Raw genomic sequence first — 118990 nt, forward strand, 5'->3', positions numbered from 1 at the left:
AGGAACTTCCATACTGATTTCCCTAGTGGTTATACTAATTTATAATCCCTCCAGTAGTGTAAGTGTTCCTTTTTCTCCACATTCTCTCCAGCTTTTATTATATTTGTATTCTTGAGGGCCGACATTCTGACTGGAGTAAGATGAAATCTCAGTGTAGTTTTGATTTGCATTTTCCTAATTGTTAATGATGTGAAACAGTTTTTCATATATTTGTTGGCCATTTGTATTTCTTATTTTCAGAAGTGTTCATTAGGTTATTTGGAGGAGTTTTGGCGCTAAGTTTTTAGAGTTCTTTATATATTCTAGATATTAATCCCCTACAGAACAGTATCTAGAAAAGATTTTCTCCTATTCTGTAGGTACCCTCTTCACACTCTTAATTGTTTCCTTTGCTGTGCAGAAGCTTTTTAATAAGAGTGGTGGGCAATACAGAGGAGATATCACAAGGAAATGAGTGGGTTATTCTCTGATACAGTTTGTTGAATGCCTCTCAATGGCCCATGTGTTAAAGACTTGGTCTCCAGGATGGCACTATTGAGAGGTGGTAGAATCTTTAGCACATGAGGGCTAGTGGGAGTCCTTAGGTCACTGGGGATGTGCATTCAAAGGGGATTGTGGGATCCTAGACCCTGTCTCTTTCTCTTTTCTCCATGGCTCATGAAGTAAGTTGTTCTGCTCTGCCTTGCTCCTGCCATGATGTGCATCCTTGACACAGGCCAAAAAAACTGGGTCCAATCATTCATGGACTGGAACTTCCCAAACTGTGAGCCAAAATAAACCTTTTCTAGTATAAGTTAATCACCTCAGATATTTTGTTATAGCGACAGAAAGCTGACTAAGATATTACCCACTGGTCATTGGTGACTTCCTCTTAGGATTTCCAGTCTTACAACTGTCTGAGCACTTTCATATACTTTATCTCATTTAATTGGAACAACAACCCATTGAGGTAGGTGGCAGAATTCATTACCTCCTTCTAATAGACAAAGCATAAGTAGAGGGGCTGGGGATATGGCTCAGTTGGTTGAGTGCTTGCCTCACATGCACAAGGCCCTGGGTTATATCCCCAGCACCATAAAAAAAAAAAAAAGTTTAAGTAGAGCAGGGGTGCCTTCCAGTGGGACAATCTATGAATTGAAGGCTCAACTAGCCTGGGTGAAGAGTGGGAGCAAATGAACAGACTGAATGGTAGAAATGTCCTTAGGCTGAACAAGGAGTACAGAGCACTGTCCCTAGAAGGCAGCCTGGAGAGAAGAGACACTGGTTGATGGGTATTTCTCAAAATGGCCCTGGGACTTCCAGCTGAAGATCCCCTAGGACATACATTACTAAGATAGATCCACAGAGTGAGGGGAAGGCTAAAATGCTCTCATCAGATGGCCAACTATATTTGACACTATTGCCCCAGATCTCCTGCAGGATGGCATGGTGATCAGGTCACCTGACTGGTAGGTGGTAGAGATAGGACTGGACCCCAAGCCAGGTGCAGAGCTCTAGCTAGCTCAAGGTGGAACTGATCCAATTTGGGCATGCAGAAAAGATAGGGAATGAAACTTGAAGGCAGCAGAAAAGTAAAGGAAAAGAAAAGAAAAAGGGGTGGAGAGCTCACTTCCCATCCACCCTATCCTATGCAGCATCTCCGTCATCAGACAGCCTTGCTATGAAGTGAAAACTCACAGTAAAAGAGACAGTAAACACCAGAGTCCAAGGACGACTTAACTTGGATTATGTCTCCAGTTTCTTGGAGCTGAGGAGATGTCATCCATGTACAGGGACATGGACAGCATCCTCTCCCACTTCTGTCTTGGATCTTAGGACTCACCTGGAGTCTGAGCAGAGTCCTGAGACAGACTACCTTCCAAGGCGTCCTGGCACTAGACCAGCTGGGGGAAGAGGGGGCGGGGGGCTCATCTCCATCATGCCTTTGGGTTCCTGGGATTAAGATGGCCGTATGAAAAGCTCCAACAGGCTGAGCAAGTGAGGTGGGGGTGAGAGACAGGGGTGGGATGGGGTCCACTCCTCTTCCTACCCCAACTTGTAGGAAAGACACAGGAGCTGGATATTCATATGGGAGATTTACTTTTTTTTTCTCTCTCTCTCTCACCCTTTCCTACTCTTTGTGACTGAAACTGAGCCACTTCCGTTCTGCATCAGGAGAAAATGTGCTGTTTAAGTGCATTCATAATTAGACCCAGGTAATTCGATCTTTAATAATCAGCAAGCTGCTCCCTCTAGCCCACTAAACCTCCTCCTGTCTCCCTGCTTCTATTTTCATCCCCATCCCCGCCCAGGTGGGGATTCCTTAAAGGGGCCCTGCTGGCCTGTCATCTCTTCCCTCCATTTCTAAATGGTCCTGGTGGGGCCCCCAGGGAGGCCCTTTTCCTCTGTCATGATTCAGAATGCGGCTCTGAGCTAGGGCTCCATGGGGCCAGAGAAGCAGATTTTGAGAAAGGGCTCTATTTGGGGAGTGTAGATATGAAAAAGCCCAGCCAACTCACCCACTGGCTCAGCAGAGCCCAGCTCTGGACCCTCCCAAGCAAAATGATAAGTTTCTCTTCCACCCTGGTTGTCCTCTCAAGTGGGCACAGGGAGGGTGGGAAAGTATCCTCAGTGATGTGCCTGTCACTGTCATCACGAGTTGGGGCCCACAGGCTTCCTCCAGGAAGCCCCAGCCATGCAGGTAGAGGGGCTGGGAGGAGGCAGGCGGATGAGGCCCTTGAGGAATGAGGAAGAACCCAAGAGGGGGGGAAAGAAGAAAAAAACAAATTGCTTTTACTGTTTTGTTTTATACTGTTTTCTTAAAATATTATTCTCATTACAAAAGTAAACCATGGTCACTGGAGTAATTTTCTAAAAGCCTCAGCAACTAAAAAAAAAAAAAAAAGAAAAGAAAGAAAATCACCTCTTAATCCAACCATCCAGGGATAACGATTAGTGGAGATTTGCTTGAGGCTTCCTTTGCATATTTATATAAAAATCTGCAAACACAAGTGAGGGAGAAGTATAAGGTTTGGTTTGGTTTTAATCTCTGTGAAGAGCTCCCACCCCCCCCCACCCCCGCCATTCCTCCAAGACGGGGGAAATCTCAGCAGGGCTGGAGAGCCCACCCAGCATACCTGGCGCTGCGGTAACCTCCGTGGTTATGGTCACTGCCTCCCACCCACTGGCCTCTATGTCTACACTGGCATCATAATACCCCTCTTCCAATCTGCTTCCTATGGGTTGGGCCTGCAGGCTGCTGCTACGTGGATCAGTATGTGACCTCTCAGCATGGCTGTGCATGCTCAGCCAGAGAACCTCTTGGCCTCCTCTCAGAGATCCACCTAAAGCTAAGGTTTCCTTATCTCCCGACCGACCAATTCTCCTTACCTCCCACTCTACCCTGTCCCAAGATGCAGGAGATAGTTTCTAACTTCGGCAATGAAAACATTTGCCCCTACTCAGGGCTGCCACATAAGGTCGAGTAGTGTGTGCATCATGCAAAGACGTCCGACTGAAATGGATGCAACAGGAAGCCAATTATAATTCACCCACGGGTGCCATATGCACTAGCCACAGCCCTGCCCTTTCTCATCATGTGTTGTTCCAAGCCTCAGCCTGGACTTCTGAAATGCCAATAATTTGATTCATTTGTTAGCTGGATGTTGCAATGTCCACTGTCCTTGTGCCTTCCCTGAGGCAATTACTGTTGAACAGTCTGGCTGCTGCTGACTGACTGCAAGAAAGGATCACAGGTGTCAGCAAATGCAGGAGGAACGCCCTGGTTTATGATGGTCTCATACTCACCCACACACGTGGATATGTTCATACTGCAAATGCACAGTACATTCACAGCTCCAAATGCTGAGTTTGGATCTTAAGGTTCAGAACAAAAAAACCTGAGTTTCAAAAAGTATGACAGATAATCTGAAGGAGCTAGGGTACAGGAAGCCCCATGAGGAGAAACTAGGGATAGTCCCTGGAGAATGCTAGCCCCAGCCTTTCAGCACCCATTGGGGGATCTGCAGGACACTGCCTTTCTCACCTAGGTAGGCGAATTCAAGAACAGGAGACCGGGACTGGATGGCAGCCTGTCATATCTTGAAATGCCCTTAACACCCCCGAGTATCTTCTTTGACACTCTCACTGGTGCGGCCCAGTGCCATTCCTGGGGGAGTGTGATCTTAAAGGCTTTTTCCAAGAAGGGGCCAGATGACTCCAAGTCATCCAGCCCACTTCTCCCATCCCCCAGACATGGGCCCGCAGGGGTGGGAGAGGCCCCTTCCCCAACAAAGCTGGGGTGAGAGGCCCTTCCCCAACAAACTGGGGTGCAGAAGACCACATGTACCTCACCAGAGGAAGAGACAACCTAAGTCCCTTCTAGACCTGAGAGGAGGAGCACCATAGATTCCTACAGCCTCTGCATAAAATGGCAATGCTAATGGAGTTTCCAATATAGATTTTAAAATGCCACTTAAAGGACAGCTCTGGTTCTCTCACTTAAAACTTCTTCACATTTCCTCGTGAATCAGGCCACCGGGCCTCTGGGTACCTCCCTCCCTCTCTCCCTATGAAGGAGTAACAAAGCAAAAGGGATCATCTTTCTGGATTCTTGCTAACCATGAGCTACTTCTCTGTCAGGGTCTTTTCTGCCCCTCCCCACATCTACAGTCCCTTCTGCCCAAGCCTCAGGACTACCAGTTAGGGCCCTGCCACTCCCAGAGGGAGAAGTCAGCCCTGCACAAGAAAAACAAGGACAGAAAGGAGTGCTCCTTTAAATGGTGGCCAAAGGGAAGGTTTGCAGCAGGGGACTGGTAGTAGGGAGTCTTATCCAAACACAGGAGGATGAGGCCCATCTTTGGTCATCCTCCAGTATCTCCAAGTGATTGGTTCCAGGACCCCCTACCCCCCCCACCCTGCCCATAGCACAATCCGTGCATGCTCAAGTCTCTTTTATAAACAGGTGTATAACCTCTCCATGTGCCTCCTCTCATGTGCTTAAAATCATTTCTAGATGAATTAAAATACCTAATTTGTTATAAATGCTATGGAAATCATTGTTAGGAGTACATTGTTTATAAAATAACAAGGACAAAAATGCCTGGACGTGTTCAATACAGGCCCAGTTTTTTGGTTTGGGATGTTTTCCACCTGCAGTTGGTTGACTCTCCTCATGCAGAACCTGCAGCTTCAGAAGGCCGACTGGAGTTTTGTGGGAAAGAAACCCAGTTGTTGTTTTATTACTTTGGAGAGAGAAAAAATGGATATATAATTTCAAATCCTGGGAGAATGTGCTTCTGAGTTTTGTAAACTTGGATGTTCTTCCTCTTTCTAGTCAGGGGGCTGTTTTGGAACCTGAAGAAGGTTGAGTCCGATGCCCTTTCCCACCTCCCTTGGTGGCTGGAAGCCAATCCAGATAGGGTGGTTTTGTTTGCTTTTATATTTGGGATCTTTGTCATATTTTTTTATGTTTTCAATTTATTTTGATTCTGTTTCTTGTACTAAATAAGTATTCACTTTAAAACCTTATTCTGGAATCTCATTCTCAGTCTGTTCTCTGTAGTCATATTCTGGAGTCTTATGAGCTTGTATATCTTAGGGGTCTTTTGAGAATAAGCTCCAGACAACCTAGATATCCCTTTGAGGATGGACCACGGGGTGAGCAAAGGGCAGGAGACCACTGTCATTTCAGTGTCCCGTAACAGGGCTTTGGGCCTGGGCAATAGCTGCACCAGTGGAAATACTTACGGCAGGAAGAGAGAGAAGGCCAGCAAGGACCTGAAGCCTACAACATATCTGGGCTTCACACCACCTAAGAGAGCAGTGAGTCACTGGCTTCAAGGGGGAGCTGGCCAACCTCCTGGACTCTGACCTCAGCCCAGACTCAGAGGTCAACCCATGACTGAAGCCTAGGAAGGCAGAATCTGAGGCACATGGTCAGATCCAGCAGAGGACAGCTGGGACTGTCTCAAGGTGTCATCAGCCCAAGAGAGTGCAGGAAGGAAGGGTAAGCTGAGGCCAGGGCCTGGGAGAGGGGCCTTCTGAGGAGAGGTGAGTCTTGTTGAGTCTTCAACCCCTGGCACTTGCCTCTTCCTCCAGGACTGGACAGCCTTCTGCAAAGGGTCACCAGCCCCAGCCTCAGCAGAGGAAAGAGGATCCTGCCCTGGATTCCTGAGCGCAGTGCTGCCACCACTTCATACATCCTGCCTGACAGGGGATTCCTAAAAGCGTCTGTAGGCCAGGAGGAGACACTTTTAACTTAAGGCTCTTCCTACCAAGTTCTCCCCTCCCCTCCACTCCTAAGGCTCCCATCAGCACCGTGCTCTAAAGCCTCCCTGTTGCCTGGTGCTTCAGGTCCTTCCTCAATGAGTTCTTTGGCCCCAGCCTTGCTACCTGGTTCCAGACCAGTCCTTGAAGCCATTCTCCATCAGTGCCACTGAGAGGAGGAGCCTCTTCCCCCACTAAGCTCCATTCTCCCCTTCCCTGCTACCTGTCTGTGTGGGAAATACTTCCTCTGGCTCCCAGCCTCCTCCAAGCAGAATCTCCCAAGTCAGGCACATAGAAGTATATAAGCTAGACTACCAGGTGCCCCTGAGACAAGCTACTAATCCCAAACAACCCTCCTGTTACCAAGTCCCCTCATTTCTTTTGTCACATGCTAGCTCTATCCCAGCTCCAGCCAACTGCCTAATTTGTGGTCAGAGTGGTGGCCTGTCCTTTAGTATGTAGTGATCCCATTCATGATTCCACCCCAGCACCCCTGGCTGGGCCCAGGCCGCAAGAGGAAAAGTATAGTTTCACTGCCCTTCAAAACCCCCACCCATCCCTGAGAAGGGAGGTGATGGGGTTCTGGGGGTGATGATCAGTCAACTCTCAGTCTCAGTGACCTGGAAGCCTTGTATCACTGGGACCCATTTGGCTTGAAGCCACACATCTGAAGGGATCCAGAGAGGCAGGCAAGGTCACATGTCATTCAAACCAATAAGAACAATGTTGAGGAACTAACCAGTGGGTGGGAACATTTAGTTTAAAAAGTTACACACCCAGTAACAGCCATCACAAGAGTCAGAGCCCACACCTTTGGCCTGCAAGTCCAGCTTTGCACCCTCTTCTAATGTCCCTAGTCACTCATATCAAGACTGACTCTCCATCCCACTATCTGATCAGCCAGAGACCCACAGACTGATGGACTGGATGACAGAGCCAAAGATGCTGTTTCTGACATAGGAAACTACATCCTTTTGTTGTTTCTCTCCTCATAGTACCACCTCTCCCTCACACCCCATCCTTTCTCCAATTGCTCCACTTCACCATCCAAACTACAGCCACCTTGAACACCCAGCATGACCATTTCCCAAGTCCTTTATTGCCTACTCTCATCGGGAATAGTTTCATTTTGGAATCTAGCCTTGGGCTACTTGCTGTTTAGTTCTTAAATTGGCCATTTGAAAATATAACCTTAAATCACCAACCACGGCAGTTGCCAAAGTTACCTGTAAAAACAGAAAGAGGAGGAGGAGCAGGAGGAAGAGAAAAGCCATTGCCAGGGATGATGGTTCCAAAAAAAAAAAAAAATTTTCTGCAAACAAGAGCACTGGCAACATTCACAGAGAGGGAGGGATCATTCCATTTTAGAGCAGTCTAACCCCACCCTCTCTCCATACACAGGGATACCAAATGCAGCAGCATCCAACTCCAGCCTTGAGATAGCAACTCTTAAGCTTGACCTTCAGTCTCAGCCTCTGTGTGACAATCAGTGGTTTAACTCCCAGAGCATGGGGGAAGAAACTGAAATGGTTGTACTGAATACCACAGGCCCATGAAGCACAGTTTACAAAATCCTGGGGCTCCAATGCTCCCTGTCTGTCTCCAAAGTTTCCACTCAACAGCTGCCAAATGGCTCTCATGTGGCAGGAAAGCGCCCTTGCCTTGCTTCCCTGGGCTGCTCTCAGACAGGCAGACTAGGAAGGCACGTGTGTGTCACTCAACAACTACGTAATGGGAAAGAGGTGGCTCTAAGGTCCCAGGCCTGTGACCTCTGCCTGTCAAAGCTGACCTCTGAGCCCCCTTTTATAATCTTTCCAAAGACTTAAATGTATGAGTACACAATGCTCCCTTAATGGAAGGTCGCTTGGTTTGTATAAAAAGCTGTGTAAACTTCATCTCTGCATTTACTCAGTACTGGCCTTGTTTAATTTCCTGCCAGGGATGTGCAGGGAACGTGACTGCCCTCTCAGGGCTCTGAATATCTTTCAAAAAAGAAATCGTGCCCTCCCTACTTCAGGACCAAAAGACACCACCCCTCCAAATTCCTCCAACTTTGCCAAAAGAAAAGGCATTTTGACCACACATTCTTCCTCAGGAGAAAAAGCAGCTAAGACTGAGTGAATGAGCACAGGCTGCGAGTTTGTGGCTTGCTTGCTCCACCACCCAACTCCATGAGCTTGCCAAGTAACACCACTTCTTGGGGTTCGAGCTTCCTCCTGGGGAAAGTGGGAATGATAGCAGTGCCTTCACAGGCTGCTATAGGGGAAAAGATGAATTCTGAAGCCTGGTGCTCTGCTTATGGTAAAAGGGCCATGAATAGCATCTACCAGAACTGCTCCTTCATGGGAGGCTTCATCATAGTGGTCAAGTGCATGGACTCTAGAACTGGGGAAGCCCAGGTTCAAGCCTCAGCTCCTCCATTCCGGATGCAGCATGGGGATGAAAAGCAGCTGTGGGGAAGCAATGAGCAGTGTTAGGAACCCCCAGGCTCAGAGATTGTGGAACTGCAGGGATGCCCATCTACACCAAATCCTCTGCAGACTCCCTGTTCCACAATCATTTCCTGGATGATCACAGCTTGTTCCAGAGCAGAACCAGAAGTCAATTACCTTCACTCCTTGTTCAATAGTCCACAATTAGTTGAGGCCTGCACAGGTTCCATCTGGACCTTCCAACTGTGCCATCCAGTTCTTATCTGGGTATCATGGATGGAGTTGAAAAGAAGTAGGGAAAAGGGCCTTGTTACTCCCCATATAGACTCCAGGAGAAAAATCCAGGCCAACCCCCAAACCAAGCTACTCAAGCTCTGCATTCAAACTAGGACCCAGAAGTCACTGACAGTTTGTAATCCTTTTCCATATATGGCCCATATACTATTGCTCCCCATTGTTGAAAGAGCCAATGAGGCCTGCTCTGGTTTTACAAAATTTCCTGTAGGATCCTGCTGTTTGAGTGTCTAAATAGGTGGATCTTTAGAGAAAGGGACTCCTGCCCATAACTATTGCTGCTACCACATCAGTGTTACATGGTAACTGTCCTGTGCTAATAAGGATAAGGCCTGTCCCCTCTCAGAGCCAGTGTTCCCATTCCAAAAATGAGGTGTTGACCTAAGCAGTAGCCAAGAGTAGAGCCAGCAGCTTCCCAGGACCAAGGTAGGCTCTGTCTGGGTTGGTGACTGAGCAGATGGGGCCATGCTGAGTTCTGCTGGGTCCTGTCCTCCTTGCAAAGCCCCCCTGGCTGGGGAGGCCCTCAGGGACCTACCCATGGAATTAAATGGAAAACACTACAAAGAGCCTCTTGGAGCAATTTTTTTGCATCTTGTTCAGCAGCCAAACACTCTAAAGTCAGTATTTGGGACCACAGTTTTAAAGACAGATGAAGATCTCACAGAGGTATCTTCTGGGTATCACAGGGATTTGTGAGGATGAGCTGTGGCCTGGAACAACTTGGTGGTTCTTACTGTACTGGTGACCTGGCACAAAATGCAGAGGGGAGAGGGGCACAAAATGCAGAGGGGAGAGGGGAATAAGTAATTCATCTCTTCATCATTCAGTGAATGTCACCAAGCTCTCCCCAGGTACTTTCCCTAGAGGAAGAAGAAAGGGGCAGAGAGACACAGATGTGAACTTGGCTGATCCAGTGAGGGTTTCAGACGAGTGACCAGGCAACAGGGCTATGATTACAGTGAGGCATGGGACATCTAGGGTGTAAACCTGAAGGAGATACCTGCTCCTGACCCTGACCTTGCAGGAACCTGAGAGCAAGAGTCTCCTTTAGATTGATTCCTTAGGCTTCTTACCTGCTGCCTCTGGTTTTGATCTTGCTGGACAATGATCTCCAGGGCTTACAAAGAAGAAGCACAGGATCCATGGTGGACCAGGACAGGGTTCACCTTCTGGCTGGGGGTTTAGAAAGTTTCTAGCAGGAAGTGAGGAGTTTGGAGTCCTGGAAAAGGGGACTTCCCCACTCCCAGTCCAACTGACTGCTCACCTCTGTCCTGGACACCAGTCCTTTCCAGGGCTTCCCAAAGTGGGTGGGTCATGGCCAGCACCATGTCCTCCTCTTACCCCTCTATTTTTTAGCAGGACTGCAAATGCTGTTGAGCAAGTGAGCTCCTAGTGGAGAAGCACACTTACCCACAGGCTCCAGTTTGAACAAAGGTCTGTGCCTTTACTCGGGTGTGCCCTGCCTAAGCTATCCAGCAGCCAGTAGGGGCTTCACCCAAACCGGCTCTGCCTGGAAAGCAGACATCAAATGAACAAAGCTGGTGTCCATGCTCTGCTAAACCTTGTTTCTGAGTTTGCATCGCTCAACTGTCTGTTTTCCCTGTGGCTCAGTTCGTAGGTCTGTAGCTGTGTCTTTGACCCTCCATCTTTCTGTGACCCTATGGGCGCGCTTGCTAGAGGGCCCCCCTCTGCCCCCGCACCAACCCTCCCCCGCCCCAGCTCAGCTTTCTTGCTCTTTGGTATCCTCTGCTCTTGAGTGATGTGAGGCGGGCAGTGGGCAGTCACAACCATGTCCTTCCTCGCCCTCATTGGTTCGCAGCTTCTCCCAGGGGGCAGCCCCCACCAATCCCGCCCCCTCCCCCTGCCCGGGACCAAAGCGCGCCCAGAGCTGCCTCAGAGCTATCTCCAGCTCAAACAGGAGCCTAGCAGCCAGAGGGAGTGAGGACAAGCTTTCCACACACACCGGGACGTCTCCACAAGGACCCGGGACTGCAGGACTGCCTCGATAGCTGCCGCGGCGGTGGCACCAGCGCCAGAGGACTGACTCGGAGGACTCCGCGCCACCCGCCCTCGGTGCACTCTGCGTCCAGTGCGGAGCTGCGGCAGCACTCACTCAGCACCTCTCACAGTCGCTGCAGCCCAGACGCGCGCCTGGAACCCGGAGCTCCCCCAAGCTGAGGGTCGGAGCCGAGAGAGCGGCTGTGAAACCGTGAGACAGTCAGAGACTTGGGACCTCTCTCTTGCTGGCAACAGCGATAAACAGGGAAAGCTTGAAGGGCGCAGGAACGGAGCTGTGCAGCTCCGAGGGCAGAGGTCCACCGCGGCGTGGCAAAGGCAGACGAGCACCTAGGAGAGTGAGCGGAGGGTCCCGGGATCTGTGCTTTCCCCTCTGGTCGGAAGGCACCGACTCTCCTGGTCAGTTGCGCGCAGGGCGGGAGGAGGGCTCCATGGAAGCGCTGGCTAGCTCAGGTCAGCGCGAGGCCAAGTGAGGAGGTCCTACTGGGGTCGCCGGGACCCGCGGGCCATGTACGGAGACGTGTTCAACGCCACGGGCGGCCCGGAGGCGGCGGTCGGTGGTGCTCTGGCTCCAGGAGCCACCGTCAAGGCAGAGGGCGCTTTGCCTCTGGAGCTGGCCACCGCGCGCGGTATGAGGGATGGCACCGCCACAAAGCCTGACCTGCCCACCTACCTGCTGCTCTTCTTCCTGCTGCTGCTTTCCGTGGCGCTCGTCGTCCTCTTCATCGGCTGCCAGCTGCGCCACTCGGCCTTCGCCGCGCTGCCCCACGACCGTTCGCTGCGCGACGCCCGTGCTCCCTGGAAGACGCGGCCGGTTTAGCTTTGAACTAAGCCAAGGCCGCCGGGTGCCGCGTCCTGGCCTCCCCAAGACACTCCAGCATGAACCCGGCAGAGCGGGATTGACATCGGAGGTTGCTGGTCCCTGGAAACACTTTGCTCAGACCTTTTCCCACGTAGATAGGCAACCGGAAAGTAAAAAGGGATGGAGACGTTAGGAGGCTGCACAGGATCCCTAGCTCAGTACCTGAAAGGGTGTCTTTCTTCCCCTAAACAGAGGGTCCAGTCGGGGAATCATCCTGAAAGACAGTGTGCCACCTGGGCTCAGAAGCCTTGCCTGCCACGGGTTGAATTCCTTACTTTGCCACAGAAGGGGCAGGAACCGCCAGCGCACAACTAGCCAGGAGCTGCCCGTCCCGACTCCCTGGCCCTGTGGCTGTCTCCCCAAAGATGCTACCGCCTTTCTTGCTCCTTGGCACTGAGGATCCCACTAGGATCCTAGCGTGAACTCAGCCGGACCTTGGAATGATGTTCATAGAGAACCGCGTCCCCTTAGGGAAATGACACGACCCCCGAGTTTCAGTGGGTCCCGCCTAAGTCCAAATAGCCAATTCCTTCTGCGGGCAGAGATGGAGAGGGGTTCGGTGGAGAGGTGCAGTCTCACTTGCAGGGCGCGACTGTGGGGATCAGCATCTCACATCTCCATGAGCCACATTTCTACAATAAAAACTCACCGAATTAGATCCAAGCGCTGAGAACACTCTGGTTATTGGTTGCGCCGCTCTGGGAAAGGGAATAAGGGCTGGTCCATCCGAGCAGGAAGAGACCCAAGTTTGATCCGCCTTCCCTGCCGCTGTGGCCCAGGTCAGTTTAATGATAACCTCCTCCTCCTCTCTAGCTTTCCCCAGTTACTTGCTCTGGGAAGTTTTTTCAGAACGGTCTCTAGGGAAAATTGCTGCCTGACCAGCTGAATAAATTCTTTTTAACAGGACTCCCTGGAGACTCTCTGCGGGCAGTTCCTTCCACCCGCCATCCTCCCCTTTGCTCCCTGGACCTGAAGCCTCCCAAGAGCCATCCTGAGCCAGAAAGGCTTAAAGGTCAGGTAGAGAGGGCAGCGCTCTGGCACTTCCTCCCGTGTAGACAGGAACTTGCCCTGGAGAACCCCACAGGAAAGAAATGATGACTAAATCCCTCCAGGAGAAAGAATTTCAAAGAATCTAAAGGGAATAGAGAACTTTGTGATAACCTTGACCAGTTTCAAAGTTAGCCTTATTCTAAGGAGTCTTTCTTTTTATTAAATATTTTTGGGGAGTCATCTGGTTCAATGTGACACTAGAACTTAGAGAAGTTTTGACTGAAAAAAAATGACAGATTATCTAATTCAGTAATTCAAAAACATTTAGGGTCACTGGGCTTTGAGAATTGGAACAAGATAAGGACTCTTGTCCCTGGCCAGATGGATATAGCCATGCAATTCTGCAACATTTATAAGGGTTGTCAGATATTGAAACATTCTGAAGGCCAAGCTTGGGGTACAGAAAAGAATAGCCAGGGCTCCCATCACCACTTCTCAGCACAAAATTCTCCCCGGGTTCCTATTCTGGGAAGCAATGGAGAAGTGTAATAGAAACCAAGAACCCCAATTCTGCGGTCATCTTACAGAGCACCAAAGCTTAGTCTTTGGAACCATATCCAAATTTCTCCAGTCTAGAGTAAGGGTGACCCAGTTCATTTGCACCAACTTTGGTTGCAGAGAGGACTAGATGGGAAAAAATGTACAAAATACAATCCCCTGGCTGGTGTACCAAAAGCACATGCTGTTGATCTGGGGGATCCTTCAGCCTTGATCTGGGATTATGAGAGGTAGAAGACTAATGTATGAACAGGACGTTCTTCCACCATATGGCAGACTTGAAGGTAGTATGAAAGATGGTCAGAAGACAAGCTCTAGAGTCTAACCGTCTAGCTTTAGATTCCAGCTTCATCTCCGAATAGCTACGGGACCTTGAGCAAATTATTTAACCTGAGCTTGTTTCCTCAGCTGTGAAATGGATATTATACTATCTAGTTCTACAGGGTTGAATATTAAGCAGTATGACCAATGTGACATGCTAGCACAATGCTTGTACAAAGTGACCACCCAAGTGTAAGCTATCGTTATAATTGAGCTGCAGACTTGAGGCAGCACTACTGATGGGAAAAGCTGAACCCCAAACATGATGCAGTCTCACAAAAGCCCATTGCCTTTTATGACCACAAACAAATGCAACAGCTGGTTCTTTCATGGGAGAAAGGATTCAGTGGCTTAGAAATCCCTTGTAGTTCCTAGACCATTATCAGCCAGAATCAGAGTGATCCAGGAGACTCTTGGGATCCCTTAAAGTAAACCAAAAAGTGCTAAGATGTATACAATTTGGAAGGTATCTGATATCTCTGTTGCTTTGCAGTGACCCCAGCCACCTCAGCAAAGGCTTGGCCACTTCAAATGAAGAGACTCTTCTGAAATAAATTCCTGGGTAATTGGACTTGCATAGAACTTGAATCTAGAAAGCAAGCTGGGTTTGTAAGAGTGCTGTTTGCCAGCACTATGAACCTGAGTAACTTCATTTCCTTTTCTAGGATAGTGTTGGACTAGCTGAGTGGCAGTGGGTTTTTCCTCACATTGGATCCAGCCTTAGATTCTCCCCTAAACAAGTGACATGGCCAAGTTCATGTCTGCCCTCCATTAATATGCAAAGTTAATGAAATACAATGTAGTGATGACACATTCAGACCATGTTATGGACCAAAAGAATACAAATGTTCTTCCAAAATTCCTATGTTGAAACCCCAACTCCAAAAACAACTATATTAATTAAGATCACATATTGTCATAGGATGGGGCCATGCATGATCCTATAGGATTAGTGTCCTTATGAAACCTGGGACATAGTGAGACAGAACATAGTGAGATTTTGGCCATTTGTAAACCAGGAAAATTGGCCTCAGAAACTAAATCAGCCAGAATTGTGATCTTAGACTTGCTTTGAGAACTGTAAAAAATTAAATTTCTGTTGTTTAAGCCACCCAGTGTATGGTATTTTGCTCTGGTAACTCAAGTTAAGATAGATGGCTATTTGGGACATAGATCTGAACACACACTCTCCTGCCTTTCGCTACCCTAATAATTCCAGGATGCCTTGGAACCATCTTTAGGCAGTTGGGGATGGCAAGTTAAAAATAGGAATAGAGTTGCCATAGGTATCTGGGCTCCTCTGGTAAAACCAGCCACTACAAGCAGGCAAGGAGGTTAAAGAGAAGACATTTTTGATAAGTGATGGGTGGGTGAGAGGTTGGAAACTGAAACAGCAAAGTGATTGTAGATACTAGGAACTAGGGAGAGGCAAAAGGCTGATTCCTGGGACTAGGTGACCTGAGCTTGACCATCTACTCTAGGCCTCCATCATGTTTCTGAATTTCTGCTAACCTGTTTCTTCAGCTGTAAAATGGAGATAATAATACTAACTGCCTCATAGGATTTTCAACACTGAGTGAGACATTGTAGGTGAAGTGTTAACTCATGTTTGATATACAGGAAATGCTCTGAATGTGAGCAATCATCATTAACCAGGATGACCATTTTAGAAGCGCTTGCAGCAGTACAAACAGTAACTGCTTTCCATCAGTGACTTGCAGTCCTTTTTCAGGAATGTGCTATCACAAGACAGTACAGAGGTCTGCCACTGCACAGCCACTGTGCCCAGAGTTGGAGATCTCTTCTGGATCTCATCCATTCTCATGGCTTCAGTTGCTTTTCAGATGACTCTTGCTACACAAGCCCACTCAATATCTCTATTGGCTATCTCACAGGAAACCTCAGACTCAACAAGTCTAAAACTCTTCATCTTTCTTAATTAGATGCTCCTTCAGTCTTCTCAATTTCAATAAATTGCAACATATGACTGCCCAAAGGAGAGAGAAAAAAAAAAGCATGGTTGTCATTCTTAACGCCAACCTCTTCTGCATCCTCCCATATGCAATCATCACCTGCACTCCATTCTACCCCATCAAATCCACACCGTCTCCACCATCACCACCCTACCTCAAAGCCCTACATTCACTTTTACATATCCAATCAAAACACACATCTGATCATGGTATCTGCCTCCAGCAGCCTCCACTCTAATGGTTTTTCCTAGTACTTGTGATTAAAAACAAAACCCTAACCTTAGCCTATGAGGCCTAGAATCATCTGGCCCCATCCACATCTCCTCACATCCCTCTTGTACTCCAGGCTACAGTGACAGTGGCCTTCTTGGTCCTTAAGTTCCCTTGCCTAAGATGTTTTCTTTCACCTTCCTTTGGCTAATGCCTTTTCATCCTTTAGAACTATACTTAAATCTTTCTTCCTCAAAAAGGACTTTCCTAAAATCTCTAATAGCCCCAAATCATCTCTGTAATCATAGCTATTAAATGACAGTGCAATTATAAGCCTAATGTCTTTTCTTCCTACTAATATGTAAGTTATATGAAGTCAGGGACAACATCTTCTTTTCACTGTTTTTTGAGAAACTATGTTTTAACCACAAAACAGGTACTTGGTATTTGTTGAAAGCAACATGGTGGGAAAACAGTGCTAGAGCTTTATCTGTATATTCTTCATCTGAACATATCTCCTTTGATTTTCCACCTTAAACAAAAATTTTATCAGATGAACATTGACTTGAATTCTTCCTTACTTATTGGTCTTCCAAGTAGCCAGATTCCTGGGGTGGTAATCCACAAAGTTGTCAGCAAGTAACATTTCCTGTCTCCATCTATGCAACACCTCAAGTATTACTGTTATCTCCTGAAGAGACTAAAGAACATGCAATTTTTTAAAGTTTGTACCTTTAGCTATTTCTGTGTGAAATACTCTTTTTCCCCTAGCAAAGCACAGACCTTAGCAATATCATCCACATGCTTGTCAATTGCCTTGAATAAGAAATCTGTTTAATCTACTTCACATATCACCTTACCTTTTTCTGCACTTAAACATTAGCTTCTAATTAGACATTCCTGGGCGCTATGCCTAAAATTGCAATTACTCTCCTCTCTCACCCTGACATCTCCTTTTCCTCAGAATTCTCCAGTAAATTTACTATGCATTTTATTTACCTTGTTAGGTATATCCATCAACCAAAATGAAAAACTATCAAGAAAATTGCTTTTGTTTTATCCTATTTATCCTCAACTTGACATCTAACAGCTCTCAAATATTAATTGAATGAATAAACAACCTGATACTGTTCAGGGTTAAACAAAACAAAACCCCTAGATATTCCGAAACGCAGGAGCAGAGTCTGTGTTAGTCTCCTTCATTCTCTGCTCCTGTTTGGGCACCCTCCCAAACTGATCAGATTAACCCCTAACTAGCCAGGAATTAAATACTCTATGTTACAGCTTTGCTTTCAATGAGGCAGGAACTTCAACTCCAGCTCTACAATCTAGCATGAGGCTTGATTTGAACAAAGCACTTGACAGTTCGATGAGAGTAACTGAAAGAGTAAGTAGTATCACCTAGCTCATAGTCTAAGTAGTTGAAACAATATCACTGTGGTGCGGGGTTGTGGGGTCCTTTCTCACAGTAACCTCCCAGGGGCAGCAAAACGCTGAAATCTTCATCCCTTGGCTTCCATATCCACTTCTACTTCCCATCGTCATATCTGCTTTCCAGCCATTGTAAAGGAGAAAGAACATTCCTCTTCCAAGCAGAAGTGACACATATCATTTCTGCTTATATCCTATTGGCTAGAATTCAGTCACATGTGGCCAGAATTCAGGCATATGACTTAACCTAACTCGAAGCCCCAAGGACTGAAAAAATGTGTTTTCCAGATGAATGTAGGTGGTCTACAATTAAAGAAGGGGAGAATAGGGATCTGTAAAATTTCTAGCAGTTTATCACACAATAAAGGGCCTTTTCGTATGAACATCATTTCTGAACTATTTATATATTGTAAATCTCTGCTTGCATTCATCATCTTCATATCCACTGACACCACTAACTTGGCCTAAACAACTCTAGGTTAATGAAAACCACATTTCACAGTTTATGTAAAAAGAAAAGGCAATCAGGGAATGTTTACCATTAATTATGCTTTGAATTAATATTGACACAACTATAGATGGGGGCAAAATCTGTCAAAGCCCTCCAGACCCCAGTGCTTTTCTTCTTCCCAAATTTCTTCCCTTATATCACCCACACACACTCTTCGGCAAAATAATCTTTTATTCTCAAGTGCAAAATATGAGTCACATATTTGGTCTGTCATATGTTCTCTCTCTCAAAGGCATTCCCCAAAGTGGCTCACCTGAGTGCAAAAGGCCTGTCCGTCACATACAATAGTCAGGGAAGAACATTATGGGACCTAGGCCAGGACACCAAAATCAAACTACAAGTTTGTTTCTTAAAACCCTCACCTCTGTAAGCTCTGAAATACAGTGCACCATTTGGGTTATTTTCTGTTGTCATCTACATTGAAGAAACTGTCCTTTCTCCTTTTTCTGGAAAAATGTTAAATGTCAACAGGTTAAAGCTCCAACTCGACTGGCAATTTTAATACGTTATCTGAGCAAAAAATTCAGGAACTTGATTACTTGACCCAAAAGTTCACAGACAAAGAATTTAAGAGTGTTATAATTTCTTAGTTGAATTTCCAGCTTTCTCATGAGGTATGGTAATGAGACCTAATAAATTACTGAGCCAGAATCAATTCAACTAGCAGTTGTCATATTACATTTAAAAAAGTGAATTCTAATATTAAAAAGGAAAACCCACTCTGCTCAGTCAACAAGTCCTGGTGTGCTGACTTATTACGTGTCAGGAACTGCTCTAGTAGAGAGACAAAGCTCTGTCCTTAGATCTTATGTTCTCATGAGGTGACAAAAGGGTAAAGAGATATATTTTGTGTGAAATAGTGAGAAAATCTATGCAGAATGTTCTCTTGGTTATATAGGAGGAAAGACTTGGAAACCAAGCCAATTTCTCTGAGAATCCTTTCAAATTAAGGAGCAATAGCCCCACCCATGATCAGCTATATACTTGTCAAAGAACATTAAAACAGATGCAAAACAAACAAACAAACAAAAAAATGCAAATTGACTACCAGAACTGGTTTGAAAGGAATGTGCATAGTCAGGCATGATGGCACACACCATTGACCAGTCACTCAGTGACTCAGGAGGCTGAGGCAGGAAGACTGCAAGTTCAAGGTTAGCCTCAGCCACTTAGCAAGATTCTCAAATACTTAGTGAGAACCCACCTCAAAATAAAAAGGGCTAGGATGTAGTTCAGTGGTAAAATGCGCCCTAGTTCAATCCCCAGTATTGAAACAAACAAACAAAAGTAAATGCGTAAATGTCTAGTGGTTAGCTATTGGAAGAAAGGTTTTAGTTAGTGGTAAAATGCGCCCTAGTTCAATCCCCAGTATTGAAACAAACAAACAAAAGTAAATGCGTAAATGTCTAGTGGTTAGCTATTGGAAGAAAGGTTTTAGTTTATGCTTTTCTGGACTGGTAAATCCTTACCATTTATCTCAGATAAAAGTATTTTTTTAAATGAGCTAATGGGTGAGATTTATTGGATGAAGAAGGGATAAGAGATTAAGGAAGTTTAAGGAGCTTTTCAAAAATCCATGCCCAAACATGAATAAACTGCCTCACTAGGAATTATATTCACATAACTTGGTACAATATGGATCCTAAGAGTCTTAACCACCAGATTAAAATCGCCCCTTTCCCACCTCCCATCTAACATATTGTAAGATGGAGATGGTTAAGCAAGCTGGTCAAAAGCTCTTCTTTAAAATTTCCCAGTAGCCCCACTATCCTAAGCTTCAAAATATGGCAATAAAAATGATTGAGGCTGAAAATTTTTTTAAAAAAAAGTTTATTGAAGAATTATAAATCTGACAACAAAAATCACAGTAATATTTTATAATGTTAATTGTGGGAAGATTTTTTTAAAATACTTCCTCCTTCTAACCATATACAGACTATGATAAACTTCTAAATAATTACTTTCTTATAGGCATTGTCCAGTCTGACAGACTTCTTATAAATGTTCATAAAATAGAGAAGTGCAACAAAACTGCATTCTGGATTTTAATAGGGAATAGTACTAGTCATTGAGTCTCACCATCTGAACTCACCATCTGAATGTTTGGGCTTCAGCAATTTGAAAATTAATTATCTTAAATCTGAAATCTTTTGCCAGGAAAAGTGATTTTTGTTGTTGTTTTTTTAAGGAATGCCTCTAAAATAGCCAATGAAGTTGCTACCAAGTACCTCACTAAATGCCTTTCAAAGAAAATGACAGAATGAACTGATTTGCAGTAATTGATTCTTGTAATGAAGTCTTTTCTCTAAAGAAAAGAATAAGAGCTTTCATATTTATTCTTTTGATTCAAAATATTTAGTTTAGCTTTCTCTACTTTTCTAGTCAGGGTGCATGCCACTCCCTGCCCCCAGCCACTTGGAATGAGTTTGTACCTGTTGTGTATGTAATCCAGAGGGTGGTAAAAGTATGCATCACAGAGAGGGAGATAAAAAAGCTAGTCTATGATTTACATTTTTTTCAAAACAGGATAATCAGAAACTAAAAGCACAGCTAATTCACAAAGTAGAAAATCAAGTGTTGATCTACCAAGGACAAGCAGCCTCAGAAATAATTACTCTAAATCACAGAAATAACAGAAATATAAAAGATATTAATTTTTAAATGAGTTCTTTTATGCTAGGTTGTTCTAAGTACTTTTTTGTTATTACTTCATTTTTCTATAAAGTAAACTTTTATTTTACAGATGAGGAAAACTGAGGCAGAGTCCTTAAGCAACCTGCAAAAGGGCACAGAAGTATGCAGCGCAGGACTCAAATGCAGATTCTAGAGTCAGCTCTGTAAAAGCTGTCTTCCTATTCTGCCTCTCAATCACCCAGCCAAGCCCTCTCATTTACAATGACATCTAGAGAAGGAAAATTTAGTGATTAAACTAAAAAAAACCCAGAGTCTAGGTTCAAATCCTCTATCAAAACATAACAAAGAAAAACACATCAATTCCCTTACAAAGAGAAAGAAAAACAATCAATTATACTGAGCCACCCTCATGCTTAGTGAAAAGGCATGATATATCATATTTTCTATCACTAGCACACAGATAATTCAGCAGGTTTTAACAACTGATAATCCCATCCCTCTTCTATAACTCCATTCAATGAAACATAAATCAGAAAAAAATTACCAAAAAGAAAAAAAGACACATTAAGCAGATTTTGAGGTTTATTAAAATAAAGTATTAGCAAACAATATGCAAAAACAAATTTAAGAGTTATGGCTTTGAAAAGCACAGTATAGTAAAACCTAATACATTTTTATAAGTATCAAAAGGATAGCAGAATTGAAGCATCATGCTACAATTTCATTTTCTATAACACGAACAGAAGCAGAACAAGAACAAATAAGAAGCAGTCCTACAGTGCAGCCATTGGTTTGGTCTTTATCATTTACATATGAAAGATCTTTTTAAAGAGAGTGCAGGTAAGTACATACATTCAGTTTCAATGATCTTAACCGAATTTAAAATAAGTGAATTTTAAATTGCAACTTTAAACAACCAGGTTAAAAAGAATATCTCTAGCCCAACCATCATCCTCAAGAGTTCCTCTAGTAAAATCAAAGCAACATCATTTCCAATAGTATTATACAGGAAAATCTGACCCTATAAGATTTTCTTTTACAAAACACTTGGGATTCTTTGGCCTAACTGGAGTTCTCTTATAGCTAACACCAGTTAGTTTTAAGACAGGTACTATCTACTAATAGGGGGTGGGGATTTATTTATACAAAATTTTGAACTTTTAAAAATCACAGCAACTTCAAATAAATCCTTAAATGATAATGGCTCATGATTATTTTAGAAATTTTAAGAACTGAGTCATGTGGACAAGAACCATAAAACCCTTTTCACTCTGCCACGATCAAAGATCCTGCTCCTTTCAACAAAATAACTCATTACTTATTTTACAGCAAATGCTACCAACAATATTACAGCATGTACTCTTACAAAATAACAATAAACAAAACCAGAATATATGAAATCTTGTTTATTGGTTTGGGTATACTACCTAATTTTAGAGTGTCACTTCAACTATAATGCTGTTGTGTTTTGTTTTGGAGATGAGTTTCATCTTATTTTTCTTCCCACCCACCCATGGGTGGATCTAATCCAGGGTCTCCCACATGCTAGCAAATGTCTACCACTGACCATCATCCACAGCCAGGAAGGCAAACTTCTGTAAAAGTTTAACAAAGGCTTTATAATACTGTTACCTCCTGTAATCAGGACACACTAAACTGCAATCCACTGAATTCTAAAACAATTATCCAAATTTCTCTCCAGCAAGATTTGTTTATGCAGGGGAGAAAAAAAAAATGCCTTGCAAGTACATTCAAGAATCTCACCTCTATCAATGAAGAAAATAATGTTGTTCAAATAATGCTGCTGGGGAGAACAGGCAGCAAAAGGAAAATTACCCTCCAAAAAGCTGTCTTAGTTAATATCTGAGAAAACCACTTAGGAAAACTCACTCCCATAAAAACCATTAAACAATTCTAAAACCACTACACTGTCTCACCTTAAAAGATACTTGCTTATCTTGCTGATGAAAAAAATCAGAATGAACACTTATATTCAGACTCCAGACATCAAGAGTTCTTAAAATAGGTCCAAAAATGCAACTCATCAATGAAGGCTGAATTCAATAATTATCAAAGGATTCTTCCTTCTTCAGGAAGTAAAAAGGATAATATATTTTAAATGAGAAAGGTGACAGTAACTCAAAGTACCATTAAGCAAATAACTAGAAAAAGTATTAAAAAATGGACCTAGACTGGAGTATGAGATGTTCTCTATAACACAAGTGCAGCACTTTAATACATACTACCAAACTTTTTAGAGTTTCTCTGCTATCAGTAGGATTCTGTTTTTTTTGTAAACCTTTTCCTCCAAAAGGACACTATTACAAGGGAAGGAACGGTTTCTAACAGGTACCCTCAGGTAATAACAGGGAAGGTTTTATAAGGTGAACCCTAGTTCTTATCTTGACAATAGCCTTCAGATTTGAATACTTAGTAATTGTTTACATCCCCTAAAGGACGTCTTACTCTCAAAAGTTATGAAAAGCATAAATTTGTAATACTAGGTGTAACTTGTTGAACTGAATCTTATTCTGGGTTTCACCTCAGCAACACAGCCAGTTCAACTGCTGGGTTATACAGCAACCATGAAATGTTAAAAAAAAAATATATATATATATATATATATATATATTATATTATATTCTAATGAAGATATCTTTTTTTTTTTGGTGATGCTGCAGGGGTTGAACCCAGAGTCTCAAGTACACTAGGAAAGCTCTCTTCCATTGAGCTATGCTCCCAGCCCCTGTATTTGACATTTTTGATGTCTTCCTTAAATTTTCTCTAGAGAAAAGTGTCAAAATCAGTAGATCAGTAACATGCCTACTAGTTTATATTCCATATATTAGCCATGAAATCAATAAGATGTTAGTCAAATGCACTTCTTATAACCTGCTTTTTTGGCAATCAAGATCTTGTTACTTTTAATTCATTATGAGATTAATTTGATTCTGTTCTGCTTTTTGCATTTCCCAAACTGGCTGCAATTTCAGTATTCCCAGATTCTGTCTTTTAACTGGCATGTATTAATATAGTCTATCTGCTATAAAAAGTGATTATTGTAGTGGTGCTGATATTCTTGCAAATTTGACTATAAACCAGTCTAATATTAAATAAAATCTTAATATTGTACTTTTTTGAAATAGTTTCTTTTAGAGATACTTTCTTATTGTTAGCCAGAATTTTACTTTGCTTTTTCTGTCTTCATCTTATTAATAATTTTTATCTCATGTATGTATAATATATGTATATATTATACATACATATACATATATCCTTAGGGTTTATAAGAATAGCGGAACTGAATAAAATTTTCGTTTAAAGGCCACAGGTGGAAAATTTACAATCTTTAGGAAATATAACAGGTTTCTACTTCATGAAATTCTTAACAGTTAACAGCTTCAGTACTGTCATTCACAAGATAATACTTCTTAAACACACAGAAAAAGCCAATCACATAATACCTGCTAAATATCTAAAAGCTGGAACAGGGTGTCTACAAACAAAACAATTTTTAACTTGCAGCTAAAAACATCTATAAAATAATTTGATGACTAAAATAATCACTCAAGTTGATTATATGTATCTGTCATTCAACTTGAGTGAATTCTTTTTCATAAATTTGTGCCATGAGCCTGTTAATTAAAGAATGATAAAAATACCTAAGTTCTATCACTAAACAAATAATTCTCTTTCATGTGGCTCATACAACTTAGAATACATGTTACATAATACTTACGTTGAAGGCTCAGGTGACTTGTCTGAAATTATTCTTTTTACCCAACAAAGAATTCTGAGCTGAAACACAAATGACACTTCACCTGAAGGCACTAAAATCATCCAATGGCTGCACTTTGAAAAAGCAATAAATAATGACACAGAAAGCAAGAGGAATAGCAAAATGCTTTCCTAAAAAAATATTTTTTGTGTTTTTTTTTTCCTCATAAAAGCAGAAAGGGCAAAGCAGAAAGTCAAATCAAAAATAACATTTTTAACAGCTGAATGGCATGGCTCCAGATACTTACAAAGGCACTAGAAAACAAAGCTTCTTTTTCTGATTAGGTACATTAGGTCATTTTTCTTTTCAAAATAATTTCTGCTTTCTTGTGCCATTACTAAATGTCCATCTGACTATTCCCTAGAAAAGGTGGTTAATAGTACTCAAAGCCAAATCATGATTGATTAAATGGATATTTTAGAGTTGTCATCTTTCCTTTAGAAGACTGTGTTCTGGGAGATTAGCATCCATGTAGATACTAAAAAAATAGAAAAAATGCATTGATGATAAGGAGAGAACAGTCTTTGATACGTGAATGTTTTGAAATCAGCTATCCCAACACCTATTGCCGATTCATTTAATATCAGACCAGTAGCCTCACCCTTGAGGCCCAATCAGAGAGCCTCCTATGGCTACAGCGCATAGGTCCTTGCATGGGGAGACCAATACAAGTGAGAACAATGACATTAAGTACATGATTTTCCAACATTAATAAGACCCACAAGACTGTAGAAATTAAAAAGGCACCTTAGTTGGAGGTATAGAAGAACAATCTTATAACCTAGATTGAAAATAAAATACTAGAAAAAGGCATAACTTTCTAAAACTGTAAACTATAAATTGTAGTTTGTTAATACAAAAGGGGTAACAAGGAATTGAGGATAAGCATCTAAGTCCAAGTCACTTGAGTGTTTTACCAAAGGTTACACTAAAAACTGTCACCCATAAAAGTGCAAAATAAAAGATTAATGCATGTCAAAATTACAATCCTTGCAACAGGGCCAAAAGCAGCAAACATAGCTGAACAAGGCCGTGCATGCACTGTCACTAGCTAAAAAGTAGTATTTATGACAAGATTTTGAGTAAATGACATATACTAGAGATCAATTACTTGGCAATTTTTTTTTTAAAAAGGAAATGTTTTACAAAAGATATTGAGCATGAAGTCACATTACACTGACAAACATTTAGCTATATAAATGTAAATTTTATGTCATCTAGAAAACTCACTTCGCTTTTACTGAACACTACTTGTTAGAGCAGTGCATAGTGTTCCATCAAATAAAAAGATTATTTTAGAGTTTCTTTTAAGCCCCTACCATAGGCTTTTAAAAACTATGTGTTAAGCTTTTTTAAAGTTGGTGGGACAAAGAAATTGTTAGAAGTATAGTTTCTGGAAAATCAACAGAAGGAAGACTATTTTTCTCTATTTATAACCTCTTATACTATAATTTTTCATCATGTGATGCATATTTTTTAAAAATTAACAAATAAAAAACCTGTTGGGATGATAAACTAAAGCATGTTCCAGTTTAAAATCAACACCAAAATTCTGAACAGGGGCATAATACTTAGTCCACATCTTTTACAATACCTTTGAGAGTTAATCACAAGAACATGAATACAAACAAATGCAGATTCATCACAAAATACAAATGTGTTGGTCACAATTATGTAGAAAAAAAAAGCTATAAAATCTGTTTTTCCATGTCAGCTCACAGTATTTGTACTGGAAGTTTCTCTAAAATTAAAATAAGTCCACTAATAACAATTGAAAAGAATATTTCTGCACTATGAAACGGAAGATATGGGATTTAAAGGAGATCCCATCTGAGTAAGGACTTTATCCAGCCACTGAAGAGGCCCATGGAGATGAATCTCAATCCAACATGGGGTGCTGGTAACATCCTGTCGGTGATATTCTGCTCCCCAGCCCTATGAAAATGAACAGATATCATAGTCAATCTCTCTTGAAGTTGTTAACAAGTCTAAAGCAATTATAATAACAAACAGATAGTTTAACAGTAAAGATATACAGAATACTTAAATAACTATCACAAAACCAATCTTGATATTCACCATGGAATTATAAGATTTACAATGTTCAGAGATATATGAATTTTTAAACAACATATACTTCTCCTAATAGAAACGCATGGCACCAGGTGTTTCAGCATTTTTTTAAATTTTAGAAACATTATACAGTACAATATCTCATAATTAAAATATTATTTATTTCTGCTATGAGATATATTCTCACTTATTAGGATTAAATAAAACCCATAAATAGCCTCACGTAACTTTATGTCAGATTATATGACCAAAAAACTTTGTTTTCAGGTTTTGTTTTTGTTACTAGGGATTGAACCCAGAGTGCTCTATCACTAAGCTATATCCCCAGTACTCTTTATTTGTCAAGATAGGGCCTCGCTAAGTTGCGGAGGCTGTCCTGGAAATTTCAATCCTCCTCAGTCACTGGGATTTACAAGCTTGTGCCACTGTGTCTGACTTGTTTTGATATTTTTAAAATTTTGCTTTGTTTTTATTTTTTTCCTGTCACATAAGGCACTGTAGATACTGATAAACACATTTATAAATAATTTAATGTAGTGATTACATAGCCATTATCCGTAAAGCTGGGAAATTAATGAGATGAAATGAACTAAAACGCTAGCTTAAAACTACAAACAAAAACAAAAAGGAAATTTTTCACTTTTCTTCCATCTGGATTTATCAAACTCTCTGTGTTAGTGCTTATTCTAGTCCTGGTCCAGGAAAATTATGGGAGGAAAGAGGAAAAACAATGAGGAAAATGGGTAATGCAGATAAACTAAATATGCAAAAGTCTCATTTGTATAGAGGGAGGGGAAATAACTTTAGGGTGATTGATAATTCAATGTACACATCAGATCTACAGTAAAGCATCAAGAAAACACTGGATGGATGGATGGATGGATAGAAGAATGGAAGGAAGGAAGGAAAAAAACACTAGATAGGGAGAGAATGCCAAAAAGAAAAAATTCACACATGGCATGTGACAGTTGTTGTTCTTGGGCTAAAAATCTTTATGGACTATGTGAATATAGTATAGGTTTCTTAAATATATCACAAATTCTTTTCAAATTTTTTTCAAGAAGCATCTTCGGAATACTGAATAAAATCAGGCCAAGAGGGTAAATGATGAACTTGAACTTTGCAAATTCTTAATAACAAAGCTCAGTTCAAGGACAATAATTTTAGAACTCCAAATAATTGTCAAGTCAGTCTAATAGAATCTAATAATAATCAAAACTATTGATGCTGAGGGACTCAATAAGCAATTTTAATATTAAATGTTTTCCAATACTTTAATCATTTAACTGACATTCTTCGTAAGCTCAACCCCTGTTCAATATCAAAATCAATATCAATCATGCATTTTATGTCTGGATTATAAGTTACCTTAGACTTACCATATGTTTACAATCATAAATTCAAGGATTTCATCTAAGAACCTAGTAAATCCAGTTGAAAGTAATGCCCACCTTTAACAATTTTTCTATTACAACCTATAGACATACATATTTACAGTGACCCATACATATTTTCAATACAGATCACACACACTTACCTTAACAAAACTCATTCGAATGGTGCACATTTTTGTGAGCTCATAGACTGCCTCAAACCCATGATTGACAGACTGAGCCAGAAGCTGAGCAAATTCCTGATTATTAAAAATTTTGAGGCTGCAGCTGCTGGGAATCTTACAGACAGTGGTGGGATGAAAACCATGATGAAAGTTGCAGTTCCTACTCTGTACAAATATGCTGCTGTCACTGAGACACTCCGCATACACCTCCCCGCCAACATAGTACAGATGAACACCTTAAAAAGATGAGTAGCATGAGTCAGTTTAACAAAGCAAAAGAGATTATATGGTATAACCAAAATACGGAGATGTTCATAGCAAACTCTCTACTATCTTCAGATACAAGCAACCACTAGATGGCCTTCTGCTGCCAAAGATAATGAAGAGGTTAATGTCTGCCTAAGTCTAACATGGTCCTCAAATAACTAAGTTAAGCCTGAAGCTGACAGCTGATTAGGTTATCTACTTTTAAGTTGTTTTCCTTTTCCAAATCTTCTATTATAGAGAAAGAGATGGTTAAGAAAATAAAATTGCCTTTTCGTGAATCCTTTAAATAAACAGTCATTAGCATAGTTTTGTATTTTCTTTTTGTTAACAGAGGACAACAGTATTAAACAAAAATACAAACAAAACCCCCAAAGGTGCATATATACTTTCAGGTCACCGCAAGAGTTTTTAAATTGCAGACATTTTACTTTGGTAATTTCAAATTATTTTTAACATATTTAAAATATATGTGTAGTGTGTGTGTCTGTGTGTGTGTGTATGTATAAAAATAATGCATGAAAAGTTTCAATACAAAAATTTAGATTGTGTAACTAAAGCTGGTATTTTTCCAACATATCTATCACCTCAAATTTCTCTTCATTAAAGGTAGAAACTGATATCAAAATGGTGGATATCCTTTTGAACCTTTTTAAATGCATTTAATTTTATATAAATGTTCCTATGTAATTTTTATGTGTGTGTTTGTGTGGAAGGTTGGGTGTTCTGCTTTGTTTTTTAATGTGAATGTACCACATTCTATTAATCAAAAACTTGCTCTTTCACTTTAAGCAATCTTGAGGATTCTAGTACGCTTCAAAATATAAATTTGCTACTGTATATATCCTCTAAATGCCACTTATAATTCTAGGTGAATCTACTATCTACTGATGGACAACTTTTCACCACCACAGTGCTTTGTAGCATCATCCCTGAATATACATATCTCTCTGCACACAAGTAAGTCATAAAATTATATCAGACTATAATAATAAAAATTCAGCTTTGTTTCTGAGTAAATAAAAATGACCCATGAACAAAAGTATCCTAGAATAGTATGTTGAAAAAAAAGACAACTAATTTTAGAAATTCAAAATTTACCAAATAGATTTCACTTAAAATTATTTTTACTGGGATGGGGTGGGAAATCAATGCATACAAGGAAGACATTTTACCAAAAACAAACAAACAAACAAAAAACACCATCATGGCAAGTAGGCAATGAACTCTAAAAGAGAATGGCAACTTTGTATTCAACCTATTTTTGACCATAATATTTTAAAAAACCTCTTCTATAAAAAAATGCCATCATAATTATATTTATTTGCCTTTGTTTCCACTTGTAGTAAGACCCTCCTAAGTTAAAGCAAAAAGCAGCAAGAGGTGAAAACAAAACTTCTTGAGAAATATGCAATACACTCTACCTGGGATGTATTTCCTTCCTGACCACTTGATGCATGCATGAGACTCTGGCATCTCATTGCAGTGTGATATAGTTGTTGTGGCAGCTATATTTCAGGATGAATTATACAAAAAACCTTCCTGAATTTAAAAGATGAGGGGTGATAATAAAGCCACCAAAGAACTTCGACATTCACACTTGGATTCTCCACTTCTAACTCCACTCCCCCAACATCATGGTAATTCTTACACATTATATCTCAATTGAAGATGCTCCACAAATACCATAATTATGAAATCCTCATTCTTCACTAGCAGTCATGTGTTCCACAAATACATTTGTTGTATATTTCATGAGCCAAGCACTGTCCTAGCTACTGTTATAAACATGATAAATTTCTGTGCAGTTTATATTCCAGTCAGGGTAACTCAAAAAACAAAGAAATAATGATTTCAGATCTTTAGTACTTAAGCAGAAAAACTAAACAAGATAAGGAATTGGGGACTCATGATATCTTTATTTGATTAATACATTCTTTAGTATACGCAACATGAGACAGAGGCCTTTAGATTCTTTGTAAGTTTACAGCACCTTCCTTACACAAACTGTGGCACATGGCCAATACAAAAACGGGCTGAATTCAACTGAATGTATGATTACCTTTTCCAATATGACGTCTAGTATTTTCAATTGTTGAATTACGATTAACATTTGACAACAACCCCAAGCAGAATCTACTTTTGTTATTTGAAGGGTCTGTGAATCCATCTACTAACACACTAGTAGAAGATGCATGAAAAGCTTCCCCAACGCGGTTGTTTAATTCGTAGTAAACAATTGAACACCAATGTTTGGGTTCTTCATAGGCAACAGGCTGAACATCTGTGAACAAATCAGACAGAAAAGAAGTTTAATAAGTGATTATCCAAAACTCCAGATTCACTATGTGTTTAATCTTCAACCCAACCCAAAGAGCTACATGAGAAAGAAAACAAGACATTTCACTTAAGTATCACTGTCCTTCCTGGTTTGAACCTATATCTAAAAATACTAGAAATAGACTTAAATATGACAATTTAAGCAATTTTAGGAAAACAAAGATAGGCAACTATCTTACTTAACCTGCTCAGTCTCCCTTAACAAAATATCATATTCTAAGTGGATTAATTTTTCCCTTCACAGTTCTGGATACTGGGAAGTACATCAAGGTGTCAGCTGGTCTGATATCTAGAAAAGGCTCCCTTCCTGGCTTGTAAATAGCTGGGTGCTCATATGGCCTTTCCACAGTGTGTGCTCATAAAGATCCAAAGATTCACTTCTGTTTCTCTTCTTATAAGGGTAACTAATTCCATCCTGAGAACCATGCTCTCATGAACTCATCTAAATTATATCTCAAAGGCCCCATCTCCAAACACCATGACATTGGGGGTTAGGGCACAATTTGGTCTGTTGGCATGCAAAAATACACGCATTACATCTCAAAGGACTCAAACTCCTAACTTATTTCAGCAAAAACTATAAAGTCTAAAATCTAGTCTTATGAAAATCAGAAAAAGGTGAGACAGGAGACAAAATCCCACAGCAGAATTCCCCTTCAACTGTAACATGTGAAACTAAACCAAGTTCTGTGTTGTAGGGAGTTGCACCCTCCAGTCTCCAGGTACCCTCATGACGTCATTCAGCCTGCTGAAACCAGACCAGTCATCCTGATGATTTCTGAATCAGCTTCAGAGGAATTCTTCTTTTTTGAAGAATTATAAAAGTTTACAGTCAAATAGCTTATCTGGTCTGCCACAGAATTTAAGGAACCTGATAGCCTTACTAAACTCCAGTCCATCTCTGTTCTCTTCAGGTCAAACTGCTTCTGCTGAAGTGGCTGTTTAGGTCCATGGTTCATACCCACACTAATATCATTATCAAATGGCAGGTGAGCAAAACTAAGTTATTTTTTGAAATATGGATAGGATGAGAATTTTCCAAATCATTTAAGTTCTGATTCCTTGCTGCTTAACAATTCCTTCTCAAATTCATTTTTTTCTTGAGAAGCCAGTAGGAACTAGGATACTCCTTCAACACTTAGGAATTTCCTCAGCTAAATATCCAATTTCGTAACTCAAAAGTTCTACCTCCTATAATACACTAGAACATTAACACCATTCAGCCAAATTCTTTGTCACTTTACAATACGGATGGCCTTTTTTCTGTTTTCTAATAATACATTCCTCTTTTAGGTCTATACCCTCACAAGAATCAGCCTGGTAAAACATCTATATTTGTACTAACATTCTATACATGATTTATGTATTCCCTAAGAAAATAGAAGGTTTATTTAAAGCTCTCTTTTACTTCTCAGCCCTCACCAGAATCACCTTTAATAGTCACTTCACAGCAACATCAGATTGTTCTAGCATGTATCTCAAAACTTTTCCAGCCTCTACATTATCTAGTTCCAAAGCTACTTCCATATTTTTAGGTATTTGTTATAGCAGCACCCATTTCTAGGTACCAGTTCCTATTTAAGTTGGTTCAGGCTGCTATAACCAAATACCATAGATGGAGTGGCTTAAATAATAGAAATTTATTTCTCACAGTTCTGGAGGCTGGGAAGTCCAAGATCAAGGTGCCAGTAGATTCAGGGTTTGGTGAGGGGCCCGCTTCCTGGCTTGTAGACAGCCACCTTCTTGCTGTGTGCTCACATGGCCTTTCCTTGGTTTGTGTTCAAGGGTAGAGAAAGATATAGACAGAAAGGGATCTATCTCTTCCTCTTATAAATTTACTAATACCACAATGAGGACCCCACCCTCATGATCTCAGCTAAATCTAATTACCTCCCAAAGACTCATTTCCAAATACCACCACATTGGGGGTTAGGGTTTCAATGTAGGAATTTGGGGAGGACACAATTCAGAACATAGTAGCAATATCATATCTTAAATTATTTCTCTAGGGGAATCTACTTCAGACTTAAATTTGAGATAAATGTAATTTTTTTTAACAACTGGAAAGGATTAACTATATCACTATCTGTAATACTATTCTAAACAAAAAATTGAACTCAAACACTTAAAGTGATTCTCTCTGCAAACTGGAAATAAAAGCATGAGAAGAATCATCCTTGCCTTGTTACTAATGTTAGCAGGAAATCTTCCAGTTTCTCACCATTAAGTATGATGTTAGCTATGGGTTTTCTGTAGATAGGCTTTATTATCACAAATGTGTAAAACACAAAACACTTAAGAAATACGTTAAAAAGCAATATCTTATTTCGAAACTTGGGATACTATACAGAACTTGAAGTCTCAAAACAAATAGACTTTAAAACCACAATGACACCATAAAAATATACCATTTTCATTGTCAATTTAAAAAGGAGACAATTAAAAAACCCACAATGAGAATCACTTCATATCCATTGGATGGTAATTATTAAAAAAAAGAAAAACATAGATAACAGCATTAGCATGTACATGGAAAAAGTGGAACCTTTATGTACAGATGGTAGGAATGTCAAATGATGTAGCTATTGTACAAAACAGTTTGGTGGTTTTGAAAAGTTAAACATAATTAGCATATGACACAGCAATTCTATTTTCAAGAATACAATATTCAAGTGGATTATAAGCAGACACTCAAATATAACATCATGATTCACAACAATCAAAAAAGTAGAAAAACTCCAAACAACCATCAATAGATAAAAGAGAAACAAAAAGTGTACACACATACAATGGAGTATAATTTGGCCTTAAGAAGGAATACCTCCCTCCCTCCCTCTTTCTCTCTTCTTTCTTTTTCTTTTTTGGCACTGGGGATTAAAACCCAGGCACACTCAATCACTGAGCCATATCCCCCACCCTTTCTATATTTTATTTAGCGACCAGGTCTTGCTAAGTTGCTAGAGCCTGGTTAAGTTGCTGAGGCTGGCTTTGAACTAGCAATCCTCCTGCCTCAGCCTCCCAAGCCACTGTGATCATAGGCGTGCGCCACCACACTCAGCAGTAATGAATTTTTAATGCATGCTATGACATGGATAAATCTTGAAAATGTCATCCATACTAAGTGAAATAAGCTAGACATAAAGTTCCTAAATACATCATTCCACTTAAATACCTCAAGTAGGCATTACAGAGACAAAAAGTAAAAGAGTATTGATCAGAGGCCAGAGAAGAGAGAATAGAGAGCTTTATAATAGGTACAGAGTTCTGCTTGGCATGATGAGAAGGTTCTGGAAATGGACAGTGACAGTGGTAGCAACACTGTGGATGTACTTAACACCACTGAATTGTATGCTGAATTATACAAACCACAGAATCCCAAAACACATAAGGCTAATCTCAACAGAACTGAATGTAGAAATATATAATTCAACAATAGTTGGGAACTTCAATCCCCAATTCTCAATAAATGATTGAATAATTAGAAAGGAAATAAGGATATAGAAAACTTGAATAATACTATCAACCAACTTCACCTAATTGAAATGTACACAACCAATGATACCCCACAATAGCAGAATTGAAAGGAAGGTTTCAAAGAGTTATCTTTAATAGCCAAAACCTAGAAGCAACCCAAGTGTTCATCAGTGCATGACTGGATAAACAAAATGTGGTGTGCACATACAGTAAATATTACTCATCTTACCACAACAGATGAAGCTGAGGATATTATGCTAAGTAAAATAAATCAGTCATAAAAAGACAAATAGACAAAACATAGAATGGTGGGGCTGGGTGATAGAGCACTTGATTGAGGTTCTGGGTTCAAGGGAGGGAGAGAAAAAGAGAAGAAAGAAGGAAGAAAATAGAATGGTGATTGCCAGGAGCTAGGGAAGGAAGATATGTAGAATTATTGTTTAATTGGCACAGAATTTTGTTTGGTTTCATAAGGTGAAAACAGTAACAGAGATGTAAGATGGTAACCACTGCACATTATGAATGTAATTAATGGCAACAAACTATATGACTTTAAAATGGTTAAGATGATAAATTTTATGTGTATTTTACTGCAATAAAAAAAATTATGTGGAAAAATCCTCAATATCAAGCTTTAGTAATCAAGACAAAGAGGTACAAATATACAATCAATGAACAAAACTGAAAGGCCCTAAACAAACCCTTACATTTGTATATTTTTATTATAAAGTGATTTCTAATAAAAATGTCAGTGCAATGGAGAACAAAAAAATATAGATATTTACCATATGGCATACACAAACATAACTCAAATGAATCAGAGACCTAAATATAAGAGCTAAAACTATAGAACACATAGAATAAACACAAAAGAATATTTTTTGCAACCCTGGAGCAGATAAAAATTTCTTAGATCCAGAAAAAATTGATAAACTGGACTTCATCAAAATTTAAAGCTACTGTGCTTCAGAAAACATTATTAAGAAAATGAAATCTACTGAGATAAAATATTTGTAAATCACTTTCTGATAAAGGATTCAAATCCAGAATATATAAAGAACTTGTACAACTCAATAAAAAGATAAACAACCCAATGGGCAAAAAATTTAAAATAAACATTTCATCAAAGAAAAATTTTTTAAATGTTCAACATCATTACTCATTAGGAGTATAAAAATTAAAACCACAATGTGCACTTCATACTCACTAAAATGACTATAATCAAAAAGACAGATGTAATAGTAAGTGTTAACAGATTACGAAAAACTGATACCCTCATACACTGCTGATGTAAAATGATACAGCTACATTGGAGAAGGTTGGCAGTTTTCCTTCAATGGTTAAACTTACTATATGACACAGCGATTCTACTCCTGGGTATCTTCCCAAAAAACATAAAAACCATATCCACACAAAGACTTTTATACAAAAGTTTCTAAGAGTATTATTCATACTAAACAAAACAAAAACTAGAAACAGTTCAAATGCCTACTGACTGGTGAATAGATAAAATGTGGTATATCTATACAAAAAACCCCACTGTTCAGCCATAAAAAGGAACAAACTATTATTATGTTACAACATGAATGTATCTTGACAATACTATGTTACGTGAAAGAAGCCAGATGAAAGACTATATATTACATGACCATTTATATGAAATGCTTAGAAAAGATAAATCTATACATACAGAAAACAGATTGGAATGGTATGTAAAGCTGTTCATATGAGTGAGGATCTCTTCAAATGCTCTCAAACTATATTGTGGTACAAAATTTATATGTTTTCCAAAATCATTCAATCATATACTTAAGGGGAATTTATAGTATATAAAATATACATGTTCCTGTTTTTTTAAAGTGGCCAAGACTGGGGGTGTAGATCAGTGGGTGAGTGCTCCCCTAGCATGTGGTAGGCCCTGCACTGGGCCTCTGACACTGCAAATAAATAAAATAAAAACAGCTACAGGGGCTGGATTTGTAGCTCAGTGGTAGAGCACTTGCCTGGCATGTGTGAGGCCCTGGGTTCGATCCTCAGCACCAGGTATAAATAACAATAAATAAAAGATCCACTGACAACTAAAAAAAAATTTAAAAAAGAAAAAACACAGATACAATAAAATCAACATGGTTGAACATCACTTTCTGATAAAAGATAAAATATACTTCTCTTACCTCTGCTGGATATACTGGGCATAATCTGAGGAATCATATTATTGCTTGTATCCATAGGCTGGGAATTATCTTGGCCCATCTGTTCATCAGGTGGCATATAGGCAGGAGGAGGTGTATCAGCTAAGAGGAAGAAAATGAGACAAGTTAAAATCCCAAAGAACAGTTAAAATCTTCATCTTGCTCAAAGTTATTACTTTACAGCATTAAAAAAATTTCAAGATTACCAGTAGGGTTCATTACTGAACATTAGATGCACAAAAAATGCAGACATTAGACAGCACATCTACTAGTAATTGAAAACCTATTACAAGCCCACATGTATGTACAACAGAATCTGGTAATCCAAGATATTAAAATAGAATTAAAGGTCAAAAACTGCCTTTCTTTGCGCAGAATCATATACTCAGAGATATATATTAAGAAAGAGTTAAAACCAACACTGAATCAGCACTATTAACTGGTGAAGAGATAAAATGTAGTACATCTATGCAAAATAAAGTATGAAAGTTTGTTTTTGAGCAGATTCCTAACAGCAGGTTAAACAGTTGGTATTTAATTCCCCTACTACTTCCATATTTTAAACATGGTATTTGACAAAATAAAATCCAAACTATTGTGGAAATCAAACAATTATCTGAGGAACATACAGTCAGAAGTAACTAGCTCTTTTATAACATAGTTCACCAGCAGGATCAGCAGTAAGAACAAATGCTGATTCTCAGGGGTTAGTATTATTACTTTTCTTTTTTCCTCTCAATAAAGTCTTACCTGGGAGTTGAAATGGACTTCCTGGTCCAGAACTTGCTGGGGAGTTAGGATATGTACTGCTAGCAGGGGAAGGGGGATAGGGGCTATTTGGAGATAAGGGAAAAGGAGTGTTGTTGGGCTGATGGAAAGAATCTGGAAATGTGGCATTTTGTGGCATATGCGGTTCATTGTGGCTCAGGTTCCTAAACTGAACCAGAAGACTGTGTTGTGGATTGAATTCATTATGACGAGGCACTAACACTGGAGGTAAGACTGAAAGACAAAAATGAAGTTATTAATTAGAAATCACTAAAGCAAATGTCCCACCCACTTAAAGGATTAGCAGAAAGGATTCATGTAAAACTGCAAACCAATTAAAACAATTTACTTTTAGGAAAGGCTGTTTTGTAGAAACCTGAAACTATATTAACATAATAACTATTTAATAACTATTGCATTTAGCCTGTATAAGAGACTCTAGAAGACAGAAAATCCAGAAAGATACCACTGATATTCTTTGATACATAGACTTGTTTAAAAAAAAAAAACCAACCATAATACAGAATATTATTGCAAAAGAAGTTCAATAAATGAACACTCCCATCTAACAGGGAATCAGAATATTATAGAAAAGACAACACCTGATCAGATCTTAAAAATCAAGAGGATTTCACATGAGTGCGCTAGGGGAAGAGAACCATAGAGGAGGGAGATGGGAAAACACAAGTCACTTGGCCTAGGTACTGAACCCTATGGGAGGTAAGAATAGAGAGTAAAGATGAGGTCAGTTATGTAGATGCCCTAAAAACCTTCACGTTTCCAATCCGAATATTTTCCTCATTCTTAATTTGAAAGATCTCAAATTTTGTGTTCTTCAGTAAAGTTTTCTTTACTAAAAATAGTAATGTTCCCCTAGTAGAAGTCTTCTGTTCAAAGTCTGTCTTATAAATATGATAATAGTGAAATTTCACATATGGAAAATATATAACATTTAAATAGATGTTTTTTTAAAAGATAAACTTTAACCTTATTCAAATATTCATTTTCTCTAAAGACCCATGTGATCAAAACAACATTCAAACACCTGATTACTTACTTTTTCCTATAGGAAACTAAAACCTGATTCTTCATATTCTTAAATGACAATTCATCTCTTTTAATAACTTTCCTATATTTGTCAATGCAATTTTTCATTCAGAAAAATCTCACTGATTCTGATATCATTTTGTACAAACAAAACTGGTTTGTTTTTTAGCTTCATACTTCCCCCTCCAGGAAGTTGGGATACATACAACAAATCAAATGCTCACCATTTGTACTGGTTTTTCATTTTACTGAATTCGTGCTGTAAATATACAGTTAACATTGACTACAACATTTTTTTTTCTACTGTTGTTCTCCTTTCAGAATGATGGGGCAACCACCATTGGAAAGAAGGGCATTAAATGACAGCAAGAAATTTTCTTATCTAGTTAAAAAGACTTCGTGAACTAAAGAATTCAGTTCTACTAAAGGTTCCTTTGCTGTTTTTTTTTTAAACTAAAGGCATAAATAAAATCACTGGTTTCCCTTATTGTTATATTATGTGCATACATAAATTTTTAAAACTATTTTACTATTCCAAAATAATATGTGGAGTTTATAAAGACTACAGCATAAACATATAAAAATGATAAGATTATAACAAAACAGCAATTTCTAGCTGTCTCCCATACTGTTTCCATAAATAACAAATTTAAATATTAAACCATTTCTTCTGATATTTATTTTGTGCACTGTTATATAACATATTGCTATTACTGATTTGTCAAGACATTATTTGTAGACTTGCTCTTGTAGCAAATGAGGCAGCTTTCTTGTTTTATTCCATTCCCATTTCCTTTCCTCACAACTGTCATAAAAAATTGTGATAAATATCCAGTGTTTATATTTAGTATATATGTGTGCGTATATATATGCATATATATTAAACACTGTTGAGTCAAGTGTACTGTGATTTCAACTCAAACAGTGCTTTTATTAAAGTTAAGTATTGCCTTGCTCCTTTACTTGCTTAATTTTAAGTGTGTACACTAATTTCAGTATTCCATCAGGTCTGCCAAATGCCTATCAATATTATTTTTCATACAGCACAATCATCAAATAATTTATTAATTTCATGTTTTCCTTTGAGTCTTTCTTCCCTTTTGCTCCAACCTGGATTGGTTGCTACTCAAGATTTCCATAAACCTTCCCTCCTGTAGGATTGGATCCCATTTCCTGGGCCTCATCTTATTAGTTTCCTAAGAAAGGATAAGAAATTTTTATATATGAAAAATATCTGGAAAAAAAAAGTTTTCTGTTTGCAGACAGAATTCCAGATAACTTTTATCCCTCTGAATTTTGAGGGCACTGCTTCATTTTCTTTAGAATTCCAAATTGCACTGAGACATCCAATGTTCTGATTTCCAATCCTTTGTAGATGCCCTAAATTTTTCTCTCTGGAAGCTTCCAGAATCTTTTTTTTACCCATGCTTTCCTAAGATTTCATGTGTAATCTTTTTCAATCCCTTGTTCTGATTACATGGTCAATGAACCACTACAATTGCTTGAGCAGTAGTATTCCTTTGAATTTTTTTCTCTGCCATTTCCCCCATGTTCTATTTTCAGAATGTATTATTCTAGAATTACTATTTAATTTGAAATCCATTCTGAATCACATGATGTTTTAATTTAAATACCTGTTCATGCATTCAATCATCTAATCCTCATAACAATTCTGGGTGGTGCGTAGTACTATTCCTATTTTATAATAAACTAGATTAATTTCACAGAAAGTTTATGTAAATTGCTTGAATTTATATTGCTAGTATGGAGTAAAACCAGAATTCAAATCCAGAAAGTCTAGCTCCAGAACCCATAATCTTAACTAGTATGCAAAACACCTCCCAACTATCTTCCATAATTTTTACCTTTGTGCAATATACCGTATACCAGCTAGTGGGTGATCCTCTATGTTACTTTACTTTCAAGTTTAAGTTTCCTTATCTATAAATTTATACACTCATAGGGGTCTAAAATGTTAGTACTCTTTTCTAATTCTATGAAGGAATAACCTCATAGGGTTTGAAAACCACCTAGTCCATAAACACTAATACTACTTTAGTAAGACAGTTGTATGAAGTGATCATCTTGTGCTTGGAACTGGGCCAATCTGCCACCTCCTCTACCCCCTAAGATGTTCGGATGAACCTGGGTCCAAATAATGTTTTGTTGTTGTTGTTGTTTTTCTTTTTTATTGTTTTTGTTTGTTTGCTAGTGATACTGGGGATTAAACCCAGTTCTGCCTCTACACTATATCACCAATCTTTTTTTTTTTCCCCAGACAGGATCTCACAAATTCATCTGGGCTAGCCTCAAACTTGCAATCTTCCTGCCCAGCCTCCTGAGTAGCTAGGATTACAGGCATGTATTCCAAAACTTAGATTTCTTAACATTCCATCTAGCAAGATAGGTGATCTCTAGTGTTTTTAAAAGTATCTGAGGTATGCTTTTGCTCTTTCTATAGAATGATTGTAGCTGAGAAAAATGGATTCTTAAAGAAACAAAATCTTCTTCTGGTAGCAGTCACACCCTGGCTATGGAAGTAAACACTTACTAGACTTACTATTAGCAAATATGTAGACTTGAGAGTTTTGCAGACATCTCTATGAAATCTTCCTATTTTCCTTTCTTCATCAATTCCTTCAGGCTGCAGCTTTCCTGGGACTCCATGAGAAATTGAAGATCATCTCAAATATCAAATAGCAGCTCTAACGCTCTCAAGTTGGAATTTCCCTGACAGGACAATCACTTCTATTCTTTTTACTAGTTTCCACGTTCAATGTTACTTTCGGTCTTTCTACTACACTGGGTTTATGTTATCTGTAGTGTGGTGAACAGACTCTGAGATGGCCACCATGATTCCTGTCTTTGATTATTCATGTCCTTGGGTAAATCTTGAGTGTAAGGATGACTGTGATTTGCTTCTAACCAAAAGAATACGGCAAAGTGACAGGAGGTATGTGATTACATTCCATAAAAACATAATGCCATTCTTTCAGGAAGAAGCTGCCATAAATGTAAACTACTTATGCAGATGGATATGTGGTAGGCAACTGAAGGCAATCTCTTGTTGATGATCAGCAAGGGTCCAACAGCTTGCAAGGACTACCGAATTCTGTTAACAATTACAGTGACCATGGAAACAGAGCCTTCCCCATCTGAACTTTTGATAAGACCTCAGCCCTGGCCAACACTTTCATTAGAGGCTTGCAAAAAGCCAGCTAACCTATGACTAGATGCTCATCCACAAACTATGAGGTAATAAATGTGTCAAGCTAGTACATCTGTAGTAATTTGTTGTATAGCAATTGATAACTAATGCACTCAGCTACTATCTTAGCTACTGTGGTTTCAATATGTCCCCAAAATTCACATGTTGGAAACTTAATCCCCAATATAACAGTGTTGGGAGGTGAAGCCTGATAAGAGATAATTCAGGAGTGGGACATTTATCATGAGAATTGATTCTGTTTTAAGTACAGCCCCCTCTGTCTTCTCCCCTGCCTCACTTATGCTAGCTTGCTATTCTGCCATCATATGATGCTATCAGAAGACCCTCACCAGAGACAGCCCCTCACCATGGGACTTTCCAGTCTCCGGAACTATGAGCTTTACGTTTTTTTCAAACTTTTGTGTGTGTGTGTGTAACTTTATTATTTTTTTTTAATGCGGTGCTGAGGATCGAACCCAGTGCTTCACATGTGCCAGGCAAGTACTCTACCACTGAGCCACAACCCCAGCTCCCATAACTTTCTATTGTTTATAATTTACCCAGTCTGTGGTATTGCTATAGCAGCAATAAATGAACTAAAACATCAGTTTAGGTAATTCATTCCTTACCCCCCCCACACAAAAAAAAATACAGAGTAGCATCTACTAAGTGCTGGAAATGTTACTCTAGACACCAGGGATGCAGTAATGAAAGAGACTAAGGAAGGCACTACTTATGTCAGTCAGTAAACAAAATAAATACCTAACAGTCAACAAGTGATGGTGCTTTTAGAGCAAGTACTAAACAGAGTGAGAAAGCATGCCACAAAAATATGACAAGGGGAGAGTCCTTTAGAAGAAAAGGCAATATATAATGCCTGGAAACAGGAGTAGACAAGTCCAAGGAACAGAAGTCTGAGGACAGGTCATAAAGAGACCTGCTCTAAGTGTGACAGAAAGCCTTTAAAGAGTTTTTAGTAGGGAATGACATGATTTGACATATGCTGTTTTAAAGGTCACTCTGGCTGCCACATAGAAAATATAATGGGTTGAGGGGAAAGGAGAGAGAACAATTAGGAGAGTACTAAGTTGAGAGATGATGACAATCTATTTTAAAGTAGTGCTTACAGATGGTGAGAGGTGATAATACCAAGATATATTTTGAAGGTACAGTAAACAGCATTTGCTCATAGCTCAAATACAGGACTTAAGAATAAAAATGAACTTAGCCTTACACAACAGTAATTACATGAATATTGCCATGCACTTCAATAGAAAAACAGGAGAAAAAATGATTTAGTAGGGGGAAAAAAATCAAAAGTCAATGTTTATTAGACATTTAAGTGGAGATGTCAAGTAGATAACTGGATGTATAAGTCTAAAACTAAGGGAGAAGTTGACACTGGAGTTCAAAATGTAAGCATCAGCTTATAGATGATTTAACAAACATGAGGTACTTAATGCATGACAGCATTTATGATAGAATACAGACGGAGAAAAGATCCAAGTACTAAGTCCTAAGAAACAGTAGAATAAGGCATCAAAGAGACTGAACAAGGATAGTGAGATAGGAGAATCAGGAGAAAGTAGCGTCTTGAAAGTCAAAGAGAAAAAGTTTTGAGTAGGAGGGCAGAAGACCAACTATGTCAAACTATGAGAAGGAAGTAAGACAGAGAAACAACCTTAATTTGTAAAAAGGCAGTCACTAGTGATGGTGACACATTCAATAGTAGGGCAGAAAGACTAACTGGAAAAGTAACAAGAAAGAAGGAAAAATAAAATGTACAGATAATGAAAATGGAGAATTTTTATAAAGACCAGAAGAAAATGCAATAGATAAGGAATAGGAGTGTGTGAATGAGGTTAGAACAGGAATTCTTTTTTAACTCTTATTTTAGGATGGGTGGTAACATAACATGATTATATGTTATCAGAAATAGTCTGGTAGAGGACAATATGATGCTGGGAAGACGGATGATATCGTTGGAATAAAATTCTTGAATAGACAAAAAGGAACAAGATCTAGTACATATGAGAAAGGCAGATCATCTAAGTGTATATATAGGTGTTTATAGTGAACAAAGAATTAGAACAAGCCATTTGAGAGTTATATCACCTATATAAAAAAAAAGTAAATCCAGTATCCCTCCCACATTAAATCTTTAAAAAGGCAACACAAGGTCAATAAAACCTTTCAATTAATAAACTAATTATACGCTAATCAGCCAGAAACATGTTTTTTTGTTTTGTTTTTTCCTTTTTAGTTTTGTTTTTAATTATTCTCAGGACAATAAAACCTACCTGGACTCTCCACTCTCTTATAATGGTAAGGGTTGATACAAACTTCTTTTTGCTTAGATCCAAAAGGAAATTCACAAATATCCAATGGCTTTAGCTCATGATGACTCTGCAAATCAGGCCAGCGCCAAACACGACAATATATAACATGGGGTAAGCCCTTCCTGTGAGAAACCTGTAGGCGTCCATCTAAAGATCTGGGAATAGTGACACATTTGCTCGGCTGTCCTGGACTGCTCAAGGCTTTCTCCAGTTCCTCCATGGCACCCTTTTTCTTTTTCAGTTTTTTCACCAAAGCATCGACTGCCTTTTCTGCCCATTTTTCCTCCTCATCACCTTGTTTCCAGCCCAACAATCGCTTCACTGCTGGACTAGTAAAAGAAAACAAGCTGGCCATTGACGTCATTTGATACAAATCTTCAGAGACCTTCCTGTAATCAAAGTCAGTAGCTACTGAAAGAACAGATCACAGGTGAAAAGTCACATACAGGTCCTAAGCAGAAGGTCCAATTAAAGAAGGAGGAGTGACATTTATCTTCACAAGTGCCATATGCTTCTTTCATTGGTTCAAGTCCTAAAAGAGAAAGCAGGAAAGGATCCTAATTTAAACCAATTCAATTTACATATATTTAAGTCAATATAACTGAAAAATGTGTTATTTGTCACTAAGAACAGAAAAGCATTACAAAGTAAAACAAAAAACATAAATCTAGAAGAAGAAATTTTCTCTAAAGGTTCTGTGACTTCTTCCTTCTTCACAGCATGAACAAATAATTAATCGACTGACAATGACATATCATAACCAAGAGTAAAAACAGGCTACTTTACTTTCTATATATTATCAAAAACAAAAACAAAAACAGACTATTTCCTTTGGTCAAGCTACTAAGGCCTAAAAGAGTCCTCTAAGATTTGCTAATGAAGTTCTTTCCTTCACCAAAATTCATACATGTTACATGCTGTCAATTCTGAACATGACATGTCCTGAGGTGATCAAAATCCCCTGAAGTTTTTGTTTGTTTGTTTGTTTTTGGTGATACTAAGGATTGAACCCAGTGACACTCTACCAGAGAAGCTGAGATTATTCAAGTCACATTATCAGATGCAAATTATATTAAAAGTTGTCATAATATGTACCAAACTCTCAAATCAGTCATAGTACATATAACTGCCAGAAAGTGAAAAGTGTCTATTTTTAAAACTAAGAATGCTAAAGAGATTTAGAGAGATTAAATATATGATTCAACCCAAAGAAGTTTATATTTTATAATTTCTACTAGCTTATATGATATTTTATGCATATTAGTTAATGAAGATGCTCCATGCAAAATACCATTCTGACCCACTAAACGTTTTTGGTGATGACAAGAGCAAGTGATACACAGTGGCGTTCTACTGCTAAGAGTGGGTAAAAATCCCTGTACATCACTACACAACCAACTACAGACAAAATGCACTTAGTGAAACATATAAAAAAAGAATGTCAGTAACAAAAGATACTTCCTTTCTTGTGCCATTTTACCAACCAATGCTGTAGCCTTTGACAAATGCTAGCAAATTCTATAGTCAAGATTGTTCTAGGATGGACCATATCTTCCCAGAAAAGAATACATGCACTCAGTTAAAACCAGGTAAACACACACACACACACACACACACACACACACACACACATACACACACAAAAAAAACTGAGTTAAACATCAGGAATAATTGCTGGTTGCTTATTATATGCCATGTACTATGATCAGCCATTATGGAGCTTAAAAAAAAAGAAAAAGTCACACCAAATAGGTTTCTTCTTAAGAACCAACAGATTAATTCATTCAGCATATACTTGCTGAGAGCCTGTAAGTGCCAGGAATTGTTCTGCATACTGATGGTGGTGACTAATAGCAATGGCTGTCCATACTGCTAAGCTGTAACCATGAGAGAGGGGTGCAAGAAACTAAAGATATACTTCTAATGTCAGGATCCTGTGTAGGATGTTTTTGCCAGGCAAGCAAACCTGGCTACATTAAACTAGAGATATAACAAGAAAAAGCATATTTTTCAGTAACAGGCATATATAAAGGAGCTATAAGAAGAGCTGATCTCAGTCATAGTTACATTGAGGATGTAGGACAAAATCCAACTGGGATCAGAAAGTAAAGGCAATGTTTGCCTCAGAGGAGAAAAGAAATTCCAAAGGCAAAGAGACACTAACAAAAAAAAAAAAAAAAAAAAATCAGGCAGACATAAACAGAGCATTTCCTGACCACAGAGAAGAAAAAAAAAGCCTGATGATTGATCTTATTGAGGAATACAAGATCACAGTGGGGTCTAGACAGAAGGGGTGTGTGTGTGTGTGTGTGTGTGTGTGTGTGTGTGTGTGCGCGCGCGCGCGCGCGCGCGCATGAAAGAGGGAGAGATATGAGAGGAACTTAAAAACCACAATTCAGAATACACAGCTCATTCTAAAACAATAATCTAAGTGATTATAGAAACAATACGATTAACTAAGTTTAAATGAGATATAGTATAAGAATGCTATACAACCATTAGAATAACATAGATACTATAACTTTTAGGGAAGGTATTTCTCCTTGCTTCCCCATCTAAATTACAACTATGCAGGGTGCATAGAAAGTACCTAATAAATGTTAACTATTCATCTATTATCATCATCATTCAAAATATGGGGAAAAAAAGTTAATTGTGTATATAAACAGAGAATAAGGACCAGAAGGCTATGTACTAAATTATTCATTGCACTTATCTCTGGGAAGAGGCAGAAGAAAGGGGTCCTGTATAACTTGTTCCATATACTTCTCTACTGTTTTAACCTTTTAACAACAAGAGCCTATTAAGGCATTATTTAAATAGTGCTAAAATAAAAACAGTATCTAAAATCAAATTATAGTAACAGAATGAAATTAAGAGTGCTCACTGGTATAAAAACCAAGTTTAAAAAAATGCCTACTAGTAGAGGTTAATATGATGGTGGTCCTACAAAGGGAGTAACAACTATTAGAGAATCTTAGGGATTTCTACTATCCTGATACAGTTTGTGCTTATAGTTCTAGATGGTTATATATAAGATTTCAGTTTGTGAAAATTCATCTAGTTGGGTACTAATTATAGGAACACTTTTCTGCAAGATTTTAATATATTCTGTTGACACAGAAAAAGTGAACTGTGATCTGATTTCTCCTTCCCATTCTCTCCATCATTAGTTCCCCATCTCACAGGTAATCCCTTTTATTTTCCTTTAATGTCTTTCCAAAGAAATATTACATAAATAAGCAAATGTGAATGTATATTTTTCTTTACATAAGTAGTTGCATTCTGAAAAAAAGTGCAAAAAAAGTGTTGAAATTTATCTTTAAGATCTTTCCATATTAGATGCAGATCTTTATCTAGAGTTTCCACATTCTTCTCTACAACACAAAATTTCAGTGTAAAATTAATTCAATTAGTAGGACAAAGCATAACATTTCCCTGCTCAAAAGAATCATCTAGTGGCTTCTCATGACACTCAAAATCTAAACTCCTTATATTATTTTATAGGACTACATGATCTGGCCCCTGGCTGCTTCTTCCAATCTCATTTCATAACCATTCTTCCAGTTAACTCTACACTTAACTACACTTGACTTCTTTCCATTTCTCAAGGACTCTAAGGTTATTTCTACTTCAAGGCCTCTGCACTTGATATTCCCTCCTGTGGAATTCTCTTCTCCCAGATCTTAAAATGGCTCATTTTCTCAATTAATTCATTTGCTCACATGACAACTCCTGAAAGAGAAATTCCCTGACCACTTTATCAAAAATAAATTTCACTCCACTTCACAAAACCCTATCCCAACCCTGTCTCTCCCTCATAACATTTACCCTAAAACACCTGATACCATAGTATCAATTTTATTTATTTACACTGTCTTCACCACTGAAATGTTAGTAGGGAGATAATCTTATCTTCACTACCCACCACCAGATCTCCTGGACCTAGAGTAGTGTCTATTTATAAAATATAAACCAGTGAGTAAAAAGAAGCAACTTGCAAAAATATGTGCACACCACCAGCCAGAGGCAGTGGCCCATCCCTATAATCCCAGCTACTCAGGAAGTTCAAGGATTTGAAGTTCAAGGCCAGCCTGGGCAACTTGGCAAGACAATGTCTCAAAATAAAATAAAAGGGGCTAGGGATACCAAAATCCTAGAATGTTTAAGTTTCTTATATAAAATGGTATAGCATCTGCATATAACCTATGCACATCCAAATATATACTTCCTCATCTCCAAATTGTCTATAATACTTAATACCTCATGTAAATGCTATTAAATAGTGGTTATACTGTATTGTTTAGGGAATAATGAAAAAGTCTGTACAAATTCAGTACAGGCATAATTTTTTTTTGTAATATTGTTTACATTGGTGGTATTTATCAGTACAAAACCTGTGGATATGAAGGAGCAACCATACATAATGTATATAAAATTTAAAATAAAATTGTCATTATAGATATGTACATATATAATGAGAGAATAAAAATATGGATAGAAATGACACACACTAACCTTATACTAAATACTAATTGTCTCCAGTGAGCAGGGACAGAAGGATGAAGATAGAAAAATCTTTAGTTGTTTTTTTTAAACTAGATTTGAATAGGCAAATCATCTATTGTGATAAATTTATAGAAAAGTAAGAAAAAAACCCTTTAAGTATTTCAAAATTCAAAAACCCACTAGTTTTGATTTTAAAAAATAGTATAATGAAAGCAGAGAGGAGATCAGATTCTACCCTTCACTAAGGGCAGGACTAGGTATCTAGAGAGTCATTTCAAAGTCACTAAAATGTTGAAACAATAAAGTATGATAAAATATATGATACATACTTTATAAACTGAAGAGTGCTATTTGAACATGAATAATGATCATTACTGTTCAGAGGGAAGAGCCAAGACATAAGAGATTGGATGAATTTATTCACAATCTAACTACTCATCACTGTATCACTATATGTATTCACCTTCTGATCAGCCCAAATTCCTATAACTTGTCTGCTTATCTGTATCTTCCAAGAGAAATCTTAGTTATCCTTAATGATAAGCTCAAATCCATCCCTTCCTATGAAGAGTTTCAGCACTACTCTACCCTAAAGAAGTTACTATGGCTATGGTTAAGAAGACATATTGATAAGAACTTATCTACTTCCTCAAATGGAATACAAAATCCTTCCAAGAGTCTGGAGTACCTGACATTATTCCATGCACTGAACTGCATACTTTAATGAACAGTCATTGATTTTTCTATCAGGTGCTGCCACAGTTTGGATATGGTTTGAGTGTGTCTCCACAGAAGCTTAGTCTTCAATGTGGTAGTGTACAAGGTAAAACAACAACAACAACAACAACACCAAAAAAAAAAAAAAACTTTAAAAGGTGGGACGTAGTAGAAAGTAATTGGGTCGCTGGGGGTACTGTCCTTGAGAGGGTCTAAGATAATTCCTGTGAGACCCTGAGTTAGTTCTCCCAAGAGCTAGTTGTTATAAAAGAGCAAAACTGGACCCTCCCCACATTATGGCTTCCTGTCATGCCACATAAACATTCCTTCTCACATACACTTCCACCAGGATGCCATCTGCTGTGATATAAAATAGCCAGGGAGAGCCTTGCGAAAGCTAGTATGATACTGTTAGGACTTTCAGCCTCCAAAACTGAAGCTAAATAAACTTTTTGTTTTATATGTTACCTAGCCTCAGGTATTTTGTTATAATAACTAAAAAAGGACTGCTATAGTTTGAATATTGAATATTCCCCAAAGGCCCACATGCTAAAGGTTCCCAGAATGTTGCTATTGGGATGTGAAACCTTTGGAAGATAAGGCCTTGTGGGAGGTATTTAGCCAATGGAAGTATGCCCCCAAAAAGGAAACTGAAGGGCTCCAACCCCTTTCTATCTTTCCTCTATTTCCTAGCCAGAGGACCAAAGCACTGGGCTACTCAAATTGAATTGCAATCTCCAGAACCATGAGCCAAAATAAACTTTTCTCTTTATAAGCTAATTGCCTCAGATATTTTGTTATAGTGATGGGAATCTGACTAATACAAGGGCCAAATTGAGTATACCTTAGAGATAACTTGAGCTTTTGCAAGCAAGTGACTAAGATAATTGAAAATTCCACTAACAGAAATAAGAACATTCCACAGGTATATTTGTCAGTAGAAATGAATGATAAACTCCACTGGGAAAAGATCATGACTATATTTGCAAGTTTAGCAAGGTAAAGATGAGATACATTTAAAATTTTTCACAGAGAACTAAAATAATAACAAAAAACTATTTTTCAACAGTGAAAAGATCAACAAGTAAACACTGATAAAGAATGTTAAAAAGACAGGCCTAGAACTAGATACAATGGTTATTTCAGAAAAGTAAACATATGGAAGAGTTCAAATAAAATGTGAACAAAGAAAAGTCCAGTGATTTTGGAAAAATGGGATGCCATCAGTCAAACTTCAAAGGATTGGCTTCGTAAAGAACAATGAGTATCAGATTTTAAAACCTAATATTGAAAACAAGTCTTTTCTTAAAATTACCACTGGGAGAGGGGTCAAATCCTGCACTCATCTTATGCATGTTTGAAGGAATTCTTCCTAAAAAGGTTTTATATACATTCCAAAACTATGTAAGTGATATGTGTGACTCATGCAAGTACTCATTATCTAAGTTTCAACTTAAAAAGTTATAGCAGGAATCAAAATTCATCCCAAAAATTTACTAGTGAACAGGCAAAAGATCTGAACAGATACTCCATAAAAGAAAATATCAAAATGGTCATTAAATGGAAAAATGGGCTAAATACCATTAATTATCATACAAATGCAAAAAGAACACACACACACACAACAAACACAGAGAGATATTACTCCATATTTACCAGAATGGCTATACTTTAAAAAGAAAGATTAAATGTTTGTGATAAAACACAGTAACTGAGATTCTCATATACTGTTGGCAAAAATAAAACTTAGCCATTTTCGAAAATTGTTTGACAATATCTACTTATGCTAACATAGATTTCTATAACTCATTAATTCCATTCGTAGGTATATATTTAACATAAATGAGTACTGTTGCCCAAAAGACAGGTACATGCTTACAGCATTTTTATTTATTATAATAGTTCCCAACTGGAACCCAAATATCCATCAACAGTATAGTGGGTAAATAAATCATGGCAATAAATTTGTAAAATATAAAATTTCATGGCAAGAAAAAAAACCCTAACAAACATAAACATGGATGAATTTCACAAATACAATGCCGAAGGAAAGATTGCAGATTATATCATTCCATCTATATAATATTCAAAAACAAACAAAACTAACCTATGTCATCAGATGCTATAATACTACTAAAAAGAATCCCAAGAGAGCCTTGTAAGGCACTAAAAATTTTCTATATCTTAATCTGGGTGATGATGATATAAGTGTTTATATACATAAAGCTTCATTAAGCTATATACATTTAAGATTTGTATACCTCATTATACAATATACTTTAATTTTTAAAAAAAAATTTAAAATTGACTAGTGAAGGAGTATCTCCTTCACCATAATGGCTTATAAACCATGAGAGAGTAAATTTTGCAAAAACTAATAGGTTTCATAAAATTTATAAAATGATGGTAAAGTAGTGTTTATGTTGATTTTACTTACTTATAAACAATCAAGCTAGTCTGTTACTGTTTCTTGGTACACACTAAGGACATGAGTCTCCAGGGTCAGGAACAAAGGACTTTATTACTCATGGCACAACCAGCAGCATAAATATCAGCATTATTTAACCCCTTTGCCCTCAACATGTAAGAGTGTGATGCCACATGGTCTTAATAAATGGTACTTCTACAGTGGGTTTGTATGTGCAAAGAATATGGATCATGTTGGATCTACTACTTTTATACTAACACTAGCAAGCTATTCTTTATGGAGGTCATAAGAGTAATTTGACTATCAAAGGATTAACAGAAGTCCTTGGAGAAAAACATCTATATATGTTTTAACAATACTTTTGTAAAAATATTTTAATGCTAATGTCACAGATGTAAACCAAAAGATGTCATGCTATCAAACTTCTTTATGAGAACAATTAAGTCTATCCATTAACACTTGATTCATTCATTCTTTGTTCAATGTAACAATGTTTATAATTATAACCAAATATTTTCCCCAAAATTTAGTTAAGAAAAACTTTCAATCAGACACCTTTTATTAATCATTTAGTGTGAAATGTTGGTCTACATTTTAAATGATTTTATTTTAAATGAGTTTCTTCCTGAACCAATTGCCATTAGTTCACAAAGACCTAAATGCAGCAGTTTTTCCTAATGACTCAGTTATAATTATGAACCTCTATTACCATGCTGTACTGGAAACGCAATGAAGAAGGCATGAAACATAGACTGCACTGCAACTGACTGAAGAGAAAAAAGGGCAATAAACCTTAAAAGATCACTTACAGAGGTAGACTTTTGGACATTTGACTTTTAAAAAATAATATAGTCATATCAAAGATTTCAATAGCTTCCTTTCTTTAAAAAATCAATTATTTAAGCAAAATAATCATAATATTCTTTTGATAATAATAAGAGTAATTATAAAACCACTGACATTTATTGAGCACTCACTATGCCAAACACCATTAAGGACCTTACAACATTCAGAAACTGAAAATCATTAAATTCAAAATAGCCATATGTGGTAAATTACATTATTCTCATTTTACAGATAAGAAAACAGGCAAAGGGAGACTAAATATAACTTGCTAACTTGTTTAGATAGGAAGAAATACAGTTAGGAATTGAACCCTGGGAGTCCAGCTCTAGAACCCATACTTACACCCACTGTATTACTAAAAGAAAGTCTCTTGCCAAGGAATATTCTTCCCTTAAAGAGCCTCTCTTAAAGATTCAGCTACTACACTATGGAATGTTATTCAACAATTAAAATGAAGAAAGTATTGATATATGCTACACCATGATTAAACCTTAAAAAATGTGAAAGACAATCACAAAAGCCTACATGTTGTATGATTCCATTGCTATGAGATGTGATGTTAAGAATAGACAAATCCACAGACACAGAAAATAGGTTAATGGTTGCCAGGGACTGGGGGAAGAAGAAAATGGGAAGTGACTACTAATAGGTATGGGGTTTCTTTGTTCAGAGAAGAAAATATTCTAAAATTGATTATGGTGATTATTCAACAACATAAAATTCTTACTTATATACTATAAGTGGGCAGACTGTATAATATGTGAATTATATACCAATTAAATTGTTTATACTTAAAAAATTAAATTGTTCATATTACAGCAAGGCTCACATCCTCATTCTCTTATGCATCAACTAATTTTATTTAAATAACTTTTTTTAAAAAAAGATCTTCCCTACTGTTCTATCTCTTGACTTCTCCAAAATATCCCAATCATTGTATATTGACTTAAATTTATAAAGTTTAAGAGACCAAGAATAATACAGTTCAATATGCTTATTTTCAAATTGATTTAATACATCAATGGACTTTTAACCCAATCTTCTCTCATTTGAGCTAAGTCAATTAGTAGAAATGACAGGTCTATCAATGCATGAGCGGAAAAACAAATTGTTTCTCCTATTATACCTTATAACATAGAACACTTCAGTAACCAAATGTAGGGAAGAGTTTTCCCCATACTCCAAGACACATATACTTCAGATCCCACAGGTTGAAGGCCTCATGCCAACAAGACTCCCTTACCTCTTTCTGATGACAACTGAAAACTCAAAAGAGATTTTTTTTTTAACTATGCTTCAGAAGGTCCACAAATTTTCTAGAGTGGCTCACAGAACTCAGAGAAACACTTACTTATACTTATTTATAAAGGATAGGTACCAGAGATTGAACTCAGAGGCACTTAACCACCGAGCCACATTCCCAGCCCATTTTTATATTCTATTTAGAGAAGGGTCTATCTAACTAGGCTGCTTTAGGGCCTTGCTAAGTTGCTAAGGCAGGCTTTGAACTTGCAATCTTCCTGCCTCAGCCTCCCAAGCAGCAGGGATTACAGGCATGTGCCACCAAGCCCAGCTGTAAAGGAGGACATAAATTATCAGCCAGATGAGAGTTTACAGGATGAGGTCTAGAAGAATCTTGCAAGCAGAGCTTCCATCCTCATGTAGTTGGGGTATACCACCCTCCCAGCATACAGATATGTTCTTGTCCACCTTGCTGGAAGCCCTCATGTGTTTAGCTATCTGTAAACTCATAGAACCATTATTTAGGCACAAATTATTACATCACTGGAATTTATTTAACCTTCAGTTCCCCCTCTTTCTCCCAGGAAGATTGGGAGATGGGGCTGTAAGTTCCAATTCTCTGAACACATGACTGGTTCCCCTATCAATAAGCCCCTTCATTCAATTGTTACCTAAGCTCAGTTATGTTTGAAAGAGCTTGTCATAAATAAGACCACAAATGTTGCAGAAACAAAAAGTCCAAATATTTTAACAAAAGATACTCTTATTGTCTAGTCATTTAGGAAGAGGCTACAGGAACTATGAGCCAGGAAACAAGGAGGACCACCAATATATAAATGGAATAGGAAGGAAGAACAACTATACCATTAGTACTGTAAAGTGAAAAAGAAAATATTATATACTTATAAGACTGCTTAAGAAGACATTAATTGGGCTGCAAGTGGCCAGGAACAGATAAAAACCAGAGGCTTAGCAGAAATCCTACCTCAGATAAACTCTATATCCTCTACTACCCCCTAACACAAATACACTGCAGAGAATTTAATAAGATCTTATAGATGAGGCATGGGTAACTACTAACCATAATAGCACAGATTTTTAGAGTGAATACCAAATAGAAATATGACAATATATAATTCATAGTCCACTTAGTGAGAAAGGACAAGAGCAAGAAAAATCAAGTTAAAATGAGACAATCAGCCAAAAGGATGTGAAGCCAAAGGGAAGGGCACCACCACATAACAAAGCCAAACAGGGAAAAACTGAATACAAAAGCCTCAAACTGACAGAAGTAATCCTATGGGCAGTGCAGTTCTTTATCATCAGGAAAATAAGTTAAAAGACAAAAATGGTAACAACGCATGACCAAGTAAAAGACTAACCAGGCGGGCAAAGAGGGCAAACCAAAAACATGGTAGTAAGCCAACCATAAGAACACACACACACCAGGGCAGTGATACACAGAACAGTAGAGACAGAAAAGGAAAAGATATGAAGTGATTACAAATAAACAATTGATAGTACCTTAGTGATCAAAGAGGGCAAAGAAGAAAGGAAAAGGTTTAAAAGCTGAAAGAATAACGATGTAACTTTCAAAAAAGGGAAGTTCTAGTTATGGCCAAAAAGAGACAAGAAAGTGATAGTAGAGGGGTACAAAAGAGCAAGCACTGACATACATTCATGAAGACATACAATTAAAGCTCAAGTGAGAAAGAATAAATATGTTGATTTGAAGGACCATATGAATAGATATGAGAACTGAATCTTTGACAGTAGATACTTGATTTTTTTCAAAACTTTTTGGGTTCTTACTACATATCAGGCATACTACATGCTAGGAACTTCACTTAAATGTACTACCCATAATCTCTAAATTCTTAGTAATGGGAAGAGAGAAAGAATAAACAACTTCATATGGCTTTTGGCACATCACTTAACTTTACCCAAGACTTATTTCCATATGATAGTCAATAGAGATACAGCATTAGAGAAAGAACAGGAAGCACAGTGGATCAGTAACTGAGCAGAGCAGACAGGAATATTTGCTACTCCTTATGTCAGAAATTGGGGGATGAAAGTTAGTAACTGTGAACCTATTATTTGCATTTATCTTGGCCTTTTATAAATTACCTCTGACTTATAAAGACCTGACCTGATAATACTTTTATTAACGTATTTTTTTCATTTCTTAGAGAAAAAAACCTAAGTGCTAGAAAGAAAACCTGGATAATAACATTTAGAAATATCTATGGATGTTAGCGTCTCTAAATTTCTTCTGATGTAATCCTATACTGAGCAATAACATCACATAGAAATCTCTAAGAAATGCAATACTACTTCAACTATAAATGAAAACCTTGTAAAATTTAGAGACACCATGTATTACAAAAGAATCTACCACAATACAAATCAATCCCCACTTCCTTCCCCTTCTCTCCCTCCCCCCCCCCACCACTTCTCTTAAGGAAGCATTCCCAGACCATCCTTTTTAGGGAAATCCCCCCATTATATGTATCTCCTACCTCTACCTTGTAGTTCTTGCTATACCTATATTTTTATATTTATCTACCTAATCTGCCCCACAAAATGTAAATTCTAAGAGCCATATCAGTTTTAACTCATCTCTGCATGCTAGTAATATATATGCTCCAAAATACCTGTTTAATAAGAGAAAGTTAAAGTACATAAGGAACCTGTAAAAGTAAACATTTCCTAGAGAGGGAAAAAAACAGATTTTAAAACTAGAGGAAGCTGTGCCTCAGCCATATTAAAACCCTCACTAGAGGGCTGGGATTGTGGCTCAGCAGTAGAGCGCTGGCCTAGCATGGGCGTGACCCAGGTTCGATCCTCAGCACCACATAGAAATAAAGGCATTGTGTTGTGTCCATTTACGCTTAAAAAAAATCCTCACTAGAAAAGAGAATTCACATTATCAAAAGTCATTCATAGCAGACATGGTGAAACCCTATACTCCCAGTGACCTGGGAGCTTAGGTGGAAGGATCAAAATTTTAAGGCCAGCCTCAGCAATTTAGTAAGACTCTGTCTCAAAATTTAAAAAAAAAAAACAGGGAATGGAGTTCAGTGGTAAAGTGCCCTGGTTTTAATTCCCAGTACCAAAAAAAAAAAAAAAAGAAGAAGTTATTCATATTTCAAAAAAAATCCCTTTAATATATTTAGTGGTATTAAAATTTGGAGATTGGAATTAATTTAAAGTGAAATAAACCAGAAACTGGTAGCAAATATTTCCATAACTAAAATACTCTAGGTAAATCAATAGAAAAACAGAAATGGTTATCATATGGCAAACCTATATCTGAAAGTACATTACCTGAAATAGCTGTGATAAATAGTTCTGGATCATTAAACATTTATTGAGCACCTACTATCTTCCAGGCATTGTAGTACATTGTGGATTTATCAGAACTATGATGTCAGGTGATGCAATCTGTTCACTGTGCAAGGATGAAGGAGGAAGTGAAGGTGCTTTTTTCTAAGTCCCATACATAAGTACTGTACAAGTGAGTAGTAGAGATAACAAAAACGCACATGGCACAGAATCTCCCTTCATAGAGTAATCTTGCACAACAGACATCAAACTATACCATGTATACTAAGTACAATGAAAATACACTCATAGTACTACACAAGAGGGACAGAGGAGGGGCATCTAATCCAAACTTTTCATTGTATCCTCTTACCACAAATGAGATGGTACTCCTCAAAACAATGAAAACTCTGGAAATAATATTCTGGCACCCAATAAATATCAGAAAGAATTCATTCCTCAAAAGCACTTCTCTTCCTGTACTGGAGTATCTTTTATACTTCTGATTTTACAAATGCCATTTTCTGCCCATTACACAATGCTCAAGCCCCAATTACCAATTTCTAGATCATCCTTCTGATTTCAGTGTTAGCTATCATCTCAAGCTCTTCCCATAACCCTATAGAAAGTAGGTTTTCCTCACTCTCTAATCCAATACTTAATTCATCTCCTTCACTTGATTAATCAATTTCTAATAATCTGTTAATTCACTAGCCTTGCCACTCCCACTAGAATGCCATATTTAAGATATAGTAGCACATGCACATTGAGATAACCTGTTCAATTTTCAATATTTACTAAATAGTTTATTAAAATTAATAATAGAATTGCTAAGAATAAATTCAACATTTAATTAAGGTAGCACTTCAGGAGCTGGTAATATAAAAGGGAACAAAATCTTTGTCCTCATGTAGCTCACATGCCAGTGGAGAAAGGCAGACAAAATATAGCGATAGGTTTGTTAAAAACTGTTACAGAAAAAAATTAAGGCACGAGAATAGATGTGCCATGAGAGAGGTGTCATTTCAAAAAAGATGACTAGGCTAGGCCTTCTGGAAAGTGGCAAATGAATCAAAATTTTATGTAAACAAAGACAGTGAACAGGCAATACAAAGATCCCAAGGCAGAAGCAGACCTCATACATTCAAGGAACTAGAAGACCAGTGTAATCTGAGAATAAACTGAGCTAGAAGGAGAAGGTAAGGAATTATGTCGACGCGGAAGAGAGCCAGACTGGCTAGAATGGCTGTGATAAGGGTTTTAGGTTTTACTATTTGAAGTAAATATGGTCCCAGAGAGCTCTGAATGAAGATGCAACATTTGCTGGTTTTTATTACTATGGAATTTCTCTAGCTGGTGTGCTAAGATAAAGGGGAATGAGGCATGGGGGTGTGTGGAAAGCAAGAGTAAAGCAAGGAGCTCAGATCAGAGTTGAAGTAATCTAACAGAGATGATGATGGTTTAGACCAGGGTGATAGCACTGGCCTGGTAAGAAGCAAATGTGAGAGACAATAGGCTTCCTGATGGAAGAGATATGGGGGTGTGAGAACAGAAGAGCCAATAATGATTCCTAGGTGTCAGCCCGAGCAACTGGAAGAACAGTGTTTGTCATCAACTGACTTGGGAAAGGCTGATAAGGAGGTTAAAGAAAGATGAAGAGTTAAATTGTATGCACATTTAATGTATGAATAAAATGTTGCTCAGCTTCACAAGGCTTCCATCTTAAATGAAAGCATAACAACCCAAAGGTCCTGATTTTCCCTCAAACCACTGAAGTAGGACATACCACAAACCCCATGAACACACACACACATGCACAAACACTCTAAACACCCTCCCCCAGAAACAGACACATACTGTGGGCTCATACTCAGACTTCTAAATTCACATACACAGCTCCTTTACTTTCTACTTCAGCATCTGATTGTTTCAGTCCAAAATAAAAGGCAAATGAACCAATGCTCCCAATTCCCTCATCACCATTAGCCAAAACAAAACATCCTGAGCACATCATCGTATATAGATGAATGTCCATATGGATTACAACCCACCATCATCTATGCCAAACCTGTAGGAAAGAATTACAGGTAAGACTGAGTACAGTGGCACACACCTGTAGTCCTTGTTGCCTGGGAGGCTAAGGCAGAAGGATCACTTGAGCGAAAGAGAGAATGAAAAAAAAGAATTACAAGTGAGCACTTAAAAAAAAAATCACTCAAACCATGTCTAAAAATTCATTCATTAAGCTTAGAAGTAAGTAGGGCCCTACCTCCCATATTTTTAGTAAGAATCACATGTTGAGATGGGAACATCGCTCAATTGGTAGAGTGCTTGCATCATGTGCACAATGCCCTGGGTTCAATCCCCAGCACCAGACACCCACAAAAAAAGAGTCGCATGTTATGCAATAGGTTTAGGAATAGAGAAGCTCAGGATCATGAGAAAAAGAAGAAAGCCTCATGCACATATACATCCAAGGGAGACTTTCTAGGGGATTTGTGGGGGTAAAGCTTTAAAAATTGTCTTACCCTTGTGGGTTTTTCTTTTGTTTTGTTTTGATACCAGGAACTGAACCCAGGGACACTTAACCACAGAGCCTCATCCGTAGCCCTCTCTTTTTTATATTTTATTTAGAGACACAGTCCCACTGAGTTGCTGAGGTGGGCTTTGAACTTGCAATCTTCCTGCCTCAACCTCCCAAGCTTATGGGATTACAGGTATGTACCACCACACCTGGCACCCTTGTGGTTCTAATGTCAACAGCAGTCACCAAGAATCTCCAAGAATAGAGACTTATGACAACTATCAAAGCAACCTAAATCCAATTACTACATTGGATTTATACGATAACTATAGAACTTATAAGTTACATTCATGATTGCAGGCAGAAAAGAGAAAAACCAAAAGTAAGTCTGCCCATAGTTCTTCTGATTTCACAAATTCTTTCCTTTTTGAGAACATCTATAAGGAAGACAGAATACTATCATATGGGTACCCAAAATTATTTTCCTAGAGAAACACTTAAATCACCATTTTTCCCAATTGTACCTTCCAATTTCCAAAGACATTAAAAGTTCTCAAAGCAGATTGAAAGCTCTTCAGGAGCTGAACTCATGATCCCTAACACTTTTCACAAAATAATTTTCTTGCCTATTCTTTGTGCCCACACAAGTCTTTACTTTTCTATCTCCCACACCAGACTTTTGTTTCCCAGTTTTTAATCACTCTTTAAGCTTCACCTGCTCCTTTTAAATCCTCTAATTAAGCAGAGTCTGATCTAGATGTATCACTCACCTCCACAGAGCCTGCAAGATTTCGTACATTGCTACCAGAAGTTTCTGAGTGTGCCTGTACAGGCTTGTAGGAACAGGACCAGAGAGAGCTGGTCAATCTTCATAGTGCTTTTCTTTAAATTATACAATCAACAAATGCAGATATCAAATTATTACTGTTAGATGTGTATCTGAAGAATAAAAAGCTAACCTGGGCCCACAACATATATTCCAATGCAAAAGATGTTCTCCAGTTATCTCATACATCCCAGAATTCAAGTCCCTCACTTAGTAGAAAAATGAATAAATAAGACTCAGGGTAACTTTTCAGTTCTAGTCATCATTCATTTCATTTATACTCAACTCCAATGAGTGGGAAATGATCAATAAATCAACTATATATTTAAGTGGGCCAAAAGATATGAATAAGGGAGAAAAAAACAGAATAATGACTTTGAATTATTTCTGTAGTACCTACCCCCTCTTTCTGGAAATACACAAACCAGAATAACTAGATTCCAAGTTATACAGCTTACCAGATAGGATGCTAGATGAGGCGAACACAGCATGAAAACAAAACTTGCCTTGAAAATACAAGCCATATTTTGAGATCACGGTTAAATTTGAAAAGTATAAACCTCCTCTCAACACACAGTTGCTATGCTCTGAGAAAGCTGGGAAGGGGACACTGTTTGTTTTTTCTTTTTTTTTTTTTTTCCTGTTACATTCGGTTAAAATCTCACTACAACAGATAAAACCATTTTCATATTTCTATAGAGTACCAATCTACAAATTACAGACATATTATAGACAGAAATGGGGCCCCCAAAGGATTCAAGAGCCAAACCTATTTACAAAATGTACCTCAGCCTTCCAAAATATTATCTCAACTAAGTTAAGATACAATAAAAGCAGGAGGGAAAGTCACTGAAAATACTAAACCAAAACCTTCCTACCTTCCCAGTTCACCACAGAATACACATATGCATATGAGATATGTGTGTGTGTATACACACACTTGTAATATGTGTGTGCATATATATACCTCACAAAGAACCCAGAACTGATTATTTATAAAAAAAAAAAAAATCTAAGAACTCTGTAATGACTCTATCTTTCTAAGCTCTAAAACAAAAACTATCAGAATATATAAGCTATGAGATGGAATTCAGCTGGTCCTAATAATACTCCAGCTTTTCATAATTCTTTCAAAAGAGTTATAAATCTTGACCTTATACTTAAAATTTAAAAAAAAAAATCTTTCAGGTTCAGAGTTTTGAGTAGAGGTAAAAGGCATATGACAGTGGCAATGACCTAAAACACCCAGCACTGACACTTACAATTACTATTATTCTAACTTCAGAAGTAAAAAATCAAGGTGTAAGACATGGATCAGCTTCCAGAGATCCTTCATCATCCTTTTGCGAAAAAGCACCTGTATCTGTGCACCCCAGCTATCTTGAGTCCTACCTACCCAGATTTTCTTTTCTCCAATATCTAGATTGGTAGAGATACAAATAATTCCTCTGTTCTACTTCTGTTATTTACAAAAGGGAATGTTCTCCAATGTCTAACAGACTGAGTAGACAGATGGCCCAACCATACAATACAAGGTGCCTATAGTATCTAAAGAAATACAAATGTTGGCTTCTTCTTTGTAAGCACAAAAAGGAGACAAGGAACATAGGCTCTCTAGAAATAAAGAAAATACGGAAGACTGATAAGCCAGGAAGAAAAAGGTACCTATATCCTTCAGTGTATTCATATCAGCTCTGAAATTCACCCAGATGTGGAGCTCACTGCCTAAACCAACAAATACATCTGGTAATAATAAACATTGATAAGTCATAAACAAAAAAGAGCTTTTTAAATTCAAAGACTCTACAAGCTACTGGTAATATTAAAATTTACATAAAATGTAATCAAAGAATATATTAAGAAAAGGAGTTTTTATATGGTTTTTAAAAATAAGTTCCTAAGAAATGAGAAACTGTTTGGTTTTTTACTGCCCAGTCTTCAAAACACTAAATTCTTTGATTTGACCAAGTTACAAATCTGTTTTCAGCAGAGAGTAAAAACACATTGCCTCTATTTAACGCAAAGGACAAAAAAGATCATCACTGCAAATCATAATGTTTGAGTTCATGATGAAAACAGGAAACAGACAGGCTGCCCAGGTATAATTATGGTTGCACTCTTAATGTGCCTTCAGGTTCAGCCAAGAATTAAAATCCAGTGAAGAGGGTAAGCAGAATGAACTTGCCTTTCTACCTTGCTACAGAATGCAACTTTTAATAATACTCCCAGCAACATGTTACATAACCAACAGTAAACAACAATCTGATTCAAACCTCATTAGTAACAACATTCTGCCACTGTCTCCCACTGAAATTAATAGCTCACTTTGCCAGAGGGAAAAGAAATGAGCATATCAATCTACCCATTTCTGTGGCGCCTACCACAGTGAACCAGACCAAAAGATAATACTACTAGATGTGTATAGAACCTACAAAAATTTCATTTTTCCCAGTTCTCTTCCTCTTTTTAACTAAACCATATCATATGGACACATTTAAAATTTAAGAGGAAAGTCAGTCCACCTTTACTTCCTATTTCAGCTATGATTTGAAAGTAATAGAAACACAAAATGATGAATGGGCATTTATGATAAACAACAGTTTATATGGTAACAGCAGTTAGATAACAAGGACTGACTGCAGGAGCAGCATATAGAGGGAAGGAAAAGAGGATGCATATTGATGATCACACAATGATAAACAAAAATAAAATTTTAAAAATCTAGACATAATATGTATAATCCAAAATTTTAAAACCTGAGCACATATATAACTACTCTGAAGGTTAGAATTTGTTAAATTGTCTCTGAGTTATTTTATATTTATAATTTGAGGTTTTACTTTAGACACCCCCTTCAAAAAAGTTAACCAAAGGGGTTAAATTTAAAATGTATATATAGAATATATACAAAGAATATGTAATAGATCCACAAATAACTTCTTACAGAATTTGGAACACATTAATTTCAAAATGATATCAGGTCAATGTGTGATATACTGAGTGTAGGTATTGCTTCTGCAAACAGACACTACCCACATTGGCATTTGGCAGAAATATTAAACTATTTGGAATGTTACTAATCTACTGGGACTAAGGCTTTCAACTTTTAAATTAAAATTAAAGCTAATTCACTTAGCATTCGAGTTCTCTAAGGAAATTTAAGGACTCTAGTTTTTAAAAGAATTAAAACAACACTTGTTGCTGGTACAGTGACACATGCCTGTAAAATTTCCAGCGAGGCAGGATGATCGCCAAGTTCAAGGCCAGCCTCAGCAATTTAGCAAAACCCTGTCTCTAAATAAAAAAGATAAAAAGGGCTAGGAATGTAGCTCAGTAGTAAAGTGTCCCTGGGTTCAATCCCCAGTGCCAAAAAAACACTTGGACCCTTTCCCTCAACTTCAGTGAAGCCAAGCCTCAATCTCCACCTATTCCAGTCTTTGTTACTAGATAAGAATACTTTTGGTAGTGCTAGGCAACAGGCATGATGTGACAAACTCAACCAGACTTCAAAACTTTTTCCAATAGAAAGACAAGGTAAACAAGATATACTTAGCACCACACCCATTTAAACGCAAAAGCAGCCAGGAATGCTCCCCGCTCCCACCCACCAGACCTCCAGCTGGTCAGGAAACATTGTCTTTACAGTTCAGATAAAAATCTGGCGTAGGGTGTTCAGGCATTCCTCACCTCTAGGCTGGCCTACGCTCCATTCTCCAATGTCATCAAGACCAGAACTGAAACATTTGGTCAGGAAACGGGCAAATCTCCAAATACCCCAACTATCCTCACCAGGGTTCTTTTTTGCAACCCCAATCTGTTTTTGCTATTGAGCATGCTCGTACTTAAGACAGGCGCCACAAGGGAGTTTTCAAAGCTTAGGCTCCAAACTCCACGTAATAACAGCAGTTGAAAAGGGAAGAAGGAAAAAGGGAAGGTGGCGGGGGGCTGGAAAATGAATTTAGTTCTAATATTTAAGGACCTGGCAGGGGTGAACACGGTGATGGGAAGGAAACATTGCTTGGGCATTCTCCTTTGCGGCTTACGGAAGTTTATATGAAGTACAAGAAATCTTTGCAATGCTGAAAGCTGACATGGCAAGTGGTGGAAACCAGATCTAAGTACCAGCTGAGTGCAGCAGCAGGTCACCAATGCCCAGAGTGTAATTCCCACCGATAAGCGTGAATCCTTATCTTTGAAACACAAAGAACCGGCGGCACAGATTCATCAGACCATTGAACACCTTTGCGGTGCAGCAAATCTAGCTGCTCCACTGAACAGGGCAATCCTATCAGGGGTGTGTATCGAGGGTGGTGCTGAGAAGCGGTAGGGTAGCAAACTGATCCCCTGAACGTAAGTGGTACCGGGGAGCCCTTCGGGATAGTCCAGAACGCTTGCCTCCACCTTCCGGGCGCGAACCGCGAAGGTGGGACAAGGGCCAGAACCGGTCCCGCCTCAGGACGTCCCGGACCGCAGGCGAGGCCTCCGCAGCCGGCTGGACAGTCTCATCCCTGCCCGCCCGGACCCCGACAGGCTGGACTAGGCCTACCTCCCGCCCCACAGGCCCTGGGCCCTTACTGCCCCGCCCGCGACCGAACGCCCCCGCCTCAGCCCGAGCCCGGCTAGGGCCGGAGGACAAGCTGCGTCCGGACAGAGCCAGCAGCCTCCGGTCCCGTTCGCCCGCCCCGGGGCCCCTCACTCACTCGCGGGCCGGCTGGGCGCGCTCTTCTGGCGCCGTCGCTGCGCTTCCCCGCGCTGCAACTTTATTAGCAGCTCGGCCGCAGGACACGCGCAAGGCGCCCGCTTGCCCAGGACCCGGATGAGGGAGGGAGGGAGGGAAGAAGCAAGCCTGGGAGGACGCCCGCTGGGGTCGGCGCATGCGCGCCAGGACCGAGTGACCGCTGCGGGGAGGAAGGGAGGGCCACCTTATCCCGGCAGCCCAAGGAAGCCTCGGCGCTTGGCTTTGAGCCTGCAAACCCCAACTTCCGATCAGTCCTAGGCTCTTCGCGTCAACGGCCAGGCCTGCGAGTGGGAGTTCGTTGTAGGCAGTAGCTCCCTCTACAAAACAAATGGACACACATTATCATAAATTGTCCTGGATATGGACAGTTGGAGATTCCTCTGCTATATATAAAGTGCAAGCAAAGGTATTTTCAAACATAAGTTGGCTACTTTTATTTATTTATAATAAATCTGAACGGAAAAGAGTCCTCTTACTGTGGAAAAGTTGCTTCAAAGCAAGTTTCTGAACAACTTACAGCTTCCTCCTGGATGCAGCCATAACTGAAGAAGGGCAATCTTGAAGCCCTGGAATTCTCACTCCTCCACCTCCTGGATATGCAGGCCTGGACAAGTGGGCCAAGGGTGCAGAGAGGACACTCACAGGCTGATAAATGTCACCCCTCTGTTCCCAGTGATTGAGATTCTCCCCTTTACCCTCCAAATTCCCCAAAGTGTTAGCATTTCCCAGAATATGATACTGAAACCACCTAGGGCACCTGATTTGGAAAGCACTAGTGAGGAAAATTTTTAAATACTTTTGTTTTAATTTTAAAAGGTCAATACTGGTTTTCCACTATTCCATTATAGGTTTTCTCTTTAAATCAATTAAAAATCAAACCTGGGGCCCGGGTGCTGCCGAGCACGCTTGTAATCCGAGCGGTTTGGGAGACAGAGACAGGAGTTCAAAGCCAGTCTCAGCAATTTAGCAAAGCCCTAAGCAACTCAGCAACTGGCTCCACATAAAATATAAAAGAAAGCTGGGGATGTGGATCAGTGGTTAAGGGCCCCTGGGTTCAACCCCTGATGGAAGGAAGGAAGGAAGGAAGGAAGGAAGGAAGGAAGGAAGGAAGGAAGGAAGGAAGGAAGGAAAAGGAAAGAAGAAAGAAAGAAAAGGAAAGGGGCTGGGGTTGTGGCTCAGCAGTAGCATGCTTGCCTAGCATGCATGAGGCACTGGGTTCAATTCTCAGCACCACATACAAATAAGTGAAAATAAAAGTCCATCAACAACTAAAAAAAATTTTAAAAAGAAAAATTGAAATCATTGTTTAATCAATTCCCAGACTAATACAATTCATCAGTTCTATTAAATCTGCCTTCAAATACTATACAACCTAAATCTGACAATTTCTCGTTGCCTTTATTGCCATCTCCATTACCAGAGCCAGTGTCATATCACCTGATACACAAATGAGGCAGCTATTTTGTTTGTTTGTTTGTCTTTGTTTTTGTTCCAGGCTCTAGTAAGTTGTTTCCATGGAGAAAAGACCAAAGAAAGGTTGCAAAAGTCTCAGCGTTGAAGTGGCCACCTCAAATGGTGACAGGCCTGGTGAGGGAGAAAGTGAGCCAGAGTCGGGAACCAGAGAGTATTTGCTCCCACCAAAGAGAACAGCTGCTGTTCTACTCTAGCCAACTGTTACCAGGGGGAAATGTAGGGATAAGGGCCCAGTGTTGGCAAATCTTATTTTTCAAAGGAAGCTGAAAACTTGTATTTTTTATGCAAAAACCAAATATCAGTTTATCTCTTTAGCAATCTCTCCCTGCACCACCCACCCTCTCTCTCCTCCCCCTTCTTCTCCCTCTCTTAGACATTCAGGAGGCCAACCCTGTACAAGCCAAACAAAACAAATCCATGGTCCAATTTAGCCTGCTGGCCATCAAATTGCAATCTCAGGTCTACATCAGGTCTGCATGTTAAACTTCTTTACTACATCATAAACTTTGTGAAAGTAAAGTCTGTGTGCTTTAACTCTTTGTCACACTCACTGCTTATTTGTTGTTAATTCAGAAATTTCCAACTCTTGGAAGGCACATATTTCTGGAGCCTGTATGGATTTACAGCTCCCAGAAGTGCCTTGACCCTGCCTTAGAGGATACCTTTTATTCAGAATTGGTGTTTACCGAGTGCTTTGTTGAACATTACAGGACATAACAATTTGGCTTAAATATTTCGTATGCTAGAGCCACTCCTCACTTCAAACAGCCAGTAAAATCCCTACCCAAACAAATTGTTTGCACATATGTAAGAACAATTTGTGATTACAGGATTCCTTTTCAATAGTTACATATGTAATCCTAAAGCCAACAGTTTTGCTTCCTGAACTGTGAGTTCATATATTGATAAAATCAACCAGAGACTCCAATCTCTCTGAGTTACTATGTCAGCTTAGGTCTTTAGTTGGAAGAGATAATTATATAGAAGGGAGAATGGAGACTCCAGCAGCCAGCATGAGCCTTCCAAAAGGATTGAGAAATTACCCAGACTTCAAAGGTATAGGAAGTCCAACGTTCGCTATCTATATAATGTCAAGAAGATTATCAAATGATCAGGCTTGCCAGAGCCTTAGGAATGGAATAAGGAAGACCCTGTTTTTGATCTAAGAACAAATATAGAACAGGATGCTCTGAACATGTAGATACAATCCAATAGACAACAAAATAGACAAACTGCTTTTTCAGTTTAGCCACCTACCTGATCAAGAAGATCAGCAGCTTCAACATTCAATTTTACCATACTAGTAGAGAAAGTTATTTCTGGATAATTTAGGCCAGTGCTTTTCAACCAAGGGTGACCGCACCCAGGAAACATTTGGCAGTTTGAACCCTTTCTTGGTTGCCACAAGGAGGAGGGCAGTGCTACTGGCACCTAGTGGGCAGAGGCCAGGGATGCTGCTAAACATCCTGTAATGCCAGAGCAGCCACCTTCTGTCAACAATTATCCAGCCCAAAATGTCAATAGTGCAGAGGTTAAGAAACCTTGATTTAAACCCCAGATAGTTTTTCTTTAATTGGGTGTTAAAAAAGGAAATGGACCTTTTTTTTCAAAAATTTCAAAAGGTTTATTCATTTCACATAGAGAATTAGCCTCAATGTTTAGTTCCCATCTTGAATTTTCTAGATCTAAGAAGGAAGCAATTTTTAGGAAATGGGAAAATGTATGGAACATGAAAAATTGGAATTAACCTACTTCATATTATTTTTAAGTTTTATTTTTATATGTCAAGTCATTTGAGCCAATTTGGTTTGGTTTTGAATATCCTTAAAAAATATCTCAATTCCACAAATTGCTGTAATAGCTCAGAAGATTCTGCCTAAATAACTCTCAGGACCCAGTAGAGCCAGAAGAATGCAATGGCATTTGGGGGGCATCGCACAGCATAGATGTATCAGCAATTGACATCACAAGGATCCTCAAAGGGCTCTGGGTAGATACGTCAAAGACACCTCACATCTACAGACAGCCATGAAAAGTGGACATCAGTTTGTATGGCTCCTCCAGACAGGATCCTTAGAAACAATAAAACTTCCATCCCCAACTCTGAGAAATCCTTGTATGTCCTTCTATTGGCAGAGCAACCCCTTCCCCCATCCTTAATATTGAAAACAGTGCTAGAGCCAGAGCTAAACAGAAAAGAGTTCCAAGAAGGGCGAGTTCCCAAGAAGTGATGCACAAAGACATACTCCACAGTTCAGAGAGAGAGAAAAAAAATCACTGTGTTAAAATTGGCCAAAAGAACTTTCATGTTCATCTTTAAAAGAATGAACCCAAATTCCATGTCACTTTAGTCAAATACACTAAAGTGATTTTATAGAATATTTGAAAGGCTTTTTTTTCCAGTGAATCTTTGGTGATCTGGCATGAAATGCTTCCATAAGAGTCCACAGACAAATCTCTTTATTTTCACAACTGAGAAGTTGAAATCGTAATGTACTGGGAAGAGAAAAGTAAAAGAATGGAAGCTGCCTCCATTGAAGCACAGGGATCAGAGAAAGTGTCAGAGAATCCACGAGCCCCTTGTGCACATTTTTCATTTATACCTATGTATGAATTTTCTGCAGAAAAAGCCCATAGCTTTCATCATATTCTCAAAGGCTCTCCTGATCTACACGTTTGCAAATGCTCAAAACAGTGGTTGCATTACATATGGTGTACGTTTAATGTGCCCATTTTAACTTATCTCTTTCTTTTTCAGAACAACATAATTAGGAGACTCCTCTCTGGGGAAGGCAGCTTGTTTTAGAGTGGAAGAACCTGGCTCGCCTGTCTCCAGCCATCTGCTACATTAAAGAAGGCCTCCTATGGCTGGAATCCAAAACACAAAATTAAAAGGGTTGCTTGCACCCAGAGTCATAAAACAAAGAGGCTTTCTAAAGCAGGGCTTGGAGCGAACACTTGTTTCTTCCAGACTGAAGCAGCATCTGTTTCTCCTGCTGGCCACCTCGCCACCCTACCCCCTGAGTTAACTCCACTAACCTCCATGGTTCAACATTCTCAGTTTTCATCCTCAGAGACGTGGGTCTCAGAGGAGCCAAACCACATGTGTACCCCACAACAAATCCAGAGCATCAGGTGAAAATCTGGGAGTGCTACGGAATTGGGGAAGAGGGGACAGACAAAATTTCACATTTTCTAGAAAGACATTTAACTGTGTGAAATTTTATTCCTAAGAACTCCAGAGCTGACTTCTTAGTTTGAAAACAGACTGTTGACATACTACCTGTGTACTTCAGACAAGTTTTGTACCCAATCTGTGCCTCAGTCTCCTCATCTGTAAAATGGAGATGACAGTAATATCAATTTTACAAAATGTTTGTGAGGATTGTAAGACACTTAGAACAGTGTTGGCATATAGTAAGTGCACCACAGGTGTTTGTTTTAAAAACACGCATTTCCTCATGATATACCAGAAATGTCTACAATATTGTAATCAAATTGATTTGTTACATAAAATATGCATTCATTTTACAGGACAATGGGCTCTCTTCCCTTCTCACTCCAATAGGTAATATCATCTTTCCAGGCCTCTTGGTACCATCTGTTATAGACCATACCTAAATTTGTCTTCCATTGGACTTGGCTAATGAATTTCAGATGCTTAAATTCAACTACTGTGTTAGTCTACTTTCTACCACTGTAACAAATACCTGAGAAAGGTTTATTTGGGTTCATGGTTTCAGAAGTTTCACTTCATGGTCAGGTGACCTGTTGCTTTTGGACATGTAGGAAAGCAGCGAATCATGGTGGGAGCACGTAGGGGAGGAGAACTTTTCACCTCATGGCAGCTGGGCAGCAAAAAGAGAAAGAAAGAGGAGGGGCCAAGGTCTCAATAGCCCTTCAAAGGCATGCTCCCAATGACCTAACTTCTTTCCACCCAGTCCTTTCTCCTAAAAGTTTCACCACCTCCTAAGGGTGCCATGGGCTGACAGCCAAACCATAGGCCTTTGGGAGACATTCCAGGTCCAAACTAAAGCAACTACCCTCTTAACTTCCCAAACTGATTATATTAATTAAATATTTTGCCTGCCCTCATATTTTATAATCCTCTCTCTCTTGCTTCTTTTTTGTTACCATTCCCCTCTTATAGTTACCACAACCTTGACACCCAATCCCAGAGATGACCCAGAAGGGTTATCATGATATCCCAGCTACACAGACCATCATAAATGGCTCATCAATGGACATGTGACCTCAGTGAAATAACATGCATCACTCCTTAGGTGATGTATGGACACTGAAAGAGAAAAGTTCTCCTTCTTTCTGTCATCACTAAACTAAGGGTGATTCTGAGGATGCCAGGGTCCATCCTGTTACCTTGGAATATCTTCTTTTTTTTTTTTTTTAGAGAGAGAGAGAATTTTAATATTTATTATTTTTTAGTTATCGCAGACACAACATCTTTTATTTGTATGTGGTGCTGAGGATTGAACCCGGTCTGCATGCATGCCAGGCAAGCGCGCTACCACTTGAGCCACATCCCCAGCCCCGTTACCTTGGAATATTGCAATGAAGCCAAAAGAGAGACAACAGAGAAACTGAAGCTAAACAAATTCCTTGTGAGATATTTTGAGACCCTGGATTCAGCTATACCTGAAGCTCTACAGATCCTCCTTAGACTTTTTAATTACATTATCCAGTACAATCTGCTATTGTTTAAGCTAGTTATACTTCTACTTCTTGCAACATATGCTTTTGACAGTCTCACTGGATTTCTCAGGTCCAAATTTGAACTCCTGGCAAATTTGTCATATGCCCTCCCCTATCTGGTCCTGCTCTGGTCTTCCCTATATCGATAAGTGGCAATTTCACCCCTTAGTTGCTGAAGCCAGATGTGGCAGTCATATTGATAGATTGGGTTATTGTTCCTAAATCTTCACTCCTTCCCTGCTGTGATATAACACACTCCTTTGCCATGTGGCTTTGCAGTATCCTCCACTGGAGAAGGTAGAATATGCTCTCTTGAAGTTGAATTTGGCCATGATGACTTTGGCCAGTAGATATGACATGAACATAACCTTTAAATATGCTTGATGGTATGACTTTGTCTTTTGTTCTGTTATCCATCTTTAAAAGATCAGACCCCAGTAACTAATGGTCTAATGATAATGAAAATTTACAGGGACAGAGTCACCCTACACCCTGGTAAGAAGCCAGCTCAACAGACCTGTAGCTTGAAGCACTGCTACCCAAGCTGTTTCACAGACTCATGAGTGAGAAAAAAAATCAATGTTTGTTGTTATATACTACAAAGATTCTGGGCTTGTTTGTTAAGTAGCAATAGCCAACTAAAAAAAAATCTATACATATCCCTGTCTCTCATCCTCATTTATTTCTTTACTTACTCCTTAGTTCAATAAGATGATAAATTTTTATTGAACACCTAGTATATATCAAGCATCATCAGATATATACTATGAAACAAAACAGACAAAAATCCAAGTAATAATAAATACATCATTTTTTTAAAAAATAGGAAAACAAGTAACATTTAGTATGTCCCATGGTAATAAGTACCTGCAGGAAAATAAAGCCATGAGTAGAGAGTTTGGGGGAGATACTGCTGGCATGAAGAGCAGCAACACTGCTGTCTTGATGCAGTAGTCAGGGTTAAATAAGGTTGCCCTTCCATTTTTGGTTAGTGTCAAGTCTTACCAGCTCTACCTCAACCCATATCTCAAATCTACCCACTTCTTTCCATGGCCTCTGTCCACAGATAGTCAGCACCACCTCACAATTACATCTCCCGGGACCATCATACAGCCTTTCTCTGTCCCTTTCTCGCCCAGAAGCTATCATATGTTGAAAAAGCAAATGAGTTGAGTTGGGGAAATAACTCAGTGGTAGAGTGTTTGCCTAGCATGCAGGAAGCTCTGGGTTTGATTCCCAATACCCGCCTCTGAAATGTAAATAAGATTATGGCCACCCTTGAATAAAAGTTTTACAATCCCATTGCATTTGAGATAAAACCTGGAACCCCACCCATGGCCCTCCTCTGAGTGATATGGTTCCTGCTGTCACCAATATTTTTGCATGTGTCTTGCTCACATGGGCCTTTTTTCTGTTCTTCACATTTCATAAGCTTTTCTCCAAATCAGGATTTGTGTCTGCTGTTCCCTCACTTATTCTCTCTCTCCACCTTGCAAAGAAGGTGTGGAAGGCTGTGCCTAGCACTCTTCCCTGTCTGCCTCCTTCTCATCAACTGTAAGTCTCAGCTTAAACACCACTTGCTTACAAAGGCCTTCCCTGTCCACATCCACTCTCCCTCCCTCCCCATCCCACCTAGATTGGGTCCCCCCCTTACATACTTACAAAGCATCCAGCTCTTGCTATGCTGGGACTCGCTTCTCACGCGTCTTAACTTGATCAAAGTCTATATTCCCCACTGTAATTAAGCTCCTCTTCACAACTGAATCTTTAACACTCAGATCAGGCCTGGCATGCTGTAAGCCCTCAATAAAGAGCCATTTGATTTTCTGCTTCAATTTTGGTCTTATGTTTGCTCCTGGTTAAAATCAAATTGTTTACATCTATTTTTTCTAAATTTCCTAATTCAATTTTAGTATGCAATGGGTGTGACTCCCCTTACCTCCCAAGCAGAACCCAGGCCTTGGATTCAGCTTTCATTCATTCATTTATTCAATCAATATAAAAACATGCATATGATATCCACAGTGTACCAGTCACTGTGACAAGCAGTGAGAATACAACGGTAATTCCCTGCCCTGGGGGACATTTGTTTGTCTTCTGTCTTTAAAACCCTTGAACACTTGATGTAAGATCTAGAAACTAAAAAAATTAAAATCTGTCATTTTAAAACTGTTAACTCAAGGGTTCACAGTGGAGGAGAACCTACTTCTCATTAAGGAGCTCCTTGGTTTGTAAAGACCTCTTAGGTATAACACACCATTTAATCATGAACATGCAAAACAAGGACCTTTCTCTAAGGTGGAGATTTTAGCACTAAGGGGTTAAACAATTCAGCATAGTCATTCAAAAGTGGTTACAAGTACAACTGTATCTTACTGGACTACATTTCCTACTTTTTATTGCTAAGTATGGATTTTTAAAAAATAAACCTTTATGGTTTTTATAAAAATGACACGACGTTTACTGGGAAAATTCAAATTATGGAGAAAAGGTCAAGAATGGTAAAAAAATAATTGAAATTCCATGAATTAGAAATGACCATGATTAATAAGCTGTTGTAACACTTTGCCAGACCTCTTTGCATACATATGTACTTACAATAATAGCCGATATTGATCAAGCACTTACTTTAGGCAAACTGTTGAGAAATGTGCTTATATATTTTATAAATAGCAACCGTAATATTACCATGAGGTTCCAATTACTAAAATATCATTCCCCCCCCCCCCCGCCACACACACACACACGAAGAAAAATAAGATACAAGCCATGAAAGGACTAACTATTGTGGATGCACATATTTCTATGGCAGATGTGGGTTTACAACACCCAAAAGTATTTCTGGCCCTGCCTTAGAGTATATCTTTTTAAAGAACTGGTGTTTGCTCATCTTTAGAGGATATAACAGAATTCTTTTGAAATGGTTTGTTCAGGAGGCTTATTCCTCACTTTGCATACTCTGTAAAAATTTGCATACTCTGCTTCCCACAACCTAGGCCCTTACCACCTCCCCATCCATTTCCCTTTATGCTCTCTTTCACCTGTCATCAAACTTGTCTCTGTGCTGCCTGCACTGCTTCCAACTCCCAACTGACCATCACATTTCCATCAACACACCTTTCTTTCACAGTAATCTCTCTGGGGGAAATGTCCCCTTTCACTGTCTTTCCTTCCCAGGCCACTTTATATTCCTCTTCTTCCTTCATGAGGCCTGTCTGGTGGTCCTCAAGGATCTTCTCTTGATGCTTGGCATTCTGAGAGGTGTATAAATAGGAACAGAGGAACAATGTTGAGATGGTGAGAGATAAGGGGGGCCCAGAGAGGTCAAGTCCATTCCTGAATTTGTGTAAATAGTAAGGGAGCTTAACTCCCAAACTCCTGCTCTAATCACTACACAAAGCTATCTGCTGTCTTGATGCACTCTTACCAAAACACAGACCTGTACTACAATACTGCATCCCCCCCAAAATGGTTCTTATGAATCCTATGATAAATGTCAATGAACCACAGTATTGTGCAAACTGGATTGGGAAAACAATGGGTTATTAAGTAAGATAATAAATAAATGTGTTGATGAATACAATTGCAATTTCTAACCTGAATCTGTGTCTTTCAGTGATGGCAAAATCACATAGAGCAAGTACACCGTAATACTTTATAAGTGTTCTAACAGCCAGGTGAAGGCCCTGAGCAAGTTCAAAGAGCCCAAAGTGAATGGAGTTAGTGTTCCAACAGGTTTATCTTGAAGTGTCTTGAAACCTATTCATTCTGTTTTTATAGTGACTAATACTCCTGTGGATGTGTCATTGACAATGTGGGGGCATCACTAATATGTCACATTAGAGGTAATTTGTAGTGATGAATCAAATCAGTTAAGCTTTTCGAAGTCCACTCTGACTTCCCAAGTCATGCAGTGTACTGTTTCCATCCCTGAGAGGAGCCATGCTAAGCAGTCCAGAGATGTTGATCTGTTATGTTGCTTCCACAAAACTTGCTTTTGTAAAGCACTGTTGCACTGTGTACTAAAAACCAAATTCAAGTGTATAAAAAGCCAGATAACAAGTCCACAAAGTCCTCTGTCCCAGATGCATATTGATGGAGTAGAAGGAGCCCCCTGCTGGGTCATTCTGACAGAAATGGGAACTCGCATGATATCGGAGCTCCAATGTGGTGGTGGTTTTAATGTCTCTGAGAGCAAAAACCATCAGGGGACTGCTTCTGGTTTTAGAAACGACAGGAAAAAATTTTATCTTTTATCTAAGATAAAAAATTTATTTTACTTACTTATGATTGCTGGATGAGATTCTATATATGCCAGGAACTATAATGGTAAGGAATTATTTCATACATTCCTCTGTTCATTCATGAAAAATAAGGACATTCAGAGATAAAGATAAGTGAAAAAGAACACCCATCTCTCTCCTTGAGAGAGAAGTGTCCCATCACATCCTTCAGTCATTTCTCAGTTCTGATCTCTGGTATCATGATTGCAACTTCCTTTCTGATTCATTTATGGCTGAACAAACATTTACTGAGTACCTGTTATGGGCCCTAGGCTCAACACCGAGGCTGATTAGAGAACAAACACACGCAGAGGCCTTGCTCTCATGGAATGCAATCAAGTCGGAGAGACTTGTCCCATCTCTAGGCTGCCTAGGATGATCCCCGGACACCTGCTTTATTCTTCTGATAATCATCAGCTGAGCTCAACTTTTTCAATGGAAAAATTATTTTCTTTGCTTTGTTCATCTTGTCTCCTTATCACCTGTCTGATATTCATTTTTGAGGTCTATATCCAACCTCATGGAAATAGATCCAGTGATGCCTTCCTTAATGATTGGGCAGCACTGACATACCCACAAATAAATTGGAGTAACTAGATGCACCTGGACACCAACATCCACCCTTGCATTGAATTCCATAGGACTTGGCACCTGGGTGTTTTGGTGAGTGCTGCCGACTCACAAACACATCCTGTCTTCATCTAGCTGTGATATTTCACCTTAAGGACCCCAACTGTGCTGGAACCACGAGGATGTCATGAATGATTTCATCAGCAGGTCAATGTCCCAGAGCTAAATGAACAGCCTTAAGGAAGAGCCAGTTTCATTCCTCATCCTCACACTTCACTAAGATTGTTCTTACTCCTTCCACGTGAGATGAGAGGATGAACACTAGCTCCCAGTGACCAGGGAGGCACGTGACAAGGACGTCGGGGAATGTGTGGTTGCAAGGAATGTGGTTTCCTTGTCTATAAATTTGCTTTGGTACCAGTGCTACAGAGAGTGGATTTTCCAGCAGGCTTCTAGAACAATAGCTTAGGGCAGGTTGGGGTTAGAGCCTGCCCTAGAGAAGACCCCCTGCTCTTTTATTTCCTTTTCTAGAATTCACAGTAGTTGACCTCTTTCGAGAAACTCCCAAGTTTGCCACTGCCCAGACGAAGTCCCTGTCGTTGGCAAATTTCATGCCAAGCCTCCTTGGAATGTATTGGCTTCTATCATACCTAGTTGTTTATAATTTGGCAGGGCACATGTCAGTCCTTACCTGGGCAGCTGTGATCAGAGCTATAGGGCTGCTTCCACTCCAACTGCACAGCACAAGACAAAGCCCCTGATACAGGAAGGAATTGGCTCAGGTCACTTTCCTGATGAAGCAGTCATGGCATGGCAGACACCATGGGCTTCCTGGACTCCACTGCTGCCAGGCCAGCACACAAAGTGAGATCCAGGGATCTGCTTGGTCTACGTAGATTTCCCCACATTGGGCACACATGGTTCATCACTCACCTGCACACTTGTCATAGTCTTACTGGTAGCCTACTACATGGCAGGCTCTGTAAAGACAGGTGCCAGACACCATGAGTGAAAAACAGACCCATCCCTGTCCACACAGAAAATGGGCAATAATCAAATAATCACACTGTATCAAAAGAGCACAGGCCAAGAGGGCACAGAGCCAGGGGCAGGACAGGCTGCTCTAACCAATGGGTGTTAGGGGAGACCTGAAAGATGAACAGGAGTGAATTAAATGATGGGGGACGTTTGGGTGGGGTTAAAGGTGAGCAGAGCATTCTAGGCAGACGGACTGGTGTGTATCAAGACCCCAGCAACATGGGGCAGCATGGTGGTGACAATGAGAAACTAAAGAAAGACCAATGTATTGGACAGAGGAAAAAACAAGGAGAGATGGGCCTGGAGAGGTGGGCAGGACAGTCCAGGGCTTGGGAGGCCATGGTTGTGTTTTAGAGCTATACTAACTGTGCATCACTAGATTGCCAGGTTCTTCTGGGCTCTGGGGAGTTATCTTCACGATGAGGAGGAAGGCTGGAGGTATTAGAGAAGAGACAGATAGAAACGGGAAGATGGGAGTTCTCTAAGGACAAGCCCTCCTACGATATTTCAGGAGCACCATCACTATCTTACCTGTGACTTCTTACTTAAGCCCAGCCCAGGACCATTCTGCCACCCCATGCCTACCCAGTTGGCACTCCCAAGGCTTTGCACATCTCCCCTGCTGTGGTGGAGTGTGAGCAAGGTCCCCCCACCTGCACACCTGATAATGGACAGAGCAGGAAAACAGGAACAAGGTACAATGAGGACACACAGGCCCCAGGGACTGAGCCCCCACATGCTATTTTCACCGTTAAAGGAGGTGTCAAATATCACTTCCTCCCACGACTCCTAGATGACATGACACCCTGGAGCATCTGTGGGAAGACGCATTGCACCTGAACTATTTCTGTAATGTAGGGTAGGCATACGGAGCATCTAGTTCTTTACCGTGGTGTCTGCCACATTGTGGTGCATAGTAGACCTACAGTAAATGTTTACCAATTGAATTATCATGCCAAACATGTAAAAATTTATTTTCTCTTTTTACCTTGAGGGGAAAATTTGGAGAAATACCCAAACTAACAGTGAAAACAATTTTCTTATGCTCAGGAAAGGGAAGGGTGAGTTCATCAAATGTGTTGTTTGGGTACAGGGGAATAAATCCAGGAGTGCTTTACCACTGAGTTATATCCCCAGTCCTTTTTATTTTTTAATTTGAGACGAGTCTAATTAAGTTGCAAGGCCAGCCTTGATTTTGTGATTCTCCTATCTCAGCCTTCTTAGTTGCTAGGATTACAGAAATGCACCACCACACCTGGCTCATTGTAAAAAATTTAAAAGGGCAGAAAAAAAATTCTTGGCCTAACTGGGGCTCCTGCAGACTTTGCTCTTATTGACTTAGAGGGCATTTTGTTGTTGTTGTTTATTTTCTTTTTAATTATGGAGACTTTGTTTATTTTGTCCAAGTTGATACCCCAGTAAAGGACAGACTCCAAACAAGTAGAGTCTGTAGAGACTGATCTGTTAGCTGTGTGTGTGTGTGTGTGTGTGTGTGTGTGTGTGTGTGTGCAAGCATGCATACCTCTGTGTCTCTGTAGGTTCCTCTCTTCTCTAGTGACCCAGAAGGCCCCAGTTCTGGCTCATCAGTGAGTTGACAGCATATTTAGTCCAGGACATGGGGTGCAGCATGTAGACTTTTCCCTTATGAAACATCATACTTAGCACTTTACTCACCTCTGGACTTGAAGAGAAATTCTTGCTCTGGAGCCCCAAATTAAATGACAGGAGAGAGGAAGGGCCCCTGATTTGGGGGATTGCCTCCTAATAATACTCATTCACTGGCTATTTCTCTGCAACCAGGACCTGGGGACTGGACCCAAGAGGAGACTAGGATTCTCTCTCCACCGAGCATGGAGATGGGGGAACTGTGTACTCACCTGCCTGCCTATTGGAGCCAGAGCCCCGGCCCACTGCCTGATAGAGTTCTGCTGATATATGCAGAGCTTTGTGCACTTTTCCACACATAAATTTTTCTGGTGAAAGGACCCTTAGCCCGTCCTAAGGTTTTATGATCTCTCAAAAGCTAAGAACCTCTTATCTTTATAAAGGAAATTCTTCACATTTTATCTCATATTTCAGAATATCCACTGAGCCTGGCCTTGTTCCTGCTTGATCATCTCAGTTTCTGAACAAAGTGAATAGGGCATAGTGTCCTCCAGGGCTCACCAAGAATAAAGGTGACCAACTAGGAAACTTCCTGTGGATTAGAAGGTGGCTTTGCCTAGAAGAACCAGTGCTCCCTTGAAAGGAGACTCAGTACTCAGAGCTTTCTCTCTGTGGACCAAGCCTCCATTTCTGTTCTGCTATACAGACCAACAAGCTCCAAAGACTGCAGTGCCAGGGTAGAACCTACCACTAATCACAGTCCCTTTCCCTGTTCTGGGCGGCACTATGGATCTTGCTTCTTTGGAGAGGGCTCAAGATTAAGGAAGAAGTGGGAGAAAGGAGAGGGTCTTGAGAGTCTGTCCCATTCCTCTCCCTGTGCTCACAGACTCCAGCCCAGGGAATCTAGCCAGAAGGGCCTTGAGGAGTTTGACCCACGACAAAGAAAATAAAGTGGCAGAGTGAAGCATCAAGTCAAGGGAGAGGTTTGGAATCCATGGAGAGTTTGAGGAGGACTCTGCCTGGCCAAGAAGAGGCTGCAGGTTGGCCGGGGTGGGCTCAGGGTGGGATCAGGTAGCAGGCATCAGAGTCAACGAGAGGGAAAGGAGTAGGAGTCTGTGAGGTGAGAGAAGCTGGCTTCCCTGGTGGAGAGAGAAGCTCCAGGGCTTGAATCACGAGCTCTTTGGGTTGAAGAGGGGAGAGGTCCAGGAGCTGGAGCCCCTGGCAGCAGCCTGGGCTTCCTGAGGAAGGAAGAAGGCCCAGGAGTCTGGATGAAAAGTGCACAGTATTGAACTCGACAGTCTGGAAGTATAGATTCCTGTCCAGTGAAAAGAACAAAGATTAAATACTGTAGACCATCCAGTGTATATTTTTATTATGTTTATTTCAGCTCCTCTTTATCTTTGTTGCTCACTGTTTCTAAATTAGCAGGAACTTGATCAAATCAACTCAGTTTCTGCCTCTGTGAAGGATCGACTTGTTAGTAAAGAAAAGGATCTCCAAGAAATCTTTTGGCCTTGATAAGTGGAATTTACAGTTCCAAGTAAGACGTGCAGAGGCAGTATGTGGGCTTGTGTGTGTGTGTGTGTGTGTGTGTGTGTGTGTGTGTGTGTGTGTTGGGGTAGTGGTGGTGGCGGTCATGTACCTCCAAAAGAATCCCTTGTCTTCCTCATCATCCTCCTTCTCATCTCTGCCCATACCTCTCCCTCTTCTCTGCTGTTCCCCCAACTCACAGCACCCATCCTCTGTCTAGGAGGTCAACAGGAATCTCCTCCATCCCTTCTTGACCACCCCATGTAGATGGAGTAATATTGTCAAATATAATATGACCTTGTCAAATACCCATCACCTTCCAGGTTTATACCCTTCAAAATGCTTTCCAGTGCTTTTAGAATGTGGTGCATCCAGGAACTGGGGATACGGCTCAGTGGTGAAACACATATCTGGCATGTGTGAGGTCCTAGGTTCAAGCCCAAGAATAGCAAAAAAGAAAAGAAAAAAAATAGAATAAGGGGCATCCTCACTGCTCCCAGCTCCCATGCTTCTCTCCTTTAATTCTGCGTTCCTTCACACCAGCTTTCACCTGGTTCCTTCCAAAGCACCTTCTCCCTCCCCCTCCTTGGACTGCATGCTCACTTCCCAAGTCTCCACTCCTGTCCATTTCTGGTCATCCTTCAGCTTTTAGAGTTGCTTCCTTAGGAAACTCTTCATGTCTTCTCAGTCCAGAGTGGCCCCCTCAGTCTAGATTGCCATAGAATTTATTTCTGTTTTCAGAGCATGTATTTCCCTTTGCTATTATATACTAAGGATGATAATTATTCGATCAAGAAGTGTTTTTTCACTCAGCTGTACGCACCACAAAGTCGGACATGCCTGTCTATGTATACCAGTGTATCCCTGGAAGCTAGATGGGGACTGATCCCAGGAGTTACTCAAGAAAATATATGTTAAATATATAAATGAATGGAGGTGGCTGGAAACTACTTATTTATTCATTCATTAGCCAACAGAAATATGAAAGAGGGACTACTATGTGCCAGGAACCGTGTTTTTCATAGCAAACCTAACATATGTCTGTCTTCCAGGAACTTAAAGCTTAAGAAAAAGATCTATCTTCTCTAATGATGTCACATTTGAGATGACATCAAAGCTACAGTGGAAGTTTGCCAGGCCAAGAAAGGAAAGAAAGGGATTCCAGGAAAAGGGTACAGCAGATAGGGAGGTTGGGGGAAGGGAAAAAATTAAGAGTTTGAAGAAATCAAAGAAGACCAAAGTGGCTGAAAAGTAAGGATGAGCAAAGGAGAGTGCAGAGAGAGACGAGGTTGGACAAGAAACAAGGGACAGATCCCTCCTGTCTTAGAGGTCCTGGGGGAAATCTTGTGTTTTCTCCTGTGCACAGGAGAAAATCATCCAAGGTACAGTGACATGGGGCAGGCTCTGCTCATGCGTCTGCTGGCAGAGAATGTACTGCAAAGGGAGAGAATGGAAGGTGGTGACTAGTCAGGAGGCTATTGCATTTGTCCAGTCAAGAGAATGACCACTTGCTTTGCATCAGCTTGTGACAGTAGAGATGGACAGGAAGGCAAAATAAAGAAAAGTGCTCATTGTAGAATTGAAAGAACTAGGTGACAGACTAGATGTGGGTTTGGGGTGGTGATGAAGAATAGTGAGCCATTAAAAATGACTCCTAGCAACTCAGCAAGTCCCTGTATCTAAATAAAATACATTAAAGAGAGGGCTGGAGTGTGCCTCAGTGGTTAACCACCCCCACCTGGGTTCAATCCCCAATACCAAAAAAAAAGAATAAAAGGATGACTCCTGAGGCCGGGTGCAGTGGCACATGCCCACAATCTCAGCAACTCGGGAGGCAGAGGCAGGAAGATTGCAAGTTTGATGCCAGACTCTGCAACTTAATAAGACCTGTCTCAAAATAAAAAATAAAAAGGGGTGGGGATGTGGCTCAGTGGTAAAATGCCCGTGGGTTTAATCCCTGGTACAAAAAAAGAAAAGATTCCTGTGTTTCTGGCTTGAGTAACTAAGTGGTTAAAGTATGTACAGATGAGAACAATCAGTGAAAGAGTGAGTTTAGAAATAAAGGTCTGTTTCAAATATGTTAACTGTGCATAGTTGTAAGATACCCAAGTGGTTTTAAATAGATAGTATACATTTGGCGTTCAAGGACTTGTTGGGTAATTTTTAGAAATTGTCAGTATAAAAATGATGCTTAAAGCTCTGTGTATCAAGCAGGGTATGGTAGTATACACCTGTAATCTCATATACTCAGGAGGTTGAATCAGGAGGATCACAAGTTTGAGGTCAACCTGTGCAACTTATTGAGACTCTGTCTCAAAATAAAAATTAAAAAGGCCTGGGGATGTAGACCAGTGGCAGTGTGCCACTGGGTTCAATCTATGACAAAAAAAAAAAAAAAAAAAAAAGCCATCCATGTATATCAGGGAGCCTCTGCTGTGTAATAAATTACCCTAAAATTTAGTGACACAAGACAACCATTTTGTTTTTTGTTTTGTTTTGTTTTGTTTTGTTTGTAGTACTGGGAATTAAACTCAGGGCCTTGCATATTCTAGGTAAGCACTCTACTATTAAGCTACATCTCCAGCTCTTTTTATTTTATTTTGAGACAGGTCCTGCTGAATTGCCAAGTTGGCCTTGAACTTGTACCTATTTCCTCAGCTACCCAGCTGGGATCACTGGTGTTTACCACCATATCAGGTACAACCATTGTTTACTAGCTTACAATTCTTTTGAGTTGGTAATTTGGTCTGGGATTAGCCTCCTGGTCTGTCCAGGGTGAGAAGGGTCTGAAATAACTTCACTTGCAAGTTTGTTAGGCTGTTGGCTAGAGCGTCTCATGTTCCTCCATGTGACCCCTTCTACAGGCTAGCTAAGGCTTCCTCACAAAGTGATTTTAGTATTTGACGTAAAGCAAGAACCAGAAAGTACCAATGTACAAATGGTTTGTAAGTCTTGGTTTATATCATTTTTATAAAATACTTATTAGCCAAAGCAAGCCCATATCCTAGAAGTAGAAAAATACATTGCAAGGAGATCTGTACAGGAGTAGCAGTTCTTTGCAAGCTACCAGGCGTGGAAGTAAGATGGGCTCACTCAGAGTGACAGTGTAAACATAGAAGGGCAGTGTTCTGGGGGGCACCACCATGTAATGGCAGACATAGAAAGTGGGACCTGCCAAGTAGGGGGAGGAGCAGCCAGACAAGAGAAATCCAGAACCACTGGCTTGTGCATCCTGCAGGAAGGGAGCATTTCAAGAAGGCGGGAGCGGTCTACAGTGTGGCAGGAGGTAAACTTGGGTGAGGACAGGAAACTAGATGTGACTAATGGGGTAGGATTCATCAGTGGGAGGCAAAGCAGGAACAATGGACTGAATTCAGTTGGACAAGCAATCCAAGCTGCTTCTTAGTCCCCCGCCCCAGCCCTACTTTACCCTAGTCCTGTATATTGCCAAAATAGTGGGTGAACAGAGATTATAGCCCCCTGGTACGCCTCCTCTCCTTCCTGACCCTTGTAGCCACTGTTTACCTTCCGTATATCCATGAAGCTCCTACTAGGGATCAATCATACCAGGTGCTGGGGGTATAGGCAGGGCCTGCTCAGGTTCTGGTAGGGGAGGAGGGGAGCTCAGAATCAAATCTATCTTTATTGTTCACCCCAATCCAGTGCAGACCTTCATTCTCTCACCTGGATGGCAGCTACTTCCCTCTGACATCCCTGACTCTCTGCTTTATCCTCTGAAGTCCACAATTCACAAAATTTCCAGGCAGATCCTCATAAACCGCTAGTCTCAGTATGTTGCTTCCTGGGTTAAAAGCACTCAACAGCTGTCCACTGGCTGAGGGTTGAATTCAGACGCACTAGCAAGGCTCCCACAATCAGGCACCAGACTGATCTTTGCAGCCCCACCTCCCACCCCTGTCTCCCCAGGACCCACACACTGGCTCACTCAGCTTCACCTCCACCATTGCTCTAACATGCCAGGCCCTCCTGTGCCTGGCCATGGGCCACCCACGCTACCTAATACTGAACGTACATACATTTGCTAACCTAGTGGACAAATGGGTGTCCGTTCCTTTTTGTTTCCCCAAAATATAGCATCAGGTCTCCTGACAGGTGAACAATCAATACGTGTTTCTATTATTCCATGAACACGGTCCCATTACCCTCAACCCCAGAGCTTTCCAGGGTGCTCTCCTGTAGGAACAGGAATGAGAAAGAACAGACAGTGCACAGAAGTCGGCTCACCTGGCTGCTGGCCTCAGCTCCTACTCACAGCTCAGGTGATCTTGAACACCCTTAAACCTTGCCTGGCCTCAGGGAGCTGAGATCATGGGGAGAAAGTCTGGCAGAAGGCAGCACAGTGCCTAGGGCTATGGTCCCCGAGCTATCTCCTTCCTAGAAGTTTCCATACCCCAAGAAGGCTCCCAACTCCTGTTAGACCGTACTCCTTACTAGGTGGCTTCCCTTACCTACTGGGTTCACAAAGATTGCCACTGCTCTCCTCCCTCTCACTTCCCCAGGGACACCCCTGGGCCCACAGTTGCACGATCCCCACCTCGCAGGGGAGAACATGTTCCTTTGGCTGTGTGGGCCATGTGAAGCTCTAAACAAGGCAGCCCTCACTCCCCACCATCTGACCCATGAAGGCGTTCAGAACACAGACAATCCTGTGCCCCACCTCCATCAACTTCCTAAATTGTTCCCTTGTGTGTGGCAGCTTTGTTCCCCAGTAGCCCATCAGCCTTCATGGCTTGACAACGGCCTGATGCACTCAAACTCTTCCCAAGCTTTCTCTAAGTCCCCAGTTTGAGCTGACACCGTGCTCTGAGCCCCGAAAGAGCAGCTTAGGGACAACCAGTCTAGACTGGAGAGCCCACTATCTGTGAGACCAGCCCATGAAATAGCAATTTAATAAGGATTTGAGTGTACTATGATTGTCCCCATTTTACAGGTGAGGAAACTGAGGTTGTGAGCAATGTGAGGAGGCCACTTGCTCAAGGTTACACTTTTTAAAAAGTTTAACTGACACTTTAACTTCACTCCCTAACATATTTGACACATTGTGTATGTGTATGTATGTATATATATATATATATATATATATATATATATATATATATATGAATTTACAATACCGAGTATGGAACTCAGGGGTGTTCTACTGCTGAGTTATCCCTGGCCCTTTTTACTTTTTATTTTGAGAAAGGGTCTTGCTAGTTGCCCAAACTAACATTGAACTTGTAATTCTCCTTCCTCAATCTCCCAAGTCTCCGGGACTACTCTTGGCTAAGGCCACACTTTTTTTTTGTATTGAGGATTGAATCCAGGGGTGGTTAACCACTGAGCCACCTCTCCAGTTCTCCTCCTCCTCCTCCTCCTCCTCCTTCTCCTCCTCCTCCTCCTCCTTCTTTTAATTTTGAAACAGGGTCTTGCTATGTTGCTTGTTGAGTTGCTGAGGCTGGCTTTGAACTTGCATTCCTCCTGCCTCAGCCTCCTAAGCCACTGGAATTATAGGCATGTGCCATCATTCCCATCTAAGGTCATCTTTTTAAATTACAGTCATCTGTCAAATTCCAAAGCCCAGAACTTTAATTCCTTATTATGCTGCTATATGTCCCCAAAACAGCCCAGATCTGATTTTTTATAAGTCATTTCTGGAATTCAGACAGATTTGAATGACTCTGAGGATCACAGAGGATTTAAATTTCTAGATGGTTGAAAAGTTAGCTTGACTTATGGAAAATAAAAATAATCCTGATGGTTCAAGTAGATACTCTGAGAGTTCTGTGGCTCTGAAACAGGATGTGTGCTTGGCAAAGCATACATTCAATTTCCTTCCTACTCTCATCCTTTTACTATCCTATTCAAAAAAAAATATGTAAGGGTCATCCCCTGCATAACACTGCCCAGGTACTTGTTGTATGGTCATGAACAAGCAGATGTAGTACTTAGCCTCATGAAGTCCACATTCTAATGTAATGCTGGGAGGGAGCAGCACTCTCTAGGTAGTCTCCACCAACCTCTAAAAAGTCTGGCAAATAACCATCAGCTCTCTGGTTACACACTTCCTCTAACAGGGAGCTCATTGCTGTAGGAAATGATTACTTTCTTGACTCAGTTTCTTAGGTAGGCAATTCCTTATTGCAACTTAAAAATGTCCTCCTTTCCCCTGTAACTCACACCCATTATTGACAGGGCTGCATATTCTCTGGCAATCCACAGGCTAGTTCTGATGCTTTTTTTTTCCCCATGAATTTTTAGTTAAAATATATTCAAGAATGTTTTGTTCAACATCTTCTAGGTCCTAGCCATGTTGGAAGGCCTCCAGTGAGTGTCGGGGACCTATTTTCAGAAACAACATTACTGTTGGAAGAAGCTCTCAGTTGAGAAAGGGTTAAGGGAACCAGACACTTCCCACCCAATACCACTTTTGTCATAGGCCCAAGTGCCCTTCCTAAATCAAGAGAGGCACGTTTGTTCCTCAAACTCAAGACACAGTGATGGTCCAAAGTTACGGATGTTGTTTCTGGGGAGCAGGACTCCACCCCACCACCCATCTCTAGGCAGAATGTTTGTGTCCCTACAAAATCCTGGTTTATTCCTACCTTCCCTGGTAATGTTATTCAGAGGTGGGGCCTCTGGGAGGTGCTTAGGTCTTTCAAGCTCCACCCTCATGAACAGGATTAATGGTTTTAACAAAGGGGCCCAAGAGAACTTGTTTATTCCTTTTGCTACATGAGGACATAGAGGAAGCACCTTGATGAGCAATAGACCCTCACCAGATGCTAAATCTTCTAGGGCCTAGAACATGGACTTCTCCAGGTCCCAGAATTGCTAGCAATGAATTTCTAAACCAGCCACTCTAAAGGTATTTTGTTACCGCAGCTGGGATGCCCTGAGACAGGGAAACACCAGGAGCTGTGAATAGTCTGCTCAGCCATCTGCTTCTCAGAATTGATGGCCCCTGGTGTGCAATTAAATTCTTCTTGTATAGTTCATCCTACATCAAATCTTCAAGAATTAGAGGGTCATAAGGGGAAACAGTTTTTCTAGGAACTCTGGGAGGAAGGGAAGAAGGGAGAACTTGCTGTGTGGTGTTCCCAGTCTGGGAGAGGGGTGGAGGCCACTGTAGAAACCTTTTCTCCCTTGCTGGCTCAGACCCTAATCAGTTCCCATCAGGAACTAGGCTTGGACCATAGTATCCCTGCATTCCATCCCAACAGGAAGGAGCTGTCCCTGCATCCAGAGGTATCACCTGACCAGCAAGCCCTCTGCTCTGCTCTGGAGCTTAGAGTTCCCTTACAGGTGAACAACAAAAAATGCCCAGTTGTAGCCCTCAGTGAGGACCAGATCCTTGTGCCTGTGCCCCAGATCCTGGCAAACCATGGCCACTGTCCACAAAAGATCTACAAAAGAGCATCAATTCAGTCTCCTCCAAAGACCCTTAAAACTTTGTTCTAACCCAGCTCTATGCCCCTAGGGCCACACATGTGCCAATGTAGTTCTAGCCCTCAGTTTATTTACTCTATTTTGATCATGTGTAGTTTCTTAATCACCCTATTTATATATATATATATATATATATATATATTTCAAAATTATTATATCCTCATCAAAAAAAGTTTAGCATTATAGAAATAAATAATGTAGAAAGAGAAAGAGTCCTGTAGTCTCCCTTCACTTCCTCACCAATATAACTATTAATAGTTCTTTGTCTATTCATCCAGAGCTAGTCTCTATGCTTATACTATCAAAAAGGATTTCACTACACTTGACATTTTGCAGTCTACTTTTTCCACTTAATATATATTTGGAGCCTTTCCATGCCAAAGAAGACTATGTACTAAATCACCTCAATGTTTAACCAGCTCCCATACATGAGTTTTGCATTGTCTCGCTCTCTGTTTTGCTATTACAAACCTGGCGTCTTCAGCATCCTCACATCTTTGTGCATTTGGATGAGCACTTGGGTTGCTTCCAGTTCTCTCCTATTACCGGCATGCTGCAATCAGCAGGCTTGTGTGAGGGCCTCCGTACATGCACATGCATGTTTCTGCAGGACAGAGTGCTTGAAGTAAAGGCTGGGTTAAAAGGTGGATGCATCTTGAGTTTTGAAAATTGCTGCCAAATGTACTCTCAAAGGCTCATACCAGTGTTCACTTCTAATGGCACTGTGTGAGTCACTCAGTTGTGCTTTCATGTTGTCCTTGGCTTTTATTGAAGGACTTGCTAAGACTCTGTCCCTGCACTTGCTGTGGGATTAGGCTCAGCCCAGGATAGTCGACATCACTCTGCATCTGCCAGAAAGTTCCACTTAGGCCTCACAAGAATAATGAGATGATCTAAAGGCACTTTTTGAGAAGGGCTTTTGGAGAAGCCCTAAGACATGACATGGGCAGAGGCAGGAAGGAGGTGGGTAGACAGATAGCCAGGAAGACCACTGTGCAAAGCATCCTTTGCCTTACAAAGGAGCATGTCATCTTTTTCTACTGGATGTTCCACGTCCCTTCTCCAACACACACACATACACACTCACTCACATTCTCCAGTTTCCTGTGCTAGGGACTCATCAGTAGTGCAGATGAAGTCCTGCTCAATGAAAATGTCATTACAGCCCTCCTTGGCCCTGCAGGGGATGAACAAGCAGGCCATGGGCCCCCAGTGTGGTGTGATTTTTAGGTCTATTGAAAATGGCATCTCAGCTGCATTGTCATTCATTTTGTCTTTAAAATCCTCCACTGCTCTGACAACTCAGCCTAATCCTTTTTGTATAATGCAAGACTGCTATGAGCAGAATGGGTGTTCTATTCAGGTGACCAGAAGTGACTAGCAAAAGAAGCAAAGCAGAAGCCTCTGGGGATAAGCTTAGATTAGACACTGCAAGACAAGGACGTCCATGGGTCTGAGAATGCAGGTCAGTGGTAGAGCATTTGCAAGGCCCTGGGTGTGATCCCCAGCACCTCAGAAAGAAGTGTGTGTTGGGGTAAAACCACTCTGAGAATAGCCCTGATAATAAATTAGTAATAGTTTACATTTACTCAGTGCTTAGCATATGTGCTTACCATCCAAATACTTAATTCTCTTATCAATCTTAGGAGGTATGAGTTACTTTCTGAGTCTAACCTGAGTTAAGCAGACAGTTTGGTTCCTCAGTGTACTCTGCTGAATGCTGCTATTTTCACATTCCAAAGAAATCATCTCATTTGATGCTCAAAGCCAATGCCAGGAACCATGGAGTATAGGTATTAATAATATACTCATTTGACAGGTAAGCAAACTGAGGCCTGGAAGTGTTCTTCCCCTCAAGCCCTACCCCCACTGGATTGGTGTGGCTGGAACATGAAGCAAGTCCCTTAGCTTGGGCTTTCACTTGACACCCGAGTTGAGCATCTTGGATATGTGTCCTAAGGTGGTATGCATGTCCTAAAAGCATGGGACTTTCTTGAGGCTCGAAGCACTGGGCACTGGGCCAGCACAGGTGGCTCCCAGCCAGATGACCAATCTGCAACAAGCTTCATCTCTGCCTATGGCTTGGTGTTCCTTGGGCAATTATTTTCAGAAGCCATTGACATCTTGGTTGGCTAGGGAGCCTGGCTCTCCCGCTGCCCAGGAATTGAACTGCTCCTTGGCCCGTGGGTTTATGAGCGTCAGCTGCTTTTTCTCATTACCACTTTCAATTAACTCATTGTTCTGAGCCCAAAGCTAACAGGCTCCCCTTAGGATTCATTTGCATTAAGGTTGAGACCCTGGTTCCTTTTTTCCTGTTCCCTTTCTTTCTTTGTTTAGAAGAAAAATTGAGGTTTGTGATAGAGCTAGAGCTCCTGGTTGTGTGCCTGGGACAGACGTACACACGCTTTATGGTGACAGGTGCATTTTTTGTTACTGGCACAACATAACTGAGGTAGGCTTCTCTTGAAGAAAAGAGGTTCATTTAGCTGACAGTTTTGAAGGCTGCAAGTTCAAGATCCAGTGCCTCATTGGTCTAGCTTCTGGTAATGGCCATTGCACCTGCAGGAGCACATATGGTTAGAAGAAAGCACCTAGCCAATCAGGAAACCACAAAGTGATTCAGTGGCCATGTTCCCTCGTCTAAGAATTTGCTCTCTTAAGAGCTCAGAGATCCAATGAAAGCCACATTCATCCCTTCTGAGGGCAGCCCCCCAATGACCTAAGGACTTCCCACTGGAAGACCAATCTCCTCCCACATCGCCACACTGGGGAGCAAGCTTCCAACACATGAACCTTTGGGGCACACATTCAAACCACAGCACAGGACCAGGTGCCTTCTCAGTCTGGACAAATTCAATACATGCTTCAGGCCCAGATCAATCTTCCTTCATGGCAGCAGCTGCAGCTGCAGGACAGTCAAGTGGTGAGGAGGCAAGGTGCCATGGGGCTTGCTGAAGAGGGACCCTCCTATTCTGTGGAGACCTACTGCTTAAGGGACATGTGTGCCTTCCATTATTGAAGAATTGGAAGGGCACTAAAGTTTTTTAAAATACCTACCATATGCTAAGTGTGATCACTCTCATTTCACCTCATCTCTAGGACAACAATATCAGGGAAGAACTATTATTACTGCTTTACAGGTGAGGAAACAGAGGCACACAGAGGGACAGCAAATTAACCAAAGCCATACATCTAGAAATGATGAGATGGAAATTTACACCATGGAGACCAATGGACGTGGGAACACTGGGAGGAAGGGAAGAGGTGAGGGAGAGAGGTACTGGACTTTGTGCAATTGAGTGACCATTTCCTAAATTCCATTTTCAAGGCTTCTTGTGACAGTTCATTTGCTTTTCATGAATTTCCTTGAGAAACAGTAGCTTTCTGATTGGCCCAGAGTACTGACTTGAGGAGTTGTTTCTGAGTATGTTTCCTCTTATTAAAAAAAGGGCAGGGGGCTGGGGTTGTGGCTCAGTTGTAGAGCGCTTGCCTAGCATGTGTGAGGCATTGGGTTTGATTCTCAGCACCACATACAAATAATTAAAATAAAGGCCCATCAATAACTAAAAAAAGTATTTTTAATAAAAGGGCAGGAGGGGGGCAGCTTCTGCTTCTCCCCTTTTTGGTGCTTATTAAATGGCTAGTGGGCACAGGAGAGACCGTTTCCTAGTGGTAGCTACTTCATGGTCAGATATTAGATCAGATGAGAAGAGCCTAGCCAGCCATCCCAACAGCAGAAGAACAGGAGGCTGAGAGAGCAGAGGAGCCAAGCTGGGCCTGTGACCACCATCCTGTAGAGACAAGAGTGGCCCTATCTGCCATCCAGCCAAGAACATGGGAAAGTCCTTGCAGCTTTAATAGAGCCTCAGTTTCTCTATCTGGAAAGTGAAGGTATCTCACAAGTTGCCTTCTTGGGTCTCTCCCAGTTCTGAACTTTTGTCAGAGAAGATCTGGGTCTCGTTATTCCTGAGGCTGAAGGAGCTGCCTTAATTATTATTATTTTTTTAACTCTCAAATATTTTTATGGTAATAGAACCTGAATTTACTTTCCTGGTGTGTGAAACTATAAATTTATTTAATTATCTGGTCTTTGATTACAGCCTGTAACCTCCATTGGATTTAAATTGTGTGATAGAACAAATCCATCTGCATGTTGAGCTGCCACCTTCCCCTAGCCTTCCAAAGTCCCCAGCCATTGACTGGTCATGTAGGACTTACAGATCCTGCACACATCCACTGCACTTTGCAGACTACCTTTTGTTCCTTCTCTGGAGGGTGTTCATGTGTCTGAGTTCAAGGAGATGGAGCGTGAAGAGGCCGAAATATCTAACAGAGAGGAAGGGCCGGAAGTTTACAGGAAAGATGGCTAATCCCTGCCAATGGGGTGAAAAAGTCAGACATCTGGTTGCTGGTTGTATTTCCTGCTGAAATTCAGGGCAAAAGGTCCCCTAGAAGTTTGGGTCTGGGAGGGAAGAGAAGAAAGGGAGTAGGAGTGTGGATGTAAGACAGTAATCCTGCAGGCGGAGGAGGGAAGGGGTGGAAAGACAGCCACCCCATGATTTTGGCTCAGAGCTTTTGCCAAGAGTGGGAAGGGGATCTGGCAAAACATTCAACACCATCAGCTTCTGGGGAGTGAGCAGTATCTGAGAGGCCCTTGCAGGTTTGCCCTTGGCTTAAGTCTGGGTTTTTAGGAGGAACCACAAGGCTTTGAATCCAAAGTCCTGCCAGATAACAGAAACTGGGAGTTAACCTGGAATTTTTCATCTACAGCACAAATTAGCAAGAAGAAAAGAAACAGACACCCGACACTTTGTATATGCCTCTTGTTTCCAGAATCCTGTATATATTAATAGCACATTTCTTTCTTTCTTATTTTTTTGGGGGTGGTGGTGGGAGGAAGGGTACTGGGAATTGAATATCCTGGATAGGGGCACTTGACCACTGAGCTACACCCTGGATCCATGAGGAAGTGTTTGCCCACCTATCTATCTGGCTTAAAGGGCTCAGCCTACTTGTCCACCTATGCTTTTGCTAGATGACTGAGTCCAAGTGGTCAGCACTTAGATTCTTCTCCACTTCATCAAAATCATCCCTCATTTATCTGCTTAATATATTGAGGGACATTCAATCAATCAACAACAAAGGTTCTATTGCCAAACACCAGGAAGAAAGAAATAGACAAAAAAGGGGAGAGAATAGGGAAGGAAGGAAGGCTCAAACTCAGACCTAAGACCAAAGCTCAGGTTCTCAGACAATTGCCCCAACTGCGGTGTGCGTGTGTGCATGCGTGCATGCATGCGAGTGAATCCTGTATGATGGGACTTGTGGCCAATTAGAGGAGTATAGAAGCGTCTCTATTCTATAAAACAGCATGCTGAATTCTTCCGATGCCCACTAGATGCAGATGCGCAATAGAAAACCATCTTGCTTCCAGCTGCCTACTCCCCTCTCTTTCTCCAAACTAGAAGCCCTTGCCTGGTACCAGCTGCCCTCACCCTGACAACTCCCGTCCATCTCTTTGTGAAAAAAGGGAGATCACCCTGTCTTTGCTGGACTTCATTTTAAATAATTCCAGTGTGCTGGTAACTTCATTAAATCTTGTTCCCACCACTATCTATTTGGCATTTACAAAACAGTATATGGATTGGCAACATAATTTCCTTTGAACAACCAAGAAAGCAAGTTTGGACACTTGAGAGCGAATTCCTCAGAAGCCCCACTTTTGCTTTGTATCTTTATGGCAGAATGTGACCTCTTGAAATTAAGAGATGATTACTATGGAGAAAACTTTATCTTAATGAAGTCAACACACACATGAAGGCGTTTTCTAATGATAATTTTTTGCTACTTGCTTCACACCTTTGAGATACAACAGTAATTGGCAGTGTAGCCTCAGAAGGTGTTGTGGTGCTGTGGGAAACCCAGAAAATGAAGGATCCAGTCCTTTCCTGCAGAAAAGGGGCTCTGCTTCTGATGGAGCCATCTGGATGGTAAAGGGCCAGCCCTGTTCCCCAGGAAGGGTGCTCTGTCTCCAAGCTCCGGTTCAAGACTGTATCATAAGGTTATTGGGAGGAGTCAGTGAAGGGAAAGCACTTAAATATGACCCCACACAAAGCACATTTTAAATACAAGTTTAATTATTATTACAGTTTCACTGGGATGCCATACACTAAATAAATAAACCCATAAATCGTCACAAGGTAATCAAGATGAATGGCACCAAGTGTGAGGTGCAATAAAAAATTGCAATAAGAGGTAATAAATAGTCTGGGAGGTCAGAGAAAACTCCCTGGAGGAAGTAAAGGTAAAACAAAACCCAGGAGATAAGGAGAATCTGTTGAGAGGGAGGGGGGCAGTTAGTTCTATTCAAACTGGGCTTCAAAAACCATCCTTCGAGGAATCACTCCAAGTGTTGTAACTTTTTAAAAAAAGTCTAAAAATTATTTAAAAAGCAAACATGTTATAGTGTTATTTCATACTTGAAAAATAATGAAGGTAAATTATGTTTTCACATATTTAATTATTTGATTTATAATTTTTTGTTCAAGTTTCTTATGGGAGATATCTGTTTTATTCTTCTTTATTTAAAAAAGTTCTTTATATATTACATATATTAACCCTGTTTCATAATTATTATAGACTGTTTTAGCCAGCTTTTTTTGACTGCTGTGACCAAAAGACCTGCTAAGAACAAGTTTAGAGGAGGAAAAGTTTACCTGGGGGCTCATGGTTTCAGAGGTCTCAGCCCATGGATGGCTGACTGCATTCCTCGGGGTTCAAGGTTAGGCAGAACATGGTGGAAGAATGAGGCAGAAGAAAGGGGCTCAGGACAAGTCCACCAGGAAGTAGAGAATGGAGAGTGCCCTCACTACTGACAAACTAGATACCCCAAAGGCATGTCCCCAATGACTCACCTTCTCCAGCCACACCCATGTGTCTATAGTTAGCACAGATTAGGTTAAGACACTCATAACCCAAACAATTCACCTCTAAACTTTCTTACATTGACTCACACATGAGCTTTGGAGGACACCTTAGATCTAAAAACATGACAGACAGTTTTCTGAATCTGCAGTGTACTTCAATTTTCTGAAGCTCTTTAAAAAACTTAAAAATATATCTATCCAATCATACATCATATGTATATGTAATTTGCTCTCATTGGTGTTATTTGTCTGATTAGAGAATTTTTGTCCCTCCTGATATCATGTAAACAATTATCTATATTTTCTTTTTCATTTTTTTGCAGTTTTATTTTTGATTTATATACTCATAATTTCCAAAAAAAATATTCTGCAATGTTTTATTCAATTATGCTTAATTGGTTTTACACTGTTACTTTGATTCTTTTTTAGGATAGCCTACACTTCTTGGAATTTGTCTCCATTATTTATCCTCCAAGTGGATCATTTCCTTATAATCTCATAATCTTTATTGCTTTTCCCATTTCCTCTCTATTTTGTAAAGACTGCTAAGGTTTATCCTCTATATCAAAGATTTAATTTTCTGGGCATTCATCTAGTTTTTTATTGCTTCCAACTCGATGATCTTAATCTTAACATTATTACATGAGTTTCCTTTCCCTCCTTATATTCCTTTTTATCTCACCTTATTTTCTTCTCATGGCTTCATTTCATAAAAGTGATGGTTATTAAAAGTTGCTAGGTGGTTTTCTAAAATTTTCTTCTGGGTTTTGCCCTGTTTTAGTCGACTTTTTCACCGCTGTGACTTAGAGACCTGACCAGCACAAATTGTAGAGGAGGAAAAGTTTATTTGAGGGCTCACGGTTTTAGAGGTTGTAGTCCATAGAAGGCCAGCTCCATTCTTTGGGCTCAAGGTGAGGCAGAACATCATGACAGAAGAGTGTGGCAGAGGGAACCAGCATACAACATGGTCAAGAAGCAGAGAAAGAGAGATTCCTCTTGCCAGATGCAAAATATATACTCCATAGCCATGTCCTCAATGAACCACTTCCTCTAGCCACAACTGACCTGCCTGTAGTTACCAGTTAATTCCATCAGAGGTTAATTCAATGATTAGGTTAAGGCTATAACCCAATCATTTCTCCTCCAAACCTTGCATTGTCTCACACATGAGATTTGGGGGACACTACATCTAAACCCTAACATGCCCTGTGTAATTTTCATTGTTATAGTCTTCCTCTAAATTTCCAAGATGTGTGTCTCCCTGTATTCCTCACTAGGGTTTTAGTTGTCCCTTGTCAGGTTCCTGCACCCCACTGGATTCTGCACAAAGATAGAACTCCTGGGGCAGCTGTGTGGATGGATCTCCCAGCACCACTTCTCATGAATTCAGCAGGTGATCAGGCAGCTGGACTAGCTTAGGGTCCAATTTCAAATGTCCAGCAGGAAAAAATGTCATGGTTTTCAGCAGATCTTTTTTTCTTTTTCCCCGGGGGGGGGGAAATCTTACTTAGAACCTCACCATAAAAATCTATAAAATGGAGATTGAATGAAGGGAGGGACAAAGACCCAAACCATTACTCTGCTCGTGTGCCTTTCTGGTCTCCTATTTCCCAGTTCCTGGCTTGTTGATGGGTTGCACAGATGAAACGCAGGAGAATTGCCCTCATTAGGTACTGCTATGAAGATCTCCTTCTCTCTCTCTTATCCCTAAAGCCTTGACCTTGGGATTATAGCCCTCAAAAATGCTACAACCACATTCTTCTTTTTTCTCCACCCCAAATTCCTTGCCCTCTTTCCTTCTGGGAACTGGAACTTCTAAAAGGATGTGGAAACATGTGGTGTTGGCAGGGAGTAGGGAACGATAGCCCGCAGAGTCCCTCAAAAGGCAGCCTCCTGAGGTCCTGAAAAATGTCTGCCTGACTTCATGGTTGTTCCAGAATCTTCTAGAAGACTGAAAAGTGGAGGTTGCTGAAGGTTCTTTCCGCCTTCTTTTAGGAAGCAGGATGCCCTGTTTCATGGATGAAGCGTGGTTGCCACCATTTTTCTCCCTCAGTTCTACTCCATTTGGTGGAAACTCTTGCCAAATTCAGTTTCTAGGTATTTTCTGGGATTGTGAGTGACTCTTGGTCTCTTTCTTTACCTTCAATAATATTTGGTGGGAAATTAGGTATAAGAGTTAGTATGAGGTTGTTTATGTTTAAAACTGCAAGTTCCAAGGATCATCGTATGTATGAGCTGGAAACCACGGGGAATTGAAGCCTTGCTCCTGCCTCACTGCAGAAATGATCTTTATCTACGTCTTTAAGTTTCATCCTTTAAGTTTTGATACTTATTAGTTTTTCAGATATTCAAGATATCATTAGAAAATATATTGGAAGTATATGCTCAGACATTTTTTCCTAATATCAGTGCGACCAGAACAGCAAAGGGAAAACAATATGGAGAACATGGAGATATTCAGGTATATCTGGCCCAGGAGACTTAAGTGCCACCTTCTGTCCCTCCTTCATTTCTCCCTCCAGGCCCAGGTCCTAGCTCTTTGGGGCCTCATGTTAGGGAGGGGAGAAGGCACCTGGGCCCTCCCTCTGGCCCTAGACCCGCCAGCCTGACTCCTTTCCTGCCCAGGGCTCAGACACAGGTGTGAGAGTCCCCTTTCTTCCAGGTTGCTGCAGCCATGACCTTGCTTTGGGATATTTTGTTCTGTTCCAGCGCCCAACAAAGTCAGCATTTAGCTAATGAGCACCATATTATTGGGAATGTAAAAGACCCCATTGTTCCCCTGCTCCTTTATGGAGGAATGTGGCTTCCTGAGGTAAATTAACTTGAGGAAGAAGTCAGAAAAACCAATAGCTTTACAATGAGCAACTCCTTAGGCCAGTCATGTACAGGGTGGGGCTGGGGAAAATATTACAGGGTATGTTTTTCTTCAACTTAAGTCCTTTATAAAGAAAAAAAAAAGTTCTTAAGGCTTTTATTAAGGTATTCAAGCTGTGAGCTCGGAGCCTACTAAAACACTCCTCTGTATTCTTCCTCATCTTCTTGGAATATAGTTGAAAGAGATACAACGGATAGGACAAAGGCACTGGGAGAAAAACAAATAGGCACATCAGGATGGTTGAACATGAAATTCAAAGTAGATCATGAAGCATCTGGCTGTGAATAACAAAGGGGTGAAGTTTCCAGAGAACAGAACTGATTTCTTTAATATTATAGAAGCGATTCATCCTCAGGGTAAAAATTCAAGCAGCGGGAAATAAGATGATCCAGATTCTATGACAGAGAGGGAAAAAAAGAAAAAAATATATACATACACACACAAATATGCACGTATAAATAAATAAACATATATGTATATATAAAAAATACTATATTCTCTTTTTTTTTTACAGAATGCCTGTATTCTACTTGTTTATTTTTACTTGGTGCTGAGGATCAAACCCAGTGCCTCACGCATGCCAGGCAAGTGCTCTGCCACTGAGCTACATCCCCAGCCCCTCTATAACAAATACTACCTATGTATACTATGTATCTTCAAATTACGTCTTTATGAAAAACATGGGGGAAAATGCTTCTAGAAGGTATTCAAACTATGAAGGATAAACAGTTTTCAGAAGCTAACTAACATGGATTCTCCTTCCTTATTTTCTTTGAATACTCTTAGAAGCTAAACCATGTTCAAACAAAACACAAAACTTTAAAAATAGGTCAATAAAAATCTTGGTATATAGTAGACAATAAATATTTATTGATAAAGTGTTTTGGTGAGCTGTAACGTTCTTTGCAATTTAATTTTTTTCTCTTAATAGTATCTTTTGAACATATTAACCTACAATTTCCCAGCAATTCGTATCATTACTGTTAATTGCTATATGATATTATATTGTAGGAATGCATGGTATTTGTTTGACCTGATTGATTGATATTTAAATGTGTCCTGCTTGGTTTTTTTAATCATAACCAAAGCAACATTTTGTGCTATCTTTGCTCATGAGTATGCGTTCTTCTGTGAGATAAGCAGCTGGAAGTGAAGCCAAGAGGAATTTCAGGGTAAAGCACTAATTCTTCTTCAGCTCTAGATGGGAAGTGGGACTGCATTGAGGAGTTCCGCAGCCCCAACCTTTCATGCCAGCTGCTCTTGGCCCATCTTAACAAGGCTTCACAACCATCTTGGTTTGGGTCACTCCGGAAGCAGCCCTTGGGCAAGGAAGTATTCAAGTGCAGGTAGTTTATTTAGTTGGTGATCTCCACAAATACGCTGAGGGGAGTGCAGAAGTGACACAGTGGACCAAGGGTGTGTCACAAAACCACTTCTCACTGAGGGCAGCTGGGAAACTCCAGGAAATGATGTAGTACAAACCAAAAGTAATACCAGCCGCAGGACATGGAAACGGAGATTAATCCACTGTGCTCCTGTCCTGGTGTTGGTTGAGAATGGAATCCTAGGGGGCACTAAATATCTGATTCTTTTGACTTGTCCTACACAAACGTTAAGTGCACTCCTGAGCAGGCAGAGAGTTGCAAGTGCTGGATGTAATCAGCCTCGGTCCCGTGGAGATGAGTGCTGAGGGGACACAGGCAGGGCAAGGACAGCACCTACCTTGTCACTTCTCAGGAAGCCTTGCAATTACCAAATAGAACTAAAGACTGACCATTAGGGGAAGAAGTCAGAAATCTGCAGATATGCCACTTGTTGGCTACCCAGAATATAACCCCCTTTTTTGGGGGGAGACATCTTTAGTCCATAGGAGACTTGAAGGAGACTGAGCCCCTTTGCCACTGTGTAAGCTCCAATGGGGAATGTTGTTTACAGCCTGCCTAATGCGTAGGAGACCAGGCAGTGGAACAAAGATTCAGTGAGTCAGGGACCATTCAGGGTGGTAGTAGCCCAGTTCAAGCCTGGCAACTGTATGGTGTGTATCCCAGAGCAGCAGAACTGGAGAGGTTCATACCAGACTGTCATACCCACAGCTCTGCTCTCAACCCCTCCACCTTCATGGATTCCCACCCACTCCTTTTCCAAGTGTGCTTCTCTCTGTCAATTCTTGGAGCTCCCCAGTATCAATAAGTAACGCAGGGAGTTTGTGTTGTTTGCAATAAATCAGCTTAATTACTATGCTAAATCATTTTCATTCACTCCAAACCATCTTCTTCCAGAAATATCCATACAACCATTTAAAGAAATAAAACATTTCATTAGAACATTTGACACCAGATTATTGGGCAATGACTCTATAGATATCATGAGGATTGCTTATATATCAATGACATTTAGACAAACTCCAAAGGCTGATTACTGGGGCGACCAGAGAAACAGAGAGACAGTGTGTGTGTGTTTGTGTGCAGGGGGGGGGGGGCAGTTTCCAACTGTTCCCCATGTGCCCCACCATTTATAAAAGGTCTCCTTCTTTGAAAAAGAGAGAGGCTGCCTCATCAGCCGCCCAGCATGGCTCCCTTTTCTGAGAGCTCTCTGGGCTCTTAAGCGGAAAGAAACTGGTGACCTCCCAAAGGACAAAACTCTGGCTTGTGCCGGACTTTCCCTTAACAATATGAAAGGAGACCACAAAACAAGGTTGCCAATGTTTTGAGGGAAGAGATGATAAGCCATTTTTAAAAAAATTATCTATTTTAATTAGATATATATGACAGCAGAATGCATTTTGATTTATTGTACACTTGATAAGCTGTTTTAAGGGGAAAAATCCAAATTCCCAATAGGCACTGATCCCTCCATGGAGGTCTTGCTAAAGAAAGAAGGACAAGAGGTCTCTAAAACTGAATATTTGTTAAAAGGTTTGATCTGGAGACTGAAAATTTTTAAAAAATTTACTTGGCTACTGGAAAAGGAGAATCATGACTAAAGAAAATGGAATTTGTAGTTTGGAAAATCAAATGAAAGAAGCATCTCTCACACATGCACACACTAAAGAGTGGCGGGGGGGTGTGGGGGGGAGACACACACACAGAGCAAATTGACATGAAAATACAATACAAATACAAATCCACATAGAATAGCTCTAGGAGTTCTGATATACAAATAACAGATGATCCTTAAAGTAAATGACCCAAGAGAAAAATATGAAAGAAATAATAAAACTCTAAGCTACAGAAAAGCTTGCATTTTTAGAACAAAAGGGCTAATCAAATTCTAAGCTGTACAGGCCTGGCATGGTGGCCCATGGCTGTAATCACAGTGATCTGGGAGGCTGAAGTAGGAGGATCACAAATTTGAGGCCAGCCTCATCAACTGAGCAAGACCTTGCCACCTCAAAATAAAAAGGACTAGGGATATAGGTCAATGGTAAAGTGCCCCTGGGTTCAATCTCCAGTACCGTTCTCTTCTCAAAATTCTAAACTGCACAAAAAACAAGCAAACAAGCAAACATCCCAGTCATATCATGGTGAAGGTTTTTGAACCTGAGATTAAAGAAAGTGTCTTATGTGTTTCTAGGCACACAGAAAACTTACTTGCAAAGGAAAATTAATCAGATTGGTACTGCACTTATCAACAACAGAGGAAGCTAGAGGACAGTAGCATCATGATGGTAAAAGATGGTACACTTCCAAGAGTCTCCTGTCCTGCCGAGAGTTACCATTCATGTGCAAACACCATTACTTCTGGAAAGTGCTATAAGCATTTGAGGCTCAAATTAAATTAGAAAAGAAAGATTGCAAGCTAGGATCAGATGATGAGTACAGAAAACATTTGGGAATATGAACATTGTCATGTTGATGGTTAAGTATAGAAGAAAAGAGACAATGTAACTAGGGACAGTAAAACCAGTGTTAAGCGTCAAGAGAAACTGGAGAGAGTGGAAGCTTTCAAATGAGGTTTACATAGACAGAGGCCAACAAAAGTTTCATGGGATATCACTCAGGAGAGGAGCGTAGATTTAAGTTTCTTTGGAGAAATTAAATGTGAACATTATTGAATTTAAATTCTTATATTTAAAAAAAAAAACCCAAACAATAAAATACATATGTGTGTGTGTGTGTGTGTGTGTGTGTGTGTATGTGTGTAAGTGCGTGTGTGACTGATAGGATAGACAGTAAAATATTAACAATAAATGATTGAAGTATGGGCACCATTTCTTCTTTTCTGTTTATGCAAATAACGGACCAATCAAGTGCTACATGTGGAGACAAGTTTTGCACTCCTTGGAGACAAGGTGATCTGTTTTTGTCTGCCAGTACTTCTCGAGGGAATGACCCCCTCTCACTTTCCAAACTCCTGGAAATTGAACTGGATCCACTTGGTTTGGGTGGGACTGATCCGGAGCCATCAGATAGCCCTGAAATCCTGGTAGTTGACTCAGGGACGGGCTTATGACCCAAGTCAGACACAGAATTCAGATAACCATCTGAACTTTGTAACTGAAATATGGTCGGGTCATCTTTGCCTGTTTCAGAATGAAGCATGTAAGGTAAGACAGGAAGGAGAGAAAGAAAGGAAGAGAGGAAGAGGGGATCACAAAGGGACAGAAAGACTAAGGGACAGAAAAAGGGCTGCAATGAGACGTTCTATGCCAAGCATGAGACTCCCTACCCTGATAGTTTACTCCTTGTCCCCTCCTGTTGTCTGGGTCAAGACATTTTTCTTTTCTTTTCAGCTGAGTTGCTTTTTTTTTTTTTTTTAAATATTTATTTTTTAGTTCTCGGCGGACACAACATCTTTGTCGGTATGTGGTGCTGAGGATCGAACCTGGGCCGCACGCATGCCAGGCGAGCGCGCCACCGCTTGAGCCACATCCCCAGCCCTCAGCTGAGTTGTTTTTAATCTCTGTTGAGTAAAAGAATCCTGATGGAGGCAATTGTCCAGTCCCTAAAAATTTAGAGCCTTTTTTTTTTTTTTTTGATACTAAGATTGAATGCAGGGGCGCTTAAACCCTGAGCCACATCCCCAGCCCTTTTTTATATTGTATTTACTGACAGGGTCTTACTGAGTTGCCCAGGGCCTCACTAAGTTGCTGAGGCTGGCTTTGAACTCCCTATCCTCCTGCCTCAGCCTCCCAAGCCTCTGAGATGACATGCATACCAGGGCCTATTTTTTATTATGGCCTCTGGGTTTACTTTAACCATGGATGCTTTCCTTGGATGCAGCCATAGGATTTAGGCCAAAGTAAGTCTTTCTGTGAAAGCAGTGGCCAATGCCTTCTCCCCTTAGGAGTCAGAAGATAATTTGGGGCTCTTCCTCTTTCCACTGTAAGTAGGGAACCACTTCTGCTAAAGGTGCTGCTTTGAGATCGTTCCCCTGCCCTCTTTAGCCCTGTGTTCTCATCTGTACTCCTAGCAAAGACCCCTGGTCATAGAAAATTGACTAAGCCCCACTCTCTGGCTCCTGCCGTCACTGCCGCCCCTGTGCAACTTAGAATACCAAGCAGTTACCTCCCAGGGACCTTGCCCATGCTATTCCACTGCCTGAAACATTCCTCCAAGACCTCTCCTTCTTCCATGTGGCTGGCTGACTTCCTGTGTCAACTTGGATATTACTTACACTTTCCATCTTGACACTCCAATCTAAGGTTTGACATTGACTAGAATTTCACACTCTGTTTTTCTTTCACGGCACTTAACACAAAACCTAATGACACAGTTAGCTGAATTTCTGTGACCATGTTTCTATTGTTTTCTTTCCACACAGGGGCTGGTTCATGGTCTGTTTTGCCCTGGCTCTGCCCCAGTTTCCAGCACAGTGCCTGACACGTGGTGGGCCCTCGCTAGAGTGGAGGAATGGACGAGTGCACGCTCACAACCAGCTGTTAACACACTGGACACTTCCTAGAATACAGTCAGCAGGAGGCCTGCTTTCAGGAACAGGGCATCTTTATGAGGCTTGCCAAGGAGGCATTGCAGAGATTAATGGCCTTTGCATTGACTTCAGCATAACAATAAAAAAAGCATCAGGAAGCAGGGTTTCCAGGAAAGCTCTAGAGTCTAAAGAGCAAACAGATGGAATGGAGCTGGGGAAGGCCATGAGTTCCTGTCAGCCCTTGCAGACACTGGCCTGAGCTCACTTGCGTCCTCTGCACAGGGATCACAGCTAAATAAGATTAAATGGGAAGCTCTGGGCACGATCAGACTTATTTTCACAGTGCAAGGATGTTATTCTTCAAATTCAGGGGATTTTTCAAAACATTACATTGCAAAGTTAGGAGATTTGTCTGATGAAGACGCTGGACTCTCAGATCAGAAGGAAGCAGAGTCCCTTTAATATTAGAACCACGGTTTCCAAGACAATTTTTCGAACATTTTCATACTATGTCTTATAGTATGGAGTAAATGCAGAGCAGGAGCTTTGGAGTCAGCAGGACCTGGGTTTGAGTCAGGCTCTGCCACTTACTACCTGTGTGACTTGGAGCAAGTTAATGAATCTCTCTGAGCCTCAAGGTTCTTCTGTTTTTATTGTTTGTTTCTTTTGTTTTTGTTTTTTGGGTGCCAAGGATTGAACCCAGAGGCACTTTTCCTATGAGCTGCCTTTCCAGCCCTTTTTATGTTTTTATTTTGTGTCAGGGTCTCACTAAGTTGCTTAGAGCTTTTGCTAAGTTGCTGAGGATGGCCATGAAATTGTGATCCTCTTATCTCAGCCTCCCAAGTCACTGGGATCACAGCCAGGCACCACCAGCTTTTTTTTTTTTTTTTTTTTTTTTTTTTAAGTAAGGATAATATCAAAACCTACCACATGGTTTATACTGAATGGGTGGACATTATATCTCATAATCAATGTGAATCACAGCACCACGCCTGGCCCCTAATGAGCACTTGTTAGCTGCTATTGTTCTTACTCTTGTTGCTGTTTATTGATATGGGGAAGTCACCTAGAGGGCTGTCTGACGAGTTGGAAATATCAATGGATGCTTTCTGAACCAAAAAAAGTGATGCTCCAATATTTCACAAACCTGGAACCAGTCAGAGGGAGGCTAGGCATTAACCTTCTGGTAGGTGAATTCATGAGGGGTAAAGAGCATGATCCTGTATTGCAGGGCGGGATAGGACAAGAACAGCCATCATGGTGGGGGTTGGAGGACCTGGGCATTGGCTCATTAACCAGACAGTTAATTGTATATTAAACTAGCAGGTTGCAGTGCCAGTGACAAAGCAGCTGTCACCAGGTGCTGAGTTGGATCCTGAGGAGGATCCAAGCCCGGAGCACTGCTGCTCACTTAGTAAGAACACCACCTCTACACACTCACCTACACAGCCAGGCTCCTCCTCCAGCCTCTGCCTTCTTTTCCAGACCCTTCTTCAGTCACTTCCGGCACAGGAACAATCAACTCCCCCCACGCCCAGTGACCCACAGCCTCTAGGCCTCCTGTATGCTCAAACTTTCACAGGGGTGGCCTCTCCCTGGAACCTCTGTCCCGGGAACTTGACTCAGTCCTCAGGGCTTCCTCCACGGCCCCCCAAACACACACTTCACACAAAGTGGGAGCCATCTCCCTCCTGCTCAGCCCGTGTCTGTCACCCTAGCCACAGCCTGAGATCTCCGGGGCCTTGCGTGTTCACCCCACTCCCCACTCTCCAATGGGGCCACCAAACCCTCCATGGTCAGAGCCCATAGGGCTGGATCTGCCACCCCCACCTCCAGCTGACTCCCACTCAGGAAATGGCTAGTCTCTATTTTGAGCAGAGGGATGGGGGCCGGGACACCTCCTCCCTTGCCAAGAAACCACACTCCAACTGTGTTTAGACAATGACATTTCAGCCCAGTTCTGCAAAGGCCTTGAGGACTGTTCAGGTTGCCCAAATCCTTTGAACCTCCTAAAAGTAAATCTTATTTTCTCTTTCTCCCCAACAATCAGCTATATATAGCTCCACACAATAGCTAACCTTGGACAGCGGAACACTTGGACAGGCTTGGCCCATTGTCTCAACACCCGCCCACGTGCAGCCAGAGGCCTGCAGCCACCCTCTGGGATCTGCAGGGAGTGGCCCAGAAGGAGGGAGAGGAAATGGGTGCAACCACTGCAGGCCCCACAGGTCCTGGCTCTGTCATTTCCTTGCTGTGCAACTTTAGATAGCTGACTTCAGGTCTCTGAGTCTTGGTTTTTTTTTTTTTTTTTTTTTCAAGTTGTCAATGAACCTTTATTTTATTTATTTCTATGTGGTGCTGAGAATTGAACCCAGTGCCTCACACATGCTAGGCAAGCACTATACCACTGAGCCATAGCTCCAGCCCTCTGAGCCTCGGTTTTTTAAACTGTCAAAATAGTGTAAAATTGTTGGGAGGATCAAGAGAATTGCTGTATGTTTGTCAAGAATCTGACTCAAGGCGCGGATCATAATGGTTGCTAAATAAATACTTGCTGTTAATTATAGTATCCAGTAATTTTTTGAAATCTCTGAGTATTTGGGCAATTGAGAAAGTTGTTATTCTGTTTCTTTCTCTTGTGTACACAGCACACAGTTCTCTGGTCCTTCTTATCTTAATGTTAACTTTTTCTCATTGATACCCTACCACTACACTTGTCTCTAACCTTTGTGCAGTTCAAGGCTATTGTACTTAAGGAGTCCCATATACTATAGGCTTTTAACAGATTTATTGAGATATAATTGACATGCAATAAACTATGCACAATAGATTGTGACATTTTCCTGGACCCATGAAACCATCATCATAATAAAGATAGTGAACATAGAGCATTACTCTCAAAAGACCCCCACCCTTTTGTAATTCCACCTTCCCTTTTCCCATTCTGCCCTCCCCCCATCTGCAGGTAACTTTTGTTCTGCTTGATTTTCTTTTTAGATTAGTTTACAGTTTTTAGAGTTTTATATAAATGGAACCATATAGTATGCTCTGTTTTCATTTGGCTTCTTTCTCTCAGCATAATAATTTTGAGATTTATATTGATGAATATCCCAAAATTTTATCCCCTTTTATTGCCAAGCAGTATATGAAAATAACAGACTGTTTAATGAACTGTTCTCGAGCCTTTGTGTTGTTTCTCTTTGGGGCTGTATCATATGGAAGTGCTAGGAAAACTAATGGACAAGATTTTCTTTCTACATATGCTTTTTTTTTTTTTCTCTTGAGTAAATATCTTGCAGTCGAATGGCTGGATCACTTGATAGTGTGTGTTCAGCTTTTTAAGAAACCACTGAACTCTTTTTCTTCCCAAATGATGATACTATTTTATGTTCCCACCAGCAGTGTATGAGAGTTCCATGCCTTTCACATCCACACCGTCTAGATTATTTACATCTTAGAAGTGAGTGATGTTAGCCTTCCAGTTTTATTTGTCTTCAAAGTTATTTTGTGTAGCTAGGTTCTTTAAATTTTTTTAATGTGAATCTTAGAATTAGATAGTCATTTTCTTACCAAAAAAAAAAAAAAGAAAAGAAAAGAAAAATAGCCACTGGGCAATCTGGAAGTGTACTGAATCTTCAAACAATTTGGAGAGAATTGACAGCACACAAAGAAGGTATGTTTCTCCACTTACTAAGTTTTCTCTCATTTTTCTCAGCATATATTTTGTTATGTTTACACCTAAAATTTTTCTAGCTTTTGGTGCTTCTGTAAAATGGTATTTTAAAAGATTTCAAGGTACAGTTTGTTATAAGAAATGCAAATACAATGGATTTTTGTATGTTGCTACTGAGTCCTGCAACCTTGCTAAACTCACTGATTCTAGAAACATTTTGTAGATTCTACCAGTTTTCTACACAATTGATCATATCCCCTGTCAATCAGGATAGTTTTACTTCTTACTTTCTGAATTAGATAACTTTTATTTCTTTTTCTTGACATCATACTGACTAGAACCTTCCATGTGATGTTAAATAAAAGTGGTAAGAGCAGATATTTTTGTCTGATTTCTGATCATAGGGGTTATCTTTAATGCTTTAGGATGGTATTAGCTGTAGGATTTTGTTGATGTGATTACCAGATTGAGAAAGCTCCCTATGGTTTCTAATTTGCTGGGAGTTTTTAAAAATTATTATTTATTGCTATCAGGATGGATATTGGATTTTTGAAGGACCTTTTCTATACTTAATTGCTGTGATGGTATAACTATATCATAAGATAACTTTTTTTTGGCTTGTTAATATAGTGAACTCTATTGATTGACTTTCAACTGTTCAATCAACCTTCCATTTTTAGAATAAACCTACTTAGTCATGATGTATTATCCTTTTTATAAATTATTGAACTCTATTAAACTTTTATTAAGAATTTTAGTATCTATGCCCATGAGGGATATTGTTCTGTTGTTTTCGTGTAATGTATTTTTCTGGTATCAGAGTATCAATGGTCTCTTAAAATGAGTTGGCTTCCCCTTTGGTGTGGTCTGCTTTTGGGAGGGTGCCCTGAGAAGGCCAGCATAGACCCTGGAATTCTAGCAGGCATTTTTGGTGTTCTGGTCACTGGGGTATGATCTAGAAGAGTTCAGGGTGTGCACTTTCCCTTGGTTCCCTGATAATTGCATACTCTTAAAAGTATGCCACACTGTGGAGAGGGTTGCAGTCAGAGTTCTTTCAAGCACTAAGGTTAGGGAAGGGACCCGTTTTGCCCAGGACTAAGGCACTTCTTCAGGAAGCCTGACCAGCTACCATCTGGAATCTTTGCGCACTATAAATCCCACTTCTTCTCCCTCCAAGAAGTCTTCCTATGTGGATCATTCGCATAGCATTTAGACATGCTCAAGGCTCCCATCAGAAAGCTCCACCACAAAATAAAGCTCTCCCTACCTGATGGCCCTTACTCTCTCTGTCCTTTCACAGCCCAACTTGTAGAAAGTACTCAACATCCTCACTCTGTCCCCATGTCCCCCTCCACCCCTTAACAAATAGGAAGCCAATTCTCATCCTCCTCACCCCTGACAATGTCTCCAAAAAACTCCTCTTTACCACAGATGCTGGGGTGTCTTCTGCTTGACTGTTCACAGCTTCTGGCCAGGATGGCCTCTACTTGGTTCCACTTATGCAGACTTCTCTAGCACCCTGTTTTTCCTGCCTCTCTGATTTTTGCTTCTTTTGCAGATCTCTTTGTACTGGTGTTCTCTGAGATTTCTTCTCCGTTCTCACTCCTCAGCTGGATCACCTTATTCCAGGTCACTTATCCCATCCCCACCTGCAGCTCAAATTGTGCACTGCATGACATCAGAGAATACCATTCACACTGGTCAGTCTGAGGAGCAATGCCTGATGTCAGTCCGGCATAATCTAGCCATGTGTGGCAGCCTGTTTGTACATACTCCAGACATGTCACTTGACATCCTTCAGAGCAAAGGTTTGCTATCTCTGGATTATAAGGCTTTTGAAGGCTACAATCGCCCCCCAAATCACCTCTGAAGTGTCTGACACACAATGTGCTGAATGGATGAGCCCACCACTGAATTCCAGCCATCATCGATTTCCCCATTGAGAACAGCCATCATTGCCATAGTGGGGACTGTGCTTCCATTTGGACTCTCCGTCCTTTGGGACTAGAAGAAGAGACTGTTTTCCAGCCCTTTTCTCACCAGACATTCCCCTTCTTTGAGCTCAACACTTCTGTGCATCCTCCATTGCTCTTAGCTTGCCCAGGAAATAAATAACAGGTTTTACCTTGCAGATTATGGGGAGTATTACTGAAGTAAAAGTGTGCAAAGTCCATCTACCTTCTGTCCCCACTTCCCTCTACTTCATGTCACTCAGGATACTGCCTCCGGTCAAAGTCTATCCCAGGAGGAAATGTTCTTTTTGATCATGGAAGGGCATATAAAGTGAACAAAAGCCCTGTGAGGTGTATCCTGCCTCAGCCACGGCTAGCCCTCAATTCAATTCTGCTTGTTAATATCATTTATTTATTTATTCATCTATTCATCTAACATATAGTGAGTGCTTTATACTGCCAGGTGCTGTGGCAGGCACAAGGGGAACAAAGATTAGAAGAACGGGAGGCGGGTTTTCAGGGCTCTGAGCAGGGAGGACTGTGATCTGATTTAGGATTTACAAAGATGGGGGAAACTTCCTTACTGTCCAGGGATATTTGCCCACCAGGGGGAGCACCTGGGACACACCAACTGGGTCCCTGCCTTTCTGCTGGGCAGTTCTCATTCCTAAACCCAGGCTCCAGCCCCAAAGCCAGGGCTAGATCAAATGGTTGGGGGTGAGTTGGGCATGGATAGCAGGGGAAAAAATTGCTGGCAATTCTTACTGTTTGCAAAACCTATTCTGTGCCTGGCCTGACCGAAGTGCACTGTTTCAGCAGAACTTCCTACACCTCCAGCAGGAAATACTATTAACAGCCCAATTTTGGGATGACAATTTGGCAGTTACTCGTTTAATGTATATGCCATGCAGCTCAGCAATTCCACTTTAGGGAACTTATCCTCAAGAAACACTTGCCTGCCCAGCACAATGGTACACTTGTGTATTCCCAGCGGCTGGGAAGACTGAGGCAGGAGGATCACAAGTTCAAGGCCAGCCTGGGCAACTTAGTGAGACCCTGTCTCAAAATTAAAAAAAAATTAAAAAAAAAAAAAAAGAGCTGGGGATGTGGCTCAGTGGTAGAATGCCCCTGTGTTCAATGCCCAGCACCAAAAAAGAAAAAAAGAAAAGAAACAGTTGCCCATGTTCATTCACTCAGTTAGCAAATGGCTGTGATGGAATGTCAATTGTCCACACACTATGCCAGGTACCAGGGAAACATAGGAGAACAAAATGAAGATCCCTGTCTAATGAAGCTTACTAGCCATTCGAAATATTTTAAAGCAAGACAGACAGACAAAGACAGACAGACAGACACTACAGGCAACTTTCTTCCTTGAGAGTTCAAACTTAGGTTTCTATCCTTGAATGACTGTATCCTGTTTTGTAATTCCTGACATTTCAGTTACTTAAATCCCCTGATTCTCAGTTTACTCATGTGCAAACAGGGGCCAACATTACTGACTTTAATTGTTCTAGCAATTAAACGACATAAATGCTTAAACCAGAGCTTGGAACATAAGGTGCGCTCCATAAGCAGGAATATAATTATTGATTATCCTTGAGGTCCCTGGCTCTGCGTTAGGAATTGTATGGATAAGGTTGCCATTCAGTTCCCCAATTCTCTAAAAGGAAAGAAATGTAGACAGGGAAGTGGGGTAGGGAAAAGGAGGAATGATTCACCCTACTTCAGCCATAAAGGAGTTTTTCTTGACCTGAGGCGTTTTAGCCCTGCTCTTTCTCCTGGGCCATGGTGCCCCCAACTCATTCATTTATTCACCTCTCCAACCAAAGAGCATTTGCTGACAGGACCTCTGTCCCCAGGGCCCAGCTCAGGACTGGTTCAGAGTCTCGGGCTGCTGGGGTGGTTTTCTGGAGGGCGTGGGCTACCCCATCTGCCCGGGAGCACTCTGAAGTCTTCAAGGAGGAGGGGGTGCTTCGGTGGCCTGGCTGCGGGACCCCGTAGGGGGGTCAGCGACCTGTTCAGTGTATGCTCCGCCGTTCCCTCCCCTCCTCTCCCGCGGCAGGCTTGGTCCCCTAGGACATTCCCGTTGGCGGGGCGCTCAGGGACCTAGAGTCCCTTCCAGACCCGCTCCCAGAAGGACGCGGAACGCCAGCAGGCGGGACCGGCTGACGCAGGCCTCTCGGGGCGGGGAGCACACGCAGCCCGTCCCCTTCCACGTCACTCTGTCATGGTTTAGAAGTTTCAGTCGCGCCACATCTGCCGGGTCGGCTTTAGCTCAAGCGGTTACTTCCTCAAGCCAGGCTTCCTAGTTGTCTAATCCCGAGTGCTGGGGTTCGAGACCCGCGGGTGCTTTCTGACCCTTTTGCACTTTCCCTCTTACTATAGACGCTGTAGAATCGCTCCTTTTGAGGATTTTTAAATGTGCTCTCTGTCCTTTTCAAACTTTCTAACTTAGCCGGTCGCTAACATAATTTGAGTGGCGCTGACGGCCTGACTCAAAAGTATGTAAGGGTCACTTTGACCTGGGGCTGCTCTGGACCCACAGGGTGGGCTGATCTTCCTGTCCTTCCTGTTCAGGGGATAAAACAAAACAAACTTAACAACTTGCAGCAGGAAGTTCAACATGAAGGTCAGAGTCCCAGGACCTTCAGGCCTCCATGTTGATTATGGACTTTATTCCAAGAACAATTAGGAAGGCCTCCTGAACTCGCTAGCAATCGCTGCCATCTATTATTATTTTATCTGTACGGACTATTTTCTTTGCATATAGTGTGGTCCACAAGGACCTACTTGATAACCGCAGCTAATGAGACCCTACCCGTTCTTACTCTATTGCAGAGACCAGGGAGTTTTCTGTTGGTCTTTGAACATCCTAAATTCTTTCCTCCCTGGCCTGTGTCTGTGCTGTTCGGGGGTAAGATACTAAATGTAGAGTTCCATCTCAGTCTCCCTCTATCCTTTCTTTCCTTCTTAGCATTTTGCACAACCTCCAGATATTTTATGTGGTTTCATTACTTGGGGAAAAAAAAAAACCTAAATAAACCTTCTAGCTTCACTTGTTCTTAGTTGACTTAAAAATCACTAATTTGCCACGAGTGACAGCACCTGCCTGTCATTCCAGCAATTTGGGAGACTGAGTCAGGAGGATCACAAGTTGGACGGTAGCCTGGGCAATTTAACAAGACCCTGTCTCAGAAAATAAAAAGGGATGGGGATATAGCTCAGTGGTTAAGTGCTCTGGATTCAATCCCCAGCACCAAATAAATAAATTAGAAAGAAAGACTGGGTATAGCCAGCCTCCCTGGGTTCAACCCCTAGTACCACACAACTGGGCATCACAAAATGAGTTTCCTATTAGATTCACTGCAGATAGCACCTCTGATGTATGGGTTATGATGATAACAATTGTTTAGGTTACTCTTTTTTGTTTGTTTGTTTGTTTCTTTGTTTTTTAGTACTGGGTATTGAACACAGGCATGCTCTGCCATTGAGTTACATTGCCAACTCTTTTCATTTATAATTTTGAGACAGGGTCTCTAAGTTTCAGAGGCTGGCCCCACTAAATTGCAATCCACATGCCTCAGCCTCTGAATTTGCTAGGATTATAGGCCAGCACCACCATATCTGGCTTGAAAAATGTTGTCCAAAACTATAACAGGATTATTTTGACCCAGAATTGCCTAGCACACCCCCCTTTAATAGTAAAGACATATACTATAAGCTATAACCAGAAACACCAGACCATAAGAGGAATAAACGGGTGCTCTTGAGTTCCTGGAAGAGCTCTGCCTATATCCAGAAAAGACAAGAATATTTCTCTCCTTTGTTAGCCTACCTGTCTCCCACGTTATTCCTATCCTGTATCTGTAACTCATCAACCCCCCCTGGGGGCTCTTCTCTTGAACATTGATTTTTCCATGGGATAAACTTCCAAATCTGGGTTTGGTAAGAGTTTCTCTAATGTGGAGCTCTCCTCTAGAACACAAGCTGCCTGAGGACAGGGACCTATTACCACTCAGGCGGTTTAGACATGTCCAACTGTTTCTCATATTAAATTTCTGTCCTGAAGTTATGAATCAGAACTTACCAAGGTTTTAGATAGATAACTATGGCATCAATTCCCTCAGGGTAAGGTTGAGTGGAATGGGGAGAGGTCTTCCGAAGCCCAGCACATCCCTGCGACCCCAGGGAAGCTGAGACAGCAGGCGCCGAAGCAGCGGGTAGCAGTGCGGGCAGGGAGGGGGAACTTGTGGGGGGGCTCTCAGGCTATTGTCTTGGCCCTTCTAGGCAGCTGTCCCACCCGCCATCCACCCCTCTAGGCTCTGGTGACTTTATATGCGCCTTTGATCACGCCGGACTATGCTTCTGAGCCTGTGAACTCTCCTCAGCTCCCAAGCTTTGGAGCGTCCCTCTGGGTTACTCCCACCCTGAGGGTCCCGGAGATTGTCCCGCCCCCTGCCGGCGCTCTGATGCACCTAGAGCAACCAGGTGGAGAGGTGTCGCCTGAAGCCCTTGATCTGTCTGCCAAGGCCCGCCCTCCCTCGGAGAATACAGTACCCACACTGCTTCCAACCTGCTGCCTCCAAGGGACCTGGGGGGAGGGCGGGTGACGAACCTCCTCCGGGAGCTAGCGCCACCTTTGGAGCCCCTCTCCCCACTACCAGCGGGCCTCAAACTTTGGAAAAGAGAAAAACTGAGCTAAAAGGGAACCTAAACTTGACCCAACTTGGAAGCTCATGTATTAGTAGTGGTGCTTGCAATGGAATGAGGGGCTAGGGCAATTCAGCTCGACATTTTGATCAATCGTTTTCCAATTATTCATAAGGAACCTGGTGTAAAACAAAGGAGACAATGATCCTTCCTGCGGAATGTAGGAGGGCTCCCCCACGGAGCATCCTGAGGGGGTGAGGAGCTCTAAAACCTCGGAGTAGGGATTCCACCCCAGCCGCAGCAGCAGAAGTTATTGCTGGTGGGTGCCAGCAAACCTGCATCTCTAAAGAACCCTAGGGTGACTATTTCACACCTCTTCTCAAACTTCCTTCCCAACTGATGACTGTACCTTTTGGTTCTTAACAGTGAGTTTGTGGAAACTCAGAATTTCTTCACCTTCCCTCACCAAAGCCTGCCTCTCCCACTTGGATCCTAACACAGTGAAAGCCAGATTTAAAGAGAGACAGTGAGTGTAGCTAGATAAATCGTGTCTGATGGAGAAAATGGAGTCCAATTTGAGTCCGGGAAATTGGAAACAGCCCCTGGGAGAATGGAATGTTCATGTCTCCAAAGCTCTTTGATACTGCCCCTTCCAAAAAGGTTATTAATTAAGCAACTCCTGAGCAGACTGGGATCTGCTAATCAAAGCCTCCTGGCTGCCCAGTTCCCTTCCTGTCTAGCACTCCACCTAGACCCTTCCAGCTCACCTGCTCACCCCCAGGCCATTCCACTGAAATCCCCCAGTCACTATGCGGGATGAGGGGAATGAACAAGATAAGGGAAAAGAATGCGGGAGAACAAGGGAAACTTTAGAAGTATTAAAGGGACAGGGCTTCCTCATCCCAAAAGATTCCCCTTCTTCCACCGGGGAGAAGTCTGTTTTACTATTCTTTAATAAGCTTCTTACTTTCTACACTATGCTTGCCTGGATGTGCTTCTCTGGTGTTACACTTCAACATTTGAGGAAGCAGGACTTGTCAAGGATCAAGAGGTGACCCCAATTTCAAGTGGGGATCCCAGACGCTAACCTCCCATACCACCAACTTCTTCATTCCACTGAATTAGTCCTGGTAGCATATAAGCCTCAATATGGTCCACCTGGAGGAAATAGACATGGTCCCCTCCCCCTAAGAACAAAGTAAAACAAAGCAACACACATATAATCTCCCCCTGACCCAAGTCCCCTCCTGTCAACCTCCCATTTCCTTGACCCCTTCCTGGCAAAGCAATTTTCTCCTAAATCTACTAGTAAAAGGCTTCTCCCTCTACAAGTCACTAGCTTTGATCAAAGAGACCTGAGGCCAAATTCAATTCTCTTTCCTTATCTTACTGTATTTCAGCAAATTTAGCCACACTTTCTCTTCTAAACCTCCTATCATTAACCTTTCCTCTTCTTTTTCCTATTCCATAGGACAGTCTTTCTTAGTCTCTTGCTTGCTTGTACTCTGTCAGGTAGGAGCACCCAGAGCTCTGGAGTCTTCTCTATGCCTATTCTCTCCTCCATGAGTTTATTCAGTATGGAGGCCTTAAACTGTATGCTCATAATTTCTAAATATATATCTCAAACAAAGGAGACAATGATCTTTCCTGCAGAGTGTAGGAGGGCTCCCACACGGAGCATCCTCAGGTAGTAAGGAGCCTGGAGCGCTCTAAGACCTCGGAGACCTCGGAGTAGGGATTCCACCCCAGCTGCAGTTGAATGGTTGTCTCTGGTGGGTGCCGTGGGTGCCGTGGGTGCCGTGGGTGCCAGGAAACCTGCATCTCTAAAGAACCCTAGGGTGACTATTTCACACCTCTTCTCAAACTTCCTTCCCAACGGATGACTGCACCTTTTGGTTCTTAACAGTGAGTTTTTCCTGACCTTCAGATTCTAATATTCAATTCTCTACACAAAATGTTTCAGAGACATTTCAAACTTGATAAACCAAAACTCTTGATCTACTACCCGCTCAAAGCATTTCTTCCCTCAGTCCTTCCTGTCGGGAAAATTGCGGGATCATCCACTTAGTTGCGTACTTCAGAAATGAGACAGATGTATTTGATTCTCCTTTTTTTCCTCACCTACAGTTGAATCAATCAACAGATAATATTGGCTCTATTTCTAAAATATATCTGAAGTCAATCATGTGTCGTCATTGTCACTGTAACCGGGTCTACAGGAGTCCTGACTCTATCCCCTTTCACCTGGACCTCTGACAGACATCCATCTGGGCTCCCTCTTTTTTTTTTTTTTGTGCCCGCCAGCCCATTCTTCACACATCAGAGTGATCTTCCCTTCCAATTTTCTGTTGTGAAAAAGGAAAGGAAAACCTCAAAGCTCTTCGGGTCCTTTTAAGATATAGAAGCTAGTTGGCCTAGAGAGGTCTGGGGAGATGGGCTGAGCTCATTTGAATCTGTGAGTGTGAACCCTGGGAAGATGACTGAAGACACGCTCCATTTCAATGCAAGAGCCTCGGGCAGGAAGCCACTGGATAATGAAAAATGCATGCGTCTGGCAGAAGATGAAGCAGACAGTGCTCTCTTCTGCTCCATCTCAGTTCTACTGGCTGCCTCCTGTGGCTGTGGTTATGTGGCTCCTCATGCTCCCCTAATTTCAGACTTGGAATTGCACCACGACATCACAACTATTCTTCTCTGTGAAGAGGTAGTCCTTCAGCTATCCAGGGACCTCTGCATGGAACTGTGCCCTGCTGTGTGTTTGGCCCTTCGTGCTGATGTCCTGGTTTCTAAAAACTTCCATGGCAAGGCCAGGCAGAGCGGCTGAGCTTTCAATGCAAAGTTCATGTCAGCCTCCCAGAACCCACAGCGGGGAGCCTAAGGGCAGGGCCCATGCTCCAGGAAAACAGAGGGGTCATGCCTTTTGCCCTTTACCCCTATGGCCCTGGCTTTCTTCTTCTGCTTCCGTCCACATTCAACTGTAACTGAGCACTCTCTGTTCAAAGGCAAGGTTCTCCAGCTCAGAAAGGCATGACCATTCTGGGCTGGGTGTTTACAAGGAGACTATTTGAGAGTTTGGGGATATAGGTCAATGGTAGAGCACTTGCCTAGCATGCACAAGGCCCTAAGTTTGATCCCCAGCACTGGAAAACAACAACAACAACAACAACAACAACAAAAAAAAAACCCAAAAACAAAAAACAAGACCAAAAACCAAGGAGATCATTTGGAACACTTTCTCTCTCCCAAGAACCCTTGTCTATAAACCAGTAGTCTCCAGGAATGTGTCCCTGAAAAGGGAACCTGGTAACCTAGTAGGGGAGAGAGATGTTGATTTCTGACTTCTGATGTCTGGGGTGGGTGTGGGATGGGTGGGATGGATCTATTTAGGATAGAGGAGGAAGAGGGCTTTGGGGATCCCATCAGTCATGAGAACTGGACAAGTGAGTACAAGTCAGCTTCTCTATCCCTCTCTTGTTTTTCTAATTCCCATTGTGTCCCTGGTGGTAAGAACCATGCCTGCAATAGGGTCAATGTAAAGATGGAAGGTGCTAACTAAACCAGGTAGAGATGATTTATCAAACGGCAATGGTCTCAGGAGGTGGACATGTAAAGCCCAAAGGCTCTTCCGTTTTGTCAGCTCTCCTGGATCTGGTGTGGATGTGTGGGGCAGAGGCACACACAGTTAGTGTAGGTCAGCCTACCAGACTCCAGTGGGCTAATTCTTTACATCACACGTAGCCAGTCCCTTTAGGTTCTTTAACCAAGTACCTCAATCCACAATTCTGCTGGATTATAGATAATAGATAAAGAAACCTCGTTTTTCACCTTCCTCCTTACCCCATGACCCCCAACCATAGTCTGTGTGACCAGGGTCATGTGATGATTTCTTTGAGCCTCAGTTTATTATCTGCAAAATTGGAGGGTGGGGTTAATACTATCATCTACATCATAATGATTGTGAAGATACCATTAACTAACACAATAAATGGTATTGCCATTTCTCGCTCTAGTTCCTATTCTGGGGCTTGTAATAAACAGGCATTCTACATACATTTATAGAAAGAATGAAGGAATGAATTTCAGAAAGATAATCCTACCCCCTCCTTTCAGTAAGGTGCTAACTTTCCTGTTTTCTTAGACCAGGGAAATCCCACAGCTTTCCAGAAATGGATGTTTATCCTTCAGAAACTGATGCATTAAATTGAGAGAAAACAAACAAATCAACTCTGTTTTTTATCTCCCTGGCAGCTGTTGGTGAACCGGTAAATAGACATCTGGAGAGAGGTCTGAGCCAGAGCTCATTAAATCACAAAATCAAGGGCTTTCCTTCAAGAATGTTGCTTTTTGCATATTTACATAATGATACCAATGTGGCTGCCCTGACCTTGTCAGGAAACAGAATTCATGCTAGGTTCCAGATGTGGCTGGCAGGATTCTAGTCTGCTTCCTGCTCGGACAGTACTGGGCCCCATGGGAGGAAAAAGATTGGAGAGAATCAGACACTCCCTCTCTGCTGGCCTTGGGCTGCTGTCCCAGTAGATGTGGTCCCTAACTCTGGTGGTGATTCTCAAACTGTGCCCCCCATCACCTAGGGGAGTTGCTAAAGCTACTGGGAATTGTTGATGGAGTTGGGCTGAGGTTAGGCCCACAGATTTCATTTTTTAACAAGTTTCCAGAAGATGTGGTAACTTAGAGGCTGCTAAAAAACACTGATTCTTCACTTGAGCCTTCAGATGCCCAATGGGTAACTAAAATAGGATAAAAACTTGATCTTTCTTTCTTCATTTTGCATCTGTCTCATTTCTATCTTAAATTCTGGGTCAGATTCCAGTTCAACTCTACACATAGACATGTTAATCACTTAAAGAGTATTCATCCACATCTGATAATCCTGCCCCTCCAAGGTAGAAGGCATCAAGATAAGAACACTTTGGAGATTTGTAGGAACATCATAATCAACTGATTGTCAACTGCTGGCTTTTACAGTGTTCTGTTTCAGACCCTTGGAGCAGTTTCTAGAAGTCTCCAGTCATGCCCTAAACCTGAGAAAAAAATAACATCATCTTACCTTTCCAGCTTGTCCTTTGTTCTAAGTCATTCTCTCTTGTAGACACCTGGATATGAGGGACAATAGGTCCGATTCATAAATCCTTCAAGTGTTGAAATAACCCATAGACAACATCAACTTTCTTATAGCCGATAATTATCAACCGGACTTCAGTTTGATATACACGTGGCCATATTGGAGGACCATTGTTCTGCATATTCAAATCATCTAGGGGAGGTTTTCAAACATTTTTGGTAAGACCAACTAAAATCAGAATCTCTGGAGTAGAGGTCCAGGCACTAGTGTTTTAAAAAGTTCCCCAGAGAATTCTACTATGCAGCCAGGATTAAGAACCACCTCTGTGTTGTGCTGAATGCACATCTTACCATTGGCCACTCAAAGTGGCGGTTCAAAGAGACTAAAGCCAGCCAAGGTGGTACAGATTTGTAATCCCAGCTACTTGGGAGGATGAAGCAGGAGGATTGCAAGTTTTGAGACTTGCCTTTGAAACTTAGCAAGACCTTTGTCAAAGTAAATAAAAGAGGGCTAGGAGTGTTATTCAGTGGTAGAGCACTTGCCTAGCATGCACAAGGCCCCAGGTTCCATCCCCAGCACCTCCCAAAACAAAACAAAACAAAACCTCTCACACAACCAAAATA

General features: G+C 40.8%; 2 protein-coding genes across 2 annotated transcripts; one reads left to right on the forward strand and one right to left on the reverse strand.

The window, feature by feature from the left end:
• The first annotated feature begins 11496 nt into the window (after positions 1–11496).
• Positions 11497–11808, forward strand: Smim32 (small integral membrane protein 32). The gene has a single exon (XM_077796981.1). It carries the CDS (start codon positions 11497–11499, stop codon positions 11806–11808), a length of 312 nt encoding a protein of 103 aa, XP_077653107.1.
• An 11333-nt stretch (positions 11809–23141) lies between these two features.
• On the reverse strand, positions 23142–64737 carry Smad5 (SMAD family member 5). The gene is made up of 7 exons (XM_026398153.2): positions 64639–64737; positions 43481–44051; positions 36908–37159; positions 36140–36259; positions 30214–30435; positions 27867–28123; positions 23142–26191 (listed from the first exon to the last, which is right to left on the reverse strand). Exons 2-7 carry the CDS (start codon positions 43881–43883, stop codon positions 26048–26050), a joined length of 1398 nt encoding a protein of 465 aa, XP_026253938.2. The 5' UTR covers positions 43884–44051; positions 64639–64737; the 3' UTR covers positions 23142–26047.
• Positions 64738–118990: the final 54253 nt, after the last annotated feature.

The sequence above is a fragment of the Urocitellus parryii genome, chromosome 1 (genome assembly GCF_045843805.1).
Source record: "Urocitellus parryii isolate mUroPar1 chromosome 1, mUroPar1.hap1, whole genome shotgun sequence".
Taxonomy (NCBI): Eukaryota; Metazoa; Chordata; class Mammalia; order Rodentia; family Sciuridae; genus Urocitellus; species Urocitellus parryii.

Excerpts from the sequence above, each read along its gene's own strand:
- Smim32 (XM_077796981.1), top strand. The coding sequence starts at position 11,497 with ATGTACGGAGACGTGTTCAACGCCACGGGCGGCCCGGAGGCGGCGGTC.
- Smad5 (XM_026398153.2), bottom strand. The coding sequence starts at position 43,883 with ATGACGTCAATGGCCAGCTTGTTTTCTTTTACTAGTCCAGCAGTGAAG. Across the intron at positions 37,160-43,480 it reads TAAGAGAGTGGAGAGTCCAG|TCTTACCTCCAGTGTTAGTG; the intron begins GTAGGTTTTATT and ends TTTGTCTTTCAG. Across the intron at positions 36,260-36,907 it reads AAGTCCATTTCAACTCCCAG|CTGATACACCTCCTCCTGCC; the intron begins GTAAGACTTTAT and ends TCTTCCTCTTAG.